Source organism: Pan paniscus, chromosome 8, assembly GCF_029289425.2.
Source record: "Pan paniscus chromosome 8, NHGRI_mPanPan1-v2.0_pri, whole genome shotgun sequence".
Lineage (NCBI taxonomy): Eukaryota > Metazoa > Chordata > Mammalia > Primates > Hominidae > Pan > Pan paniscus.
Window position 1 is genome coordinate 106,667,964 of NC_073257.2, and position 144,179 is coordinate 106,812,142.

The window sequence follows — 144,179 nt, forward strand, 5'->3', positions numbered from 1 at the left end:
GAAGACCTCAGCTCAAATCCCAGTTCTGCCAGCTATGAGCTGTGTGGCACCAACAGGTGTCCTGTTCTCCCAGGGTCTCCCTTTTCCCATTTGAAATATAAAAAATAACAATTCCTGCCTTCACGTGTTTTTTTAGGGGGTTAAATGGTAAAGGTGTTTATATCTGCTAAGGTAATTTACTTGATATATGTTTGGTTATTGAAGATATATGAGTTATGTTAGCTATTTCATGTTTAGGCTGCTGTATTTTTAGTAGGCTATATTAAATAGAGGATTTCATTATAAAGGACAAAGTCTCCTAATCTTTGATATAGGATTGACATACTTTTTAAATATACAAGGCATAGAATATGGCCATTTCCGTTAAATCATAAATTCCCAACTGGTTATTAATCTAAGAATTCAGAATTTTGAGTAATTGTTTTTGCATCAGATTGTTTACTTCAGTGCTCTCAATTATGACGGTGCATTGGAACCACTTGGGTTAACTTTTTTTGTTTTTATTACCAATACCTAGGCTTCAACCTAGTACAATGAAACCAGAATGTACAGAGTGGGCACTGGGACGAAGGAGAGCAAGACCAAAGGACATTTTATTTTTATCTCTATCAGTGGGTCAAAGTCCTTTCAGAAGGAGCATATAGTGGGCCTAGGTGATTGGCCACTTTATCCATCAAAGAGGCACACACACTTAATTAGCATGGAGTGTTATAAAAGGCTTGGAGTGCAAGCTCACGGTTGTCTTAAGAGGAGAAGGCTTCAATGGATCCTTTTGTGGTCCTTGTGCTCTGTCTCTCATGTTTGCTTCTCCTTTCAATCTGGAGACAGAGCTCTGGGAGAGGAAAACTCCCTCCTGGCCCCACTCCTCTCCCAGTGATTGGAAATATCCTACAGATAGATATTAAGGACGTCAGCAAATCCTTAACCAATGTAAGTATGCTCTTTCAGTGGCTTGCAAAAGGTAAGTAAATTCACCTGTATTTTTTAAATAAAGTATATCCCTAGAGGTACAATGTTACAAGAGATCATTGTAAAGTAAAATACTTTGAAAGGCTTTTGTTGCCTTTTCCAGTCTGTCAGTGTCAGAAATAGTGGAATGAAATAATATATTTTGTTATTAGAGAAAGATTTAGGTCTTTGCATGTTAAATTCAGAATAACAAACTGTCAATAGTTTGAAATGTTGTGTTCCTTCTTTATTTCATAGCCATTTGCTAGAATTTTTGGCTGAGGGTAAACAGTAAGGGAAGTGTTTGTTATTAGATATTTTATTAAATAAGTCCTCTACTATATTAGCCATGTGTTTTATTCAGAATAGCCGTGAAAATTGAACTTCTCTGAAGAAATAATTTATGCCTGTTGTAAAGGAAGCAGCTGTGGGTTTAGGACCAGCAAAAGCAGATAAGCGGTAGATAAGAAGTTATAGACTTCAATTATTGATCCACAAACTAATGTTTTAATGAAGCTATAGCTACAATATATAAACCCCAAAATGACCTTAGGGTTTAGTAATAGTAGAAAGAGGGTTAGAAGATGTATAAGCATTACGGTTTTTTCTTGAGTAAAAGATGTTTTAACAGTGTTAATATGATATGTGAATACACCTCATTGTGTAATTATTAGCATATACAGAGAGTAAAGGGCTGCGATTAGTATATTAAGTCTTATAAGCATGATGGTATGATTAGATCAAGAGAATGAGGCTGTAGTTATGAAGACTACTCCTACTAGATTGACGGTAGGGGGCAGGGCAACATTGGTGGGGCTAGTTAAGAGTCATCACTTTCAGGGAGAGCAGTGTTTGAAGGCCCCGTGTTATTAGTATGCTTTTGTGTCTGGAACTAGTTCCTTCCAGTGGGTTCTTGGTCTCGCTGACTTCAAGGATGAAGCCACGGACCCTCGTGGTGAGTGCTACAGTTCTTAAAGATGTTGTGCCAGAGTTTGTTCCTTCAGATGTTCAGATGCGTCTGGAGTTTCTTCCTTCTGCTGGGTTCATGGTCTTGCTGACTTCAGGAGTGAAGCCGCAGACCTTCGCAATGAGTGTTACAGCTCTTAAAAGTGGCATGTCTGGAGTTGTTCATTCCTCCTGGTGGGTTTCTGGTCTCGCTGGCTTCAGGAGTGAAGTTGCAGACCTTTGCGGTGAGTGTTATAGCTCATAAAGGTAGTGTGGACCCAAAGAGTGAGCAGCAGCAAGATTTATTGTGAAGAGCAAAAGAACAAAGCTTCCACAGCATGGAAGGGGACCCAAGTGGTGCTGGCTCAGGTGGGCAGCTTTTATTCCCTTATTTGGCCCCACCCATGTCCTGCTGATTGGTCCATTTTACAGAGTGCTGATTTGTCCATTTTGCAGAGTGCTGATTGGTCTGTTTTTACAGAGTGCTGATTGGTGCATTTACAAACCTTTAGCTAGACACAGAGAGCTGATTGGTGCATTTTTACAGAGTGTTGATTGGTGCATCTGCAAACCTTTAGCTAGACACAGAGCACTGATTGGTGTGTTTACAATCCTTTAGCTAGACAGAAAAGTTCTCCAAGTCCCTACCTGACCCAGAAGCCCAGCCAGCTTCACCTCTCAATCCCCCCTTTAAACAGGACACCCCAACTGCTGTTGGGAATTCGGTGATGACTGCTGTAGCTACTTCCTGCTGGAGAGGGGCGAAGAAGGGGCCCTGCAGTTGTAGTGTCCTCCAGAGGGGAACTCTTTAGGCCAGTGAAAGGGCCAGTGGGTCAGTCCAGGTGTCCTTGGAAGGAGTTGTTAGTTGAGCTCATTTGGGGTTCCATTTGTAAGACCATCTGTAGCTTGATGGCTTTGATCCTAGAGGAAACAAATTTGACAAGGAGGTTAAAAATACGGGGCCTGAAGGTGAGTAATAGCAAGATGGCTGCCATGGGACCTAGAAAGGGGAGAAGCCATGTTGCCTAACTCCAGAGGTTGGTATGAGTTTGAAAAGCATTGTCTGATTTCAGAAGCCATTTCCTGTAAACGCTGGGTGGCATCTCATACTATTCCTGATTGGTTAGTGTAAAAATTATACTCTTCCCCTAAGAAGGTGCAGAGTCCTCCTTTCTCAGCAGTGAGGAGGTCTAGTCCTCAGTGGTTTTGGAGAGTCACTGTTGCCAAAGAGTCTATTTGGGATTGTAGAGTAAGGATAGATTTTGTTATTTCTTGTAAACTGTCTGAGAAATTCTTTGAGAGTGTGTGGTAGTAGGATAATGAAGTAGATAAAGTGGCTATTCTGGTTCCTGTAGCAGTAGCCATTCCTAACCCTATAAGTAGGGATATTAGTTGTATGGCTTTGCACTGATGGAGTTGAGTTTTGAGGGGTACTGATAGAGTCTGATTTCCTGGGGCAATGTTAATGTTGGGACTTAGAAAGACTAAGGTGCAGGTGCCAGTCCAGTTAGTGGGAAGGCAGATATAGGTCGACATTCCACATAAGAAGAATATACCTTGGCTGGGTAGACACAACTGGTTGTGTATGTTAAAAAGGTGTGTGTTTGTTGTTTTCATTTTCCCATACTCCTAGAGTACTTGCCAAGGTAGCTCCGGTGAGTGGCTGGAAAGGGGTGTTGGGAGCAAACTGAGTGGCTCCCTGTGTTCTATTTTCCCATTGGAGAAAAAACCGTTCTGTGTCTACTAGGAACCATTCAAGAGAGTGATTGAAAGGGGATGAGAAAACATTTACTAGTGGTGGGGGAGCTGCTGCAGGGGATCCAGGGGTGAATGGTCATGCAGGGAGTATGTTTGCCATTACAAAACCTGGACTGTTTGTTAAGCAGGGAGGAGGTGATGATATTTTGGGGCCCTGAGAAGTGGACAATCCATCTGAATAGAGCTGTTTGAGTGACTCCGAAGTTACTATGATCAGTTGGGGCTTGAAGTTGTAGGGTGTAATTACACTGATGGGGTAGTAGGTGCCTCAGGGGCAGGCCTGATAACAGGTTGCATTGGATTCATACAGGGGCTTGGAAAGTTAAGATGGTATTTGTAGTTACAAGGCTGTGTATGGGCTTTTCATTGCTTGTGTAATAGGTGAGGTTGGAAATGTAAGAATGTAAAAGTTGGATTGCACGTCCTGTTAGGGTATTCTTGGTCCTATCAGAGATGGAGAAGTCATCTAATGATTGCATATTTAGAAGTTGGAAAGGGTCTTTTCCGTCATAATGAAGGTGGTAGGTTAATTTGGTAAAGATCCAGTTTTTTGTGGGAATGGGGGTGGCAACATAAGCAGAGGTTGATAGAGAGATACAAAGCCAACTGTCATTTGCCAGCGAAGGATTGGACTGGTTTAACAAAGAGTGGGCTAATCTGAGAGTCTTGTAGAGATAATTAGGAGCTAGTGGAAGGGGAGGGGTGATTGTATGAGGTATCCAAGGAAGCAGGAGGGATAGATAGGCAAAGAGTAAATAGGAAGGTAAAGATGGTGCTCTGGAAGATGAGATCATTTTATCCAGGCCGAGTAAAAGGTAGGAGTAAATTGCTGTCAGAAGGAAGGAAGACAGAAAAAAGGTTGATGTGATTAGGATTTTCATCCCAGCAGGAGCTACAGTATATAGTCCTATTGCAAAGAGTATGGTTAATATGCTGCTTAATAATATGATGAAATAGTAAAAGGGTTCCATTAAAGGGGCAAGAAGAGGTGTTAAAGATAAAGATTATGTAGGTTTTCACTTATCTTTTTTAAGGAGGAAGGGGTTTTTCTTCAGGATCGGTGGTAGGAGCCTTTTTAGTCTGGGATGTTTCCTTCTGAAATAAGAGATGCAAGTCCTCTAACAGTTTGCAGGTGTATTGAGGCTGGTCTGGCTGATCTTGGGACTCCTGAGCTGATGGTCCTGCAGGTTCCTCAGGGGATGTCCAAAATTTAACTCAGGTGTGGCGAATCCAAGATTCCACTCCTGAACCTTAACTGCAGTGGGGTTAGAGAGGATTACCGAGTATGGTCCTTCCCACAAAGAGGCCATAGATAGGGAGGTAGAGGGGAGAGATTTGATCAACACTAGATCTCCTGGTTGAAACAACTCTGTTCCCTTTTCTCTGTGATATCCTTCAGGTAGGTTTTTAAGGTTTCATTGATATTTTGCCAAAGAAGTTATATCTTTGACCAAGTTGGCCATTTCCTGATCAAGTAGGAGGTCATTTGTGAAAAAAGGCCATCCATACCGCATTTCATTTGGACTGAGCCCCATTTTGTGAGAATTTCGGATTCTCAACAAGGTCATGGACAAAAGAGTAAAGAGTAGGCCATGGGAAATGAGATTCTTGTGTTAGTTTCCTTAAGTGCCTCTTGACTGTTTTATTTGCCTTCTTGACCTTCCCTGAGGATTGTGGCCTTCAGGTGCTGTGAAGGTGATATTGTATCCCTAGCGCCCTGGAAATTCCCTAAGTTATTATGGCTTTAAAGCCAGACCATTGTCACTCTGTAAGCTTTGGGGAAGCCCAAATCTAGGAATTATTTCATGAATTAGGACTTTAATCACTTTCTCAGCCTTCTCTGTCTTGCAGGGGAAAGCGTCTATCCAATTTGTAAAGGTATCAACACAGACCAACAAGTATTGAAATCCCTTTGACTTAGGCATATGGGTGAAATCTAACTGCCACTCCTCTCCAGGATAGTGACCTATTCTTTGTTCCCCCAAAGGGACCCTATGATGGACCAAGGGATTATTCTTTTGGCACACCTCACAGGCTTTGACTACCTGTCGGATTGTCCAGAGGAGATTTGGCCCTGTAAATAGGGATTTGGCCATTTGATGAGTGTTTTCAATACCCATATGAAAAGTTTGGAGGAGGGTTTTAAGTATTTTCCACTGGCTGGCTTCAGGTATAAGTACCTGTCCTTCTTCTGTCATTAACCACGCTGAGGGGAGAGAAAACTATGCCCCTGTGAAAGTTCCCATTCTGTTTCAGTCAGGGAATACTGGGGCTTAATCTCTTGGAGGGGTTTGTTCCATACCAAGTGTCCTTCCATAGGTATTTCTAATGGGAGGTTCCACCTGGCAGCAATTTTGGCCTCAGCACCTGCCTGATGGTTTCCTTCTGCCTTTTCTCCTTCACCTTTCTGATGGCTTTGGAAGTGTAAGACTGCCACCACCTTGGGTTTTTGCACTGAGTGCAATAACTCCATAATTTCCTTGTGGTATTTAATGGGGGTTTCTCCAGAGGTTAGGAACTTCCTTTCTTTCCATATTGCAGCATGGGTATGTAGGATTAGATAAGCTACTTGCTATTTGTATACACATTTATTCTTTTTCCCTTTCCCAGTTCTAAGGCTCGGGTAAGTGCCACCAGTTCTGCTAACTGGGCACTGGTCCCTGTGGGAAGAGGCTTACTTTCAAGTACAGTTACATCACTAACTTTGCCATAACCTGCCCTTCGTATCCCATTCTCCACAAATGAACTTCCTTCGGTATATAGGTTAAGGTCAGGATTAGCTAAGGGGACTTCTAAGAGATCATCTCAGGTGGCATAAATCTGGACTATAATTTGTTGGCAGTCATGATACCTTGGTTCCCCATCCTCTGGGAGAAAAGTGGCAGGGTTGGGGGCTACGCCTGTATGTATTTGAAGCACCAGTCCCTCAAGGAGTAGCATCTGATATCTAAGTAGGCAGTTGTCTGATAACCATAAACTTCCTTTGGCACCTAGTATGCCATTTATATCATGAGTAGTCCAGACAGTGAGATCCTTTCCTTGTATTATTTTGATAGCCTCTGACACTAAGACAACCACCACCACAACTACCCATAAACAGTGAGGCCAGCCTTTTGCTACAACATCAATTTCCTTACTTAGGTATACCACTGGTTGTGGGGTTGTTTCACGAGTCTGAGTAAGGACTCCAAGAGGTATCCCTGCTCTCTCTGAGACGTATAAAGAGTTTTGTCCTGTGGGAAGGCTTAAAGCTGGAGCTTGTACTAGGGCCTGCTTTAAGGTTTTGAAGGCTGTTTCTGCCCCTGGTTCCCATTCTACTAGATGAGTATTTGCCCTCTGGGTTTCCTTGATTAGAGTACAGAGGGGCCTGGCTATCTCACTGTATCCGGGGATCCATAGTTGGCAAAAGTCGGTGATTCCAAGGAATGCCCACAACTGTTTTAATGTCTTAGGGTAAGGATAAGCCAGTATAGGCTGTATTCATTCCTTGCTGAGGGCCCTGGTCCCTCTGGCTAAGATTAGGCCTAGATGTTCGACCTGCTGTAGGCAAAGCTGGGCCTTTGACCTAGACGCCTTGTACCCTTAATTAGCTACAAAGTTCAAGAGATCTAGAGTAGCCTGCTGGCATGAGGCTTCTGAACTGATAGCTAAAAGTAAATCATCCACGTACTGAAGGAACAGAGTGCCTGGACTTGAGAAGTGGCCTAGATCTTGGGCCAGTACCTGACCAAACAGATGAGGGCTATCCCTAAACCCTTGGGGCAAGACCGTCCACATAAGTTGGGACGTGTGGTCTGAGGGATCCTCAAAGGCAAAGAGAAACTGGGAGTCAGAGTGCAGGGGAATACAGAAGAAGGCATCCTTGAGGTCCAGAACAGTGAACTATTCTGCTTCCTCTGGTATTTGACAGAGCAGGGTTTAGGGGTTGGGTACAACTGGATATAGAGGAATTACTGCCTCATTGATGAGTATAAGATCTTGCACTAGTCTCCACAGACTGTTTGGTTTTTGTACTCCTAGAATTGGGGTGTCGCAGGGACTGCTGCATTTCCTTACTGAGGCTTGAGTTTTTAAACGTTTAACAATATCCTGTAATCCTTCATGAGCTTCAGGCCTTAAGGGATATTGCCTTTGATAAGGAAAAGTGGTGGGGTCTTTTAGCCTGATTTGGACTGGGTGGGCATTTTTTGCCCTTCCAAATTGTCCTTCCAGTGCCCAGACTTCAGGGTTAATTCCCTCCTCAAGTAGGGGACAACAAATGGGTAACTTGTTTCTCATATTCATGTAGATAATAGCTCCAGCTTTCACTAATATATCCCTCCCTAATAAGGGTGTGGGACTTTCAGACATAACAAGAAAGGCATGTGAAAAGAGCAAAGTCTCCCAATTACAATGAGGAGGTGGGAGAAATACCTGGTTACAGGCTGTCCCAGGATTTCTCAGATGGTAACGGACCTTGAGGACTGTCATCCAGGACAGGAGATTAACATTGAGAAGGCCACACCAGTGTCCAGGAGGAAGTCAATTTCCTGGCCCTCAATGGTTAAACATACCCGGGGCTCAGTGAGGGTGATGACATGAGCTGGCACTTACCCTGGGCACCCTGAGTCCTGTTGTTGGATCATCTGGTTGGGGGATTCTGGCCCAGAGAACCATTGCACTGTGGGGAAGTGTGCCTTCCAGTGATTGCCTTGGCATAGCAGACATGGGTGAGGGGGTGGCTTGTTTCTCATTGGACAATCTTTTTTAAAAATGTCCTTGTAAACCACACTGATAACAAGCCCTACTGGGTGATTGGCCTGCTATTTTCTGTCCTCTCTGAACCACCAAGCTTTGTTTGTCTGAGGGCCATGACTAAGGCTGCGACCTTTCTCTGATCTCAGTTTTCCTTTTGGGCCTGTTCCTCTTGGTACCTATTATAGAACACTGAGGTTGCCACGTTTAATAATGCCTCCAGATTTTGTTCAGGGCCCAGGGCTCACTTTTGGAGCTTTCTCCTGATATCTGCAGCTGATTGGGTAAAAACTTATCTTTTAGGATCAATTGACCTTCTAGTCAGTTGGGTGACAGGGGAGTATATTTTCTTAAGGCCTCCTGTAGCCACTCGAGGAAAGCAGAAGGATTTTCTTCCTTTCCCTGAGTTATGGTGGACATCATTGAATAATTCATGGGCTTTTTCCTAATTCTCCTTACTCCTTCTAGAACACTGGTCAACAGATGTTTATGACTACAGTCCCCATGATCTGAGTCGAGGTCCCAGTGGGGATCCATACTGGGGATGGCTTGCTGACCAGTAGGGAATTTGTCCCTTTCTTCAGCTGTCATTCTATCATTTACTTGACTAAGATACTAGGTCTCTCCAAACCCTCAGGCTGCAGCTAAAGCCACATTCTTTTCATGAAAGGCCAGGGTTTGATCTAACAATAGCATGACATCTCTCCAAGTGAGATCGAAGGTTTGCCCTAGACCCTGTAGGACATCTATGTACCTATCAGGATCATCTGGAAACTTCCCCAGGTCTGCCTTGATCTGCTGTAAATCAGAGAGGGAGAAGCAGCCATGTACCCAGGTTGGGCCAAATTCACCTCCCCCTACAGCTTGAAGGGGGCATAACTGATAGCCCGGGGTTTTTTGTGGTCCTTTGGAGATTTCTTTGCTTATTTCCTTCTGGGAAGGGGAGATTAGAGGAGGCTTATCATTAATAGGAAGTGGAACTATAGGTAGGCTAGGATACGGGGGTAAGCTGAAAAGTCCTCCTGTGGGATGTAAATTGAAAGCTTTGCATAGTTGTGTATTCTTCTTCAATGAAAAGAAAGCTTGGACATAAGGTATTTCACTCCATTTGGCTTTCCTCTTACAGAAATGGTCAAGTTGCAGGATAGCATTGTAATTTATACTTCCCTCAGGTGGCCATTTTTCCCCATCAGAGAGAGAATAGTGGGGCCAGGCCATAGTGCAGAAAAAAATGAGCCACCTCTTTTTCAGGGTTTGTGAGTCAAATTGGTCCCAATGGCTTAGGATGCATTTCAAGGGTGAGCCTGTTGATGCCTGATTGTCTCTCATCGGAAAGACAAAACTCTCCATGGTTTTGGTTTGTTTGTTTCTACCCTGCCCAGGAACCTGCAACAGTCCCTGGACCCTGCTGATCAGAATAGTTGCACTCACTGATGCAGCAGCAGAAACACCTCTTGCCCAAGAACCCAAAACAGTCCCTGGACCTTGCTGATCAGAATAGTTGCACTCACCGACACAGCAGCAGAAACACTAGTTTTCCTCCTAGACCAGAAGGAGGACTGAGGAAGGTCGGATTTAGTGGCCCTTACCAACGTATTCTTGAAAACGTGTACGCCTGCCTGTCCTCCTAGACCACAAAGAGGACTGAGAAAAATCAGATTTAGTTGCCTTTACCAATGCATTCTCAAAAACCTGTTAGAGTCCTAAGTGTTCTCCTGTTAGTATTGGGACTTTACCTGTGTCCTATGAAGATGTTATGCCCCAAAAATGAAATGGAGGGCCATACCCTGAGGGAGGGAAGGGATCTCCAGAGTTGGAAGTGTGATGCCTTTTGTCCTCATTTATAAGAACAGGAAGGATAGAATTTCTGAGGATCCCCATATTCTAGCTTCAGGAATAGTTTTTGTTAGGCCTGCTTGTCTGAGGAGGGATTCTAAAATTCCAGATAGTACCCCCTAAAACGGGGCTTTGGGCAAAAATAATGTCTTTCTGATTGGTGAGCCCGGGTGCCTAAAGAAGGTAGCAGAGTCCTGGAGTTTATACTAGAAATCATTCATATAGGAGAAACTAGAAAAGCACCAGAGACAGGCAGTGGTTTTTAGAAGCGGGACTAGCCTCGGAGAAGAGAGGCAAGAGGAAGTTTGTCTGGCAGGCATTAGGACCCAGGAGGCAAGGGTCAGGATAGCTAGGATAGATAGGCAAGTCTCGCTTGGGTGACATGACTTTGAGAGTTCTGCTCATGGCCACAGGGTCAACCAACTTGTTGTCGGGACCCCGGAGCTGAATGGTTTTCCTCTCTGTCAACCCTTGGCGCAGCCCAGAAATACAGGAAAAATGGAAGCTGGTTCCAGGCAAACCAACGCTCCCAACTCCAAAGAGTCGGGGATTGTTAGAGAGCCCTTTCCCAGAAAGCCTGACACCCCTGTCTTTAGTCTGGTGGCCACATTGGTCACTTTTAACTGGCTGACAGGTGCCCAGTATTTAGCCCCTGAATTCTAAGGAAAAATAGGACAGAACAGCAAGTGAAAGGGATCCAATGGTACTTACTGCTTGGCAATAGGCAAAAGTCCCTTCATTGTCACCAAAATGTGTCCAGAATTGGTTCCTTCCGGTGAGTTCTTGGTCTCACTGACTTCAATAATGAAGCTGCGGACCCTCATGGTGAGTGTTACAGTTCTTAAAGATGGTGTATCTGGAGTTTGTTCCTTCAGATGTTCAGATGTGGCCAGAGTTTCTTCCTTCTGGTGGGTTCATGGTCTTTCTGACTTCAGGGGTGAAGCTGCAGACCTTCACAGTGAATGTTACAGCTCTTAAAGATGGCACATCCAGAGTTGTTCATTCCTCCTGGTGGGTTCATGGTCTTGCTGACTTCAGGAGAGAAGCCACAGACCTTCTCAGTGAGTGTTACTGCTCTTAAAGGTGGCGCATCGAGTTGTTCATTCCTCCTGGTGGGTTTGTGGTCTTGCTGGCTTCAGGAGTGAAGCTGCAGACCTTTGCAGTGAGTGTTACAGCTCTTAAAGTGGCATATCTGGAGTTGTTCATTTCTCCTGGTGGGTTTGTGGTCTTGCTGGCTTTGGGAGAAAAGCTACAGACCTTTGCAGTGAGTGTTACAGCTCATAAAGGTAGTGAAGACCCAAAGAGTGAGCAGCAGCAAGATTTATTGTGAAGAGTGAAAGAACAAAACTTCCACAACATGGAAGGGGACCTGAGCAGGTTGCCACTGCTGGCTTGGGTGGCCAGCTTTTATTCCCTTATTTGCCCCACCCATGTCCTGCTGATTGGTCCATTTTACAGAGTGCTGATTGTTCCATTTTACAGAGTGCTGATTGGTGTGTTTACAAACTTTTAGCTAGACACAGAGCATTGATTGGTGCATTTTTACAGAGTGCTGATTGGTGCATTTACAAACCTTTAGCTAGATACAGAGCACTAATTGGTGTGTTTACAAACCTTTAGCTAGAGAGAAAAGTTCTCCAAGTCCCCACCCGACCCAGAAGCCCAGATGGCTTCACCTCTCAGTTTGGTTGTGTACTTGTTTGTAGTTTGAATTTGCAAGGCAGAATAATAGGGATGAGGTTAGTCCATGGGTAATTATTAGGGCAGTTGCACCTGTAAAACTTCAGGGGGTTTTAATGAGAATAGCCATGATAATAAGTGACATGTGGCTTATGGAGGAATAAGTAATGAGTGATTTTAGATCAGTTTGGCACAGAAAAATTGAGCTTGTTATGATTATTCCTCATAGGGATAGTATGAGGGAGGAATAAGCTATAAACTCTGTTAAGGGGTTAAGGATTAAGGTCATTCTTATAATCCCATAGCCACCTAATTTTAGGAGTACTGCTGTGGAGACTATTGACCCAGCAATTGGGACCTCTACATGGGCTTTGGGGAGTTCTAAGTGGATTCCATAGAGAGGTGCTTTTACTATAAATGCTATGATGCATGCTAATCATAAAAGACTGTTGGACCAGGAAATTGTTAGTTCTTGAAGCTGGGTATTTGTCTTAAGGTAGACACAAGAGTGCTGATAAATTTCTCAAGCATGAGTGTTTGAATAAGCGAAGTTTCAAATTTGGGTCTTCTGTATATTAGCTGTGGGACACTGAAAATGAATTTGTCATTCTCTTAGCTCAGTTTGTTTGTCTAAAATAGAGCAAATAGACCTGCTGAATATGTTGGTGTGAGGATTAATTGTAATCTGTGTAGCAATTGTCTGACCATTTCCTTGCACATCATAGGCCATCTGAGTGGCAAGTATAATAATCATCATCATGTTTATATATACAATTCAGAAATATTTGAGCCTGTGTGACTGAATAAAAGCATACAAATACAATGAAAATATGAATCTAAGTCAGGCTTAGTAAATGGACAAAACAGTGACTTCATTTGCTGTTAACTGTATCTCCTTTTCTAGCTCTCAAAAGTCTATGGCCCTGTGTTCACTCTGTATTTCGGCCTGGAACGCATGGTGGTGCTGCATGGATATGAAGTGGTGAAGGAAGCCCTGATTGATCTTGGAGAGGAGTTTTCTGGAAGAGGCCATTTCCCACTGGCTGAAAGAGCTAACAGAGGATTTGGTAGGTGTGCATGTGCCTGTTTCAGCATCTGTCTTGGGGATGGGGAGGATGGAAAACAGACTAGCAGAGCTTCTTGGGCAGAGCTTGGCCCATCCACATGGCTGCCCAGTGTCAGCTTCCTCTTTCTTGCCTGGGATCTCCCTCCTAGTTTCGTTTCTCTTCCTGTTAGGAATCGTTTTCAGCAATGGAAAGAGATGGAAGGAGATCCGGCGTTTCTCCCTCATGACTCTGCGGAATTTTGGGATGGGGAAGAGGAGCATTGAGGACTGTGTTCAAGAGGAAGCCCGCTGCCTTGTGGAGGAGTTGAGAAAAACCAAGGGTGGGTGAACATACTCTCTATCACTGACCTTTCTGGACTGCTCTCCTCTCTACTGACATTCTTGGAAACATTTCAGGGGTGGCCAGATCTTTTATTTGGAGTCCTGGTTGTTAGCTCATGTGAAGCAGGGTTTGAAGCTGAGAGCCAAGGGAATTTGCACATGTTTGTGCTGTGTGTGTACAGGCATGATTGCGCATACAGTGTGGGTATAAAAGTTCATTTAATCCTATGTTCTCCTGAACTTTGCTTCTTTGTTTTCAAATAAGAAATGATGAATATAGATTTTGAGTTCATTTTTTGAAAGAGTTAAAGAGCAGTGTTTTCCCCATTACCTATTCCAGAACATGTGACCAGAGAATACTTGACAAGTGGACATGGTGGAAATGGCCCTATCACACCCCTAGGGAGCATGAACCAAATGGCATGTGCTTTTATTTAATTGGACTATGTTTGTATGGTCAGCCTCACTGACTTGTCTAGGGTTTCTTTTAGGCCCATGCTTGCCATTCTGGCCAGTAATGACATTCTACAGTTTTTATTGCTTAGGCATATCTTAGTGTAGTTCTCATCAGCTTTTATTTCTCTGTAAATACAGCATTATTTAAAAAATAGTGTTAATTATTTCTTGTTACTCTATTGATTTTGAGTAAACATATGCTATAACATAATTCTGTGAAATACACAAATGTCTATTTATAAAATAATTTATTTAACTAGATTTTAATTATTAGTAATAACTGTAATTTTTATTCCTTAAGTATAATTTGGCTCTGTTTCATTTTGCTTATCTCTTTCCAATCGTATTTATGAAATTTTGGCTTAGAAATTTATGGTAATTATTATTTTCCACTGCCAACTCTACTCACCTATGAAGTTTTACAATGAATCAGTTTATCAGCTTGGATACCAAATTACCTCATTTTTAAATTCTGTTTTCCAAATGAAGTGAAAGACTGAAAATCAGATTTATCTGTGAATGATACACACACAGTCAACAGACTTCCAGCTGTTCAATGCCTTGCTATTCATTCAGAGTACTTTTGACTAAAGTCACTATTTAGGGCCTATAGGTGTGAATTTGGAAGCTCTTTAAATATAAAGTTTAATATTTCAAAATAATAAGAGCTATTTATGAAAAACCCATAGCCAATATCATATTTAATGGGCAAAATCTGGAAGTATTCCCTTTGAAAACCAGAGCAAGACAAAGATGCCCTCTCTCAACACTCCTATTCAACATAGCTTTGGAAGTTCTCACCAGGGCAATCAGGCAAGAGAAAGAAATAAATGGTATTGAAATAGGATGAGAGGAAGTCAAATTGTCTCTCTTTACAGATGACATGATTGTATATTTAGAAAACCCCATTGTCTCATCCCCAAAACTGTTCATGCTAATAAGCAAATTCAGCAACGTCTCAGGATACAAATTCAATGTGCAAAAATCACAAGCATTCCTATACACCAATAATAGACAAGCAGACAGTCAAATAATGAGTGAACTCCCATTCACAATTGCTACAAAGAGAATAAAATGGCTAGAAATACAACTTAAAAGGGATGTGAAAGACCTCTTCAAGGAGAGCTACAAACCACTGCTCAGGGAATTAAGAGATTACAAAAACAAATGGAAAAACTTTCCATGCTCATGAATAGTAAGAATCAATATTGTGAAAATGGCCATATTGCCAAAAGTAATTTATAGGTTCAATGCTATTCCCATCAAGCTGCCATTGAGTTTCTTCACAGAACTAGAAAAAAACTACTTTAAATTTCATATGGAACCAAAAAAGAGCTTGTAAAGCCAAGACAATCCTAAGCAAAAAGAACAAAGCTGGAGGCATCATGCTACCTGACTTCAAACTATACTACAAGGCTACAGTAGCCAAAACAGCATGGTACTGATACCAAAACAGATATATAGAACAATGGAACAGAACAGAGACCTCAGAAATAATGCCACACATCTACAACCATCTGATCTTCAACAAACCTGACAAAAACAAGCAATGGGAAAAAGATTCCCTATTTAATAAATGGTGTTGGACAAACTGTCTAGACATATGCAGAAAACAGAAACTGGATCCCTTCCTTTCGTCTTATAAAAAAATTAACTCAAGATGGATTGAAGACTTAAACATAAAACCTAAAACCATAAAAACCCTAGAGAAAAACCCAGGTAATACCATGCAGGACATAAGCATGGGCAAAGACTTCATGACTAAAACACCAAAAGCAATGGCAACAAAAGCCAAAATTGACAAATGGTAAACTAAAGAGCTTCTACATAGCAAAGGAAACTATCATAAGAGTGAACAGGCAACCTACAGAATGGAAGAAAATTTTTGCAATCTATCCATTTGACTAAGGTCTAATATCCAGAATCCACAAGGAACTTAAACAAATTTACAAGAAAAAAAGAAAACAACAACAACAACAACAAAAAACTGCTGGGTCTGTCCTGCAGACCCTGACCAATGGATGAAATGAGTACTCATATACAGGTATGAGGTGTAAGAGCAGCTAGGGGACTGTCTGGCTCAAGTGGCCAGAGTGTAGCCTCGAGAAGCTGGAGCTGCATGTTTTTATTGAGTTGCAGGCACAATGCTGAAAACCTGGAGCCCATGCAATCTGTAGGTAATTAATATTTATTGTTCCCCTTTCAGGGAACATCAAGAATGGATGATCAAAGGTCAGTTCCTGGTCAACATAAGTAAACAAGCCTGTTCAAGATGACTTCCCCTTCCCTCCCTTGTGCATATTCCTCGTCCTCTCCCTCAGGGTCAGAGAACAGCTGCGTTCAGCTATTCTCACCTGAAGCTATGCAGAGCCTTCCGACCTTTCAGAAGGCCTGCTCCTTTCCCTATACTTTCTCCCACCACTCTGATGGATCTCCTACAAACAACCCCATCAAAAAGTAGGTGAAGGATATCAACAGACACTTCTCAAAAGAAGACATTTATGTGGCCAACAAACATATGAAAAAAAGCTCATCACTGGTCATTAGAGAATGCAAATCAAAACCATAATGAGGTAATATCTCATGCCAGTTAGAATGGTGATCATTAATAAGTTAGGAAACAAGAGACGCTGGTGAGAATGTGGAGAAATAGGAAAGCTTTTACACTGTTGGTGGAAGTGTAAATTATTTCAACCACTGTGGAAGACAGTGTGGCGATTCCTCAATGCTAGAACCAGAAATTCCATTTGATCTAGCAATCCCATTACTGGGTATATACTCAAAGGGCTATAAACCATTCTACTATAAAGATACATACAAACGTATGTTTATTGCAGCACTATTTACAATAGCAAAGACTTGGAACCAACCCAAATGCCCATCAATGACACACTGGATAAAGAAAATGTGGCACATATACACTGTGGACTACTATGCAGCCATTAAAAAGAATGAGTTCATGTCCTTTGCAGGGACATGGATGAAGCTGGAAACCACCATCCTCAGCAAACTAACAGAGGAACAGAAAACCAAACACTGCATGTTCTCACTTATAAGTGGGAGTTGAACAATGAGAACACATGGACACAGGAAGGGTAACATCACACACCAGGGCCTGTTGAGGGGTTGGGGGGCAAATACCTAATGCATGTGGAGCTTAAAACCTAGACGACAGGTTCATAGATGCAGCAAACCACCATGGCACATGTATACCTGTGTAACAATTCTGCACATGTGTCCCAGAACTTAAAGTAAAATTAAAAATTAAAAAAATATAAAGTTTAACAATCACTTGATTACAACAACTTTATTTCAGAGATCCTCCACCAAACAAGAAAACCTTTTGTATAATTTAATTTATTTAGCTATTAAATGATAGACTTGGTCTAATCAATGTCAAATTTCAAATAAGTTAAATTTGAAGGATGATTAGAGGTGATGGGCATTTAATTCCTAGAGAAGAAAATTCATTTTTAAAAAACTAAAGAAGAAACAGAAAACTCCATTTATTAATTTACTTTTTTTCTTTTTTCTTTTCTTTTCTTTTTTTTTTTTGAGAGTCTCACTCTTTTGCCAGGCTGAAGTGCACTGGTGTGATATCAGCTCACTGCAACCTCTGCCTCCTGGATTCAAGTGATTCTCCTGCCTCAGCCTCCCAAGTAGCTGGGATTACAGGCACCCACCACCACACTCGACTAATTTTTGCATCCTTAGCAGAGATGGGGTTCACCATGTTGGCCAGGCTGGTCTTGAACTCCTGACCTCAGGTGATCCACCTGCCTTGGCCTCCCAAAGTGCTGGGATTACAGGCATGAGCCACTGTGCCCTATCTAATTTACTTTTCCTTGTTTGCCTTATCTGGGATTTACATTTCAAATAACAAGTTTTTGTTTAATTTTTTTGACAAATTAATCTATGTTAGATATTCTATTCATTTATGTTTGTATTTGTTCTCATAAAACACATTCTGCTTCTTACATTTATTTTCTCAAATACATGAATTCACCCCTAGTCTCTCTAGTTCCTCTCTACTGGTTCAATACATGATTCTTTGAGCTATTTGCTGTAATATAAAAAGCTTTGAAATCCCCAACTATTCTCACCCTTTCTATCTCAGTGCTTTGTTGTCTACAGACTTTGCAGACTGATGTGATTCCCTCTGAAACTTGAATTATTCGGTTTCTAAAAAAGTCTTTTTTTTCTTTCCAAAGTAAAAGACAAATAGGCCGGGAATGTAAATTTAGCATTTGAGCAACCATTATTTAACCAGCTAGGCTGTAATTGTTAATTCGAGATTAATGTAAAAGTGATGTGTTGATTTTATGCATGCCAAACTCTTTTTTGCTTTTAAGGGAATTCATAGGTAAGATATTACTTAAAATTTCTAAACTATTATTATCTGTTAACAAATATGAAATGTTTTATATCTAATGTTTACTCATATTTTAAAATTGTTTCCAATCATTTAGCTTCACCCTGTGATCCCACTTTCATCCTGGGCTGTGCTCCCTGCAATGTGATCTGCTCCATTATTTTCCAGAAACGTTTTGATTATAAAGATCAGCAATTTCTTAACTTGATGGAAAAATTGAATGAAAACATCAGGATTGTAAGCACCCCCTGGATCCAGGTAAGGCCAAGATTTTTGCTTCCTGAGAAACCACTTACAGTCTTTTTTTCTGGGAAATCCAAAATTCTATATTGGCCAAGCCCTGAAGTACATTTTTGAATACTACAGTCTTGCCTAGACAGCCATGGGGTGAATATCTGGAAAAGATGGCAAAGTTCTTTATTTTATGCACAGGAAATGAATATCCAAATATAGATCAGGCTTCTAAGCCCATTAGCTCCCTGATCAGTGTTTTTTCCACTAAACTCCAAAGCCCTGTTTCTATAAAGTACTTTGGTGACAGCCCCAAAGCGTGCTTATATCACTCCATGGACATCCAGGCACTTTGGAGTCTTCCATTACTCACAAGGCTTGTCCTTCAATTCACACTTTGTCATATTATGTGACAGAAATATCCTAATCTAAAAGACATTATCTCCTTCAAGGACAGAGAATATTTGGAACCACAGAAGCTGCCAAGAAACACTGAATAGGGCAGAGGTGTTTGATGTCTCAGTTGGGATTCTAGCTGATGAGACAGCTGGTTAGGAATGAAAAAAATTATTGTTTTTTTTGGTGTATGAACCATAAACAGACATCACACTTTTACCCTGTGCTGAATTGGCATGTTTTATACTCTGCCTAAATAACAATTGTATGATTTTACAGAAGTCATTTAACTGCTCTGGTGCACAGTCGGAATTTGAAGTATCTTTGAGCCCCTCCCACTTCTAAAATACTAATTCAATTTCAGAGGCTGCTTGATAGAAATCAATATAGCAGGGACTATCTTTGTACTATCAATCAGGTTGTGCAAACTCTTTTAACCTATGCTGTCATCTCCAAAATGTTAATGCAGTAATTCATACCATCTTATATTTCAAGATTGTAGAGAAGAATTGTTGTAAAAAGTAAGAGAATTAATATAAAGATGCTTTTATACTATAAAAAGCAGGTATGAGTCTAGGAAATGATTATCATCTTTGATTCTCTTGTCAGAATTTTCTTTCTCAAATCTTGTATAATCAGAGAATTACTACACATGTACAATAAAAATTTCCCCATCAAGATATACAATATATTTTCTTTATATTTATAGTTTTAAATTACAACCAGAGCTTGGTATATTGTATCTATGCCTTTATTAAATGCTTTTAATTTAATAAATTATTGTTTTCTCTTAGATATGCAATAATTTTCCCACTATCATTGATTATTTCCCGGGAACCCATAACAAATTACTTAAAAACCTTGCTTTTATGGAAAGGGATATTTTGGAGAAAGTAAAAGAACACCAAGAATCGATGGACATCAACAACCCTCGGGACTTTATTGATTGCTTCCTGATCAAAATGGAGAAGGTAAAATGTTAACAAAAGCTTAGTTATGTGACTGCTTGCGTATTTGTGATTCATTGACTAGTTTTGTGTTTACTACGGATGTTTAACAGGTCAAGGAGTAATGCTTGAGAAGCATATTTAAGTTTTTATTGTATGCATGAATATCCAGTAAGCATCATAGAAAATGTAAAATTAAATTGTTAAATAATTAGAATACATAGAAGAAATTGTTTAGATAAATATAATCTATCTGAACAATAAAGATGACAGGATAGAAAAAGCTCTGTTCTGCAGCTTCCAGTGAGATCAGCGCAGGAGGAACTTAAACAAATTTAAAAGAAAATAAAAAACATCTCCATCAAAAAGTGAGTGAAGGATATGAACAGACACTTTTCAAAAGAAGTCATTGGAGAAATGCAAATAAAAACAACAATGAGATACCATCTCATGCCAGTTAGAATGGCGATCATTAAAAAGTCAGGATATAACAGATGCTGAAGAGGATGTGGAAAAATAGAAATGTTTTTACTCTGTTTGTGGGAGCGTAAATTAGTTCAATCATTGTGGAAGGCAGTGTGGCAATTCCTCAAGGATCTAGAACTAGAAATACCATTTGACCCAGCAATCCAATTACTGGATATATAATCAAAGGATTATAAATTATTCTATTATAAAGACACATGTACACATTTGTTTATTGTGCCACTATTCACAATAGCCAAGACTTGGAATCAACCCAAATGTCCATCAATGACAGACTGGATTAAGAAAATGTGGCACATATACACCATAGAATACTATGGAGGCATAAAAAAGATGAATTCATGTCCTCTGCAGGGACATAGATGAAGCTGGAAGCCCCCATTCTCAGTAAACTAACACAGGAACAGAAAACCAAACACCGTATGTTCTGACTCATAAGTGGCAGTTGAACAATGAGAACACATAGACACAGGATGGGGAACATCACACACTGGGGCCTGTCAAGGGGTGGAGGGCTAGGGGAGGGATAACATTAAGAGAAATACCTAATGTAGATGACAAGTTCATAGGTGCAGGAGACCACCATGGCACGTGTATACCTATTTAACAATCCTGCACGTTCTGCACATGTATCCCAGAACTTAAAGTATAATAATAATAACAATAACAAAAATCTACCCAAGGGGAAACAAAATGCAGGTTTTAGGTGAAATGGAAGCAATTATCAACAAGTTAGAAAATATAAAATATTATGTCATAGGATGAAAATGGGCATCATTATTGCACACAGTTTATTGGAGAATGGGAAAGAATGGTTTAACCTAGGTGGGTTTCCTGCATTCCTGCAGATTGAAATAGGCCTTAAAATATTTGCAGTGAGAGACAGAGGAGGGGTTTCAGATGGGTTGGAATGCTTTACATGGAGGTGTAGAGGTGTGTGATGGAAAAGAGTAGGTGGATGGAAGAGGGAAGGCTTCATTGAGTGTAAACTAAAATGATTTGTACAGATAAGAATTGGAATTTGGTATCTATCAGATACCGTGTAAACATCACCTCTTTTGTCATTGCATCATTTTTGAAAAGGCTATTTTTCCCTCCTATTGAATTGTCTTGACAACCTTGTCAAAACCCAATTGACTATAAATGTGTGAAGGGTTTTTTTTTGGGGGGCTCTCAATTCTACTCCATTGATCTATATGTCTGTCCTAATGCCTATAGTACACCATCTTGAAGTCTTAATTACTGTACCTTTGTATTAATATCAACTTATTAAATCAAGGAGTGTGAGTCTTTTGTTGTTCTTTTTCAATACTGTTTTCACTATTCTGGGTCCCTTGAATCTTCATATGAAATTTAGGATCAACTTGTCAATTTCTTCAAAGGAGCCAATGGGAATTTTGACAGGATTGCATTAAATCTGTAGAACAGGGAGTTATGCCATTTTAAAAATTGAAGTAAAATTCACACAACATACAATTAACCAGTTTAAAGCATACACCTAAGTGGTATTTAATGTATTCACAATGTTGTGCAACCATCAGCTTTCTCTGGTTTCAAAATGTTTTTATCACGCCACAAAAACGTATTATATTCGCTAAATAATCACTCCATTCCCCCACTCCGTCATGTAATAACCTCTAATCTTTTTTCTGTCTCTATGGGTTTGCGTGTTATGGATATATAAAGAACTCATAGCATATGCAACCTTTTATTTCTGGGTCCTTACACTTACAATGTTTTGGAGGCTCATCTAAGTTGTAGCATATATCTGTACTTCATTCTTTTTTGTGGATAAAGTATATTTTATTTTCTATGCACATTTATCACAAATTGTTATTCATCTGTTTATGGACATTTGCATTGTTTCCAACTTTTGGCTCTTATAGATAATCTTTCTTTAACCATTTGTGTATGTTTCTTTATGGGCATGTTTTCATCATTCTTGGGTGTATTCTCAGGAGTTGATTTGCTGGGTCAAATGGTAATTTTATGTTTATCTTCTTCTATAAGAGCCAAACTTTTCTACAGTGAATGTGGCATTTTATATTCCTTCCAGCAATGTAGAAGGATTTCTGTTTCTCCACATAGTTGCTAATACTTGTAATTTTCTGTGTTTATTAAAACCATCCTAGTGAATGTAAAGTGGTATCTCATTATGGATTTATTTATTTATTTATTTTGAGACAGAGTCTCACTCTGTTGCCCAGGCTGGAGTGTAGTAGCATGATCTCATTCAAGCAATTCTCCTGCCCCAGCCTTCAGAGTAGCTGGGATTACAGGAATGTGCCACCATACCTGACTAATTTTTATATTTTTGGTAGAGATAGGGTTTCACCATGTTGGCCAGGCTCGTCTCGAACTCTTGACCTCAGGTGATCTGCCCACCTTGGCATCCCTAAGTGCTGGGATTACAGGTGTGAGCCACCATGCCCAGCTCTCATTGTGGTTTTAACTTGTATTTAATGACCAGTGATTTTGAACTTCTTTTAATATACTGTTACCCATTTGTATATCTTCTTTGGAGAAATGTTATTCAAGTCCATTTCCTATTTAAATTAAGTTGCCTTTATTTTTCTTTTTAAGCTATTAGAATTGTTTATGTTTTCAAAACATTAAACTCTTACATATACATAATATGAAAATATTTCCTCCCATTCTGTTGGTTGTCATTTCACATTCCTAATTATATTTTTGATGCACAAAGTTTAATTTTGATGAAGTTTGGTTTATCTATTTTTTCTTTTGCTCCTCTGGTATCAAATTTATGAATCTATTGCCAAATATGAAGTCATGAAGATTTACCCCTACGTTTTATTCTAAGAGTTTTATAGTTTTAGCTCTTATATTTAAGTTTTTCCGTCCATTTTTCAGTTATATTTTTCATTTGGAGTGAGGTAGGGTAGGTCCCAGCTACATTCTTTTGTATTTTGTCATCCAATTGACTCATCACCATTTGTTGAAGAGATTCTTTCCTCAGACTGAATGGTCTAGGCACCCTTGATGAAAGTAAATTGGCCATAGATGTTTAGGTTTATTTCTTGATTTCAGTTTTATTCCATTGGTCTTGATGTCTGTCTTTATGCTAGTACCACACCTTTGATTATTATACTTTGTAGTAAGTTTTGAAGTCAGAAACTGAGAACTCACTGATACAGAAATTAAGAAGAAATTACTTAGGCAGAGAGTAAGCATTTGGGAGTTCTCAGTAAGGTTTTTCTTTTTAATGAAAAGCAACCCTAAATCATTGTCTGGCAAAGAGCATCGCGTAAAATCGAGCTGCAGACATAGACAAGCAAGCTGGAAGCCTGCCCGGTGAATGCTGATAGGAAAGAACTACCTGTGACTAGGCATGTTCAAAATGGCGGCTCTATCTTCCCTTCCCTTTGCCAGCCACAAGTACAGTAAGGAGCAGACAAGATGGCGCTGGTCAAGTGGAAAGTCCATTTGCATAATAACATTAGAGTGGGTTGGCCAGCCTTCCCTGCCCACTATGTAAATGCCACACCTGATTGAGCCAATCTTTGGGCCCTATATAAATCAGACACTGCCTTTTCCAGCCTGCCTATAAAATCTGCTGTGGTCCGCCTCCTTCCCCCTCTTTGGATGTCTCTCTCTCTCTCTCTCACAAGAAGCTGCTCTTTTTCTCCTTTCTTCTGTTATTAAACTACCTGCTCCTTAACCCACTCAGATGTGTCCATGTCCTAAATTTTCCTGGGGCACGATGACAAACCTGAGGGTATATATCCCAGATAATGTAGCTGCTTCATCACCATGTAGTTGCATATGAATTGGACAATCAACTTTCCCATTTCTGGAAAAAGGTCATGGGTATTTTGGTAGGGATTGCATTGAATTTTTAGATCACTTTGAGGAGTATTGCCATCTTAACAATATTAAGTCTTCCAATCCTGGAACATTGAAGAGTTTTCAATTTATTTAGGTATTAGATATTCTTTTTTCCTCTTTTGCAAGGGTCTGGTTTAGTTTAAAAGGCAAGTTTACCTTAAATTTTGTATTTAGTTATGATCATTGCTTGCCTGATTTTAAAATGATACCATATGAAATACTTTCTTTTTAAAAAAATTTTCAACTTTTATTTTAGATTCAGGAAGTGCATGTTCAAGTTTGTTACATGGGTTTATTGTGTGATGCTGAAGTTTAGGGTACAAATAATTTCATCACCCAGGTAGTGAGAATAGTACCCAATAGGTAGTTTTTCAGCTCTTGCCTTTATATCTCTCTGCCCTCTATAGTAATTCCCAGTGTGTATTGTTTCCATCTTTGTGTCCCACTTTTATATGAGAACACGTGGCATTTGATTTTCTGTTGCTGCATTAATTCTCTCAAGACAATGGCCTCCAGCTGCATCTATGTTGCTGCAAAGACATGATTTTTTTTATGGCTGCATAGCATTTCATAGTGTATATATACCACATTTTCTTTATGCCACACACCATTGGTTGCTTCTGTGTCTTTGCTATTGTGAATAGTGCAGAGATGGACATATGACCACATGTGTCTTTTTGGTTTAACAATTTGTTTTCCACTGGATATGTACCCAGTAGTGGAATTGCTGCATCAAATGATAATTTTGTTTTTAGTTCTTTGAGAAATTTCCAAACTGCTTTCCATAGTGGCTGAACTAACTTACATTTCCACCAGTAGTGTATAAGTTTTCCCTTTTTTCTGCAGCCTTACCAACATCTGTTATTTTTTGGCTTTTTAATCATATCCATTCTGACTGGTATGAGATGATATCTCATTGTGGTTTTGATTTGCATTTCTCTGATGATAAGTGATGTTCAGCATTTTGTCATATGCTTGTTGGCCATGTGTATGTCTTCTTTGGAAGGACATATGTTCTTTGCCCACTTTTTAATGAAGTTATTTGTTTTTTAACTTGTTGAATTGTCTAAGTACCTTATAGATTCTCGCTATTGGACCATTGTTAGAATCACAGTTTGCAAATATTTTGTCCCCATTCTGTAGGTTGTCTGTTTATTGTGTTGATAGTTTGTCTTGCTGTGCAGAAGCTCTTTACTTTAATTAGGTCCCACTTGTCAATATTCATTTTGGTTCCAATTGCTTTTGAGGGATTATTCATAAATTCTTTGCAAAAGCCTGTATCCAGAATGGTATTACATAGATTTTTTTCTATAGGATTCTTAGTTTGATGTTTTAAACTTAGATCATTAATCCATCTCGAGTTAATTTTTGTATATGGTGCAAGGAAGTGTTCCAGTTTTATTCTGCATATGGCTAGCCAGTTATCCTAGTTCAATTTACTGAATAGAGAGTCCTTTCCTGATTGATTATTTTTGTCAACTTTGTTGAAGATCAGATGGCTATAGGTGTGTGGCTTTATTTCTGGCTTCTGTATTGCTTTGGCTACTTGGGCTCTTCTTTGGTTTCAAATGAATTTTAGAATAGTTTTTCCTAATTCTGTGAAAAATGACATTGGTAGTTTGATAGGAATAGCACTGAATCTGTAGATAGCTTTGGGCAGTCTAGCCATTTTAATGATATTGATTGTTTCAATCCATAAGCATGAACTGTTTTTTCATTTGTTTGTGTAATCTATGATTTTGTTCAACAGTGTTTTGTAGCTCTCCTTGTAGAGACCGTTTGCCCCTTTGTTAGCTGTATTCCTAGGTTCCACCCCCACCCCCCACTATGGCTATTGTAAATGGGATGGCATTCTTGATTTGGCTTTCAGCATGAACATTTTTGGTGTATACAAATGGTACTGAGTTTTGTACATTTATTTTGTGTGCTGAAATTTCACTGGAGTTGTATATCAGTTCCAGGAGCTTTTTGGAAGGTTCTTTAGGGTTTTCTAGGCCTGAGATGGGTCTTCTAGGTCTGAGATGGAGCTTTTACATCTACTAGTAAAAGATTGGCCTTGTACTCTTGAAGACAGTAGAAGGATGGGTATTTTTAAAAATTTTTAAATTATACCTTAAGTTCTGGGGTACATCTGCAGAACGTGCAGTTTTGCTACATAGGTATATACGCACCATGGTGGTTTGCTGCACCCATCATCCTGTCACCTACATGAGGTATTTCTCCTAATGCTATCCCTCCCTGTGTCCATGTGTTCTCATTGTTCATTTCCCACTTATGAGTGAGAACACGCAGTGTTTAGTTTTCTGTTCTTGTGTTAGTTTGCTGAGAATGATGGTTTCCAGCTACATCCATGTCCCTGCAAAGTATGTGAACTCATCCTTTTTAATGGCTACATAGTATTCCATGATGTATATGTGCCATATTTTCTTTATCTGTCTATCATTGATTGGCATTTGTGTTGGTTCCAAGTCTTTGCTGTTGTGAGCAGTGCTGCAATAAATATACATGTGCATGTGTCTTTATAGTAGAAGGGCTTATAATCCTTTGGGTATATACCCAGTAATGGGATTGCTGGGTCAAATGATATTTCTAGTTCTAGATCCTTGAGGAATTGCCACACTGCCTTCCACAATGATTGAACTAATTTACATTCCCACCAACAGTGTAAAAATATTCCTATTTCTCCATATCCTTTCCAACATCTGTTGTTTCCTGACTTTTAATGTTCGCCATTCTAACTGGCATGTGATGGTATCTCATTGTGGTTTTGATTCGCATTTTTCTAATGACCAGTGATGACGAGCTTTTTTTCATATGTTTGTTGGCCATATAGATGTCTTCTTTTGAGAAGGGTCTGTTGATATCCTTCACCCACTTTTTGATGGGGTTGTTTTTTTTTTCTTTTAAATTTGTTTAAGTTCTTTGTTGATTCTGGATAGTTGCCCTTCGTCAGATGGATAGATTGCAAAAATTTTCTCCCATTATCTAGGTGGCCTGTTCACTCTGATGATAGTTTCTTTTGCTCTGTAGAAGCTCTTTAGTTTAATTAGATCTCATTAGTCAATTTTGGTTTTTGTTGCCATTACTTTTGGTATTTTAGTCATAAAGTCTTTGCCCATGCCTATGTCCTGAATGGTATTGCGTAGGTTTTCTTCTAGGGTTTTTATGGTTTTAGGGCTTATGTTTAAGTCTTTAATCCATCTTGAATTAATTTTTGTATAACGTGTAAGAAAGGGATCCAGTTTCAGCTTTCTCCATATGGTTAGCCAGTTTTCCCAACACCATTTATTAAAAAGGGAATCCTTCCCCTATTTCTTTTTTTGTCAGGTTTGTCAAAGATCAAATGGCTATAGATGTGTGGTGTTATTTCTGAGGCCTCTGTTCTGTTCCATTGATCTATATATCCATTTTGGTAACAGTACCATGCTGTTTTTATTACTTCAGCCTTGTAATATAGTTTGAAGTCAGGTAGCATGATGCCTCCAGCTTTGTTCTTTTTGCTGAGGATTGTCTTGGCTATACTGGCTCTTCCTTGGTTCCCTATGAAATTGAAAGTAGTTATTTTGAATTCTGTGAAGAAACTCAATGGTAGCTTGATGGGGATGGCATTGAATCTATAACTTACCTTGGGCAGTATGGCCAGTTTCATGATATTGTTTCTTCCTATCCATGAGCATGGAATGTTCTTGCATTTGTTTGTGTCCTCTTTTATTTCGTTGAACAGTGGTTTGTAGTTCTCCTTGAAGAGGTCCTTCACATCCTTTGTAATTTGGATTCCTAGGTATTTTATTCTCTTTGTAGCAATTGTGAATGGGAGTTCACTCATGATTTGGCTCTCTGTTTATCTATTGTTGGTGTATAGGAATGCTTATGATTTTTGCACCTTGATTTTTGTATCCTGAGACTTTGCTGAAGTTACTTATCAATTTAAGGAGTTTTGGGCTGAGACAATGGGGATTTCCTAAATATAAAATCATGTCATCTACAAACAGGAACAATTTGACTTCCTCTTTTCCTAATTGAATACCCTTTATTTCTTTCTCTTGCCTGATTGCCCTGGGCAGAACTTCCAATATTATATTGAATAGGGGTGGTGAGAGAAGGCATCCTTGTCTTCTGCCAGTTTTCAAAGGAATTTCTTCCAGTTTTTGCCCATTCAGTATGATATTGGCTGTGGGTTTGTCATAAATAGCTCTTATTATTTTGAAATATGTTCTATCAATACCTAATTTGTTGAGAGTTTTAGCATGAAGAGCTGTTGAATTTTGTCGAAGGCCTTTTCTACATCTATTGAGATAATCATGTGGTTTTTGTCTTTGCTTCTGTTTATATGATGGATTAAGTTTATTGATTTGCGTATGTTGAAAAAGCCTTGCATCCCCGGGATGAAGCCAACTTGATTGTGGTGGATGAAGCCAACTTGATCGTGGTGGATAAGCTTGTTGATGTGCTGCTGGATTCAGTTTGCCAGTATTTTATTGAGGATTTTTGCATCGATGTTCATCAGGGATATTGGTCTAAAATTCTCTTTTTTTGTGTGTCTCTGCCAGGCTTTGGTATCAGTATGATGCTGGCCTCACAAAATGATTAGAGAGAATTCCCTCTTTTTCTATTGATTGGAATAGTTTCAGAAGGAATGGCACCAGTTCCTCTTTGTACCTCTGGTGGAATTCAGCTGTGAATCCCTCTGGTTCTGGACTTTTTTTGGTTGGTATGCTATTAATTATTGCCTCAATTTCAGAGCCTGTTATTGGTCTTTTCAGAGATTCAACTTCTTCCTGGTTTAGTCTTGGGAGGGTGTATGTGTCCAGGAATTTATCCATTTCTTTTAGATTTTCTAGTTTATTTGCGTAGAGGTGTTTATAGTAATCTCTGATGGTAGTTTGTATTTCTGTGGGATCAGTGGTGATATCCCCTTTATCATTTTTTATTGCATCTATTTGATTCTTCTCTATTTTCTTCTTTATTATTTTTGCTAGCAGTCTATCAATTTTGTTGATCTTTTCAAAAAACCAGCTCCTGGATTCATTGATTTTTTGAAGGGTTTTTTGTGTCTATCTCCTTCAGTTCTGCTCTGATCTTAGTTATTTCTTGTCTTCTGCTAGCTTTTGAATATATTTGCTCTTGCTTCTCTAGTTCTTTTAATTGTGATGTTAGGGTGTCAAATTTAGACCTTTCCTGCTTTCTCCTGTGGGTATTTAGTGCTATAAATTTCCATCTACACACTGCTTTAAATGTGTCCCAGAAATTCTGGTGTGTTGTGTCTTTGTTCTCATTGATTTCAAAGAACATCTTTATTTCTGCCTTCATTTCATTATTTACCCAGTAGTCATTCAGGAGCAGGTTGTTCAGTTTCCATGTAGTTGAGCGGTTTTGAGTGAGTTTCTTAATCCTGAGTTCTAGTTTGATTGCACTGTGGTCTGAGAGACAGTTTGTTATAATTTCTATTCTTTTACATTTGCTGAGGAGTGCTTTACTTCCAGCTATGTGGTCAATTTTGGAATAAGTGCAATGTGGTGCTGAGAAGAATGTATATTCTGTTGATTTGGGGTGGAGAGTTCTGTAGATGTCTATTAGGTCCACTTGGTGCAGAGCTGAGTTCAATTCCTGGATATCCTTATTAACTTTCTGTCTCGATCTGTCAAATGTTGACAGTGGGGTGTTAAAGCCTCCCATTATTATTGTGTGGGAGTCTAAGTCTCTTTGTAAGTCTCTAAGGACCTGCTTTATGAATCAGGGTGCTCCTGTATTGGGTGCATGTATATTTAGGATAGTTAGCTCTTCTTGTTGAATTGATCCCTTTACCATTATATATTGGCCTAGTTTGTCTCTTTTGATCTTTGTTGGTTAAAGTCTGTTTTATCAGAGACTAGGATTGCAACCCCTGCATTTTTTTGCTTTCCATTTACTTGGTAGATCTTCCTCCATCCCTTTATTTTGAGCCTATGTGTGTCTGCACGTGAGATAAGTCACCTCAATTCAGCACACTGATGGGTCTTGACTCTATCCAATTTTCCAGTCTGTGCCTTTTAATTGGAGCATTTGGCCCATTTACATTTAAGGTTAATATTCTGTGAATTTGATCCTGTCATTATGATGTTAGCTGGTTATTTTGCTTGTTAGTTGGCACAGTTTCTTCCTAGCAATGATGGTCTTTACAATTTGACACTTTTTTACAGTGGCTCATACCAGTTGTTCCTTTCCATGTTTAGCACCTCCTGCAGGAGCTCTTGTAAGGCAGGCCTGGTGGTGACAAAATTCTTCAGCATTAGCTCGTCTGTAAAGGATTTTATTTCTCCTTCGCTTATGAAGCTTAATTTGGCTGGATATGAAATTCTGGGTTGAAAACTCTTTTCTTTAAGAATGTTGAATATTGGCTCCCATTCTCTTCTGGCTTGTAGAGTTTCTGCTGAGAGATCCGCTGTTAGTCTGATGGGCTTCCCTTTGGGGGTAACCCAACCTTTCTCTCTGGCTGCCCTAAATATTTATTGCTTCATTTCAACTTTGGTGAATCTGACAATTATGTGTCTTGCGGTTGCTCTTCTCGAGGAGTATCTTTGTGGCATTTTCTGTATTTCCTGAATGTGAATGTTGGCCTCTCTTGCTAGGTTGGGGAAGTTCTCCTGGATAATATTCTGAAGAGTGTTTTCCAACTTGGTTCCATTCTCCCCATCACTTTCAGGTACACCAATCAGATGTAGATTTGGTCTTTTCACATAGTCCAATATTTCTTGGAGGCTTTGTTCATTTCTTTTTACTCTTTTTTCTCTAAACTTCTCTTCTAGCTTCATTTCATTCATTTGATCTTCAGTCTCTGATACCCTTTCTTCCACTAGATTGAATCGGCTACTGAAGCTTGTGCATGCCTCACATAGTTCTCATGACATAGTTTTCAGTTCCTTCAGGTCATTTAAGGTCTTCCCTATGTTGTTTATTCTAGTTAGCCATTCGTCTAATCTTTTTTCAAGGTTTTAACTTCTTCGTGATGGGTTCAAACATCTTCCTTTAGCTTGGAGAAGTTTGTTATTACCGATCATCTGAAGCCCTCTTCTCTCAACTCGTGAAAGTCATTCTCTGTCCAGCTATCTTCTGTTGCTGGCAAGGAGCTGCTTCCTTTGGAGGAGAAGAGGTGCTCTGATTTTTAGAATTTTCAGATTTTCTGCTCTCGTTACTCCCATCTTTGTGGTTTTATCTACCTTTTGTCTTTGATAATGGTGACATACAGATGGTGTTTTGGTCTGGGTTTCCTTTCTGTTTGTTAGTTTTCCTTCTAACAGTCAGGACTCTCAGGTGTAGGTCTGTTGGAGTTTGCTGGAGGGCCACTCCAGACCCTGTTTGCCTGGATATCACCAGTGGAGGCTGCAGAACAGCAAATATTGCAGAACAGCAAATGTTGCTGCCTGATCCTTCCTCTGGAGGCTTTGTCTCAAAGGAGCACCCGGCTGTATGGGATGTCAGTTGGCCCCTACTAGGAGGTGTCTCCCAGTTAGGCTACTCAGGAGCCAGGTACCCACTTGAGGAGGCAGTCTGTCCATTCTCAGATTTCAAACTTCCTGTTGGGAGAACCACCACTTTCTTCAAAGCTGTCAGAAAGGGATGTTTAAGTCTGCAGAAGTTTCTGCTGCCTTTTGTTCAGCTATGCCCTGCCCCCAAAGGTGTAGTCTACAGAGGCAGGCAGGCCTCCTTGAGGTGCGGTGGGCTCCACCCAGTTCGAGCTTCCTGGCTGCTTTGTTTACCTACTCAAGCCTCAGAAGTGGTGGACGCCCATCCCCCAGCCTTGCTGCCACCTTGCATTTTGATCTCAGACTGCTGTGCTAGCATTGAGCGAGGTTCTGTGGGCATGGGACCCTCTGAGCCAGGCATGGGATATAATCTCCTGGTGTGCCATTTGCTAAGGCCATTGGAAAAGCACAGTATTAGGGTGGGAGTGTCCCAATTTTCCAGGAACCATCTGTCATGGCTTTCCTTGGCTTGGAAAGGGAATTCCCCGACCCCTTGTGCCTCCCAGGTGAGGCGATGCCCCGCCCTGCTTCAGCTCACACTCCGTGGGCTGTACCCATTGTCTGACAAGCCCCAGTGAGATGAACCCAGTACCTCAGTTGGAAATGCAGAAATCACCCATCTACGATGCTCACACTGGGAGTTGTAGACTGGAGCTCTTCCTATTCGGCCACCTTGGAACCTCCCAGTATGGCCATTTTCTCAATATTTATTATTCCTATCCATGAACATGGAATATTTTTTCCATTTCTTTGTGTCCTCTTTTATTTTGTTGAGCAGTGGTTGGTAGTTCTCCTTGAAGAGGTCCTTCACATCTCTTGTATGTTGGATTCCTAGGTATTTTATTCTATTTGTAACAATTTTGTATGGGAGTTCACTCATGATTTGGCTCTCGGTTTGTCTCTTTTTTGTGTATATGAATGCTTGTGATTTTTGCACAATGATTTTGTATCCTGAGACTTTGCTGAAGTTGCTTATCAGCTTAAGGAGATTTTGGGCTGAGACGATGGTTTTTCTAAATACACAATCATGTCATCTGCAAACAGGGACAATTTAACTTCCTCTTTTCCTAATTGAATACCCTTTATTTCTTTCTCCTGCCTGCCTGATTGCCCTGGCCAGAGCTTCCAACACTATGTTGAATAGGAGTGATGAGAGAGGGTATCCTTGTCTTGTGCCAGTTTTCTTTATATATGTAAATATATATATATTTTTATACTTTAAGTTCTAGGGTACATGTGCACAATGTGCAGGTTTGTTACATATGTATACATGTGCCATGTTGGTGTGCTGCACCCATTAACTCGTCATTTACATTAGGTATATCTCCTAATGCTATCCCTCCCCCCACCCCCACCCCACGACAGGCCCCAGTGTGTGATATTCTCCTTCCTGTGTCCAAGTGTTCTCATTGTTCAATTCCCACCTATGAGTGAGAACATGCGGTGTTTGGTTTTTTCTCCTTGCCATAGTTTGCTGAGAATGATGGTTTCCAGCTTCATCCATGTCCCTACAAAGGACATGAACTCATCCTTTTTTAAGGCTGCATAGTATTCCATGGTGTATATGTGCCACATTTTCTTAATCCAGTCTATCATTGATGGACATTTGGGTTGGTTCCAAGTCTTTGCTATTGTGAATAGTGCCGCAATAAATGTACATGTGCATGTGTCTTTATAGCAGCATGGTTTATAATCTTTTGGGTATTTACCCAGTAATGGGATGGCTGGGTCAAATGGTATTTCCAGTTCTAGATCCCTGAGGAATCGCCACAGTGACTTCCACAATGGTTAAACTAGTTTACAGTCCCACCAACAGTGTAAAAGTGTTCCTATTTCTCCACATCCTCTCCAGCACCTGTTGTTTCCTGACTTTTTAATGATCGCTGTTCTAACTGGTGTGAGATGGTATCTCATTGTGATTTTGATTTGCATTTCTCTGATGGCTAATGATGATGAACATTTTTTCATGTGTCTTTTGGCTGCATAAATGTCTTCTTTTGAGAAGCGTCTGTTCATATCCTTCACCCACACTTTGATGGGGTTTTTTTTTCTTGTAAATTTGTTTGATTTCTTTGTAGATTCTTGATATTAGGCCTTTGTCAGATGAGTAGATTGCAAAAATTTTCTCCCATTCTGTAGGTTGCCTATTCACTCTGATGGTAGTCTTTTGCTGTGCAGAATCTCTTTAGTTTAGTTAGATCCCATTTGTCAATTTTGGCTTTTGTTGCCATTGCTTTTTGTGTTTTAGATGTGAAGTCCTTGCCCATGCCAATGTCCTGAATGGTATTGCCTAGGTTTTCTTCTAGGGTTTTTATGGTTTTAGGTCTAACATGTAAGTCTTTAATCCATCTTGAATTAATTTTTGTATAAGGTGTATGGAAGGGATCCAGTTTCAGCTTTCTCCATATGGCTAGCCAGTTTTCCCAGCACTATTTGTTAAATAGGGAATCCTTCCCCATTTCTTGTTTTTGTCAGGCTTGTCAAAGATCAGATCATTGTAGATGTGTGGTATTATTTCTGAGGGCTCTGTTGTGTTCCATTGGTCTATATCCATATGGTACAAGTACCATGCTGTTTTGTTTACTGTAGCCTTGCGGTATAGTTGGAAGTGAGGTAGCATGATGCCTCCAGCTTTGTTCTTTTGGCTTAGGATTGACTTGGCAATGTGGGCTCTTTTTTATTTCCACATGATCTTTAAAGTAGCTTTTTCCAATTCTGTGAAGAAAGTCATTGGTATCTTGATGGGGATGGCATTGAATCTATAAATTACCTTGGGCAGTATGGCCATTTTCACGATATTGATTCTTCCTATCCATGAGCATGGAATGTTCTTCCATTTGTTTGTGTCCTGTTTTATTTCATTGAGCAGTGGTTTGTAGTTCTCCTTGAAGAGGTCCTTAACATCACTCCTAAGTTGGATTCCTAGGTATTTTACTCTCTTTGAAGCAGTTGTGAATGGGAGTTCACTCATGTTTTGGCTCTCTGTCTGTTATTGGTGTATAAGAATGCTTGTGAATTTTGCACATTGATTTTGTATCCTGAGACTTTACTGAAGTTGCTTATCAGCTTAAGAAGATTTTGGGCTGAGACAATGTGGTTTTCTAGATACACAATCATGTCATCTGCAAACAGGGACAATTTGACTTCCTCTTTTCCTAATTGATTACCCTTTATTTCTTTCTCCTACCTGATTGCCCCGGCGAGAACTTCCAACACTGCGTTGAATAGGAGTGGTGAGAGAGGGCATCCCTGACTTGTGCCAGTTTTCAAAGGGAATGCTTCCAGTTTTTGCCCATTCAGTATGATATTGGCTGTGGGTTTGTCATAAATAGCTGTTATTATTTTTAGATATGTCCCATCAATACCTAATTTATTGAGAGTTTTTAGCATGACGGGTTATTGAATTTTGTTGAAGGCCTTTTCTGTATCTATTGAGATAATCATGTGGTTTTTGTCTTTGGTTCTGTTTATATGCTGGATTATGTTTGTTGATTTGCATATGTTGAACCAGCCTTGCATCCCAGGGATGAAGCCAACTTGATCGTGGTGGATAAGCTTTTTGATGTGCTGCTGGATTCGGTTTGCCAGTATTTTTTTGAAGATTTTTGCATCGATGTTCTTCAGGGATATTGGCCTGAAATTTTTTTGTGTGTGTGTCTCTGCTGGGCTTTGGTATCAGGATGATGCTGGCCTCATAAAATTAGTTAGGGAGGATTCCATCTTTTTCTCTTGGTTGGTATAATTTCAGAAGGAGTGTACCATCTCCTCTTTGTACCTCTGGTAGAATTTAGCTGTGAATCCTTCTGGTCCTGAACTTTTTTTTTGGTTGGTAGGCTATTAATTATTGCCTTAATTTCACTGCCTGTTATTAATCTATTCAGAGTTTCAAATTCTTCCTGGTTTAGTCTTGGGAAGGTGTATTTGTTCAGGAATTTATGCATTTCTTCTAGATATTCTAGTTTATTTGCATACATGTGTTTATAGTATTCTGTGATTGTGGTTTGTATTTCTCTGTGATTGGTGGTGATATCCCCTTTATCATTTTTTATTACATCTATTTGATTCTTCTCTCTTTTCTTCTTTATTAGTCTTGCCAGTGGTCTATCAGTTTTGTTGATCTTTTCAAAATATCAGCTCCTGGATTCATTGATTTTTTTAAAGGGTTTTTTGTGTCTCTATCTCTTTCAGTACTGCTCTGATCTTAGTTATTTCTTGCCTTCTGCTAGCTTTGGAATTTGTTTGCTCTTGCTTCTCTAGTTCTTTTAATTGTGATGTTTTGGTGTCAATTTTAGATCTTTTCTGCTTTCTCTTGTGCATATTTAGTGCTATAAATTTCCGTCTACACACTGCTTTAAATGTGTCCCAGAGATTCTAGTATATTGCATGTTTGTTCTCATTGGTTTCAAAGAACATCTTTATTTCTTCCTTCATTTCGTTATGTCCCCAGTAGTCATTCAGAAGCAGGTTGTTCAGTTTCCAAGGGGTTGTGTGGTTTTGAGTTAGTTTCTTAATCCTGAGTTATAATTTGATTGCACTGTGGTCTGAGAGACAGTTTGTTATAATTTCTATTCTTTTACATTTGCTGAGGAGTGCTTTACTTCCAATTATGTCATCAATTTTAGAATAAGCACGATGTGGTGCTGAGAAGAATGTATATTCTGTTGATTTGGGGTGGTGAGTTCTGTAGATGTCTATCAGGTCCACTTGGTCCAGAGCTGAGTTCAAGTTCTGGATATCTTTGTTAACCTTCTGTCTCATTGATCTGTTTAACATCGACAGTAGGATGTTAAAGTCTGCCATTATTATTGTGTGGGAGCCTAAGTCTCTTTGTAGGTCTCTAAGGACTTGCTTTATGAATCTGGGTGCTCCTGTATTGGGTGCATATATATTTAGGATAGTTAGCTCTTCTTGTTGAATTGATCCCTTTACCATTATGTAATGGCCTTTGTCTGTTTTGATCTTTGTGGGTTTAAAGTCTGTTTTATCAAAGGGTAGGATTGCAACTCCTGCTTTTTTTTTTTTTTTTTTTGCTGTCTATTTGCTTGGTAGATCTTCCTCCATCCCTTTATTTTGAGCCTATATGTGTCTCTGCATGTGAGATGCATCTCCTGAATACAGCACACTGATGGGTCTTGACTCTTTATCCAATTTTACAGTGTGTGACTTTTAATTGGGGCACTTAGCCCATTTTCATTTAAGGTTAATATTGTTATATGAGAATTTGATCCTGTCATTGTGATGTAGCTTGTTATTTTGCCTGTTAGTTGATGCAGTTTTTTTCATAGCATTGATGGTCTTTACAATTTAGCATGTTTTTGTAGTGGCTGGTATGGTTTGTTCCTTTCCATGTTTAGTGCTTCCTTCAGGAGCTCTTGTAAGGCAGGCCTGGTGGTCACAAAATCTCTTAGCATTTGCTTGTCTATAAAGGATTTTATTTCTCCTTCACTTACGAGGCTTAGTTTGGCTGGATATGAAATTCTGGGTTGAAAATTCTTTTCTTTAAGAATGTCAAATATTGGCCCTCACTCTCTTTTGGCTTGTATGGTTTCTGCGGAGAGAGGCACTGTTAGTCTGATGGGTTTCCCTTTGTGGGTAACCTGAGATTTCTCTCTGCTGCCCTTAACACTTTTTCCTTCATTTCAACTTTGGTGAATCTGACAATTATGTGTCTTGGGGTTGCTCTTCTCGAGGAGTATCTTTGTGGCTTTCTCTGTGTTTCCTAAATTTGAATGTTGGCCTGCCTTGCTAGGTTGGGGAAGTTCTTCACTTCCTGAAGAGTGTTTTCCAACTTGGTTCCATTCTCCCTATCACTTTCTGGTACACCAATCAAATGTAGATTTGGTCTTTTCACATAGTCCAATATTTCTTGGAGGCTTTGTTTGTTTCTCTTTACTCTTTTTACTCTAAACTTGTCTTCTCACTTTCTTTATTTCATTAATTTGATATTTGATCACTGATACCCTTTCTTCCACTTGATTTTATTGACTATTGAAGCTTCTGCATGCATCATGAAGTTCTCATGCCATGGTTTTTGGTTCCATCAGGTCATTTAAGGTCTTCTCTACACTGTTCTAGTTAGCTATTCATCTAACCTTTTTTTCAAGGTTTTTAGCTTTCTTATGATGCATTAGAACATGCTCCTTTAGCTTGGAGAAGTTTGTTATTACCGACATTCTGAAGCCTACTTCTGTCAACTCATCAAAGTCATGCTCTATCCAGCTTTGTTCCTTTGCTAGTGAGGAGCTGTGATCTCTTGAGGAGGAGAGGCACTCTGGTTTTTAGAATTTTCAGCTTTTCTGCTCTGGTCTCTCCCCATCTTTGTGGTTTTATCTACCTTTCGTCTTTGATGTTGCTGGCCTACAGTTGTGGTTTTGGTGTGAATGTCCTTTTTGTTGATGTTGATGCTATTCCTTTCTGTTTGTTAGTTTTTCTTCTAACCATCATGTCCCTCAGCTGCAGGTCTGTTGGAGTTTGTTGGAGGTTCACTCCAGACCTTTTTGCCTGGGTATAACCAGCGGAGGCTGCAGAACAGCAAATATTGCAGAACAGCAAATATTGCTGCCTGCTCCTTCCTCTGGAAGCTTCATCCCAGAGGGACACCCACGTGTATGAGGTGTCTGTTGGCCCCTACTGGGAGTTGTCTCCCCGTTAGGCTACACGGGGTTCAGGTACCCACTTGAGGTGGCAGTCTGTCTGTTCTCAGAGCTCAAACGCCATGGTGGGAGAAGCACTGCTCTCTTCAGAGCTGTCAGATAGGGATGTTTAAGTCTGCAGAAGTTGTCTGCTGCCTTTTTTTCAGCTATGCCCTGCCCTGGTTTCTATAGAGGCAGTAGGCCTTGCTGAGCTGCAGTGGGCTCCACCCAGTTCAAGCTTCCCAGCCCCTTTGTTTATCTACTCAAGCCTTAGCAATGGCTGAAGCCCCTTCCCCCACCTGGCTGCAGCCGTGCAAGTTGATCTTAGACTGCTGTGCTAGCAGTGAACAAGGCTCCATGGGCATGGGACCCACTGAGCCAGGCACGGGAGAGAATCTTCTAGTCTGCCTGTTGCTAAGACCATGGGAAAAGTATTTGAGTGAGAGTGTCCTGCTTTTCCAGGTATCATCTGTCACGGCTTCCCTTCACTAGGAAAGGGAAATCCCTTAACCCCTTTCACTTCCTGGGTGAGGCAGTGCCCCACCCTTCTTCAGCTCACCCTCCATGGGCTGCACTCATTGTCCAACCAGTACCAATGAGATGAACCAGGTACCGCAGTTGGAAGTGCAGAAATCACTTGTCTTCTGCCCCAGTCATGCTGGGAGCTGCAGACCAGAGCTGTTCCTATTTGGCCATCTTGCCACTAAATCTCTAGTTCTTTTAAATGTCATGTTAGGATGCTGATTTTAGATCTTTCATGCTTTCTCTTGTGGACATTTAGCGGTATCAATTTCCCTCTACACAATACTTTAAATGTGTCTCAGAGATTCTGGTTCATTATTTCTTTGTTCTTATTGGTTTCAAAGAACATCATTACTTTTGCCTTAATTTCATTAGTTACTCAGTAGTCATTCAGGAGCAGGTTGTTCAGTTACCATGTCATCATGCAGTTTTGAGTGAGTCTCTTAATCCTGAGTTCTAAGTTGATTGCACTGTGGTTTGAGAGACTGTTTGTTATGACTTCCATTCTTTTCATTTGCTCAGGAGTGTTTTACTTCTAATTATGTGATCAATTTTAGACTAAGTGTTATGTGGTGCTGATAAGAATGTATATTCTGTTGATTTGGGATGGAGAGTTCTGTAGATGTCATTAGGTCCACTTAGTCCAGAGCTGTGTTCAAGTCCTGAAAATCCTTGTTAATTTTCTGTGTCATTGATCTGTCTGATATTGACAGTGGGTGATAAAATCTCCCACTATTATTGTGTGGGAGTCTAAGTCTCTTTTTAGGTCTGTAAGAACTTGGTTTATGAATCTGGATGCCCCTGTATTGGGTGCATATAATTTAGGATAGTTAGCTCTTCTTGTTACATTGTGTCTGGATTTTGTTCCTTCTGGTGTGTTCGTGGTCTTGTTGACTTCAGAAATGAAGCTGTGGACCTTTGTGGTGAGTGTTAGAGCTTTTAAAGGTGTTGCAGACCAAAAGAGTGAGTAGCAGCAAGATTTATTGTGGAGAGCGAAAGAACAAAGCTTTGACATCATGGAAGGAGACCTTAGTGGGTTGCTTCTGCTGGCTGAGGTGGCCAGCTTTTATTCCCTTATTTGTCCCCACCCATGTCCTGCTGATTGGTCCATTTTACCGAGTGCTGATTGGTCCATTTTACAGGGCGCTGATTGGTCCATTTTTCAGAGCACTGATTGGTCCATTTACAGTGTGCTGATTGGTCCAGTTTACAAACCTCTAGCTAGCTACAGAGCACTGATTTGTGTTTTTTACAGAGCGCTGATTGGTGCATTTTACAATCCTTTTGTAAAACAGAAAAGTTTTCCAAGTCCCCACCCAACCCAGAAGTCCAGCTGGCTTCACCTCTCACCTTTACCATTAGGTAGTGGCCTTCTTTGTCTCTTTTGATATTTGTTGACTTAATGTCTGTTTTATCACAGACTAGGATTGCAACCTCTGCTTTTTATTGCTTTCTATCTGCTTGGTAAATCTTCCTCCATCCCTTTATTTTGAGCCTATGGGTGTCTCTGCATGTGAGATGGGTCTCCTGAATACAGCACACAAATAGGTCTTGACTTTTTATCCAATTTGCCAGTCTGTGTCTTTTAACTAGGGTATTTAGCCCACTTACATTTAAGGTTAATATTGTTATGTGTGCATTTGATCCTGTCACTATGATGTTAGCTGGTTATTTTGCTTGTTAGTTGATGCAGTTTCTTCATAGAGTCAATGATCTTTACAATTTGGTGTGTTTTTGCAGTGGCTGGTACCAATTTTTCCTTTCCATATTTAGTGCTTCCTTCATGGGTTCTTGTAAGACAGGCCTGGTGGTGACAAAATCTTTCAGTATTTGCTTGTCTGTAAAGGATTTTATTTCTCCTTCACTTATGAAACTTAGTTTGGCTGGATATGAAATTCTGGGTTGAAAATTATTATTTTTTTAAGAATGTTGAATATTGGCCCTCACTCTCTTCTGGCTTGTCATGTTTCTGCTGAGAAATCCACTGTTACTCTAATGGGTTTTCCTTTGTGGGTAACCCAATCTCTCTGGCTGCTCTTAATATTTTTTCCTTCATATCATATTTTGAATATTTTATCTGTCATTTCTGAGTTGCCAATTTATTTAGGGTTCATTGCTGGGGAGTTAGTGTGATCTTTTGGTGGTTTTACAATATTCAGATATTTCATGGTGCCAGAATTCTTATGCTGGTTTCTTCTTATTTGGAGAGGCAACCCCTTCTGATTTTTGAATTTTTGTTTTCTGCAGATAGAATTGTTTTCTCTCCCTATTTTTTTCTTTCCTTTTTCCCTCTCCCTTCCAATGGGGGTGTAACTATAAAGTATGTTGGGTAGGGTCTTTGACTTTAATTCCATAGCTGTGTTTACTTCTGTGGGTAGTTTTATATCGGCCTGTGCAGTTTGACATACATGTCAGTAGATGGGACTTGTGAGCAAAAGGCAGCTGCAGCTAGCACAAGTTGCTCTAGCACAGCTTGATCCTTGTTTTCTGGGGGATCTTCTTTGTTTCCTCAGGCAATCTGTTCATCTGTGGAATGCAGAGTGGTCTGGGCTCCCTGCTCAGCCCCAGGGGAATCAAGATGGGTGGCACTGGACTGGGCAGTCTTATCTAGTTTCCCTAATGACAGGCACTAGCACCAGCACTGAGAAATAATCCAGTGGGCAGACATGAAGCCCCCAGGGTTGTGCTAGCCATGGAGCTGAGAAACCTCTTTGGCTCCAAGTACTCTGCAGGGGTAAGGGAGAGGAGACTTGGTGGTGGCCTAAACTTCTAATCCAGGTGAGTGGGTGCTTTGAATGCCTCATGATCTGTCTGAGTGTGAAGGAGAGAGAGCTCCCCTGCGGCCAGATCTCTGTACAGGAAGGGGAGGGTGGCTCAGGCTGCCAATGCAGGTGAGCAGGTGCTTTGAATGCCCTGAGATCTGCCTGGATATGGAGCAGAGAGGGCCCCCTTGCACCATGATCTATGCACAGGCACAGGAAGAGTGGGGTGGCTCAGGGTGCTGATCCAGGTGAGGGGTGCTCTAAATGCCTGGCAGTCTGCCTGGGTGTGGAGCACAGAGGGTCCTTCTGGACCATTATCTATACCAAGGAAGAGTGGGGTGGCTAGGACTGCTGGTCCAGGCAAGTAGATGCTCTGAGTGCCTGGAGCTCTGCTTTGAGGATGGAATGGAGAGGGCTCCACTCCTCAATCTTAGGGGAAAGGCTGAGGCACCAAGCAAGGACACATGCAGACCATTTCCAGGTCACCAAGCTAGTCCTGGCTGTAAATGTCATCACCCAGGAGAACTGCTGTAGCAGCTCTCCTTCCATCCCAGGTCTGTAATGTGGGAGGGCACAATTCCAGTACCCACTGCTAAGGTGCTTTCCACAATTATGGCTGTGGAGGCCCCTACCTTCCTCCAGACAAACTGCTCCGATCTCTGGCCTGAGACTAAAATATCTGCGTGGCCATGATGGCAGGCTGCCAAAGAATGATTGACTTTTTATGCTCCCATATTAAAAGCAGCATCTTGCTCTTGGTCCCAGGTATGGGAAAATGTGTGCAGCTTTTCCTGGTGTCTTTACCTCTCAGCATGTTCAAGCCTCTCCCCACCTTAGCTGCAGGGCTTAGAATAAACAAAGTGTTCTCCCTTGACCTGGGTTGCTCAGATCCCCAGTTGAAAGGTGAGTAGCCAGGGGAGGCTCTCTTTCACATAACGGGTCTGTACTTACTTTTATCAGCTGAATGCCATCATGAGGCTGTTTGTCCACATTTTCCTCCCCAGGTATCTTAGATGTCTTTCACGATTTCTGTGGATTTTTCTTCTTGAATTTAAGCTTACAGAGTTGATCTTTATGTACTTTGGTATTTCCAAGTGGCTGAAGCATGCTAATTGCCTCTAATCTGCCATCTTGGAAAATATGGTATTCTTTATTCTTTAGCAATGTTTAATAGTTTTTAGTGTCAGAGTCTTTTATTTTCTTGATTATTGTTTTCTTTGTGTATTGTATGAGATTTTTCTATATATAGAAACATGTTATCTTGAACTACACATGATCTGAATTTTTCCTTTCCTATTTGGATGTGTTTTATTTCATTTTCTTGCATGGTTGCTCTGGCTAGAACTTCCAATACTATGTTTAATAGTAGTAAAATTGGGCATCCTTGTTTTTTTTCTTTTCTTTCTGATTTTAAGTTATAAGACTTTAGCCTTTCAAAATTTAGTATGCCTTAGCTTTGCAGTTTTCATAAATATGCTTTATTATGGTAAGGGAGTTTTATTTATAGTTTTATGAGTATTTTTGTTATGATAGGTGTTGAAAGTTGTCATTTTTTTCTGCATCTAATGAGATGAACATGTTTTTCTCTTTTATTCTAATATGGTGTAGTGCACTGGTTGACTTTCTTGTTGAACCACCCTTGCATTTCTGGGATAAATCTCACTTGTTTATTGTGTGTAATCTTTTAAATTTTGTAAAAAATGTTGTGGCAAAATACACAAAAAAGTTTCTGTATTAATCATTTTAAGTGTATAGTGTATTGGCATTGATTACATTCACATTGTTGTGCAAACATCACTGCCATATATCTACAGAATTCTTTTCATCTTACAAAATGGAAACCTTATACCCATTTAATAATAACTCTTGGCCGGGCATTGTAGATCATGCCTGTAATCCCAGCACTTTGGGAGGTTGAGGTGGGCAGATTTCATGAGCTCAGGAGTTTGAGACCAGCCTGGGCAACATGGTGAAACCCTGTCTCTACCAACAAAGCAATCAACAAACAAAACCAAAGTAATATAATTTCCTCAACTATGCAAACTAATTCATATTAATAATTCCATGAAGTATGTCCATAGTAACACAAGATGGGCCTTATAAAGGTGGCCTATCACATTCTTTGAGGTCTTTGTCAGTCTTATGTGCCAGATACTGTGCGGACTAGCTGCAGTTAAAATTCCCATTCCCTTATCACTTGCTCTGAAATTTATCTGAAGTCAAAGGGAATGGGTTGCCCAAAGAGAAGTGTCGAGAGACGTGGATGATGTGACAAGAAATGTTGTAGAACCCCACCCCCACCTCAAATGATAACTGTACATTTCTCCTTCCCACCGTCCCGTGGCAACCAACATTCTACTTTATGTCTCTATGAAATCGAGTATGCTGGGTACCTCATAGAAGTGGAATCATTACATATTTGCCCTTTTGTGACTGGTTTATTTCACTTTGCCTAATGTTATGTTCTCAGGGTTCATTCATGTTTTCGCCTGTGTCAGATTTTTCTTCATTTCTAAGGGTGAATAATATTCCGTTGTATGTATAAACCAAATTTGCTTACCCATTTTTCTGTTGATGGGCACTTGGATTACTTTCACCTCTGGCTTTGTGAGTAATGTTATTATGCATATGGGTAAATAAATATCTCTTTGATGTGCTGCTTTCAATTCTTTTGGGTATATACCCAGAAGTGGCATTTCTGGGATATGTGGTAATTCTATTTCTAATTCTCGAACGTCTTAATGTTTTTCTTAACAGCTGCACCATTTTACATTACATTCCCATCAGTAGGACATGAGGGTTCCAATTTCTTCACATTCTCACTTGTTGTTTTCTTTTTTCTTAGACTTTATTAGATTTACTTATTTATTTATTAATAATTTATAAATATTACAAATTATAATAATGCAAATGTATAATAGTAAAAAATATATTATAAATACATTACCATAAATTTATATATATAACATATATAAAAGTATATTATTATTGATATATTATAAATTTATAATTTATTATTTTAGTGGGCACGATAATTGTACATATTTATGGGGTGTACTGTAATATTTCAGTATATGTATACAATGTGTAATGATCAAGCAGGATGATTAACATATCTATAACCTCAAGTATTTTTCATTCCCTTGTGCTTGAAACATTAAAAATCTGCTCTTCTAGCTATTTGAAAATATACAATAAAATGTTGTTAATTATAGTCGCCCTACACTGCTATAGAATACTATAACTTTTCTCTTTTGTATAGCTGAAGTTTTGTATCTGTTAACCAACTTCTGGCTATCCTCCTTACTTCTCTACCTCTACTAGCTACCATTCTGTTCTCTATTTCTGTGAGATTAACTTTCTTAGCTACCATATATGAATAAGAACATGCGTTATTTATCTTTCCATGCCAGGCTTATTTCACTTAACATAATGTCTTCTAATCTCAACCATGTTGTTGTGAATGATAGAATTTTGGGCTTTTCTTATTGGTAATTAGTTTTCCATTGTGTATGTATACATACCACGTTTTCTTTACCCATTCATTTGTTGATGGACACTTAGGTTGATTCCATATCTTGGCTATGGTGAATAGTGCTTTAAGTAAATATGGAAGTATAACTATCTCCTTGATATAACAGTATCTTTTCATCTGGTTATATACCCAAGAATGGGATTGCTGGATTATATGGTAGTTCTATTTTTAGTTCTTCGAGGATTCTTTATACTGTTTTCCATCATGGCAGTACTAATTTACATTATCAATAAGTTTTTGAGTTCTCTTTCTCTGCGTCCTCACCAGCGTTGGCTGTCTTTTGTCTTTTTGATGTTAGCAATTCTAACTGGAGTGAGCTGATATCTCATTGTGGATTTGATTTGAATTTCCTTGCTGATATAATCATAAGCATTTTTCATATACCTATTGGCCACTTGTATGTCTCTTTTGGGAGACGTCTGTTCAGTTCATTTACCCATATTTTAATTGTATTATTTGTTTTTTTGTTTCTGTTGAGTTGTTTGAGTTACTTGTATATTTTGGATATTAATCCTGGTCAGATGAAAATATTGCAAATATTTTCTGTCATTCTTCAGGTTGTCTTTCCACTTTATTGAATGTTTTCTTTGCCCTGCAGAAGTTTGCTATAATCTCATTTGTCTAATTTTTACTTCAGTTGCCTGTGCTTTTGAAGTTTTATCCATTGCCAAGACCAATACTCTGAAGCATTTCTCCTGTTTTTCTTCTAGTAGTTTCATAGTTTCAGGTATTAATCATTTCATTTGTTTTGAGTTTATTTTTGTAAATAATGAGAGATAAAAATCTTGTTTCATTTTTCTGCATATAAACATCCAGTTTTCCTGTTGCTATTTAATGAAGAGACTGTTCTTTCATCAGTGAATGTTCTTGATGCCTTGTCAATAATGTTTGCTATAAAGGCATGGAATAATTTCTGTGTTCTCTGTTCTCTTCCATGGGTCCATGTGTCTGCTTTTAGGCCAGTATAATGTTATTTTAGATATTATAGCTTTATAGTATTTTTGTGTGTTTTTAAATGTTTCTGGGTACACAGAAGATATATATATTTGATGGGTACATGAGATATTTTGATATAAAAATGCCATGTGTAATAATCACATTATGGAAGATGGTTTATCTATCCTCTCAAGCATTTATCCTTTATGTTACAGACAATCGAATTATACTCTTTAAGTTATTTAAAAATGTATGATTGACTAATTATTGACTATAGTCACCCTATTGTGCTATCAAATACTAGGACTTATTCATTAATTATAACTATTTTTGTACCCATTAGCAATTTCCACTCCCCTTCACCCACTCACTGTCCCTCCCAGCCTCTGGTAACCATCTTTCTACCCTGTATCTCCATGGGCTCAATTGTTTTGAGTTTTAGATCCCACAAATAAGTGAGAACATGTGATGTTTGTCTTTCTGTTCCTGTTATTTCACTTAACATAATAATCTCCAATTCCATCTGTGTTGTTGCAAATGACCGAATCTCATTTTTTTAAATGGCTGTATAGTACTCCGTTGTGTATATATACCACGTTTTCTTTATCCACTCATCCATTGATGAACACTTAGGTTGCTTCCATATCTTAGCTATTATAAACAGTGCTGAAACAAACATGGGAGTGTAGATATCTCTTCAATATACTGATTTCCTTTCTTTTGGATATATACCTAGCAGTGGGATTGCTGGGTCATTTGGTAACTTTATTTTTAGTTTTATGAGGAACCTCCAAATCTTGCTCCATAGTAATTGTATGAATTTAAATTTCCACAAACAATATATGAGGGTTCCTTTTTCTTCACATCCTTACCAGCATTTGTTATTGCTCATCTCTTGGATATAAGCCACTTTAACTGGGGTGAGATGATATCTTATTACAGTTTTTATTTGTGCTTCTCAGATGATTAATGATATTGAGCACTTTTTCATATGTCTGTTTTCCATTTGTATGTCTTCTGTTGGGAAACATCTATTCAAATCTTTTGCCCACTTTAAAACTAAATTATTAGATTTGTTCCTAGAGAGTTGTTTGAGCTCCTTATATAGTCTGGTTGTTAATCCCCTGTTAGAGGGGTAGTTTTCAATTATTTTCTTCCTATCTGTGGGTTATCTTTTCACTTTATTGATTGTGTCCTTTGCTGTGCTGAAACTTTTTAACGTGATATAATCCCATTTGTCCATTTTTGCTTTGGTTGGAGTTTTCTAAATCTACAATCATGTAATCTGCAAACAGACAAAATTTGATTTTCTCTCTTCCTGTTTGAATACCTTTTATTTTATTTCTTTCTCTTGCCTGATTGCCCTGGTCAGAACTTCCAATATTATGTTAAATAGAAGTGGTGAGAGAGGGCATCCTTGTCTTGTGCCAGTTTTCAAAGGGAATGCTTCCATTTTTGCCCATTCAGTATAATTTTGGCTGTGGTTTGTCATAAATACCTCTTACTATTTTGAGATACATTCCATCAAAATCTAGTTTATTGAGAGTTTTTAGCATGAAGGGGAGTTGAATTTTGTCAAAGGCCTTTTCTGCATCTATTCAGATAGTCATGTGGTTTTTGTCACCGGTTATGTTTATGTGATGGATTATGCTTGTGTGTGTTTGTTTATTTATTTATTTATTTTGAGACGGAGTCTTGCCCTGTCACCCAGGCTGGAGTGCAGTGGCATTATCTCAGCTCACTGCAACTTCTGCCTTTCAGATTCAAGTGTTTCTCCTGCCTTAGCCCCCTGAATAGCTGGAATTACAGAGGCTGCCACCACGCCTGGCTAATTTTTTGTATCTTTAGTAGAGACCGAGTTTCACCATGTTGGCCAGGCTGGTCTCAAACTCCTGACCCTGTGATCCACCCACCTCAGCCTCCCAAAGTGCTGGAATTATAGGCGTGAGCCACGTCGCCCGGCCTACATTTATTGATTTGCATATGTTGAACCAGCCTTGCATCCCAGGGATGAAGCCAACTTGATCGTGGTGGATAAGCTTTTTGATGTGCTGCTGGATTCAGTTTGCCAGTATTTTGTTGAGGATTTTCGCATGGATGTTCATCAGGGATATTGGCCTGAAATTTTCTTTTTTTTGTTTTATGTCTGCCAAGTTTTGGTATCAGGATGATTCTTCCCTTATAAAATGAGTTAGGAAAGAGTCTGTCTTTTTCTACTGTTTGGAGTAGTTTCGGAAGGAATGGTACCAGCTCCTGTTTGTACCTCTGGTAGAATTCAGCTGTGAATCCTTCAGGTCCTGGGCTTTTTTTTTGCTTGGTGGGCTATTCCTTGCTGCCTCAATTTCAGAACTTGTTATTGGTCTCTTCACGGATTGGACTTCTTCCTGGTTTGGTCTTGGGAGGGTGTATGTGTCTAGAAATTTATCCATTTCTTCTAGATTTTCTAGTTTATTTGCATAGAGGTGTTTATAGTATTCTCTGATGGTAGTTTGTATTTCTGTAGGATCAGTGGTGATATCCCCTTTATCATTTTTTTGCTCTCTCTATTTGATTCTTCTTTCTTTTCTTCTTTATTAGTCTGGCTAGCAGCCTATTTTGTTAATCTTTTCAGAAAATTAGCTCCTGTATTCTTTGATATTTTGAAGGGATTTTCCTGTCTCTATCTCCTTCAATTCTGCTCTGATCTTAGTTATTTTTTGTCTTCTGCTAGGTTTTGAATTTGTTTGCTCTTGGTTTTCTAGTTCTTTTAAATGTGATGTTAGGGTGTTGATTTTAGATCTTTTCTGCTTTCTCCTCTGGACATTTAGTGCTATAATTTTCCCTCTAAACACTGCTTTAGCTGTGTCTTAGAGATTCTGGTACACTGTGTCCTTGTTCTCATTGGTTTCAAAGAACATCTTTATTTTGCCTTCATTTTGTTATTTACCCAGTAGTCATTCAGAGCAGGTTGTTCAGTTTCCATGTAGTTGTGCAGTTTTGAGTGAGTTTCTTAATCCTGAGTTTTAATTTGATGGCACTGTGGTCTAATAAGTTGTTTGCTTTAATTTCTGTTCTTTTGTATTTGCTGATGGGTGTTTTACTTCCAATTATGTGGTCAATTTTAGAATAAGTGTGAAGTGGTGCTGAGAAGAATGTATATTCTGTTGATTTAGGGTGGAGAGTTCTTTAGATATCTATTATGCCTGCTTGGTCCAGAGCTTAGTTCAAGTCCTGGAGATCCCTGTTAACTTTCTGTCTCATTGATCTGTCTAATATTGACAATGGGGTGTTAAAGCCTCCATCTATTATTGTGTGGGAGCCTAAGCCTCTTTGTAGGTCTTTAAGAACTTGCTTTATGAATCTGGGTGCTCCTGTATTGAGTGTGTATCTATTTAGGATAGTTAGCTCTTCTCGTTGCATTGATCCCCTTAACATTATATGATACCACCCCTTTTTTTAATCTTTGTTGGTTTAAAGTGTGTTTTATCAGAGATTAGGATTGCAACCCCTGCTTTGTTTTGCTTTCCATTTGGTTGGTAAATATTCCTCCATCCCTTTATTTTGAGCCTATGTGTGTCTTTTCACGTGAGATGGGTCTCCTGAATACAGCACATTGATGAGTCTTGACTCTATCCAATTTGCCAGTCTGTGTCTTTTAATTGGGGCATTTAGCCTGTTTACATTTAAGGTTAATATTGTGTGTGGATTTAATCCTGCCATTATGATGCTAGCTGATTATTTTGCCTTTTAGTTGATGCAGTTTTTTTATAGTGTTGATGGTCTTTACAAAATTTAGTATGTTTTTGCAGTGGCTGTTCCCAGTTGATCCTTTCCATATTTAGTGTTTCCTTCAGGAGCTCTTGTAAGGCAGGCTTGGTGATGACAAAATCCCTCAGCATTTGCTTGTCTGTAAAGGATGTTATTTCTCCTTTGCCTATGAAGCTTAATTTAGCTGGATATGAAATTCTGGGTTGAAAATTCTTTTCTTTAAGAATGTTGAATATTGGCCCCCACTCTCCTCTGGCTTGTGGAGCTTCTCCAGAGAGATATGCTGTTAGTCTGACGGGCTTCCCTATGTGGTAACCCGACCTTTCTTTCTGGCTTCCCTTAACATTTTTCCTTTATTTTAACCTTGGTGAATCTGACAATTATGTGTCTTGGGGTTGCCCTTCTTGAGGAGTATCATTGTGGGTGTTTTCTGTATTTCCTGAATTTGAATGTTGGTCTGTCTTGCTAGATTATGGAAGTTCTCCTGGATAATATCCTGAAGAATGTTTTACAACTTGATTCCATTCTCCCCATCACTTTCAGGTACACCAATCAAACGTAGATTTGGTCTTTTCACATAGTGCCATATTTCTTGGAGGCTATGTTCATTTCTTTTTATTCTTATTTTTTAACTTTTTTCTTCACATTTTATTTCATTAAGTTGATCTTGAATCTCTGATATCCTTCTGCTTTATCAATTTGGCTATTGATATTTATTTATGCTTCACAAAGTTCTCATTCTGTGTTCTTCAGCTCCATCAGGTCACTCATGTTCTTCTCTAGTTAGCAATTCGTCTAACTTTTTTCAAGGTTCTTAGCCTCTTTGCAATGTGTTAGAACATGCTCCTTTAGCTCAGTGGAGTTTGTTATTACACACCTTCTGAAGCCTACTTCTGTGAATTCATCAAATTCTTTCTCTGTCCAGTTTTGTCCCCTTGCTGGCAAGGAGTTGTGATCCTTTGGAGGAGAAGAGATGTTCTGGTTTTTGAAATTTTCAGCCTTTTTGTGCTGTTTTTTTTCTCATATTTGTGGATTTATGTACCTCTTGTCTTTGATGTTGGTGACCTTTGAATGGGTTTTTTGCGTGGACATCCTTTTTGTTGATGTTGATGCTATTCCTTTCTGTTTGCTAGTTTTTTTCCTAACAGTCAGGCCCTTCTGCTGCAGGTCTGCTGGAGTTTGCTTGAGGTCCACTCCAAACCTTGTTTGACTGGGTATCACCAGAGGAGGCCACAGAACAGCAAAGATTGCTGTGTGTTTATTCCTCTGGAAGCTTCATCCTAGAGGGACACTTGCCAGATGCCAGCCAAAGCTCTTTTGTATGAGGTGTCTGTTGACCCCTGCTGGGAGGTCTGCTGTTCTCTTTAGAGCCAGCAGGCAGGAACATTTAAGTCTGCCGAAGCTGCACCCGCTGCCACCCCTTCTTCCAGGTTCTCAGTACAGTGAGATGGGAGTTTTATCTATAAGCCCCTGACTGGGACTGTTGCCTGTCTTTCACAGATGCAACTGCTCAGAGAGTAGGAATCTAGAGGGGCAGTATGGCTACAGTGGCTTTGCGGAGCTGAAGTGGACTCCACCTAGTCCTAGCTTCCTGGAGGCTTTGTTTACACTGTGAGGGGAAAACCACCTACTCAAGCCTCAACAATGGCAGACTCCCCTCACCCCCCCCTCAAGCTCAAACATCCCCAGTCAACTTCAGACTGCTGTGCTGGCAAACAGAAGTTCAAGCCAGTGGATCTTAGCTTGCTGGGCTCCATGGGGGTGAGATCCCCTGAGCTAGATCTCTTGGCTCCCTGGCTTCAGTCCTCTTTCCAGGGGACTGAATGGTTATGACTTGCTGGTGTTACAGCACCACTGGGGCATAAAAAAACCCCTCCAGCTAGCTTGGTGTCTGCCCAGATGACCACCCAGTTTTGTGCTTGAAACCCAGGGCCCTGGTGGTGTAGGCTCTGAAGGGAATCTTCTGGTCTGTGGGTTGTGAAGACCATGGAAAAACTGCAGTATTTGGGCCGTTCTTCACAGCACATTCCCTCAAGGCTTTCCTTGGCTATAGGAGGGAGTTCACCAATCCCTTGGGCTTCCAAGGTGAGACAACATTCCTCCCTGCTTCAGTTTAGCCTCCATGCACTGCACCTACTGTCTAAACATTCCCAGTGAGATGAGCCAGGTACCTCAGTTGGAAATGCAGAAATCACCTACCTTCTTCATTGATCTCGCTGGGAGCTGCTGACTGGAGCTTTTCTTATTCAGTCATCTTGCCAGCCACCCTCCTGATTGAATTTCTTTAAGGTAATTATTTTGAATTCCTTTTTTTAATATTTGTGGATTTGTTTTCATTGAGGTCTGTTATTTGAGAGTTATTATGTCCCTTTGGTGGTGCCATATTTCTTTATTTTTCATGTTGTGTCCCTGAATTGATGTCTATGCATGTGATGGAACAATTGCTATTCCAAAATCTCTAGAGTGAATTTCATAGAGAAAGACTTTTATCTGAAGTTGAGTGTTTGTGTGCAGGTGACGAAGAGTGGGTAACTCAGTTTTTGATAGATGCATTGTGATAGTATCTGTGTAGTTTCTCTAGCTATGGCCAATATCAGCAATAATTTTGGGTGCCTCAGTGGCCTAGGCTGTAGAAGTTTGCAGCAGTATCAGGAGCAGTGTAGGTTGTTAATGTCCTTAGTGTCAAAGTCTTTGGGCATCCTCCTATTTTTATTTTCCTAAAATTGGGGTGACTTAGCCTAAGGGATTCCTTTTGGTGTCATCTCTGACATGGCATACACTCAGCGGCATTGGTGCTGGGTTACAAGTACAGATCCTTGAAGTTGTCATAGAAGCATCATTCTAGACTCAGGGTCTTTTAATCATGTATTGTGACACCTGGGTCTTGCGGCGCAGGTTCACTCTCTGTGGCAGTGTTGAATGTAGATTACCCACAGAACCAAGGTCTGTGACTCTAGCACACCTTAGCAGCTGAAGCCCACAGACTGAGTTGTGGCTGTGAATCTGTTTCTGAGGGTGAGGTGCAGGAAAATGCTGTGGCCTGCCTCTGATGTAGAAGGGGTGCTCTTTAGATTTGAGCCCAGCAAGTAGAATATGGCTACTATCATTAATAAGATAGGATATACTACCTTATTAATGCTAAGTAACCAAGCTCAAGTGAAGAGATGGAAATGTTAATACTGGTTTGTGACTGCACTGTTCTTCTTACTTAAGAGTAATTTTCAACATGGCAAGCTTAGAAAACTGTGTGAAGCTGATGTTACCAAGGGAGAGGACTGTCTTTGTCTACACATGTTGAGAGAATCTAGTCTATTTCAGTGGTGTTAACTATACAATATTTAACATGACACAGGTCACTTGGAGACTCTAAAAGCATAATTAATTTATTGCTGGCCTAGGGATTTGTTAGAAAGTAATATGTTTTTGTATATTGATGATCTCTTGTACTCAGTATTCAAAACTTTCCCCTTATTGTTGTCAATTCTGCATCACATCAACACCCCAGCCCTAATTCAAACTAAGTATTCCTCATCCATTGCTTTCGCTCTCTGAACTTCCAAATTGTGAGAACTCCAGTCTCTGAGCCTTGGCATATGCCTTACCCTTACTCTCTCTTTTATTCCCTGTGGGCAATTAATGTCCTTATTCTCCATCTTCATCATTGTCCTTTCTCTTCACTTTGTATATTTTTATTTATTCCTGCACTACTTGCATTCTAGAAAAAGTTGTCTGTTGCCTCCCATATAGATTACAATACTGTGGGCCCATCTTGTCATTGTAAACTCATTCTCTTTCTCTATAATTTGTTCTAGGTTTTACTGTCATGTTGCTTTTTTCATATCTGTTTTTATAAAATTTCAACTTTATAATGAATCTGCAGGCAATATTGAGTCCATGTACCTTTCTGACAGAAGAAGATAATTGCAGACTCTTGTTTCAGGCTCATAGTATCTAATGATATGGCCCTAATTTTCCTATTTTTATTAATTTAAGTTGTGGTTGTCTACAGGTAATAGTAACTTTAACAGAAAATGTCTTTATATCTTCTCATTTGTGTTTTGAGAATGAAAGAGGAAATAGAAGAAGTGGACCTAGAGATCTTCTGCTTATATATATTTTTTTTTTGCCAAAAAATATGCTGTGTGAGTCAGCTAACTGCAGAGTCTGACAAATGGAATTTTTAAGCAAGCATGGAATAAGGGGGTAGGAAATAAAGTTTGGGCCAGTTGGTCTACAGCATCCACTACACCATACAATATTTTTTTCTAGTACTATACTTTACAGTTTCTATGTTGGTAAGTATACAATGTGAGTAATTTTGAATTTACTGTCATCAAATATGCTGTTAAATAATTTGTCAGATAATTGCATCAAATCATTCCTAGGAAAAGCAAAACCAACAGTCTGAATTCACTATTGAAAACTTGGTAATCACTGCAGCTGACTTACTTGGAGCTGGGACAGAGACGACAAGCACAACTCTGAGATATGCTCTCCTTCTCTTGCTGAAGCACCCAGAGGTCTCAGGTATGATCACAGAGGATGAGTTAATTGAGTTTTAGGAAAGATGTTGGGAAGGTGCTGCTAGTGTTCTCCTTTCTGTTTCTCTTAGAGAAGTTTCATTATTTAAATTTCTGTGCCCGCAGCTGTAATCTGTCCCAATTTAATGGTGTGATTAAAATGGAATATCCTGGCCTGGTGCAGTGGCTCATGATTGTAATCCCAGCCCTTTGGGAGGCCTAGGTGGGTGGACCATTGAGGCTAGGAGTTCAAGACCAGCCTGGCCAATGTGGCCAAGCCCCATCTCTAGTAAAAATACAAAACGTAGCCGGGCATTGTGGCACACCACTGTAATCCCAGCTACTTGGGGGCTGAGGCATGGGAATCGCTTGAACCCGGGTGGTGGAGGTTGCAGTGAGCCAAGATTGTGCCACTGCACTCTAGCCTGGGTGACAGAGTGGGACCCTGTCTCAGAAAAGAAAAAAAAGGAAAAGAAAAGAAAAGTAAAAAAGGACATCTTTGCACAGTAGAGGAAGATAACTGAGAGAAATGAAGACAGCATGGCAGTTTCAAAAGCAATAGAGCTCTGGCCCAGTGTGTCTGGATTTCATCGACAGTGACTTATGGCAGGAAGAGACAACATAAGTTGGCCTGGGATTGCATGTTGGTTTTATTATTAAAAGGCCATTTTGAACAGCAAGTGTATTGTTAAAGATAACTTTTCTCATTCTCAAAATTTCAGGTTCAAATGCTGGAGTAGGGAAAATGGAAACTCTTCTTATTGAAGGATAAATGGTAATCCTAGAAATGTAGTGAGGCTGCCTGAAAAAATTCCTTGTCTGATAAGTATTCTAAAAAGTTAGATTCATGAGAAAGTTGATTCTGTTTACTAAAAGAGGTACCTAAAGAAAGTTCCATTTAGGCAGAAGATGTACCTGAGACAGTTTCTGTGAAATTGGTGTTGGATAAAATAAGAATATTTTTGGGGGGGCCAATAATTTTATCTTTTATGAACAACTTTACTTTAGAAATTTTAAAGACTTTTGGTTATGCTGCAGATAATAAATATTCTTTTTTCCCCTGTGTCAGTATCCCCCATTTAATGACAATAACCTAATTACAAATAAGAGTTAGGCCTTTTTTTGAACAATTACTAACCTATAACGTTCTAGAAGATTTTTTCAACTTTTTTTTATAGATTAAAGGGTGAAAATACAGATTTGTTACATGGGTAAATTGTGTAACACTGAGTCTCGGGGTCCCAACTATTTCATCACACTGGCAGTAAGCATAGTACCCAACAGATGGTTCTCCAACCCACATCCCTTCTCTCCCTCCCCTATATAGTGATCCTCAGTGTCTATTGTTCCCATCTTTAGGTTCATGTGTATTCAATGTTTACCTCCCATTTATAAGTGAGAACATGTGGTATTTGGTTTTCTGTTCTTGTATTAGATTGCTTAGGATAATGGCCTCCTGCTTCATCTATAGTGCTGCAAAAGACATGATTTTTGTTCTTTTTTATGGCTGCATAGTATTCCATGGTGTATATACTAGTCTGTTCTCATGCTGCTAATAAAGACATACCTGAGGCTGGGTAATTCATAAAGGAAAGAGGTTTAATGGACTGTCAATTCCACATGACTGGAAAGGCCTCACAATAAGTCTCTGATAGCAAGACTTATTTACTATCACAAGAACAGCATGGGAACACCCTGCCCCCATGATTAAATTATGTCCCATTGAGTCCCTCCCATGACATGTGGGAATTATGGGAGCTAATGTCCAAGATGAGATTTGAGTGGGGACACAGCCTAACCATATCAGTGTATATTTACCACATTTTCCTTATACAGTCTGCTGTTGATGGGCACTTAAGTTGATTCCATTTTTTTGCTATTGTGAATAGCACTACAGTGAACATATTGGTGTGTGTGTCTTTTTGATAGAATGAATTTTTTGGGGGGGTGCATATACTCAGTAGTTGGATTGCTGGGTCAACTAAAGTTCTATTTTAATTTCTTTCAGAAATAAAAACTGCTTTCCACAGTGACTGAACTAGTTTGCATACCCACCAGCAGTGTAAAAGCATTTTCTTTTGTCTGCAACCTCACCAGCATCTCTTGTTTTTGGACTTTTTAATATTAATAATTGCCATTCTGACTGGTGTGAGATGGTACCTCCTTGTGATTTTGATTTTGATTTCTCTGATGATTAGTGATGTTGAACATTTTTTCATATGTTTGTTGGCTGCTTGTATGTCATCTTTTGAGAAGTGTCTGTTCATGTCCTTTGACCATTTCTTTTTGTTTGTTTTTTGCTTGTTAATTTGTTTTAGTTTTTTATAGATTTGGGATATTAGCTGTTTGAGCCCTTTAAGCTATGTAGAGTACAGGCAATAGTCAATAAAGCTTTAACAAATTTCTAAAACACAGAGAGCAAATGGAGGAATAATAAATCTGTACAGAGAGGATAAACTTGTAACCAAAAAGTCAGAAGAGGAAAATTTATCAAGGAGGAAAATTAATCAGTGTCCCTTAAGTCCCCTCAATATTAGTATTTGGAAGTACCAAGGGTCAAATATGGTAGAGAATGAGGTTGAAAAAGAAGGCTCTCTCTGCCTAGGTTTCCTACACAACTCTTTTCATCAAGTAACTAATTTTCTCCCACAAGAAAAAGGAGGCTTACTCTCTAGAGAAACTGAGTTTAAGAAGCCCCGTACTCAGGGACAAAGGGCAGTGCCAGAAAAGACATGAGGTGTAGGCTAGAAAGGCAGATTTGGTAAGGGTCCACACCTTCAATTCAGAGACTTAAAACTCTTTTATTCATCTTTCTTCCTAAAATTCAGCAGCTAGCGTTATCCTACAGAAAGGGAACTGATCTAGAGAAATGACAGTTTTCTTTTGCCATCTTAACAGAAAATTATCTTCAATGTCTAACAGAGTGAATGAAATGAAAACATACACTGCTAGACACAGGGTCATGGAATTTCAGGACACCAGAATTAAAGGGAAAATCACAAAAACTTTCAGAGCTATACCAGGTCATATTGAAAGAATTAGGATTCAGAATTCTCAAGAGGAACTATTAATATTATTTAGCATATTAATAGAAATAGTGTGTTTTCAGACTTGCACATTTGCCAAAATTTTTCCTTCTATTGTCCCTTTCTCAGAAAAATATTGGAGAATGTGCTTAATTCAAATGCCTGAAACCTAGTTATAGAAAGTCCTGAGCTCCAGCAATCAGACCTCACATAGGACAATGAGAGTGTCAGGGAGGCTGCCTAGCACCAGGCCTAGAAAACAACTACTTCAGAATGGACCTGGTGGATAATTCAGAAGTGAGATGAGACAGCAAGAACAAGAGATGTGACAGATTTTATGAGAGTTTCCAATAACTAAAAAAGGAGTTTCAAACATCTGCCTGAACATTTGTAAGTATTTCTAACTTGGGAAACAGAAAATTACAAATAGAAATAAAGAGATGTGGTTAAGTTTAAGAAAGTGCTAAAAATAAAATATAATCATAGCTGTCTTACCAGAGAACCATATTTATGTAGTCAGAATGATATAAGCAATGAATACTGATATCATAAAAATTGTTATCTAAATATATTCTGGAAAAAGCAGTGTGGAAAAATTAGTGTGTCTATCTGAGGGTGTGTTCAAATATGAGGTGAACATGGAGATTAAAATTTTCATTCTCATAATAAAAAATTATTAAATATAATCTACAAAAAGATAAGTAAGAAATAGAAACAAGGTCTTTATTTAGAAATGTGAATGTATTTTCAGAAGAAGCTGCTAGAATGTTCAAAATGGTAGATTTGGAAAGTGTGAGAATGAAAAGAATACCATTGCAAATTGCAGACTCTCACACACACAAGCACAGCTGCACAAATACACAGTTATATATACGCGTAAATCTGTTAGCATAACTTAATGTTTAGACGTGTTATTTTGATGTAAAATTAATTCCTGTTTTTTTCCAAGACAGTAATTTCATGACTAAATTGATGCTTACTTTATGTTTTCAAACATTTCATTTTTTTATTATACTTTAAGTTTTAGGGTACATGTGCACATTGTGCAGGTTAGTTATATATGTACACATGTGCCATGCTGGTGCACGGCACCCACTACCTCGTCATCTAGCATTAGGTATATCTCCCGATGCTATCCCTCCCCCCTCCCCCCACCCCACATCAGTCCCCAGAGTGTGATATTCCCCTTCCTGTGTCAATGTGATCTCATTGTTCAATTCCCACCTATGAGTGAGAATATGTAGTGTTTGGTTTTTTGTTCTTGTGATAGTTTACTGAGAATGATGATTTCCAATTTCATCCATGTCCCTACAAAGGACATGAACTCATCATTTTTTATGGCTGCATAGTATTCCATGGTGTATATGTGCCACATTTTCTTAATCCAGTCTATCATTGTTGGACATTTGGGTTGGTTCCAAGTCTTTGCTATTGTGAATAATGCCGCAATAAACATACATGTGCATGTGTCTTTATAGCAGCATGATTTATAGCCCTTTGGTTATATACCCAGTAATGGGATGGCTGGGTCAAATGGTATTTCCAGTTCTAGATCCCTGAGGAATCGCCACACAGTCTTCCACAATGGTTGAACTAGTTTACAGTCCCACCAACAGTGTAAAAGTGTTCCTATTTCTCCACATCCTCTCCAGCACCTGTTGTTTCCTGACTTTTTAATGATTGCCATTCTAACTGGTGTGAAATGGTATCTCATTGTGGTTTTGATTTGCATTTCTCTGATGGCCAGTGATGATGAGCATTTTTTCATGTGTCTTTTGGCTGCATAAATGTCTTCTTTTGAGAAGTGTCTGTTCATGTCCTTTGCCCACTTTTTGATGGGGTTGTTTGTTTTTTTCTTTTAAATTTGTTTGAGTTCATTGTAGATTCTGGATATTAGCCCTTTGTCAGATGAGTAGGTTGCGAAAATTTTCTCCCATTTTGTAGGTTGCATGTTCACTCTGATGGTAGTTTCTTTTGCTGTGCAGAAGCTCTTTAGTTTAATTAGATCCCATTTGTCAATTTTGTCTTTTGTTGCCATTGCTTTTGGTGTTTTAGACATGAAGTCCTTGCCCATGCCTATGTCCTGAATGGTAATGCCTAGGTTTTCTTCTAGGGTTTTTATGGTTTTAGGTCAAACGTTTAAGTCTTTAATCCATCTCGAATTGATTTTTGTATAAGGTGTAAGGAAGGGATCCAGTTTCAGCTTTCTACATATGGCTAGCCAGTTTTCCCAGCACCATTTATTAAATAGGGAATCCTTTCCCCATTGCTTGTTTTTCTCAGGTTTGTCAAAGAACAGATAGTTGTAGATATGCAGCATTATTTCTGAGGGCTGTGTTCTGTTCCATTGATCTATATCTCTGTTTCGGTACCAGTACCGTGCTGTTTTGCTTACTGTAGCCTTGTAGTATAGTTTGAAGTCAGATAGTGTGATGCCTCCAGCTTTGTTCTTTTGGCTTAGGATTGACTTGGTGATGTGGGCTCTTTTTTGGTTCCATATGAACTTTAAAGTAGTTTTTTCCAATTCTGTGAAGAAAGTCATTGGTAGCTTGCTGGGGATGGCGTTGAATCTGTAAATTACCTTGGGCAGTATGGCCATTTAAACGATATTGATTCTTCCTACCCATGAGCATGGAATGTTCTTCCATTTGTTTGTATCCTCTTTTATTTCCTTGAGCAGTGGTTTGTAGTTCTCCTTGAAGTTCTCCTTACATCCCTTGTAAGTTGGATTCCTAGGTATTTTATTCTCTTTGAAGCAATTGTGAATGGGAGTTCACTCATGATTTGGCACTCTGTTTGTCTGTTGTTGGTGTATAAGAATGCTTGTGATTTTTGTACATTGATTTTGTATCCTGAGACTTTGCTGAAGTTGTTTATCAGCTTAAGGAGATTTTGGGCTGAGACGATGAGGTTTTCTAGATATACAATCATGTCATCTGTAAACAGAGACAATTTGACTTCCTCTTTTCCTGACTGAATACCCTTTATTTCCTTCTCCTGCCTAATTGCCCTGGCCAGAACTTCCAACACTATGTTGAATAGGAGTGGTGAGAGAGGGCATCCCTGTCTTGTGCCAGTTTTCAAAGGGAATGCTTCCAGTTTTTGCCCATTCAGTATGATATTGGCTGTGGGTTTGTCATAGATAGCTCTTATTATTTTGAAATACGTCCCATCAATACCTAATTTATTGAGAGTTTTTAGCATGAAGTGTTGTTGAATTTTGTCAAAGGCTTTTTCTGCATCTATTGAGATAATCATGTGGTTTTTGTCTTTGGTTCTGTTTATATGCTGGATTACATTTATTGATTTGCATATATTGAACCAGCCTTGCATCCCAGGGATGAAGCCCACTTGATCATGGTGGATAAGCTTTTTGATGTGCTGCTGGATTCGTTTTGCCGGTATTTTATTGAGGATTTTTGCATCAATGTTCATCAAGGATATTGGTCTAAAATTCTCTTTTTTGGTTGTGTCTCTGCCAAGCTTTGGTATCAGAATGATGCTGGCCTCATAAAATGAGTTAGGGAGGATTCCCTCTTTTTCTATGGATTGGAATAGTTTCAGAAGGAATGGTACCAGTTCCTCCTTGTACCTCTGGTAGAATTCGGCTGTGAATCCGTCTGGTCCTGAATTCTTTTTGGTTGGTAAGCTATTGATTATTGCCACAATTTCAGCTCCTGTTATTGGTCTATTCAGAGATTCGACTTCTTCCTGGTTTAGTCTTGGGAGAGTGTATGTGTCCAGGAATTTATCCATTTCTTCTAGATTTTCTAGTTTATTTGCGTAGAGGAGTTTGTAGTATTCTCTGATGGTAGTTTGTATTTCTGTGGGATCGGTGGTGATATCCCCTTTATCGTTTTTTATTGCGTCCATTTGATTCTTCTCTCTTTTTTTTTTTATCAGTCTTGCTAGCGGTCTATCAATTTTGTTGATCCTTTCAAAAAAACCAGCTCCTGGATTCATTAATTTTTTGAAGGGTTTTTTGTGTCTCTCTTTCCTTCAGTTCTGCTTTGATTTTAGTTATTTCTTGCCTTCTGCTAGCATTTGAATGTGTTTGCTCTTGCTTTTCTAGTTCTTTTAATTGTGATGTTAGGGTGTCAATTTTGGATCTTTCCTGCTTTCTCTTGTGGGCATTTAGTGCCATAAATTTCCCTCTACATACTGTTTTGAATGCGTCCCAGAGATTCTGGTATGTTGTGTCTTTGTTCTCGTTGGTTTCAAAGAACATCTTTATTTCTGCCTTCATTTCGTTATGTACCCAGTAGTCATTCAGGAGCAGGTTTTTCAGTTTTCATGTAGTTGAGCGGTTTTGAGTGAGATTCTTAATCCTGAGTTCTAGTTTGATTGCACTGTGGTCTGAGAGATAGTTTGTTATAATTTCTGTTCTTTTACATTTGCTGAGGAGAGCTTTACTTCCAAGTATGTGGTCAATTTTGGAATATGTGTGGTGTGGTGCTGAAAAAAATGTATATTCTGTTGATTTGGGGTGGAGAGTTCTGTAGATGCCTATTAGGTCCGCTTGGTGCAGAGCTGAGTTCAATTCCTGGGTATCCTTGTTGACTTTCTGTCTCGTTGATCTGTCTAATGTTGACAGTGGGGTGTTAAAGTCTCCCATTATTAATGTGTGGGTATCTAAGTCTCTTTGTAGGTCACTCAGGCCTTGCTTTATGAATCTTGGTGGTCCTGTATTGGGTGCATATATATTTAGGATAGTTAGCTCTTCTTGTTGAATTGATCCCTTTACCATTATGTAATGGCCTTCTTTGTCTCTTTTGATCTTTGTTGGTTTAAAGTCTGTTTTATCAGAGACTAGGATTGCAACCCCTGCCTTTTTTTGTTTTCCATTGGCTTGGTAGATCTTCCTCCATCCTTTTATTTTGAGCCTATGTGTGTCTCTGCATGTGAGATGGGTTTCCTGAATACAGCACACTGATGGGTCTTGACTCTTTATCCAATTTGCCAGTCTGTGTCTTTTAATTGGAGCATTTATTCCATTTGCATTTAAAGTTAATATTGTTATGTGTGAATTTGATCCTGTCATTATGATGTTAGCTGGTTATTTTGCTCCTTAGTTGTTGCAGTTTCTTCCTAGTCTCGATGGTCTTTACATTTTGGCATGATTTTGCAGCGGCTGGTACCATTTGTTCCTTTCCATGTTTAGTGCTTCCTTCAGGAGCTCTTTTAAGGCAGGCCTGGTGGTGACAAAATCTCTCAGCATTTGCTTGTCTGTAAAGGATTTTATTTCTCCTTCACTTATGAAGCTTAGTTTGGCTGGATATGAAATTCTGGGTTGAAAATTCTTTTCTTTAAGAATGTTGAATATTGACCCCCACTCTCTTCTGGCTTGTAGGGTTTCTGCCGAGAGATCCACTGTTAGTCAGATGGGCTTCCCTTTGAGGGTAACCCGACCTTTTTCTCTGGCTGCCCTTAACATTTTTTCCTTCATTTGAGCTTTGGTGAATCTGACAATTATGTGTCTTGGAGTTGCTCTTCTTGAGGAGTATCTTTGTGGCGTTCTCTGTATTTCCTGAATCTGAACATCGGCCTGCCTTGCTAGATTGGGGAAGTTCTCCTGGATAATATCCTGCAGAGTGTTTTCCAACTTGGTTCCATTCTCCCCATCACTTTCAGGTACACCAATCAGACGTAGATTTGGTCTTTTCACATAGTCCCATATTTCTTGGAGGCTTTGCTCATTTCTTTTTATTCTTTTTACTCTAAACTTCCCTTCTCGCTTCATTTCCTCTTCCATTGCTGATACCCTTTCTTCCAGTTGATCGCATCAGCTCCTGAGGCTTCTGCATTCTTCACGTAGTTCTTGAGCCTTGGTTTTCAGCTCCATAAGTTCCTTTAAGCACTTCTCTGTATTGGTTATTCTAGTTATACCTTCTTCTAAATTTTTTTCAAAGTTTTCAACTTCTTTGCCTTTGGTTTGAATGTCCTCCCGTAGCTCAGAGTAATTTGATCGTCTGAAGCCTTCTTCTCTCAGCTCGTCAAAGTCGTTCTCCATCCAGCTTTGTTCCATTGCTGGTGAGGAACTGCGTTCCTTTGGAGGAGGAGAGGCACTCTGCTTTTTAGAGTTTCCAGTTTTTCTGTTCTGTTTTTTCCCCATCTTTGTGGTTTTATCTACTTTTGGTCTTTGATGATGGTGATGTACAGATGGGTTTTTGGTGTGGATGTCCTTTCTGTTTGTTAGTTTTCCTTCTAACAGAGAGGACCCTCAGCTGCAGGTCTGTTGGAATACCCTGCCGTGTGAGGTGTCAGTCTGCCCCTGCTGGGGGGTGCCTCCCAGTTAGGCTGCTCAGGGGTCAGTGGTCAGGGACCCACTTGAAGAGGCAGTCTGCCCATTCTCAGATCTCCAGCTGCATGCTGGGAGAACCACTGCTCTCTTCAAAGCTGTCAGACAGGGACTTTTAAGTCTGCAGAGGTTACTGCTGTCTTTTTGTTTGTCTGTGTCCTGCCCCCAGAGGTGGAGCCTACAGAGGCAGGCAGGCCTCCTTGAGCTGTGGTGGGCTCCACCCAGTTCGAGCTTCCCGGCTGCTTTGTTTACCTAATTAAGCCTGGGCAATGGTGGGCGCCCCTCCCCCCGCCTCGCTGCTGCCTTGCAGTTTGATCTCAGACTGCTGTGCTAGCAATCAGCGAGACTCTGTGGGCGTAGGACCCTCTGAGCCAGGTGCGGGATATAATCACATGGTGCACCGTTTTTTTAAGCCCGTTGGAAAAGCGCAGTATTCGGGTGGGAGTGACCTGATTTTCCAGGTGCCGTCCATCACCCCTTTCTTTGACTCAGAAAGGGAACTCCCTGACCCCTTGCACTTCCCAAGTGAGGCAATGCCTCACCCTGCTTTGGCTCCCGCAGGGTGCACGCACCCACTGACCTGCGCCCACTGTCTGGCACTCCCTAGTGAGATGAACCCGGTACCTTAGATGGAAATGCAGAAATCACCCATCTTCTGCGTCGCTCACGCTGGGAGCTGTAGACCAGAGCTGTTCCTATTCGGCCATCTTTGCTCCTCCCCACATTTCATTATTTTTATTTGTATTACTTATATATACTAATGTATATGTACATACAGATTTATCTTTTTTCCTTTTTTATTTTTTATATTTATGGGTACATAGTAGGTATATATTAATATGTTTGTGGGGTACAGGAGATGTTTTGATACAGGCATGCAATGTGAAATAAGCATGTCATGGAGAATGGGGTATCTGTGCCCTCAAGCATTTATTCTTTGAGTTATAAACAATTCAGTTACACTCTTTCAGTTATTTTAAAATATACAATTAAGTTATTATTGACCATAGTCACACTGTTGTGCTATCAAATAGTAGGTCTTATTCATCCCTACTTCCCTTCTCACCCCCCACTACCCTTTCAAGTATCTGGTAGCCATCGTTCTACACTTTATGTCCATTAGTTAAATTCTTTTTATTTTAGATCCCACAAATAAGTGAGAACATGCTATGTTTGTTTTTCTCTACCTGGCTTATTTCACTTAACATAATGCTCTCCAATTCCATTCATGTTGTTGCAAATGACTGAAACTCATTCTTTTTTTTTATGGCTGAATAGAACTCCATTGTGTATATGTACTACATTTTCTTTATCCATTTGTCTGTTGATGGATATTTAGGTTGTTTCAAAGTCTTAGCCATTGTAAACAGTGCTGCAACAAACACAAGAGTGCAGATGTCTCTTTGATATAGTTATTTCCTTTCTTTTGGGTATATACCCAGTAGTAGGGTTGTTGGTAGTTTTATTTTTAGTTTTTTAAAAAACTTACGATATATATTTTTAGTTTTTTGAGGAACATTCAAACAGCTCTCCATAGTGGTCATACTAATTTACATTCCCACCAACGTTGTACGAGGGTCCACTTATCTCCACATCCTCACTAGCATTTGTTATTGCCTGTCTTTTGGATATAAGCCATTTTAACTGGAGTGAGGTGACATCTCATTGTAGTTTTGATTTACATTTCTCTGATGATCAGTGGTGTTGACCACCTTTTTGTATGTCTGTTAACAATTAACATGTCTTCTTTTGAGAAATGTCTATTCAAATCTTTTGCCCACTTTTGGATTGGATTATTAGATTTTTTTCTATAGAGTTACTTAAGTTCCTTATATATTCTGGTTATTAATCTCTTGTCAGATGAGTAGTTTGCAAATATTTTTCTCCATTCTGTAGGTTATCTCTTCCCTTTGTTGATTGTATCTTTTGCTGTACAGAAACTTTTTAACTTGATATGATCCCATTTGTCCATGTTTGCTTTGAATGCCTGTGCTTGTGGGGTATTGCTCAAGAAATTTTTGCCTAGACCAATGTCCCGGAGATGTTTTCTAGTATTTTCCTATAGTATTTTCACAGTTTGAGGTCTCATATTTAAGTTTTTAATCCATTTTGAGTTGATTTTTGTATGTGGCAAGAGATATGAGTCCAGATTCATCCCTCTGTGTAGGATATTAAATTTTCCCAGCACAATCTATTGATGAGATGGTCTTTCCCCCAGTGTACGTTCTTGGTACCTGTGTTAGTCTGTTCTTATGCTTCTAATAAAGCCATACACAAGAACGGGTAATTTATAAAGGGAAGATGTTTAATGGACTCACAGTTCCACATGGCTGGGGATGCCTGAAAATCATGGTGGAAGGCAAATGAGGAGAAAAGTCACATCTTACATGGTGGCAGGCAGAGATCTTTGCAGGGGAAGTCCCATTTATAAAACCATCAGATCTTGTAAGACTTATTCACTACCATGACAACAGTATGGGGGAAACCACCCCATGTTTCAATTATCCCCACATGGCCTTGTCCTTGGGGTTTGGGGATTATTACAATTCAAGATGAGATGTGGGGTGGGGACACAGCCAAACCATGTCAGCACCTTTGTCAAGAATGAGTTCGCTCTAGGTGTGTGAAATTGTTTCTGGATTCACTATTCTGTTCCATTGGTCTATGTGTCTGCTTTTATGTCAGTACCGTGCTGTTTTTGTTAGTATAGCTGTGTAGTATAATTTTAAGTGAGATAATGTGATTCCTCCAGTTTTGTTTTTTTTTTTGCTTATGATAGTTTTGACTATTCTGGGTCTTTTGTGGGTCCATGTCAATTTTAAAGATTTTTTTTCTATTTCTGTGAGGAATGTCATTTGTAATTTGATGGGGATTTTATTGAATCTGTAGATTGTTTTGATAGTATGGACATTTTAATAATATTGATTTTTCCGATCCATGAACATGAAATATTTTTCCATTTGTTGTGATCTCTTAAAATTCTTTCCTCAGTGCTTTATAGTTTTCATTACAGAGATCTTTCAGTTCTTTGGTTAAATTAATTCCTAGGTATTTTATTTTATATATGGCTATTTTAAATGGGATTACATTTTAAATTTCTTTTTCTCATTGTTCACTGTTGGCATATATTAACACTACTGATTTTTATGTTGAGTTTGTATCCTTCAACTTTACAGAATTCGTTCATCAGTTCTAATAATTATCTTGTGGAATCTTTAGGTTTTTCCTAGTATAAGGTTATATCATCTGCACACAAGGATATTTTGACTTCTTCCTTTCTAATGTGGATAGCCTTTATATCTTTCTCTTGCCTGATTGCTCTTGCTAGGTCATCTAGTAGTATGAAGAATAACAATGGCAACAGTGGACATCCTTGTCATGTTCATGATCTTACAGAAAATGCTTTCAGTTTTCCCCATTCAGTATGGTACTAGTAGTAGGTCTGTCATATAGCTTTTTTTATGTTGAGGTATGTTCCTTCTATCTCAAGTGTTTTTTTTTTCTTTTTTCTTTTATTATACTTTAAGTTTTAGGGTACATGTGCACATTGTGCAGGTTAGTTACATATGTATACATGTGCCATGCTGGTGCACTGCACCCAAATGTCCAACAATGATAGACTGGATTAAGAAAATGTGGCACATATACACCATGGAATACTATGCAGCCATAAAAAATGATGAGTTCATGTCCATTGTAGGAACATGGATGAAATTGGAAATCATCATTCTCAAGTGTTTTTAATGAATTTTTATCATGAAGGGATGTTGAATTTTATCAAATACTTTTTCAGCATCAACTGAAATGATCATATGGTTTTTATCCTTCATTCTGTTGATATGATGTATCACACTGCTTGATTTCCACATGTTGAACCATCCTTGCATCCCAGAGATAAATCCCACTTGGTCACTGTGAATGATCTGTCTATTGTATTGTTGAATGTGGTTTCCTAGTATTTTGTTGAGGATTGTTGCATCAGTATTCATCAGGTGTATTGGCCTGTAGTTTTCTTTTTTTGATGTGTCTTAGTCTGATTTTGGTATCAGGGTAATACTGGCTTCATAGAATGAGTTTGGAAGTATTCTCTTCTCCTTTATTTTTTGGAATAGTTTGAGTAGGGTTGGTATTAGTTCTTTGTTAAATGTTTGGTAAAATTCAGCAGTGAAGCCATCCAGTCTTGGGGTTTTCCTTATTGGGATAATTTTTATTACAGGTTTGATCTTGGTACTGGTCATTGCATGTTCAGGTTTTGGATTTCTTCCTGGTTCAATCTCAATAGGTCATATATGTCTAAGGATTTGTCCATTTCTTCTAGATTTTCCAATTTATTGGCATATAGTTGCTCATAGTAACCACTAATTATTCTTTGAATTTCTGCAGTATCAGTTGTATTGCTTCCTTTTTTATTTTTGTTTTTATTTATTTGAAACTTCTTTTTTTTTCTTAGTCTGGCTAAAAACTTGTCAATTTTGTTTAATTTCTCAAAGAAACAACTTTTTGTTGCATTGACATTTTGTTTTGTTTTCTTCATTTAAATTTCATTTATTTCTGCTCTGATCTTTATTATTTCTTTTGTTCTACTAATTTTGGTTTTCTTTCTTTTTTCTTTTTTTTCTGCTGTTGCAAGATTTAATAGGCTGAAACAGAGCTCCCATACAAAGGGAGGGGACCCAAAGGGGGTTGCCATTGCTGGCTCAAATGCCTGGGTTTATATCCCAATCATTGTCCCTCCCACTGTGCTTTCAGGTAGCAGATGATTGGCTATTTCTTTACCTCCTGTTGTTGCCTAATTAGCATTTTAGTGAGCTCTCCTTACTATCTGATTGGTCATGTGTGAGCTAAGTTGCAAGCCCCGTGTTTAAAGGTGGAAGTGGTCACCTTCCCAGGTAGGCTTAGGGATTCTTAGTCAGCTAGGAAATCCAGCTAGTCCTGTCTCTAAGTCCCCCATCTCAACATGAAAACCCAAGTGCTGTTGGGGAGGTTGGCCGATGACTGCTCTAACTGCTTCCTGCTGAATTGGGGTGTAGTAGGGGTGGTGCAGTTGAGATTTCCTTGGGAGAGGTGCCTTCAATGTCATTAACATTGGAGCATGAGCTAGCAGGCTGGTCCAAGGGTCTGCAGTAGATCTTAGTCATGGACTGCATCTGGGGCTCCATTTGAAGAATGATTTGTAGTTTTACAGCTTCAATTCTGGAAGAGACACAGTTAACAAGGAGGTTAAAGATACAGGGATTGAAATGTATGGCCTGCAGTGCCTTTGGCACACTTCACAGGCCCTGACTATCTGCTTGATAGTTTTGAAAAGGCCTGGTCCAGTAAATAATAATTTGGCCATCTGATGGGTGCTATCAATACCTAAGTGAAAGGTTTGGTGAAGGGTTTTAAGTAATTCCCATTGGTTAGCTGCAGGCAAATGTAATTTTCCTTTTTTGGTGGCTAGCCATCCCGAGGGGAGAAAACTATGTCTTCATGAGGTTACCCATTCTATTTCTCCTGCTGAGTATTGGGGCTTGGTTTCCCGGAGGGGATTACCCCATACTAGGGGTCCTTCTATAAGCATTTCTAATGGAGGGTTCTGCCTTGCAGCTCTTTTGGCCTCAATATCTGCTTGGCGGTTCCCTTCTATTTTCCTTTCCTTTCCTTTCTGATGACCCCAGCAGTGTAAGACTGCCACCTCTTTAGGTTTCTGTACAGCCAATAATAATCTCCTAACGGCTTCCTGAGGTTTGATAGATGTTCCCTCGGAAGTTAGGAATTTCCTTTCCCTCCATATTGCTGCATGGGCATGGAAGACTAGGTAAGCATACTTAGATCTGTATATATATATTTACCCTTTTTCCTTTTCCTAATTCTAGTGCCCGAGTGAAGGCTATTAGTTCTGCCAGCTGAGCACTAGTTCCTGGTGTGAGGAGATTACTTTCAAGTATTCCATTATCACTGACCACTGTGTACCTCGCTTTTTGAAGTCCTTTTTCTACAAAGGAACTTCCATCAGTGTACAAGTTGAGGTCAGGATCAGTCAAGGGAACCTCCAAAAGGTCCCCTCGAGTGGCGTAGGTTTGAGCAATTACTTGTTGACAGTTATGTTCTATCTTTTCTTTATTATTTGGAAGAAATGTGGCTCAGTTAAGAGTTGCACAAGTGTGCAGTTGCAGCACTGGCTCTTCAAGTAATAGAGCCTGATATTTAAGTAAGTGGTTGTCTGACAGCCACAAGTCTCCTTTAGCAGTGAGTATGCCATTCACATCATGGATGTCCACACAGTAAGATCTCTTCCTTGTATTCTTTTAACTTCTTCAGATACTAAGCCTGCTACTGCTGCCACTACCTGTAAACCATGAGGCCAACCCTTTGCCACTACATCAGTTTCCTTACTCAGGTATGCCACGGGTTGCAAGCTCATCCCTTGGACCTGTGTAAGGACTCCTAGAGCTATTCCTGTTTTTTCTGTGATATATAAAGAAAAGTCTTGCCCTGTTGGGAAACTTAACACTGAGTCTTGGGTTAGAGACTTCTTTAGGGCCTGGAAAGCCACTTCTGTTTCAGGTGTCCATCTTACTAAATGGATATTGACTTTCTGAGTTTCCTTAATTAGTGTATATAATGGTCTGTCTATTTCACCATACCTGGGAATCCACATTCAGCAGAAACCTGTTATGCCAAGGAACCCTCTTAGTTGCTTTATGGTTTTGGGATGAGGATAAGCCAGAATAAGCTGGATACGTTCCTCACTGAGGGCCCTGGTGCCTTTGGATAATTTTAGCCCTAAGTATTTAACCCGCTGTGAGCAGAGCTGAGCCTTTGGTTTGGAAATCTTGTAGCCACAGGTAGTGAGGAAATTTAAGAGCACTTGGGTGGCTTGATGGCACAAGGTTTCTGAACAGGCAGCTAAAAGTAAATCATCCACGTACTGAAGGACAAGAGTGTCCAGGTATGAGAATTGACTCAAGTCTTGGGCTAATGCCTGGCCAAATAGATGGGGGCTATCCTTGAACCCTTGGGGTAAAACAGTCCAGGTGATTTGAGATGTTGGGTTTGAAAGATCTTCAAAGGCAAACAAGAATTGAGAGTCAGGATGTACAGGGATGCAGAAAAAGTCATCCTTAAGGTCCAGGACTGTAAACCACTCTGCTTCCTCTGGTATTTGGGAAAGCAGAGTATAAGGGCTGGGTACAGCTGGGTATAGAGGGACAACAGCCTCACTGATAATCCTGAGATCTTTCACTAACCTCCACTGTCCATTGGGTTTCTGTACTCCTAAAATTGGAGTATTGCAGGGGCTATTGCATGGTTTTACTAGGCCTTGGGCTTTTAGGTCCTTAACAATCTTTTGGAGTCCTTGTTGGGCCTTGGGTCTGAGGGGGTGCTGCCTTTGGTAGGGAAAGGAGGTGGAGTCCTTTAGTTTAACTTGAACAGGACAGGCATTCTTTGCTCATCCATATTGTCCTTCTGTTGCCTAGACTTTAGGATTAATTCCTTCCTCAAGCAGGGGACAACCAATGGGTGTTCCTTCTCCTATGTTCAGGTGTATAATGGCCCCTGGTTTTGCTAGAATGTCTCTCCCTAAGAAGGGAGTGGGGCTTTCAGGCATAATTAGAAAAGCATGTGAAAAGAGTAAAGCTCCTCAGTCACAGCTTAGTGACTGGGAGAAGTATCTAGTGACTGGCTGTCCTAGGACCCCTTGGATAGTGACAGATCTGGAGGACAGTTGTCCGAGACAGGAGAGTAAGACTGAGAAGGTGCACCAGTGTCCAGGAGACAGTTAACCTCCTGGCCCTCAATGGTCAAGTATACCTGGGGCTCTGTGAGGGTGATGGCATGGGCTGGGGCTTGCCCCAGGCACCCTCAGTCCTGCTGCTGGATCATCTGGTTAGTGGCTTCTGACTCAGAGGACCTTCATCCCCTGGGGCAGTGGCCCTTCCAGTGGATTCCCTTGACATAAGGGGCATGGACGAGGGGGCAGCTTACTTCTACTTGGACCATCTTTTTTAAAGTGTCCTTGTAGACTGCACTGGAAGCAAGCCCTATTAGGCATTTGATTTTCCCAACTTTTCCCTTTTCCAGAGCCTCCAAAGTCCACTTGCCTGGTATGCTTCCTCAATGCCTCCCTTAGTGTCTCCAGAAAGGCAGTAGGATTTTCTTCCTTTCCCTGTGTTATAGTGGACATCATTGAATAATTCATAGTCTTCCTAGTTTTCCTTAGTCCTTCTAGCACGTAAGTTAGCAAATGTCTGTGGCACCAATCTCCATGTTCTGATTCTGTGTCCCAGTGAGGGTCTACACTGGGAACTGCCTGCTGGCCTGTGGGGAATGATTCTCTTTCCTCTGATGTCATCCTATCATTGACCTGACTGAGATACCAGAGATCGCCAAACTCTTGGGCTGCAGATATGGTGGCACTTCTCTCATTTGGGATTAGTGTCTGATTTAGCAGTAACATTGTATCTCTCCATGTCAGATCAAAGGATTGCCCTAACCCTTATAAAACATCAATATAGCCATCAGGGTTATCTGATCTAAAATACCTAGGTCTATTTTAATTTGCTTTAAGTCTGAGAGAGAAAAAGGTACATGCACTCTGGCTGGGCCGAATTCTCCTCCTCCCTCTGCTTGGAGGGGGCATAATCAGGGAATGTTGGCACTCTTTGGTTCATTATTTACCCCTTTATCTATCTCTTTTTGGACCGTTTGTGTTGAAGGGGGGTCCTTATTAGCTGAGGAAGGAGTCAGGGGGACACTGGGATAGGGAGGTAGACTGAGGGCTTCCTGTAGGGCATAAATCACACTTTTTACATAATTGCGAGTTGTCTCTTAATGAAAAGAAAGTTGTACATATGGCACTTCACTCCATTTGCCTTTTTCCTACAAAAGAGGTCTAGCTGTAAGATGGTGTTATAATTTATACTTCCCTCAGGAGGCCAGGTTTCTCCCCCTTGAAGAGGATATCGTGGCCAGGCGGTACTGCAGAAAAATGTAAGTCATTTCTTTCTTTGACCCTTTCTTAGAGGGTCAAATTGGTCCTAATTCTCCAGAATACATCTTAGGGGTGTTTTTGCCTTGGGGGAAATGTTTCCCATCTGAAAAAAGAACATAGGGAAGCCAGCACCCCTAGTCATTTTCTGATGAGCATTAGTCCTAGAGCATCCTCTATGGTCCTAATGCTTATTCCTTTCCAGGGTGCATAACCACCCATGGACCTCTGCTTATCGGATTAGTTACACTCACTGATGTAGCAGTCCTGCATCTGTTTTTCCACCTCTCTTGACCACAAAGAAAGGGGCCCGGGCTGCTGGATTCTAGTGGTCCTTTACCAGCGTGCCCAACATTCCCTTTGCACTCAGAGGTGAGTTCCTTTCCAGGCTGTATAACCACCCATGGACCTCTGCTAATCGGATTACTTATGCTTACCGATGTAGCAGTCCTGCAACTGTTTTTCCTGCCTTTCTTGACCACAAAGAAAGGGGTCCGGGCTGCTGGGTTCTAGTGGTCCTTTACCAGCATGCCTAACATTGCCTTTGTACTCAGGGGTGAGTCCTAGAGCTGGGCTGGGTTCCTGAGTATTTCATAACAACCCAGCTGCCCCATCAACATGCATTCGCATAAACAACAGTTCTTATGCAAATTTGTTTCAGAGAGGGTGTATTGAATCTTTTGAGTCAGGATTGAGATAGTCTTTTGATTCTGTAAGTACTTTAAGTCTTGGCTGAGTGCAAAGAGTTCGCACTTTTGAGGAGACCAATTATTAGGCAATTTTTCTAAATCTGCTTCCACAAGAGTCTCTGTATCAATTACTGAATATCCATTGAGGTTTTTTCCTCAGTCACCTGGGAGGAACCATCTATCATCCTGTCCTGAAGGGAGTTCCTCCTATGTCTGGTCGGACTGTTGTATGGTAATTAAGATATAAATCCCTGTTAGGAAATCTGCTGGGTTAAGGGAATTATCAGAGGTTGGAGTTACATTACCTTTTCCTAACATTATAGCCCCATACGTTAAGATTTTTGAGTTAGTGAGCTACCTTTTTGCTTTTTTTTTTTTTTTTTTTGACTTAGAATAACTCTGAACTGGTGAGGTGTGCTCACAATGAGGTTTCCTCTAAAAGTTACTTTTCTACTTTTAGTTAAGCAGTTGTTTCTACCGACTGAATGCATTTGGCCCATCCACGGGTTACTGGGTTAAGGATTTAATACGCCTTTATTTACACTGACAACAAAGTGGCAATTACCAATTACAGGTTTTAAATTTACCCTGGCTTTTAAAGGAATGGGGCACACTTTTTTTTTTTTTTTAACTATTTCTATCTTTTTCTTTCTTTTTCTCTTTGACTCCCTCTTTGTCTCTCTCTCTGTCTCTCTCTCTTAGCCATTACAAACTTGGGGCCCTGGCAAGTGTGGTGGGGAATGGGTCCCACGTAACTGCCCATGTCAAGAGCTGTATACCTAAATCAGGAGGGATACCAGGGATAAGACTCCCTGGGTTATAGCCTGGGTGCCTAAGGATGCAGCGTAGAGACTCCTTAGATCCCTTTAGAGCTACAACTTGCTAGAGGAAATGAAAGTCTGAAACATTAGTACCTAGGAGGCAGGGATCAGAGGAAGTAGATTCAGAGGTAAGGAGAATTTTGGGGCTACACTTTCAAGAAAGTCGTGGTCAGGACCCAGGAGGTATGGGTCAGAAGGAAAGGTAGGGGCACACGCATGGGTGACTGCTGAGTAGAGACTTCTGGCTGCGCCATGATCTCAACCGGCTACTGCCAGGAGTTCGGGACAACAGCTTTCTGCCTCTAGTCAGCCCTCAGCTTCCCCAAGAAAATTGGAAGTGGAAGCTGGCTCCAGGCAGACCAACATTCCCAATAGAAGGGTTGGTTGTTAGAAAGCCCTTCCCCAGATAACCTCACACCTGAGTCTTAAGTCTGGTGGCCACGCTAATCATTTTTAACTGGCCGACAGGTGCCTGGTATTTTCCTCCAGTTCTAAGGAAGGATAGGACAGAACAGCTAGTGAAAGTGGCCCAATATTACCGCTTTGGATGTCCCTTTGTTGTCACCAAAATGTTACTGGGGGGTCCTTGCTCACAGAGCTCCCAAGATGGTGGTGAGCCGCTTCCAAGATGGTGGTGGGCCACTTCCAAGATGGTGGCAAGCTTCGTGTTCTCTGACCTGGGGTTCTTGGCCTCACGGATTCCAAGGAATGGAATCTTGGGCCATGCAGTGAGTGTTATAGCTCTACTAAAAGCTGTGGGTCATGGAAGAGAACCGTGGAACCCGGCAACTAGTGTTCAGGTTGATTAGGACAAACCCAGGCACTTAGCCATGCAGGAACAATGGCAAGCTTTTAGCCCTATCGGGAATGGCAATGGGACCCTCACTGGATCAGGAGCACAGCAGACACCCTGCCAGATCTGGAGGGATGGAAGTCTGCAGCGGGTTTGTGATGGTGGCAAACAGCAGTGGTGGATGGCGAGTGAAAGCTCAGCTCCAGCCATAACAAACACAGACCAGAAGAGTGCAGTTGCAAGATTTAATAGAGTGAAAACAGAGCTCCCATACAAAGGGAGGGGACCCAAAGGGGGTTGCCCTTTGGTTTTCATTTGCTCTTGCTTATCTAATTCTTTAGGATTCATCATTAGATTGTTTATTTGAAAATTTTCTCCATTTTTGATGTAAGCTCTTAGAGCTATAAACTTTCCTCTTAGTACTGGTTTTGCAGTAGCCCCTAGGTTTTGGTATGTTATGTTTCCATTATCATTTGTTTCAAGAAATTTTTGAATTTCCTTTTTAATCTCTTCATGGACCCACTGGCCATTCATGAGCATATTGTTTAATTTCCATTTACTTGTGTAGTTTCCAAAATTCCTTGTGTTATTGATGGCTAGTTTTATTACTTGGTGGTCAGAGAAGATGCTTGATATTATTTCAGTTTCTTTGAGTGTTTTAAGACTTGTTCTGTGACCTAACATCTGGTCAATTCTTGATAACAATCCATGTGCTGTGGAAAAGAATGTGTATCTGTAGCAGTTGGATGAAATATTCTGCAAATATCTATTAGATCCATTTGGTCTATAGTGCAGATGAAGTTCAATGTCTCCTTGTTGATTTTCTATCTGGATGACCTGTCCAATGCTGAAGTGGGTTGTTGAAGTCTCCAGCTATTATTGTATTGGGGCCTATCTCTCTCTAGTTCTAATTATGTTTCTTTTACATATCTAGGTGCTCCATTTTTGGTTGCATATATACTTAAAATTGTTCCATCCTCTTGCCAAGCTGACTGCTTTATCACCAATTGTCATATTCTTTGTCTCTTCTTACAGTTTTCGTCTTGAAATCTATTTTGTCTGCTTTAAATATAATAACTCTTCCTCTTTTTTTTGTTTTCTTTGGAATGTACTGTCTCATTCCATTCCTTTACTTTCAGTCTATGTGTGTCTTTTTAAGTGAAGTGTTTTTTTTTTTTTTTTTTTAGGCAACAGATTAATAGGTCTTGTTTCTTCATCTAGTCAGTTTGTCTTTTGATTGGAGATTTTAGTCCATTTACATTCAGTGTTATTATTAAGTAAGGACTTACTTCTGCCTTTTTGTTATTTGTTTACTGGTTGTTTTGTGGGCTTCTCTTCCTTCTTTCATTTCTTCCTGCCTTCCTTTATTGATAATAATTTTCTCTGCATATATGTGTACAGATTTTTCTTAATGCCTAGCTTAAGGCACACTTACACATTGTGCATCTGTAACAGTCCTCTCTTTAAGTTACACATACTTCCAGCACTATAATTTAAATTTATTATGATGTTTGGATACCTTCATCATGATTCATGTACCCCTGAATTGCTAGAACAGATGTTCCATTTCTCTCCTTTTCCATCAGTTCTTACTTGTGTCTTGTCAGCTAAAGTCCAGGAAGAGATTGAACGTGTGATTGGCAGAAACCGGAGCCCCTGCATGCAGGACAGGGGCCACATGCCCTACACAGATGCTGTGGTACACGAGGTCCAGAGATACATCGACCTCCTCCCCACCAGCCTGCCCCATGCAGTGACCTGTGACGTTAAATTCAGAAACTACCTCATTCCCAAGGTAAGTTTGTTTCTCCTACACTGCAACTCCATGTTCTTTTATTCCTGAAATTCACAGTATGATTCTTACCCTCTACCATCACCGGGTGAGAGAAGTGCATTACTCCTATGTATGGCAGTTTAATTGGACTTTCTGTTGTTTCCAGTTTGGGACTATAAAGATTTGTAACAGGTCTTAGTGTCTCACAGTGTGTGTTTTTCAGATTTATTCTTTCTTCAAGATTGTTCTGGCTACTCTTAAGTGGTTATATTTCCAGATAAATTTTGAAGGTGTTAATTTTTCAATTTCCCAAAACATTGGGCTAGAATTTCTGTCAGGGTGACATTAAATTTATAGGTCAATTTGGAAAGAACTGACATCTTGACACCTTGAGTCTTTCTGTTTGTGAATATAATTATGCTTCCAATTTATTTGCACTTTCTTTATTTTCCCAGGAATGTTGTGATTTTGTTGTCATGGCTTGCAAGTCTTTGGTTTTTCCTAGATAATTAATATTTTTGTTGTTGTTATAAACTTACAAAATGCCTTTTGATTTCTTTGTACTTGGTATGTTGAAACATAATTAGTTTTTATCATTCTGATGACCTTAATCTATCAACTTTGCTAAATTTACTAATCACTATTCATAATTTATCTCTAGATTCATTGGAATTTCTGTGTACAGTACACTGTATCTGTGTTAATATTGTTTTATTTCTTACTTTCCAATTCTTGTGGGCTTAATTTCTCTTTATTGCATTCATTATTGCATTGGCTAGAATTTCTAGGAGAGTGTTGAATAGAATTGCTGATAGTGGGCATCCTTGTTTCTCATTTCTAATCTGCAGGAAGCAGTGGAAGTTTTACATTTCAATATTGAAAATGATGCTTGAAGTAGATTTTGGTAGAAATTCTTTATCAGATTAGGGAATTTTGCCCTCACATATATATAGAAATAAATATAAATAGAAATAAGTATGCACATAGAGATGAATTTATATTCTTCATATTGTTTAGGGCTTCTGTGTTTACATTCACAAGGATTTAGTTTGTAATTTTCTTTCTCAGAATTTTCAAGATTTTTGATATCAAGATTAGGCCAGCCTTATAAAACTAAGTGAGAAATGTTTCCTAATGTGAGTCTGTTTTTACTGCCTCCCCGTCCCCACTTTTCTTCTTGTGATCACTCAGTTGTATCTTTGAAATGCCTAATAACTTTTGGTTAAATACCAGATGTTATGTGTAAGAAAGTGCAGAATTTCAGAGGATGTTTATATTCTTCAAAGAAAGATTCATTCCTCTCCCATCGGCAGTCATAATGACATAACACATGTTGTCATGATTCAGAATTGTACATAATGTGAACCCAGTCGAAAATTGACTGTCAGTGTTAGCTTAGCTCTCTGAGGTTCTCCTACCTCTGGAATCTTGAGACCAATTTTTGTCTTGGCAGCTTTACAATTGCCTTCTATCACATGGTTTCTGTATTCATCCAGACACTCTAGTTGCCATCTCAAACCTGCTCTTTTCCAATTTAAACCAAGACATATTATTAGTAAAATTAAAAATAATATAACCTAAAGTTATATTTTCAAGGGGAAAAATCAATGAGATTGGTAAGGTTGCAATTACTAGTGTCACTTTTTGAAGAAGAGAGAATTGTTAATTTACCAAGAGATTATGGGGCTTACCCTGAGGTCACTGATTTAGTGCAAGAGTTAAGACTTCAATGCACTCTGTTTTCACAAACACAGGAGATAACCAGGAGAAGGCTTTCGCTTCTCAAAATTAGGGTCTGAGGGTAATAGTAATGAAACTTATTTCTTCTCCTATAACTAATTAATGAGAAATATACTGAAGAATCAGGATGAGTTGCCAGTCTCCCAATCCACTGCATCAGCTTTGGTGACCTGTTGAAGGGGAATGCTGCATCTGATGAGCTTCTTCATTCACCCACCAGCAGGGCAGCTCATGCTATGCCTGGTGTCTTTTGAGCCCTGAGAACCCAGAGCGCAAGGAAATCACCCACTGAATCCCTTCTTCATGGAACAGCCTATAGAAAAGTGCAGCACTGTGTGGCCAATTCTACCCTCTTTACAAATCAGGCAAATGTGTTCTTCTGCTACAGGCTGTATCCACTTATCTAGGTGGAGATAATAGTCTGAGAGAGGAGTTGGCAAACTGTTCCTGTAATGGGCCAGATAGTAAACATTTTAGACTTTTTAGGCCATGATGTTTCTGTTGCAATCCTTGACATCTGCTATTGTAGCATGAAAGCAGTCATAGACAATGTACAAATGAATATCTTCCAATTTTTATAGAAACAAATGTAAATTTCCCATAAATTTTTGTCTCAAAAATATTATTTATTTGCATTTGTTCAATGTAAATACTTTTAGCTCACATACTATACAAAAACAGGTGGCAGGATGGACTTGTGCAGAGAGTATTGTTTACTGATGCCCAATATAAGACTTTCCTGTCCAGTAGAATTTTCTGCAAAGATGCTCGATTGATTTGTGTCCTATTTAAAGAATATTTGTCAGCACAAGATTCCAAAGACTGACTTTTAACTTTCTCATAATTTTTTTGTTTTAGCTCTTATATTTACATCAATGACATGTTTCAAATTAATTTTTATTTGTAGTATGGAGTAATAATGGTCGTGCTTCAATGTCTATAAATTTCTATTTATTCAAGTAACATTTGTTGAAATAAATCTGCTTTGGTATCTTAAAAACATTTTAATATAGTACTTATTTATAAATATTCAAGGGAATATTTTTTAAAACAAAATTGTAGACTATTTATATGAAAACTTAGTGGGCAGAATTTTTCATCACCTTTGCATTATAAAATTTTTAAGAATAAATAACATTACACACATATATCTATATGTACATATGGCAGTGTGTATATATATCTACTTTGATATCTGTCCATCCAGCTATCTACACCTCAATACTTCAGTATATGTAGCCCAATAACAATGGTTTTCTCCTACATTATAATAATAGCATTCATAGTATGGAGTTATTTATACAATAATATTATTTACTGTACAGCTTATATTTAAAATTTCCCAATTCTTAAGGAACATTTTAATTACTTTTTTCTTTCAATTCACTCTCCAGTCAAGAAACAGGCACATAATTTGGGTATGTTGTCATTTTTATCTCCTGTAATCAAGAACAGTTCATTTCCTCTGTTTCCTTTCAGTATGTTGATCTCTGTGAAGAGTTGAGGCCTTTAGTCATTTAAATTTTCTTCGGGCTTGTTTTGTATAATTGTTTTCTAGATATTATATTCCAGTTATGACTTTGGCAAGAAAACTACATAGTACTTTGACTATTCCACTGAATCACAGTGGTGAGGCAGAGGCACATAATGTTACATATGCTATTATTGGTTATTCTAAGATCCTGACCTAATAAGTTGGAATCTGCCAGATCTCTCCATTGAAGGAGTTCTGCTTTTATGTGTAAATGATGAAAATCTATGGCATGACACTTTAAGACTGAACACCCTGTTTCCAAAGTCACACATCCAATAGTTTTATCTTTCATTGATGATCCTTGCCTGGCCTGATGATCTTGACCTGAATGGTTACAAAAGATGATTTTTTTCTAATTTCATTATTCCTTCTGTATTTTTTTAACTATTAGAATCTATTTATTTATTTATTTATTTTATTATTTTTATACTTTAAGTTTTAGGGTACATGTGCACAATGTGCATGTTAGTTACATATGTATACATGTGCCATGCTGGTGTGCTGCACCCATTAACTCGTCATTTAGCATTAGGTATATCTCCTAATGCTATCTTTCTGTATTTTTAAGCTATGATTAATCTGTAATGAATATCTCTCCCATATCTTTAAATGATGACAAACAAACTGCATGGCAATGACAAACATTCAATAGTTTTATACTTGTGACTATACTTGTTACCATCCTAGAAGACGTCGTTTGAAGCTCAATCATATGTTTATTCACAAATGCCCTGTGAATAGACACTCTGGCCATTTCCCATGTCAACAGAGACTTCAACTTTTATTTATTTATTTATTTATTTTTATTATTATACTGTAAGTTTTAGGGTACATATGCATAAGGTGCAGGTTAGTTACATATGTATACATGTGCCATGTCGGTGTGCTGCACCCATTAACTTGTCATTTACCATTAGGTATATCCCCTAATGCTAACCCTCCTCCCTCCCCCACCCCAAAACAGTCCCTGGTGTGTGATGTTCCCCTTCCTGTGTCCATGTGTTCTCATTGTTCAATTCCCACCTATGAGTGAGAATATGCGGTGTTTGGTTTTTTGTCCTTGTGATAGTTTGCTGACAATGATGGTTTCCAGCTTCATCCATGTCCCTACAAAGGACATGAACTCATCCTTTTTTATGGCTGTGTAGTATTCCATGGTGTATATGTGCCACATTTTCTTAATCCAGTCTATCATTGTTGGATATTTGGGTTGATTCCAAGTCTTTGCTATTGTGAGTAGTGCTGCAATAAACATACGTGTGCATGTGTCTTTATAGCAGCATGATTTATAATCCTTTGGGTATATACCCAGTAATGGGATGGCTGGGTCAAATGGTATTTCTAGTTCTAGACCCCTGAGGAATCGCCACACGGACTTCCACAATGGTTGAACTAGTTTGCAGTCCCACCAACAGTGTAAAAGTGTTCCTATTTCTCCACATCCTCTCCTGCACCTTTTGTTTCCTGACTTTTTAATGATTGCCATTCTAACTGGTGTGAGATGGTATCTCATTGTGGTTTTGATTTGCATTTTTCTGATGGCCAGTGATGATGAGCATTTTTTCAAGTGTTTTTTGGCTGCATAAATGTCTTCTTTTGAGAAGTGTCTGTTCATATCCTTCACCCACTTTTTGAAGCGGTTGTTTGTTTTTTTCTTGTAAATTTGTTTGAGTTCATTGTAGATTCTGGATATTAGCCCTTCGTCAGATGAGTAGATTGCAAAAATTTTCTCCCATTCTGTAGGTTGCCTATTCACTCTGATGGTGGTTTCTTTTGCTGTACAGAAGCTCTTTAGTTTAATTAGATCCCATTCGTCAATTTTGGCTTTTGTTGCCATTGCTTTTGGTGTTTTAGACATGAAGTCCTTGCCCATGCCTATGTCCTGAGTGGTATTGCCTAGGTTTTCTTCTAGGGTTTTTATGGTTTTAGGTCTAACATTTAAGTCTTTGATCCATCTTGAATTAATTTTTGTATAAGGTGTAAAGAAGGAATCCAGTTTCAGGTTTCTACATACGGCTAGTCAGTTTTCCCAGCACCATTTATTAAATAGGGAATCCTTTCCCCATTTCTTGTTTTTGTCAGGTTTGTCAAAGATCAGATCATTGTAGATGTGTGGTATTATTTCTTTTGGCTCTGTTCTGTTCCATTGGTCTACATCTCTGTTTTGGTACCAGTACCATGCTGTTTTGGTTACTGTAGCCTTGTAGCACAGTTTGAAGTCAGGTAGTGTGATGCCTCCAGCTTTGTTCTTTTGGCTTAGGATTGACTTGGCAATGCAGGCTCCTTTTTGGTTCCATATGAACTTTAAAGTAGTTTTTCCAATTCTGTGAAGAAAGTCATTGGTAGCTTGATGGGGATGGCATTGAATCTATAAATTACCTTGGGCAGTATGGCCATTTTCACAATATTGATTCTTCCTACCCATGAGCATGGAATGTTCTTCCATTTTTTTGTATCCTCTTTTATTTCCTTGAGCAGTGGTTTGTAGTTCTCCTTAAAGAGATCCTTCACGTCCCTTGTAAGTTGGATTCCTAGGTATTTTATTCTCTTTGAAGCAATTGTGAATGGAAGTTCACTCATGATTTGGCTCTCTGTTTGTCTGTTATTGGTGTATAAGAATGCTTGTGATTTTTGTCCATTGATTTTGTATCCTGAGACTTTGCTGAAGTTGCTTATCAGCTTAAGGAGATTTTGGGCTGAGACGATGGGGTTTTCTAGATGTACAATCATGTCATCTGCAAACAGGGACAACTTGACTTCATCTTTTCCTAATTGAATGCCCTTTATTCCCTTCTCCTGCCTGATAGCCCTGTCCAGAACTTCCAACACTATGTTGAATAGGAGTGGTGAGAGAGAACATCCCTGTCTTGTGCCTTTAAGTCATAGTCTACACATAAGATTTGTGGAAACTGAAGTGATGAAATAGAGCAGCAGGAGTGGACAGGCACTAAAGCCCAAGCTTGATGAAAAGGACAGATTCAGAAGGTTGCACCCAAGTACGCAAGTACTCAGTACTTCAAATGTGATTGTGGGCATTTTATTTAGTTAGTTAGTTTTTTTTTTTCATCAGCAGATTTTATTAAGAAGAAGAAACAGGAAATTCAAAAGCAAGTTCATTTTAAATTAGCTGGTCAGAAGAGTACAAAGAGAAAAAAAAAAGAAAAGAATCAAGAACTCCTATGGGACTTTGGGATTTTTTAAAATTTTATTATCATTATACTTTAAGTTTTAGGGTACATGTGCACAATGTGCAGGTTTGTTACATATGTATACATGTGCCATGTTGGTGTGCTGCACCCATTAACTCATCATTTAGCATTAGGTATATCTCCTAATGCTATCCCTCCCCCTTCCCCCCACCCCACAACAGTCCCCGAAGTGTGATGTTCCCCTTACTGTGTCCATGTGTTCTCATTGTTCAATTCCCGATTGTGGGCATTTTAGCAAGATTATTGTCACTGGCCCTAAGCTCATGCCTCTTATTACTTCGTCTATCTGTCTGGAAATGGTACTGCTCTTCTTTGGAATGGTGTTTCATCATCTGTACATCAAAAGATTTAACTGCATGATTACCACTGTTTCTTTTTTTTTTTTTTTTTTTTTTTTTTTTTTCTTTTTTATTGATCATTCTTGGGTGTTTCTCGCAGAGGGGGATTTGGTAGGGTCACAGGACAATAGTGGAGGGAAGGTCAGCAGATAAACAAGTGAACAAAGTTCTCTGGTTTTCCTAGGCAGAGGACCCTGTGGCCTTCCGCAGTGTTTGTGTCCCTGGGTACTTGAGATTAAGGAGTGGTGATGACTCTTAACGAACATGCTGCCTTCAAGCATCTGTTTAACAAAGCACATCTTGCACCGCCCTTAATCCATTCAACCCTGAGTGGATACAGCACATGTTTCAGAGAGCACAGGGTTGGGGGTAAGGTCACAGATCAACAGGATCCCAAGGCAGAAGAATTTTTCTTAGTACAGAACAAAATGAAAAGTCTCCCATGTCTACCTCTTTCTACACAGACACAGCAACCATCCGATTTCCCAATCTTTTCCCCACCTTTCCCCCCTTTCTATTCCACAAAACCGCCATTGTCTTCATGGCCCGTTCTCAATGAGCTGTTGAGTACACCTCCCAGATGGGGTGGTGGCCGGGCAGAGGAGCTCCTCACTTCCCAGTAGGGGCGGCCGGGCAGAAGCGCCCCTCACCTCCCGGACGGGGCGGCTGGCCGGGCGGGGGGCTGACCCCCCCCACCTCCCTCCCGGACGGGGCGGCTGGCCGGGCGGGGGGCTGATCCCCCACCTCCCTCCCGGACAGGGCGGCTGGCCGGGCAGAGGGGCTCCTCACCTCCCAGTAGGGGCGGCCGGGCAGAGGCGCCCCTCACTTCCCCGACGGGGCGGCTGGCCCGGCGGGGGGCTGACCCCCCCACCTCCCTCCCGGAGGGGGCGGCTGGCCGGGCAGAGGGGCTCCTCACTTCCCGGTAGGGGTGGCCGGGCAGAGGCGCCCCTCATCTCCCAGACAGGGCGGCTGGCCGGGCGGGGGGCTGATCCCCCCACCTCCCTCCCGGACGGGGCGGCTGGCCGGGCGGGGGGCTGACCCCCCCACCTCCCTCCCGGACGGGGCGGCTGGCCGGGCGGGGGGCCGACCCCCCACCTCCCTCCCGGACGGGGCGGCTGGCCGGGCGGGGGGCTGACCCCCCCCACCTCCCTCCCGGACGGGGCGGCTGGCCGGGCGGGGGGCTGACCCCCACCACTGTTTCTTAAACCTTCGTGACTTCTTTACAGCTCAGTTCATCTATGTCTCTTGTTTCTAGGGCACAACCATATTAACTTCCCTCACTTCTGTGCTACATGACAAGAAAGAATTTCCCAACCCAGAGATGTTTGACCCTCGTCACTTTCTGGATGAAGGTGGCAATTTTAAGAAAAGTAACTACTTCATGCCTTTCTCAGCAGGTAATATAAATTTATTTCCCTTTGTGTTTCAGGGTACAAGATAACTTTTTTGATCAGTTGGAACTTACATGTGCCTTCTCTGCAGTGGTACAGTTACTCTTTGTACATGATCAAGAGCACTGTTCTGAATGCCTGTGTTTTCTCCGCTTGTGATACATCCTCATTATTGGGCCAGATTAGTGGGTTTTGGAGAATTAATCCAATTCTTCCAAACTGAGAAAGCTGAAGTATAGGTTGGTTGAATTCTGCCTCTAGATACCCCACTGAGGTACTCAAGAACTCCTCCTGGAAGATAAAACTAATTACATTTTCCTCACTAGCCATGAGGAAGTTATCTCACTCCAGAACTTCACTGAGTGTCTTCCACATGGTGTCCCTCACCCCCTAGGCTGGGCTTGTAGGACAAAATTATCCTCAAACACAGAATAGGGTCTTAAGAGGCTCACTTCTGTGTTTGGAAAGCAGAGTAAACAGATCATTGTAGTTCAATAGGACTGAGGCTGTGATATAGAAAAGAACAGGCTGTTGTGGGTTGGGAGGTAGATGGAAAAGCTGTCTGCTTCTTGTTCTCTTGTAACCCAAAATGAGACATAAGTAACTAATAGCAGTAAAGACATTTAAGCTACATCAAAGGAGTCAGAGAGGATGAAAAGAAGAGAAGGCAGGGCTATTAAAGGAGATAATGAGCCACAGGAGCAGGACATTGGCTCTAAATAAAGGATATTAAAACCTTTGCCAAATAACCATGGATGGGATCAGGGGGACATTAAGAATGTAGCAGGATACTCTGCAGTAATGCAGAGCACCATGCTCTTTCCCTAGTCATGGCAATGTTTTTTGGATGTTTGATCTCCACACGTGAAATGTGTGTGCTGAGCATCTGGTGATAGAATCTCCTTCCTTTTTCTGTGACCTTTGATGTCTGCTTTATATGTGGCACTGTAGATACCAAGATAACAAGAAAAGAAACCTTCCTTCAAGCATTCACATTTAGCACATGTATCAGTCCATTCTTTCATTGCTATAAAGAACCACCTGAGACTGGGTAATTTATGAAGAAAAGAGGTTATTTGACTCACAGTTCCACAGGCTGTACAGGAAGAATGGCTGGAAGGACTCAGGAAACTTGCAGTCATGGTAGAAGGCAAAGAGGAAGCAAGCATATATTTTCATGGAAGAGCAGGAGAGAGAGAGCAAAGAGGAAAGGCTACACACTTTTAAACAACCAGATCTCATGAGAACTCAGTCACTATCATGAGAACAGCAAGTGAGAAATCATCCCCTATGATGCAATCACCTTCCACTAGGTATCTCCCCCAACACTGGGAATTAGAATTTGACATGAGATTTGGGTAAGGACACAGAGACAAAGCATATCAGCACACAAATAAATAAATAAATAAATAAGAAATAAGAAATTATGATTCTAGGTGACACATGCTGTCTGTTTCTCCTGCCATATCAAAATACCCAAGACTAGGCAACTGGTAAATAACAGAAATTTATTTCTCACAGTTCTGAAGGCTGTGAATTCCAAGATTGAGGTGTCAGCAAGTTCACTGTCTGGTGAGGGCCTGTTCCTTACTGATAATGCCCCCTCTGTATCCTCATGTGGCAGAAGTGCAAAAAAAGCAAAAGGGGAGAAATGGCTCCCTTGCATCTCTTGGTGTTATTATTTTAGCAAGGACAGAGCCCTCCTGACTTATTCACTGCCTACAAGGCCTCATCACTTTAGTAATGTTGCATTGGGGATTACGTTTCAACATATGAAATGGGGGGAGGAATATTCAGACCATAGCACATTTTTCAATGGAAGCATGAACATGATGTTGAGGAATCCCAGAGAAACGAACATTTTCTTGCTCAGTGAGATGAGAAAGAGGGTAAAAAAGGAGATAAAATTTGACCTATGTCCTGACTGTGGTAATAGAAAAGTTCATCTTGTTCAAAAGGAGAAGCATGATATAAAACTTGAAACCTCATAGTGTGTTGGAGACTGATGATAAGTGGCTATGCCTAGAGTTGAGAGTAGGGGAGGTGAAGAGTAAAATGTGATATGGATCATCAGACTGGAAACAGAATGTGAGGGTCCAGGTCAAGCTATTTGGATCTTATCCCATAGGACAGACAGGGAAGCCATTTAAAGTTTTAAAGTGAGGGGGTACATGTTCAGACATGTGATTCTGAAAATACTTAGGGGGAAAAAAATCTTTGGCTGCATACTGAGCCAGAAATACAAAGGGAAATGCCGAATGTGAGCCTCCTTCCCTAAGCCCTTCTCAGTTCAACCCACTGGACAGGTAATGTATGTTTCTCAAGAAAGATTTTAATGAATTGCTTGGCATGTAGCTGACAGTCAATAAACATTTGTTGAATACATGGTGCTTGATAAGATCTGAAGATAGGTGAAGAGTAAGCATGTCCATTCATTGTTCAGTTGCCTATCCATCCATTCATCCATTAATCCATCCACCCATCCATCCTTTCATTCATGCATTCACCCAACCACCCATCTATCTACTCATCCCTCCTATGATTCACCGAACAGTTCTTGCATATTCTGTCTGTGCCAGTTATAGAGACAGTGTTTGTCACTCTCACAGTTACACATGAGGAGTAACTTCTCCCTATGTTTGTTATTTTCAGGAAAACGGATTTGTGTAGGAGAGGGCCTGGCCCGCATGGAGCTGTTTTTATTCCTGACCTTCATTTTACAGAACTTTAACCTGAAATCTCTGATTGACCCAAAGGACCTTGACACAACTCCTGTTGTCAATGGATTGGCTTCTGTCCCGCCCTTCTATCAGCTGTGCTTCATTCCTGTCTGAAGAAGCACAGATGGTCTGGCTGCTCCTGTGCTGTCCCTGCAGCTCTCTTTCCTCTGGTCCAAATTTCACTATCTGTGATGCCTTTTCTGACCCGTCATCTCACATTTTCCCTTCCCCCAAGATCTAGTGAACATTGAGCCTCCATTAAAAAAGTTTCACTGTGCAAATATATCTGCTATTCCCCATACTCTATAATAGTTACATTGACTGCCACATAATGCTGATACTTGCCTAATGTTGAGTTATTCACATATTATTATTAAATAGAGAAAGATGATTTGTGTATTATAATTCAAAGGCATTTCTTCTCTGCATGTTCTAAACAAAAAACATTATTATTTGCTGAGTCAGGTTATTAGACCTTCCTTCCTTTGTGCATAATGCAGGTCACAAATTAAAGAAAATAGAGTTCCAGGAGGCCATGCTGGTTCTCAAAATGATAAGGACAGAAAGGACAAAGGGGAAGATGGTAGGGAAGCTATTTTGGCTGAGCATTACCAAAATTTAGAGTTACATGAGGATTGGATTTGAAAGTGAGAAACTGTGTCCAGGAGCAGCTCCAACCTCTAGGGAAATATTCAGAGGATCAGGTATTGTGAGGAATGGATATTAAATGTTCCACATTGGTGTTCCTTTTTTTTTTTTTTTGAGACAATGTCTCACTCTGTCTCCCAGGCTGGAGTGCAGTGGTGCAATCTCGGCTCACTGTAACCTTTGCCTCCCAGGTTCAAGAGATTCTCCTGCCTCAGCCTCCTGAGTAGCTGGGATTACAGACATGTGCCACCATGCCTGGCTAATCTTTGTATTTTTAGTACAGACAGGGTTTCACCATGTTAGCCAGGATGATCTCAATCTGCTGACCTCCTGATCTGCCTGCCTCAGCCTCCCAAAGTGCTGGGATTACAGGAGTGAGACACTGTGCCTGGTCTAATGTTACTTTAAAGTGTCATTACTTTATCTCTAGATAAAGAATCAGGTTACTTTTATTACTTCATGTTTCCAACTTAGAATGAAGTAATGAAGTATAAATATATGCTTTCATATTGCTGCTCATGTGTTTTGTCATGCTTCTCTCTTCAAACATGAACAAAATTTCTTTTCTTTTTTCTTTTTTTTTTGAAATGGAGTCCCACTTTTTTTCCCCAGGCTGGAGTGCAATGGTGCAATCTCGGCTCACTGCAATCTCCACCTCCTGGATTCAAGTGGTTCTCCTGCCTCAGTCCCCCAAGTGGCTGGGATTACAGGTGCCTACCACCACAACAGGCTAATTTTTGTATTTTTAGTAGAGACAGGGTTTCACTATGTGGGCCAGGCTAGTCTTGAACTCCTGACCTCAAGTGATCCACCCACCTCAGCCTCCCAAACTGCTGGGCTTACAGGCGTGAGCCACTGCACCTGGCTGAACAAAATTTCTAAGAAGAATTACCAGGGTTTAATCTTTTTCAGCTTCTCCTATATTGTTTTAGTTTTAACATTAGTGGGATGATAATTTTATGCTATTGTCCTAATATAATTAGCCTCATGTCATCTCCAAAGCATAGAAAACTAAGTATCTTATGTTAAATTATGTTCACCACTCTTCCTGTCTTCTACTTGAAATGTAAGAAATAAGAAGTAACATAATTGATTATGCTTTTCACAGCTCATCTCCCAGAACAAGCTACTTACAATTTGGAATACGTTTAAAGATAATATATGGGTACAGATGTACATGTACATCTATGCATGTGCGTGTACATTATGTGCATTCACACATAATATATATATGTATAACTTATGCACACATACATATAGGGTTAAATGTTTATTTACAATATTGGGCTCATATCACACATCTTGTATTAAAACTTGCTATTTTCCTACCAAGTAATATGCCAGCAAAACCTCTAAGGTGATAGAAACATAGGCAAATAATTCAGAGAGTTAATAGAAGAGAAAGTGGAAATGGGTATTACATTAATGGAAAGATACAGATGGAAATTACACATTATACATTTTAAACATTCTTCATTGGGAAATGAAAATGTATTAATGTAGTGTTAGTAGAGGTGTTGACAAACACCCATGGGTGAGATAAATAAAAAAGTTGTCTAGTCTGTTTCCTCCTGGAGACTGTAGTGGATAATCTGTTTTCCTGCCTATTTCAGCTCCTAAAGGCTGCCTGCATTCCTTGGCTCATGAACTCCTTTTTCTTTCACTGCAAACACTTGCTTCTTTTGTTACATCTCCTACTCCTACTACTCTTATTCTCTCTCCCTTATGTAAAGACCCTTGTGATTACATGAAACCCACCAGTGTAATCTCTTCATGTCCAGACATTATTTAGCCTACCATACTATTATTATACCCATTTGAACAACCAAACAATTGCACTGATGATCTGTTAAGCATCTTGTTCAAGGTCACACAGCTTTTTAAGTGTCAGAGCCAACAATTGAACAAGGGCAATCTGACTGGAAAGTAGAAGTTGCTAACAACTTTGCTAATTCTCTGCATTTATTTTTATTGTTTGTATTTCTTCCCTAAAATACATGTTTCATATGAGAAGAGAACTTTATTTGGCTCACTAATGACTACCAGCCACCTGAAACACTGTTTAGAAGATACTGGCTCAATAAATATTTAATGAATGAATGACTACTTAATGAATTAATGAATGAATGTGAGCATAAAGGAGCACGTGAATTTATTTATTCTCTTTTAAGGCCAATGTGACAATATTCATAGAAATGTATATGAACACCTCAGTCCTTCAAACAGTTTCACTTCTTGAGTATTCATGGATATCATTGAGTGTATATATTACTTACTATATATAAATGCTTATTTTATGATTGTTCATAATAGACTTGAAACAAAAATTTTACTGGAGGGTGTGAATAAATTATGGTGGATCTTTTTTTTTATTATACTTTAAATTCTAGAGTACATTTGTACAACGTGCAGTTTTGTTACTTAGGTATACATGTGCCATGTAGGTTTGCTGCACCCATTAACTTGTCATTTACATTAGGTATTTCTCCTAGTGATATCCCTCCCCCATCCCCCACCCCATGACGGGCCCCAGGGTGTGATGTTCCTCACCCTGTGTCCAAGTGTTCTCATTGTTCAATTCCCACCTATAAGTGAGAACATGCAATGTTTGCTTTTCTGTCCTTGTAATAGTTTGCTCAGAATGATGGTTTCCAGCTTCATCCATGTCCCTGCAAAGGACATGCACTCATCCTTTTTTATGGCTGTACAGTATTCCATGATGTATATGTGCCACATTTTCTTAATCCAGTCTATCATTGATGGACATTTGGGTTGGTTCCAAGTCTTTGCTATTGTGAATAGTGCCACAATAAATATACGTGTGCATGTGTCTTTATAGTAGCATGATTTATAATCCTTTGGGTATATACCCAGTAATGGATCACTGGGTCAAATGGTATTTCTAGTTCTAGATCCTTGAGGAATCACCACACTGTCTTCCACAATGGTGGAACTAGTTTACACTCCCACCAACAGTGTAAAAGCATACCTATTTCTTGACATCCTCTCCAGCATCTGTTGTTTCCTGACTTATTAATGATCGCCATTCTAACTGGTGTGAGATGGTATCCCATTGTGGTTTTGACTTGCATTTCTCTGATGACCAGTGATGATGAGCATTTTTTCATGTGTCTTTTGGCTGCATAAATGTCTTCTTTTGAGAAGTGTCTGTTAATATCCTTTGCCCAATTTTTGGTGAGGTTGTTTGTTTTTTTCTTGTAAATTTGTTTAAGTTATTTGTAGATTTTTGATATTAGCCCTTTGTCAGATGGGTAGATTGCAAAAATTTTCTCCCATTCTATAGGTTGCCTGTTCACTCTCATGGTAGTTTCTTTTGCTGTGCAGAAGTTCTTTAGTTTAATTAGATCCCATTATTCAATTTTGGCTTTGTTGCCATTGCTTTTGGTGTTTTAGTCATGCAATTTTTGCCCATGCCTATGTCCTGAATGGTATTGCCTAGGTTTTCTTTTGGGTTTTTATAGTTTTAGGTCTAACATTTAAGTCTTTAATCCATCTTGAATTAATTTTTGTATAAGCTGTAAGGAAGGGATCCAGTTTCAGCTTTCTCCTTATGGCTAGGAGTTTTCCTAGCACCATCTGAATGTTGGCCTGCCTTGCTAGGTTGTGGAAGTTCTCCTGGATAATATCCTGAAGAGTGTTTTCCAAGTTGGTTCCATTCTCCCCGTCCCTTTCAGGTACACCAATCAAACATATATTTGGTCTTTTCACATAGTTCCATATTTTTTGGAGGCTTTGTTCGTTCCTTTTTGCTCTTTTTTTCCTCTAAACCTCTCTTCCCACTTTATTTCATTCATTTGATCTTCAATCACTGATACCCTTTCTTCCACTTGATCGAATCAGCTATTGAAGCTTGTACATGCATCAGGTAGTTCTTGTGCCATGGTTTTCAGCTCCATCAGGTCATTTGAGGTCTTCTCTATACTGTTTATTCCAGTTATCCATTCATCTAATCTTTTTTCAATGTCTTTAGCTTCCTTGCCATGGGTTCAAGCATCCTTGTTTAGCTTGGAGAAGTTTGTTATTACCAACCTTCTGAAGTCTACTTCTGTCAGCTCATCAAAGTCATTCTCCATCCAGCTTTGTTCCATTGTTGGCGAGGAGCTGCAATTCTTTGGAGAAGAAGAGGCGCTCTGGTTTTTACAATTTTCAGCTTTTCTGCTCTGGTTTCTCTTATCTCTGTGGTTTTATCTACCTTTGCTCTTTGATTTTTGTGACCTACAGATGGGGTTTTGGTGTGGATGTCCTTTTTGTTGATGTTGATGCTATTCCTTTCTGTTTGTTAGTTTTCCTCCTAACAGTCAAGTCCCTAAGCTGCAGGTCTGTTGGAGTTTGCTGGAGGTCCACTTCAGACCCTGTTTGCCTGGGTATCACCAGCGGAGGCTGCAGAACAGCAAATATTGCAGAACAGCAAATATTGCTGCCTGATCCTTCCTCTGGAAGCTTCATCCCGAGGGGCACCCACCTTTATGAGGTGTCAGTCGGCCCCTACTGGGAAGTGTCTCCCAGTTAGGCTACATAGGGATCAGGGACCCACTTGAGGCAGCAGTCTGTTCATTCTCAGACCTCAAACACTGTTCTTTGAGAACCACTGCTCTCTTCAGAGCTGTCAGACAGAGACGTTTAAATCTGCAGAAGTTTCTGCTGCTTTTTGTTCAGCTATGCCCTGCCCTGAGAGGTGGAGACTACAGAGACAGCAGGCCATGCTGAGCTGCAGTGGGCTCCACCCAGTTGAAGCTTTCCCAGCTGCTTTGTTTACCTACTCAAGCCTTAGCAATGGCAGACACCCCTCCCCCAGCAAGGCTGCTGCCTCACAGTTCGATCTCAGACTGCTGAGCTAGCAGTGATCAAGGCTTTGTGGGTGTGGGTCCTGCTGAGCCAGGCATAGGATATAATCTCCTGGCATGCCGTTTGCTAAGACCATGGGAAAAGTGCAGTATTTGGGAGGGAGTGTCCTGTATTTCCAGGTACCATGTCATGGCTTCCCTTGGCTAGGAAAGGGAAATCCCCCAACCTCTTGTGCTTCCCAGGTGAGGCAATGACCTGCCCTGCTTGGCTCACCCTCCATGGGCTGCATCCACTGTCCAACAAGTCCCAATGAGATGAACCAGGTAGCTCAGTTGGAAATGCAGAAATCACCCATCTTCTGGATCGATCATGCTGGGAGCTGCAGACCATAGCTGTTCCATTTTGGCCATCTTGGAATGGAATCCCCCCAATTTTTTTCTATTGTGGATCTAAAAAATGGAAAAGTATGCAGTAGTTTCAAATGATTTTCATCATCATATAATAATAAATTATTTATTGTATGGCAGACACTATTTTAATCATATGAAAACATTAATTAATTTAGTTCCTATAACAATACAATGAGTTTAGTACAATTGTAATTCATCTCCATTTAACAGATAAAGTCATGGAGGAACAGAGATGTTTATTAATGTGTTCAATATCATAAGGCCAATAAGTGACACAGCTGGAGTAAACAGAAAGTCTAATTCCAAAGTCTGTTCTCCTAAACTCTACAGTGTGCTGGGTTTATTTCTGGGGAGTCTCATCTGTACAGTTCTTCTAGGCTCTGGCTGTTAGAGACTTGGTCTCTCTTCCTCCACCTAAAACTATCCTGATATCTATATTCTCCTTTCTATTACTCTTCAATGCTATTCCAGATCTGGGTAGGAAAGCCTTAGCTTCACAGTCCCCCAATAATAATGAAATGGGTGTGTTCCCTTATCCCCCTCAGGATGTGTGACAGGGGTGTGGCTCACTTCCTTGGTGCTTCACTGCTCAAACCGCAAGTGGGAGCATGCTGACAGGCAGGTACAGAGGCCGTGGGAAGTGCTTTTTAGGCTCTGGCACCACAGCAGCATCTAGGGGTGTCTGTAACTACTGAAACCCAACCGGGTTGTGTTACAGTGTGCTCTTTCAACTTTGCTGTCTGCAGATGGCTTGTGTTAATCAGCTCAATTAGACCCTCTGCCTTATCGCAAGGTCAGAGGGCTTTCTGTATCCCAGGTTCTTGCCCTAGTTACTGGAGAAATCAGATCACATGTGGGTTTGGAGGATGAATGCAAAGTTTTATTGTGTGGTGATGGTAGCTCCTATAGAGATGAGTGAGGAGTTAGAAGGGAGATGGTTGGGAAGGTGGTCTTCCCCTGGAGTAGGGCTGGCCAGTGGCTGGACTGTCCTCCAAACACCTCTGGCTGAATTCCCCTCAGCAGTATACTACCTGTACCCTGACAACTTATGGAAAAATAAAAATAAATAAATAAATTTGTAACATTTAAAAAATAAATAAATAAAACTAATGCCCCCCCCCAATTAAAAGAGCACAGGAAACAACACAAGCGCTTACACAGTGCTAGTAATAATTCCTGTGACCATCCTCCAGAGAGAAAAGCCTCTAATTCATTGGATATCAGGTAGAGTGCTCAAAGCATATTGCCTCAGTAAAGGGGGGAAAATCCACAGTCTAACAGCTGCTCTTGTGTGTTCTAATAAAGTTTAAATACAACTCTCATAAGGATAAAACTGGTTTCTAATGACTTAAATACATTTCAGAAGAATACAGAAAAATATTTATAAGATCATATGAATTTTCTGCAGCCTTAACATAAAATCACAATGGTTTTTATCCAAAGGAGAGTTATCAGACATGCAAGCAAAAGTGAAGATATGAGAAAAAAAGTAATATATACAAGTAGGTTTAAAAATTACACGATGATTGAATTCATGACAAGGAAAATAAGATAGTTATAACTGAATGTCTAGATTTCGTATGTTCAAGAAAACAGAGGGAAGACTGGCCATACTACTCATCAAAAGGGGATACATTAAAAAAACACAGATTGAAAACCTAGAGAAAAAAAATGCAAGGTCTGAAATGAAAAGCACACTGAACATAATTAAGGGCAGATTAGAAACTACAAAAGAGATAAGTGAATTCGAAAACATAAGAGAAAAAATGATCTTAAATTAAACAAAGAGAAAAAAAGACTGAAATAAAATGACCAAAGAATAAATAAGTGGGGGGACAACTTCAATTAAATTTAAAAATATGCAATCATAGCTCTTAAATGTGGGTAAAAAAAGTATGGGAAATATAATGGCTATATTTTCCTCAAATTTGATTAAAACTATAAGCCAAAAGATCCAAGTAACTCAACAAGATCTAAGTACAAGAAACATAAAGAAATTTACACGAATGTACCCCATAAATAAAATGTATAAAGCCAACCATAAGACAATCTCAAAAGCAACCAAAAAGGATTTTAAATATGGGGGAAATGAAATTAAGGTGTATGGTCTTATTTTAGTTCTCTTTTTGCTTTTTTTAAATGTACACAGTATTAAGTTGATATCAGCTTAAAATAATGGGTTATAAAATAGTATTTGCAAGCTCCATGGTAACCTCAAAAAAAAAAAGTACAATGGAGACACAAAAGTTAAAAGCAAGAAACTAACTTATATGGCTAGAGAAAATAACCTTCATTAAAAGGAAGACAAGGAAAAAAAAAGAGGGAGGAAAAGACCAAAAAACAAACAAAAGCAAATAACAATATGGCAGGGTTAAGTCCTTACTTATCAATAATAACATTGAATGTAAATGGACTAAACTGTTCAATCAAACTTCATAGAGTGGCTAAATGGATTAAAAAAGACCCATTGATCTGTGGCTTAAAAGAAACATATTTCACCTATAAAGACGCACATAGACTGAAAACAGAAAGATGGAAAAAGATATTCCAAGTCAATGAAAACGAAAAAGGAGCAGCATTGCTATACTTATATCAGACAAAACAGATTTCAACACAAAAACTGTAAAAGACAAAGAAGGTCATCATATAATGATAAAGGGTTCATTCAGCAAGAGGGTATAACAATTTTAAATATATACACACCCAACAGTGAAGCAGCCAGATATATAAAGAAAATATTAGAGCTAAAGAGGGAAATAGGCCCCAATACAATGATAGGAGGAGGCTTCAACTCCGCACTGTCAACATTGTACAGAATTTCAGACAGAAAATCAATAAAGATACATCAGACTGAATCTGCACTATAGAACAAATATATATAATAGGTATTTACAGAACACTTTATTCAAGAGCTACAGAATACACATTCTTTTCTTCAGCACATGGATCATTCTCAAGCATAGACTATATGTTAGGTCACAAAACAATTCTTAAAACATCCACACAATTTGAAAGTATATCAAGTATCTTTTTTGACTGCAATGGGATAAAACTAGAAATCAATAACAAGGGGAATTTTGGAAACTATACATATACATAGAAATGAAACAGTTTGCTCCTGAATGACTAGTGAGTCCATGAAGAGATGAAAAAGGAAAGTGAAAAGTTTCTTGAAATAACTGACAATGGAAACACAACATACCAAAATCTAGGGGCTACAGCAAAGACAGTACTAAGAGGGAAGTTTATAGTTACAAGTTCCTACATCAAAATGATGAAAAACTTCAATAAAAAATCTAATTATGCATCTTAAGGAACTAGAAAAGCAAGAGCAAACCAAGCCCAAAATTAGTAGTCAAAAATAAATAATAAAGATCAGAGTAGAAATAAATGAAATTGAAATCAGAAAACAATAAAAAAGACCAATAAAACAAAAAGTTGGGTTTTTCAAAAAGTTAAAAAAAAGATGAATCATTAGCCAGACTAAGTAGGAAAAGAAGTTAGAAAATCCAAATGAATGAAATCAGAAATAAAGGAGATGTAACAACTGATACCAAAGAAATTCAAAGGATCATTAGTGGCTACTATAAGCAATTATATGCCAATAAATTACAAAATCTAGAAGAAATAAACAAATTCCTGGATATATAGAATGCACCAAGACTGAACCATGAAGAAATAAAAAAGCCTGAACAGATCAATAACAAGTATCAAGATGGAAGCCATAATAAAAGTTTTCCACTAAAGAAAGGCCTGGGACCTGACAACTTCACTGCTGAATTCTACCAAACATTTAAAGAAGAATTAATATCAATTCTACTCAAAAGATTCCAAGAAACAGGATATGGGAAGACTTCCAAAGTCATTCTATGAGTCTGGTATTATTCTGACATGAAAATTAGACAAAGACACATTAAAAAAGAAAACTATAGGTCAATATCTCTGATGAATATTGATGCAAAAATCCTCTACAAAATACTAGCAAGGTGAATTCAACAATACATTAGAAAGATCATTCATCATGACCAGGTAGGATTTATCCCTCAAATCAATCAATGTGATACATCATATTCACAGAGCGAAGCATTAAAAACCATATAATCATTTCAATTGATGTTGAAAAAGCATTTGATGCAATTTAACATCCCTCCATGATAAAAACCCTCAAAAAACTGGAGATAGAAGGAACATACCTCAACATAAAATCCATATACAACAGACACACAACTAGTATCATATTGAATGGGGAAAAAAACTGAAAGCCTTTTCTCTAAGCTCTGAAACACAATAAAGATGCCCACTGTCATCATTGTTATTCAAGATAGTACTGTATGTCCTAGCTAGAGCAATCAGACAAGAGAAAGATATGAAGGGGATCCAAATTGGAATGGAAGATGTAAAATTATCTTAATTTTTTATTTTTTTCATAAGTTATTGGGGGTACAGGTGGTATTTGGTTACATGAGTAAGTTCTTTAGTGGTGATTTGTGAGATTTTGGTGCATCCATCACCCGAGCAGTATACACGGCACCATATTTGTAGTCTTTTATTCCTCACCCCCCTTCCCACCCTTCCCCACAAATCCCCACAGTCCATTGTATCATTCTTATGCCTTTGGATTTTTATAGCTTAGCTCCCACATATCAATGAGAACATACAATGTTTGGTTTTCCATTCCTGAGCTACTTCACTTAGAGTAATAGTCTCCAATCTCATCAGGTTTCTGCAAATACTGTTAATTCACTCATTTTTTATGGCTGAGTAGTATTCCATCATAAAAATATATACCACAATTTCTTTATCCATTTGTTGATTGATGGACATTTGTGTTGGTTCCACAATTTTGCAATTGTGAATTGTGCTGCTATAAACATGCGTGCACAAGTATCTTTTGCATATAATGACCTTTTCCTCTGGGTAGATACTCTGTAGTGGGATTGCTGGATCAAATGGTAGTTCTACTTTCAGTTCTTTAAGGAAGATCCACACTGTTTTCCATGGTTGTACTAGTTTACATTCCCAACACCAGTGTAGAAGTGTTCCCTGATCACCTCATCCACGCCAACATCTATGGATTTTTTATTTTTTGATTATGGCCATTTTTGCAGAAGTGAGGTGGTATCACATTCTGGTTTTGATTTGCATTTCCTTGATCATTAGTGATGCTGAGCATTTTTTCATAAGTTTGTTGGCCATTTGTATATCTTCTTTTGAGAATTGTCTATTCATGTCCTTATCCCACTTTTTGTTGGGATTGTTTGTTTTTTTCTTACTGATTTGTTTGAGTTTGTTGTAGATTCTGGATATTAGTCCTTTGTCAGATGTCTAGATTGCAAAGATTTTCTCCCACTCTGTGGGTTGTCTGTTTACTCTGCTGACTATACCTTTTTCCATGCAAAACCTCTTCAGTTAAATTAAGTCCCAACTATTTATCTTGGTTTTTATTGCATTTGCTTTTGGGTTCTTGGTCATGAAATCCTTGCCTAAGCCAACATCTAGAAGTGTTTTTTTTTTCAGTGTTATCTTCTAGAATTTCAGATCTTAGATGGAAGTCCTTAATCTGTCTTGAGGTGATTTTTGTATAAGGTGAGAGATGAGGATCCAGGTTCATTCTCCTACATGTGGCTAGCCAATTACCCCAGCACCATCTGTTGAAAAGGGTGTCCTTTCCCTATTTTATGTTTTTGTTTGCTTTGTCAAAGATCAGTTTGCTGCATTTGGGTTTATTTCTGGGCTCTCTGTTCTATTTTTCTCTTTGCCTATTTTTATACCAGTATCACACTCTTTGGTGTCTATCACCTTATAGTGTAGTTTGTAATCAGGTAGTGTGATGTCTCCAGATTTCTTCTTTTTGCCTAGTCTTGCCTTGGCTATGTGGGCTCTTTTTTGGTTTGGTTCTATATGAATTTTAGAATTTTTTTCTAGTTCTGTGAAGAATGATGTGGTATTTTGATGGGAATTGTGTTAAATTTGTAGATTGCTTTTGGCAGTATAGTCATTTTCACCATATTGATTTTACCCATCTCTGAACATCGGATGTGTTTCCATTTGTTTGTCTCATCTACAATTTCTTTCAGCAGTGTTGTGTAGTTTTCCTTGCAGAGGCCTTTCGACTTCTTGGTTAGGTACATGCCTAAGTATTTTAATTTTTTTGTAGCTATTGTAAAAGGGATTGGCTTCTTGATTTGATTCTCTGCTTGGTCACTGTTGGTGTATAGAAGAGCTACAGATTTGTGTATATTAATCTTTTATCTGGAAACTTTGCTGAATTCTTTTATCAGTTCCAGGAGCTTTCTGGAGGAGTCTTTAGGGTTTTCAAGGTAAACGATCATATTGTCAGCAAACAGTGACAGTTTGACTTCCTCTTTATTGATTTGGATGCACTTGATTTCTTTCTCTGGTCTTATTGCTCTGGCTAGGACTTCTAGTACTGTGTTGAGGGGGAGTGGTGAGAGTGGGCATCCTTGTCCTGTTCCAGTTCTCAGAGAGAATGCTTTCAACTTTTTCCCATTCAGTATTATGTTGGCTGTGGGTTTGCCAGGGATGGCTTTTATTACATTGATTTTGCTGAGGCTTTTAATCATAAAGCGATGCTGGATTTTGTCAAATGCTTTTTCAGCATCTAGTGAAATAATAATGTGATTTTTGTTTTAAATTCTGTTTATGTGGTGTATCACATTTTTTGACTTGCATATGTTAAACCATCCTTGCATCCCTGGTATGATACCCACTTAATCATGATGGATTATCTTTTTGATAGGCTGTTGAATTATGTTAGCTAGTATTTTGTTGAGAAGTATTCTCAAGTGAAGTATATTTCTAAGTATTCTCTGGTGAAGTGTTCTGGAAGAGGTAAACCACATTTATGCTATAGAGAAAGAATAGTTTTTTAAATCTTTCTGAAAAGGAACTCAAATCTTGTGTTCATGGTTTCTGATTTGAAAAGAAAGAAACAAAGTTGAGGCAAAAGGATTAAGTGACCTTGTATACCCACACTGTATGCACCTTTATGGCTGTGTAAACACAGGACAGGTACACAGCAGCTCTTTTGGCTCTCTGCTCCAAATAATCCCTCCTCTACATCAGGGCTGACAACCACCATCTATAATGAAAGATCAGATCACCACTGAAAGGTTTCCAGTGTCATCTGTGAAGATAGCTGACTGTTAAGGTCAGTGATGCAGAGTAGAGTTATCCACCCTTGGTTCTTCTCAACTCCCACACAATACAGTGGGCTTCCACTTGAACATGCTTCCCCAGTGCTCCTCTTTACCACCCCACAATTCCACAGGGTCATGAGCAAGAAGAGCCAGATCTCCTTACATGGCTTTCTGTTGCTAAAAATGATCCTAACAGGAAGGAAACAGAAACAAGGAGGGAGATCCCATCCAAGAAAGAGGGAACTGATTTTCAACAGCCACATGGGTGGGCCAAACTCTGTTTTAGGAGCTCTTCAAGTGCCTGTTTTCCATTCCCCTTCTGCCTCATTACCAATACAGACAAAAGGTACACAAACACCTACCAACTACTTACTAGTTTTTTTTTGGATACTGGGAAAATGCCTTTTCCAGAAAACTCCTCCCCATGATGAATTAGAGCTTTCTTCAACACTTCATATCCACGCAACACCAGGACAAGCTTCACGTCAAAATACAGTGAACACTGGGACATAGACTTTTGAGAACTGGGAAAGGAGATGCAAATAACAATAAAACAAATCACTATTTGGTTCATATACTATACTTAATTCAGACTGTTATTACCATTGTATTTTGTAAATATTTTATAATGAACAATCTTAAATATTCTTGAAATTTATATATGTATATATATATGTGTGTGTGTGTATATATATATATATATATATATATGATGATGATTACTATAGTTGCCACTTATGGGTGGCCTACAATGTGCCATGAAATAGCCCAACCAGTAGACAGATTACAATTAATCCTCACATCAATACCTCAGCACGTTTATTTGCCTTGTTTTGCAAATAAAGAAACTGAGGTCAGAGAATTTCAAATTCATTTTCAGGGTCCTACAGGTGATATATAGAAGATCCATATTTGAATCTCTACTTATTCAAACTATGTTCAAACTCTGACGCTTGAGCAAATTATCAGTAACCTCAAGGTAATTTTTTTTAGTTACTAATATTTATTGTAATTCAAATGTAGCATCATTTTTAATCCTCACATATTTCTATGAGATGAAAATTATTACCAATTTTACAAAGGCAAGATTTTAGTAATAATAAACGATGGTATTTTTATTTTATTTTATTTTACTTTAAGTTCTGGGATACATGTTCAGAACGTGCAGGTTTGTTACATAGGGATACACGTGCCATGGTGGTTTGCTGCACCTATCAACCCAGCATCTAGGTGTTAAGCCCCACATGCATTAGGTGTTTCTCCTCATGCTCTCCCTCCCCTTGCTTCCCACCCCACGGCAGGCCCCAGAGGTGATGTTCCCCACCCTGCGTCCAAGTGTTCTCATTGTTCGATTCCCATCTATGAGTGAGAACATGCAATGTTTGGCTTTCTGTTCCTGTGTTAGTTTGCTGAGAATGATGCTTTCCAGTTTCATCTATGTCCCTGCAAAGGACATGATCTCATCTTTTTCTATGGCTGCATAGCATTGCATGGTGTATATGTGCCACATTTTCTTTATCCAGTGTATTATTTATCAGCATTTGGGTTGTTTCCAAGTCTTTGCTATTGTAAGTAGTGCTGCAATAAACGTACCGGTGCATATATCTTAATAGTAGAATGGTTTATAATCCTTTGGGTATATACCCAGTAATGGGATTGCTGGGTCAAATGGTATTTCTGGTTCTAGATCCTTGAGGAATCGCCACACTGTCTTCCACAATAGTTGAACTAATTTACACTCCCACCAACAGTGTAAAAGCGTCCCTATTTCTTCCCATCCTTGCCAGCATCTGTTGTTTCCAGACATTTTAATGATCGCCATTCTAACTGGCATGAGATGGTATCTCATTGTTGTTTTGATATGCATTTCTCTAATGACCAGTGATGATGAGCTTTTTTTCATGTTTGTTGGCTGCATAAATGTCTTCTTTTGAGAAATATCTGTTCATATCCTTCTCCCACATTTTGGTGGGGTTTTTTTGTTTATTTCTTGTAAATTTGTTTAAGTTCCTTGTATATTCTGGATATAGCCCTTTATCAGATGGATAGATTGCAAAAATTTTCTCCTATTCTGTAGGTTGCCTATTCACTCTGATGATAGTTTCCTTTGCTGAGCAGAAGCTCTTCAGGTTAATTAGCTTCCATTTGTTAATTGTGACTTTTGTTGCCATTGCTTTTGGTGTTTTAGTCATTAAGTCTTTGCCCATGCCTATGTCCTGAATGTCACTGTTGAGGTTTTCTTCTAGGCTTTTTGCAGTTTTAGATTTTACATTTAAGTCTTTAATACATCTTGAGTTAATTTTTGTATAAGGTGTAAGGAAGGGGTCCAGTTTCTGTTTTCTTCAGCCAGTTTTTCCAGCATCATTTATTAAATAGGGAGTCATTTCCTCATTGCTTGTTTTTGTCAGGTTTGTCAAAGATCAGATGGTTGTAGTGTGTGGTGTTATTTCTGAGGCCTCTGTTCTGTTCCATTGGCCTATATATCTGTTTTTGTACCAGTACCATGCTGTTTTTGTTACTGCAGGCTTGTAGTATTGTTTGAAGTAAGGTATCATGATGCCTCCAGCTTTGCTCTTTTTGCTTAGGATTGTCTTTGCTATACAGGTTCTTTTTTGTTCCATATGAAATTTAAAATAGTTTTTCCTAGTTCTGTGAAGAAAGTCAATGGTAGCTTGATGGGAATAGTAGCATTGAATACATAAATAACTTTGGGTACAAAGACCATTTTCATGATATTATTTCTTCCTATCCATGAGCATGGAATGTTTTTCCATTTGTTTGTGTCCTCTCTTATTTCCTTGAGTGGTGATTTGTAGTTCTCCTTGAAGAGGTCCTTTACATCCCTTGTAAGTTGTATTCCTAGGTATTTTATTCTCTTTATAGCAGTTGTGAATTGGAATTCACTCGTGATTTGGCTCTCTGTTTGTCTATTATTGGTGTATAAAAATGCTTGTGATTTTTACACATTGATTTTATATCCTGAGAATTTGCTGAAGTTGTTTATCAGCTTAAGGAGTTTTTGGGCTGGAGTGATGGGGTATTCTAAATATACAATCATGTCATTTGCAAACAGAGACAATTTGATTTCCTCTCTTTCTCTTTGAATACCCTTTATTTCTTTCTCTTGCCTGATTGCTCTGGCCAGGACTTCTAGTAATCTTGAAATAATACCAAGACAGTCTACTTCAGGGTCATGTGTAATGTTCTTCCCATAAAGATCATGACACAGTAGAACTGTGATGTACATTAGAAATCTTTATTTTTAGAAAATTACAGGACAATCTCCCTAATGAACATACATACAAAAATTCTCAGCAAAATACTAGAAAACCAAATCCAACAGCACATCAAAAAGATGTTATAGCATGGTCAGGCTGGACACGGTTGCTCACTCCTGTAATCCCAGCACTTTGGGAGGTCGAGATGGGTGGATCACCTGAGGTCAGGAGTTTGAGACCACCTGGCCAACGTGGTGAAACCCCCTCTCTACTAAAAATACAAAAATTAGCCAAGTGTGGTGGTGCACCCCTGGAGTCCCAGCTACTTGGGAGACTGAGACAGGAGAATTGCTTGAGCCCAGGAGGTGAAGGTTGCAGTGAGCTGATATCAAACCACTGCACTCTAGCCTGGGCAACAGAGTAAGTCTCCATCTGAAAAAGAAAACAAGATAATACACCATGATCAAGTGGGATTGGTTCCAGGCACACAAAATGGTTCAACATACACAAATCAATAAATGTGATACATTACATCTGCAGGATGAAGGGCAAAAAACATGTGATCATTTCTACAGACAAAGAAAAAGCATTTGAGAAAACTTAGTATCCCTTTATGATAAAAATGGTTGACAAAGTAGGCATTGAAGGAACATATCTCAACATAATAAAACCTATATATGACAAATCCACAGCTAATGCCATATCAAATGGGGAAAAGCTGAAATCCTTTTCTCTAAGAACTGAGCAAGACAAGGATGCCTACTTTCACCATTCCTACACAACATAGTACTGGAACTTCTAACCAGCTAAATCAGCAGCATTTCTATACACCAATAATAAAATAGCTAAAAAAGAAACCAAAGAGGCAATCCTAGTTAGAATATCTGCAAAAATTACCTAGGAACAAATTTAACCAAAGAGGTAAAAGATCTCTATAAGAAAAACTACAAAACACTGGTGTAAGAAACTGTAGATGACAGAAATAAATAGAAAACTATTCCGTGCCCAGGGATTGAAATAATTAATGTTGTTAAAATGACCACATTACACAAAGTAATCCACAGATTCAATGCAATCCCTACAGAAATACCTATAACGTTCTTAATAGAAATAGAAAAAGCAACCCTAAAATTTGTATGGAACCAAAAAAGAGCCTAATAGCCAAGGTAATTTTAACCAAGAAAAGAAAAAAGCTAGAGGAATCATACTACCACACCTCAAAATATGTTACAAGGCTGTAGTAACCAAAACAGCATGATATCAGTATAAAAATAGATACACAGACCCATGGAGCAGAATAGAGAAACTGGAAATAAATCCATATATTTACAGCCAACTGATTTTCAACAAAAGCATCAAGAACATATCTTGGGGAAAGTGTAAGTGGTGCTAGCAAAACTGGATCTCTATATGCAGAAGAATGAAACCAGATTCCTGTCTCTCACCATATAAAAAATTAACTCAAAATGATTAAAGACCTAAATGTAAGACCTGAAACTATAACACTATTTAAGGAAAACAAGGGAAATAGTACAGGACATTGGTCCAGACAAATATTTTATGACTAACATGTCAAAAGCATAGGCAACAAAAACACAACTAGACAATTGGGACTATAGTAAAGTAAAACACTTTTGCACAGCAAAGGAGAAAATCAAAAAAGAGACATGTGGAATCACAGAAATTATTTGCAAACTATTCATCTGAAAAAGGGATAATATCCAGAAAACACAAGGAACTAAATAACTCAACAGCGAAATACATATAATTCCATTAAAATGTGGGCAAAGAACATGAATAAACATTTTTCAATATAAGACATACAAATAGCCAAAATATATATGAAACATGCTCAAAGTCACTAATCATGAGGTAACTGCAACTCAAAACCACAATGGGATATCATCTTGTCCCAGTTAGAATGGCTATTGCTAAAAAGAGAAAGTAACAGAAGCTGGGGAAGATGGACAGAAAAGGGAACTCACATACTGTTTTTGGGAATGTAAATTACTACGACCATTATGGAAAACAACATGGAGATTTCTCAAAAAACTAAAAATAGAACTACCATATGATCCTGCAATCTCACCACTAGGTATATAACCAAAAGAAAGAAAATCAGTATATCAAAGGGATACCTGCAGTCTCATATTTTTTGCAGCACTACTCACAATAGCAGATATGGAAATAATACATGTCCAACAACAGATGCATGGATAAAAAAAAATGTGGTATATGCATGTTCTCATTTATAAGTGGGAGTTGAATGATGAGAACTCATGAACACATGGTGGGGAACAACACACATTTGGGTCTGTCCGAGGGGTTTGAGAAGAGGCAAACCTTCAGGAATAGCTAATGGACGCTGGGCTTAATACCTAGGTGATGGGATGATGTGTGCAACAAACCACCATGGCACATGTTTACCTATGTACCAGACCTACATATTCTGCACATATACCCCTGAAGTTAAAATAAAAGTTGAAGAAAAAAACGTGGTATATACACACAGTGGAATACTATTTGGCCATAAAAAGGGATGCAATCCTGTTTTTTGCAGCACCATGAATGGAACTTGGGGTCATTATCTTAAGTGGAATAAGCCAGGTACACAAATATGCCTTGTTACCACTCATACATGGAAACTAAAAAAGTTGATCTCATGGAGGTAGAAGGTAGGATAATAGTTACCAGGAAATGTTAAGGGTGGGAAGTGTAGGTGGAGTGTTTGCTTAATGGGTAAAAACATGCAGTGAGATAAAATAAATAAATTTTAATGTTCAATAGAACAGTAGGGTGATTATAATTAACAATAACATATTACATATTTCAAAATAACTAGAAGAGAGGACTTAAATATTCCCCAAATATAGAAATGATAAATACTTGATAAATACTTGAGGTGTATAACACTGACTTAATCATTACACATTCCATGTATGTAACACAATATCACATGTACCCCATAAAAATTTACAAATATGATAAAGCAATAAAATATAAAGTAAAAATAATTCACCCCCTGTAATTTTAATGCCCATCCCAGTTTGTTACAGCTGGTATTATTATCACAAAAAGAGTGAGCACCAAGGAGGCAGAACCAGGACATGCAGCATCTCCTGGAAAAACAGTTTCTTCCATCGTCTAGCATTATTGGTCACAGGTAGCCACTTGGCACAGAACTCCTCAAAATTCTGTACCAATAATTGAGCCCTGACTTATTACTTCTTTCATGCATTTATGCTGTTCCTGAACACATAGCTGTTTCCTTGACATCAGGCATAAAATGATGCTTCAGCAAAGTTCATTTTTCATGGCAATTCTGAGTAAAACACATAGTTAAGATAGTAGATGATTTACTGAATGAAATCTTGAATCACATTTTTTCTTAGCATTTACCTTCAGCTAACAATCATAGTAAGTGACTATAAAAAAAGAAAGAGTGTGGCAGTCCCAAATTTTGCCATTTTATTATTTTTATTCTATACAAGGGCCTAAATGTTTTTCTACTCACAAAATGCAGTAACAACTTATTTCACTATTTCTGACAATGAGAGATTAGAAAAGGCAACAGAAACATCATAGTTTATATGGAGTAATTTCCTTTCCAAAGGTCTATTATAATAGTGGGTCTCCTGAAATATATTTTATTTTTAAAAAGGGGTCAATTTACTCATCCTTTGTGAGTCACTGGAGAAACATAAAGCGTACTTAAATTGCTACTAGATTTGCAGATATCCTTATCAGCCATCTGTAGGATACTTTCAATAGCTTGGAGAGGAGTGGAATCAGAAGGGAGCTTCCCTCTCCCAGAGATCTGTGTTCACAGTGAAAGGAGAAGCAAACAGGAAAGACAGAGCATCAGTACCACAGCTGGATCCAATGAAGGCTTCTCTTCTTACTAAGGCAACTATGAGCTTGTACTTCAAAACATCTATAACACTGCCTGCTAATTCAGTGTGTGCCTCTTTGACATATAAAGTGACCAATCACCTAAATTCACTTATTCTCTTTTCTGAGTGGGCCTTGACCTTCTGACAGAAATAAAAATAAAATGTTCTGTGGCCTTATTCTCCTTTTATCCAGAGCTCTCCTTGGACATTTTTATTTAATTGCACTGGGTGGGGCTGAGGTATTGGTAATGAAAATAGAACCTGGTTGTTCCAATGTGAAGTTATAATTAAGAAGCACTAACATAAATGATTTCATGCAAAATAGTTACTCAAAAATCTGAATTCTCAGATTAATAGCCAGTTGTGAATTTATGACTTTGAGGGAAATCAGTGCATTTTATGCCTTGTATAAATCAAATATTAGGATATTTGTCCTGGATAATAAAAGCCTTTCAGACATTAAATATACTTTACTAACATAATAGTGACCTAAATATGAAATAGCTATCATAACTCATACATCTTTAATTACCAAATGTTATGTCATGTTATTAGCTAATAAATTTATATACATTTCACCATTAAACAAAAGAAAATGTTGGAAGACAGAGATTATCATTTTTTTCTTTTTCAAATGGGAAAAGGTAGGCTCTGGGAGAAGGGGAGACCTGTCAGTACCACACCATTCATACCTGGGAAAACTGAGATTTGAGCTGAGATGTTCCGATATCAATTGTGGTGCATTGTCACTTACACTAGAGCTGCCTCAAGAACAATTTTATGAAAACAGAACAAACTCCCAAACATTAGTTACTCTGAATACACACCACATTGATACTATTCATATGGCAACCAGGCTTCACATCAAAGAGAAACCCCTTATTTGACTCCAGGGTTAACAGGACCAGAGATGCTCAAGAGAAGAAATAAAAGATAGGGTTCTCCCTATCTTTTATTCTCCCATCACTGCATAGGAGAAACTTGCTTAGCACAACTGAGTGAAGGACCAATCTCCAATAATTTACTGCAGAGAGCTTGAGAAACTATGACTTCTCCAACTCCCAGTCACATCTAGACATGACCGCTTTTGTTGTTTTCGGTCTGTCATTGTCACAAATAATAGAAAGTAGTAACATGCAGTAAGGAAAGAAATTACACACAGAACAACACTTTTAGATGCAGTAGAGGATGGGAAGTAGGAAAATCATTAAATGGCCCTGAGTATAGAACCACCAGAAGGTGCAGACCTGAACAGGAGATTATATTTAGTGGTCATGAAGATTATAATACACTTAGAATTAAATACATTACTGTATCATTAATGACAATGTTTGTGCAAAGGCACATTCTGTAAAGATATCAGCATATTTGTTTTAAATGACTAGCATGGTTATTTCCAGCTCTTTTATTAAGAAAAATTATGTCATGACACAGTTACTTAATGTAGCTCATGTTTACAAACTTTCTGACAATTTACAGATAATTTTTACACCCATTGTATCCTTTTTGATTCTCTTAATTATCTTTGCCTAAGGCAAAATTATTTCTGTTTTAGAGAGAAGAATATTGAACCTCAGAGATTCAGTACTTTGACCAAGGACAGACTGATTGCAGATGGAAGAACTGAGGCAGAAATCCACAACCCTTGCATCTTGCAGCTTTCCCTCCAAGTAAAACATTCAGTTCATCCAGGTTAACCAAGAGTTACTGATGATTTACTATGACTCAATATTTAGAAGATTCAGTCTAATAATTAAATTTAAAAATACCCATTAATTTAGTTAATAATTCCAGTACTACTTGACTAAAATATGGGTTAGAAGAGTTTTCTTTTGTAACCTTTTGTACTTGAGTGAGTCCAGGTCTTGTAAATTCTTTATCTAGGGCAAAGTAAAGCAGTAATTTACTGCCCGATCCACATAACTACAAACTCTAAAGGAGCTACACCAGCTTATTTGGATAACAATAAGCCAGTTGCTCTCTTTGGAGCAAGTCTTTCATTTCTTGAGAGACAGGTGTCCCTGTTCTGCTTCTCCTCCCTTCTGTGGAGCTGGGTTCCCAACTAGATCATTTGTTTTATAGAATAAAAGAAACACAGGTAATTTAAAGATAGATGGGATCTATGAAATCAACTAGTCTAAACTTTGCTTTTTAGGAATGAGTAATGTGATGCTTCCAGATTTGTTCTTTTTGCTTAGTCTTTGGCTATGTGGGCTCCTTTTTGGTTCCATATGAATCGTAGGATTGTTTTTTCTAGCCCTGTGAAGAATGATGATGGTGTTTTAATGGGAATTACCTTGAATTTGTAGATTGCTTTTGGCGGTATGGTCATTTTCACAATATCAAATCTACTCATCCATGAGCATGGGATGTGTTTCCATTTGTTTGTGTTGCATATGATTTATTTCAGTGTTTTGTAGTTTTGCTTGTAGAGGTCTTTCAGGTTCTTGGTTAGGTATACTTCTAAGGTTTTTTCTTTTTTGCAGCTCTTTTGAAAGGTGTTGCGTTCTTGATTTGATTATCTGCTTGGTCGCTTGTGTGCATAGTAGAGAGCTACTGATTGGTGTACATTAATTTTGTATCCTGAAACTTTGCTGAATTAATTTACCAATTCTAGGATTTTTTAGGGGTCATTAGGGTTTTCTAGGTATACAATCATATTATCAGCAAACAGCAACAGTTTGACTTCCTCTTTACCAAATTAGATGCTCTTGATTTCTTTCTCTTGCCTGATTGCTCAGGCTAGGACTTCCAGTACTATCTTGAATAGATGTGGTGAAAGGACATCCTTGTATTGTTCCAGTTCTCAGGGAGAATGCTTTCAACTTTTCTCTGTTCAAGATAATGTTGGTTGTGAGTTTGTCATAGATGGCTTTTATTACCTTAAGGTATGTCTCTTCTATGCCACTTTTGCTGAGGGTTTTAATCATAAAGAGGTGCTGGATTTTGTCAAATCTTTTACTGCATTTGCATTTATTGAGATCATCATGTGATTTTCGTTTTTAATTCTGTTTATGTGTTGTATCACACGTATTGACTTATGTATGTTAAACCATCCCTGCATCCCTGATATGATACCCACATAATCATGATGGATTATCTTTTTGATATGCTGTTGGATTATGTTAGCTAGCATTTTGTTGAGAATTTTTCCATCTATGTTTATCAGGGATGTTGGTCTGTAGTTTTCTTTTTTTTGTTAGGCCTTCCCTTGTTTTGGTATTAGGGTGATACCGCTTTCATAGGATGATTTGGGAGGCTTCCCTCTTTCTCTATCTTTTGGAATAGTGTCAATAGAATTGGTACCAATTCTTCTTCGAATGTCTGAGAGAATTCAGCTGTGAATCCATCTGAACCTGGACTTTTTCTTGTTGGCATTTTTTATTTTATTTTTGCATTTTTTAAAATCACCATTTCCATCTTGCTGCTTGCTATTGGTCTGTTCAGAGATTCTATGTCTTCCTTGTTTAATCTAGGAGTGCTGTATATTATGAGGAATTTCTCCATTTCCTCTGGGTTTTGTAGTTAATCTGCATAAAGGTGTTCATATTAGCCTTAAATAACCTTATGTATTTCTGTGGTATCAGTTGTAGTATCTCCTGTTTCATTTCTAATTGAGCTTATTTGGATCTTCTCTCTTCTTTTCTTGGTTAATTTCACTCATGTTCTATCAATTTTATTTATCTTCTCAAAGAATCAGCTTTTTGTTTCATCTATGTTTTGTATTTTTTTGTTTCAATTTCATTTAGTCCTGCTCTGATCTTCATTATTTCTTTTCTTCTGCTGGGTTTGGGTTTGGATTATTCTTGTTTCTCCAGTTCCATAAAGTATGACCTTACATTGTCTATTTGTGCTCTTTCAGACTTTTTGATGTAGGCATTTAATGCTATAAACTCTCCTCTCAGCACCACCTTTGCTGTATCCCAGAGGTTTTGATAGGTTGTGTCAATATTATTGTTCAGTTCAAGGAATTTTTAAATTTCCATATGATTTCATTGTTGACCCAATGATCATTCAGGAGCAGGTTATTTAATTTCCATTTGCATGGTTTTGAGTGTTCCTTTTGGAGTTGATTTCCAATTTTATTCTACTGTGGTCTGAGAGAGTACTTGATATAATTTCAATTTTCTTAAATTTACTGAGACTGGTTTTGTGGCCTATCATATGGTCTGTCTTGGAAAATGTTTCAGGTGTTGATGAATAAAACATATCTTCTGCAGTTGTTGGGTAGAATGTTCTGTAAATATCTGTTAAGTCCATTTGTTATGGGGTATAGTTTAGGTCCATTGTTTCTTTGTTGACTTTCTGTCTTGATGATCTGTCTAGTGCTGTCAGTGGAATATTAAAGTCCCCCACTATTATGGTGTTGCCATCTATCTCATTTCTTAGGTCTAGTAGTAATTGTTTTATAAATTTGGGAGCTCCAGTGTTAGGTGCTTATATATTTAGAATTGTAATATTTTCCTGTTGGACTAGTCCTTTTAACATTATATAATGTCCCTTTTTGTCTTTTTTAACTGCTGTTGCTTTAAAGTTTGTTTTGTCTGACATAAGAATAGCTACTCCTACTTGCTTTTGGTGTCCATTTGCATAGAATATCTTTTTCCACCTTTTTTACCTTAAGTTTATGTGAGTCCTTGTGGGTTAGGCTAGTCTCCTGAAGACAGTAGAAACTTGGTTGGTAAATTCTTACCCATTCTGCCATTCTATATCTTTCAAGTGGGGACATTTAGGTTATTTACAATCAGTGTGAGTATGGAGATATGAGGTACTATTCTAGTCATCATGCTATTTGTTGCCTGAATACCTTGTTTTTTTATTATCTTATTGTTATATTGGTCCTGAGAGATTTATGCTGTAAGGAAGTTCTATTTTCAAGGATTTGTTTCAAGATTTAGAGCTCCATTTAGCAGTTCGTGTAGTGCTGCCTTGATAGTGGTGAATTCTGTCAACATTTATTTGTCTGGAAAAGACTATATCTTTCCTTCATTTAGGAAGCTTAGTTTCACTGGATACAAAATGCTTTCCTGACAATTGTTTTGCTTAAGGAGACTAAATATAGGATTCCAATCCCTTCTAGCTTGTAGGGTTTCTGCTGAGAAATCTTTTGTAATCTAATAGGCTTTTCCTTATAGGTTAACTGATGCTTTTGCCTCAGACCTCTTAAGATTCTTTTCTTTGTCTTTAGATAACCTGATGATTATGTGCCTAGGTGATGATCTTTTTGTGATGAATTTCCCAGGTGTTCTTTGAGATTCTTGTATTTGGATGTCTAGATCTCTAGCAAGGCTGGGAAAGTTTTCCTCGATTATTCCCTCAAATATATTTTCCACACTTTGAGATTTCTCTTCTTCCTCAGGAACACCAATTATTCTTAGGTTTGGACATTTAACCTAGTCCTAAAATTCTTGGAGACTTTGTTCATTTTTTTTTTTACATTTTTTTTTACTTTATATTTGATGGATTGGGTTAATTCAAAAGCCTTGTCTTCAAGCTCTGAAGTTCTTCCTTCTGCTTGTTCAGTTTGATTGCTGGGACTTTCCAGCATTTCTCTAAGTGTGTCCTTGTTTTCCAGAAGTCGTGGTTGTTTTTTATTTATGCTGTTTCACAGAAGAATTTTACTCTCACATCTTGTATCATGTGTTTTGATTTCTTTAAGTTGGATTTCACCTTTCTCTGGTGCCTCCTTGGTTAGTTTAATAAATGACTTATTAGTTTAATAAATGACTTTTTCTGGCAATTCAGAGATCTCATCTTTGTTTCGTTCCATTGCTGATGATCTGGTATGATCTTTTGGGGGTGTTAAAGAATATTGTTTGGTCATATTACCAGTATTGTTTATCTGATTCCTTCTCATTTGGATAGATTATGTCAGAGGAAAGATCTGGGGCTCAAGAGCTGCTGTTCAGATTCTTTTGTCCCAAAGAGTGCTTGCTTGATGTGGTGTTCTCCCCCTTTCCCTATGAATAGGGCTTCCTAAGAGCCAAACTGTAGTGACTATTTTTGCTTTTCTGGGTCTAGGCACCCAGTGGAGCTACTGGGCTCAGGGCTGGTCCTGGGGAATATCAGCAATGAGTCATGTGACATGATCCACTTTCAGGTTTTGCAGCTGTGGATACCAGCACCTGCTCTGGTGGAGGTAGCAGGGAATTGAAATGGACTCTGTGAGGGTCCTTGGTTGTGTTTTTGTTTAGTGTGCTGGTTTTGTGTTGGTTGGCTTCCAGCCAGGAGGTGGTGGTTTCAAGAACACATCATCTGTGGTCCTATAGAGAGGATGCAAACTTGCCTTAGAAACACCTGGTTAAGAATTCAGGTGGTGGGCAGGGCCATAGAGCTCCCATGAGATTGTGACCTTTGTCTTCGGCTACTAGGGCAGGTAGAGAAAGACCACCAGGTGGGTGCATGGTTAGACATTTCTTAGCTCAGCTTCCTCTTGGTTGGGACTTGCTGTGGCTGCTGTGGGAGATGGGAGTGTGGTTTCCAGCCCAATGGAGTTATATTACCAGGGGGATTATGGCTGTCCCTGCTGAATCATGGGGGCCACCAGGGAAAAGCCATCAGTCACAGGCCTCACCTCGCTCCCACACAGCTCACAGTCCTAAAGGCCAGTTTCACTCCCACTGATCCCCCCCTGCTCCCAACAACACCGAGTCTGTTTCCAGGTAGCCTGTGACCAGGGCTGTGAACTTGCCCCACCATGAGCCTCCCTGCTGAGAAAGCAAGCAGACTCATGGTTTCTTGGCAACTCAGGGAGCCTGCAGCAGCGATTCAGTTCCTTCAAAGGGTCTGTGGATTCTGTCAGCTTTCCTGATTTGCTCTTGTGGTAGTTCTTGGAATAAAATTTTACCATGTGAGTCTCCACATGCTGCTCTGTCCATCCGAGCAGGAGTTGCAAGCTAGTACTGCCTCCTATCTGCCATCTTCCCCTTCAACTATTTCTTAATAGCAGTGTGAGAACATACATACACAGCTGCTATTATCATCACTATCACTACTGCTATTATTATTATTACACTTTGGGCATGAGCTTCAGATTCCATGCCTGCTTCATACCATTTTGTTATGACAGCCTTGCAATGTCTACTCTTGGATTCAGTGTTATATCTTCTAAGCTGCTTTTTGTTCTGTTCATTTCTTTGTCATCTATTCTGTGGTAACATTGGGAGGAAAGTTTTTTGCCCATTTTTTATTCCTTTTTTTTCTTTGCTGTTGAGTTGTTTGAGTTTCTTGTTATTAATCCCTTGTCAATTGAATAATTTGCAAATATTTTCTTCCATTCTGTAGGTTATCTCTTCACTATACTAATTATTTTCTTTGTTGTGCAGAAGATTTTTAGCTTGATATGATCCCATTTGTACTTTTTTTTTTTTGCTTCTGTTGCTTGTGCTTTTGAGGTGTTATTCAAGAAATCTTTGCCTGAACTAATGTCCTGAAGAGTTTCCCCAATATTTTATTCTAGGAGTTTCATAAAGACTTACATTTAAGTCTTTAATCCACTTTAATTTTATTTTTTGTATATGTTGAGAGATAAGGGCCTAGTTTCATTATTCTGTATGTGTATATCCAACTTTCCCAGCGTCATTCATTAAAGGGACTGCCCTTTCCCCAATAAATGTTCTTGGTGCATTTGTAAAAAATGAGTTGACTGTAAACGGGTGGGTGTATTTCTGGGTTCTCTATTCTGTTCCACTGATCTTTGTTTCTGTTTTTATACTAGAACCATGTCGTTTTTGTTACTATAGGTTTGTAGTGTAATTTGAAATAAGGTAATGTGATGCCTCTAGCTTTGTTCTTTATGCTCTGGATTGCATTTAGTATTCTGGGTCTTTTGTGGTTTTATATAAATTTTTGGATTTTTTTCTATTTCTGTGAAGAATTTTATTAGTATTTTGATAGAAATTGCAGTAAATCTGTAGGTCACTTTGGATAGCATGGTCATTTTAACAATATTGATTTTTCCAATCCATGAGCATGGAATATCTTTCAATTTTTTGTGTCCTCTTCTGCTTCTTTCATCAATGTTTCAGAGTATTTTAAGGTTTTATTCTTAATTATTATGGATACATAGTAGATATACATGTTTATGGGGCACATGTGATGTGTTGATACAGGCATACAATGTGTAATGATCCAATCAGGGTAATTGTGGGTACTCATCACCTCAAGCTTTTATCATATCTTTGTGTCAGGAACATTCTAATTTTACTCTTTTAGTTATTTTAAAATATACAATAAATTGTTAACTGTAGTTGCCCCATCATGCCACACACTATGAGATTTTTAGTTTTTATTGCAGAATTCTTTTAATTATTTGATTCAGTTTATTCTTAGATATTTTATTTTATTTGTAGCTGTTGTAAGTAAGGTTACTTTGTTGGTTTCTTTTTCAAGTTGTTTGCTGCTGACATATAGAAATGCTACTGATTTTTGTATATTGGGTTTGTCTCCTGCAACTTCACTGAATTCACTTATCAGTTTTATATGATAGCTTTATAATATGTCTTAAAGCTTTTCTTTTTCTTGTCTGCCTGCCAAACTGAGGTTCCTCCACTGATTGGTATCCCCTACTCTGAAAGGACCAAGTGACTCTGTGTACTTGTAAACTACAGCTACTGGGAGATCCTAAGGAGGGCACCACATAACCTGGAAGCCATGAAATGATGGCTGATTAGCAGCAATGTATACGTGCCTCTTTGGAACAACCAAAGTAATGTAAAGACAGTCACACTTTGAATACATTATCCAAAAGGGAACATAGAATTTCAACAGAAAAGTGTCATGAAGGTTAAACAAACTAGGAAGGAGAAGGAAAACAAGAAGCTGCTTGGCCATAAGTGACCCTAATATGAAGAAAGGGTGAATGAGTATTTTTGCAGTTCACTTTCCCACTGGGAATTGTTTAATCCAGGCTATGGAAGAGCACTGACATGCCCGAGTTCGGAATCTAACTTAGGGAGCAGCCAAGAGACTGTGTAGTGGAAGTGCTTCAGGGAAAGAACTCACTCTTGGTACCATGACCTTTTGAAAACCTAAGCAACTACAGCAAGATGCCATTTCTGATCCTAGCTTTTAACAGACTGTGCTATCCTGGGAACCAACACTACCACTCCTAGGCATTAGGGAAACTTGCACTGTTGGTTGCAGAACAGGGACAAAAGTAGGGAGTGGAATAAAGCTAGAAATCAATAGCAAGAGAATCACTGGAAAATATACAAATAAATCCACATTTAAAAGCATGTTCCTGAATGACCATTGGGGCAACAAAAATATTAAGATGGAAAACAAAAAATTTGTAGTTCTAAAGAAACTAGAAAATCAAGAACACACAAAATTCCAAATTAGCAGAAGAAAAGATAATGAAGATGAGAACAAAACTGAATGAAATATTTTTAAAAATACAATGATTTATTTTCTGGATAGAAGTCCAAGGCGGATAATGTAGCCCCAATCCTTGCTGTCACAAAACAGCAGGAGGCCAAGACGGTGTTGAATCCTCTGTTTGAGAAAAGTCCTAAGAATTTTGGCATTGGAGAGGACATTCAGCCCAAGAAAACCCCCACCCACTTTGGGAATGACCCCGCTATATCAGGTTGCAGTGGCAAACAGCTATCCTCCATAAGTGACTGAGAGTGCCTCTGGGAACAAACCAGTTCACCAGGCCTTGGAGCAGCAAACATTTAATTAACTGCTTAAGCTGGCTCACAAGTACAGAAAAGAGACAAAACAAGAGAAGAAACAGAGATGGTTAGCCTGGGTTGAGAAGAAAGCTACTGGCAAAGGGGATGTTCCCACTAGGAGCCAACTTGTCTTTAAGCAGTGGTTAACACTGTCACCACCTTCACAGAGAATATACCTCAGCTGGTGATGATTGCACATGACATGGATTCAATCAAGCTGGTTGTTTTCCTGCCTGTCCTGTGTTATAAGATAAAGATCCCTTACTGCATTATCAAGGGGAAGGCAAGACTGGGGCAGGTAGTCTATAGAAAGACTTGCACCAATGTCACCATCACACAGGTTAACTCAGAAGAAAAAAGATCTCTGGTTAAGCTGGTGGAAGCTATCAGAACCAATTACAAGGACAGATATGAGGAGATCTAGCATCATTGGGAAGATAACATCCTTAGTCCAAAATCTGTGACTCACATTGCCAATCTGGAAAAGGAAAAGTCTGAAGAACTTGCTGCTAAACTGGGTTAAGTGTACACTGTTGAGTTTTCAGTATATAAAAATAATAAAAATTATCCTTCTAAAAACACAGGTATCAATGTAATAAAAAGCTGATATTCTTAAAAGTTAAACAAAAATGATAAACCAGTAGCTTTACTAACCAAGAAAAGAAAAGAGAAGACCCAATAAACAAAATCAAAAATGCAAAGGGAGACATTATAAAGTATACCACAAAATACAAAAGGCCATCAGAGACTATTATGAAAAAATATGTGCTCACAAACTAGAAAACCTAGAGGAAAGGGATACATTTTTGAAACTATGCAACTTCCGAAGAATTAAAGAGAAAGAAACAGAAATTCTGAGCAGACAAATAATGAGCTGTGAGACTGAGTCAGTATTAAAATAACTTCCCAACAACAACAAAAACCCCAGGACCAAATGGATTTACAGCTGAATTCCAACCAACGTACAAAGAAGAAACAATGCCAATCCTTCTGAAGCTATTATAAAAAAAATGGAGGAAGAAATTATTCCTAACTAATTTTAGAAGGTTTGCATCACCCTGATACCAAACTCAGAAATAGACATAACAAAAAAATAAAAGTAGAGATCAACATCGTTGATCAATATAGATGCAAAAATTTCAGCAAAATACTAGTAAACTGAATCCAACAGCACATCAAAATGGTAATACACCATGATTAATTCAGTTTTATTTTAGAAATTCAAAGATGGTTCAACATACACAAATCAATATATGTGATATATTAAATCAACATAATGAAGGACAAAAATCATAACATCATCTCAAAAGATGTAGAGAATGTCTTTAATAAAATTCAACATCTCTTCACAACAAAACACTCGACCATCTAGGCATAGAAGGAACATACCTCAATAAAAGCCATATGTGACAAACAAAGAGCTAACATCTTATTGAGTGAGGAAAAGCTGAAAGCCTTTCCACTAAGACCTGAAGCAAGACAAAGATGCCCACTTTTGCCTCTCCTATTCCACATAGTACTGAAAGTCCTAACCAGAGTGAAAAGAGAAAGAAATGGAAGGCATCCAAATTGGAATTGAGGAAGTCAAATTATCCCTGTTTGCTAAATATATGATCTTATATCCAAAATAACTTAAAGACTCCACCAAAAACCTCTTAGATTTGATAAATGAATTTAATAAAGTTATAGGATATGAAATCAAACTACAAAAATCAGTAGCATTTCTATACACAAATAATGATCTAATTGAGAAAGAAATCAAGAAGGTGATCCAATTTGCAATATATACAAAAATAAAATATCTAGAAAACTATTTAACAAAGGAAATAAAATATCTCTACAGAAAGACAGCAAAACATTGACAAAAAATTGTAGATGACCCAAACAAATGAAAAAACATCTTATGCTCATGATTGTTAAAATAACCATCCATACTGCTCAAAGAAATCTAGAGATTCAATGCAATTCTTATCAAAGTACATATTTTTTTCACAGAATTAGTAAAAATAATACTAAAATTCATATGGAACAACAAAAGATCCTAAACAGCAAAGTAAAATCCTGAGCAAAATAACAAAGCTGGAGGAATTATATTACTTCAAATTACAGTACAAGGCCATAGTAAGAAAAACAGCATGGTACTGGTATAAAAGTAAACATTTAGATTGATGGAAAAGAATGAAGAACCTAGAAATAAAGCCACTTAGGTACAGCCAAGTAACCTTTGACAAAGCCAAAACAAACATATGTTTGGGGAGAGGACACCATCTTCAATAAATATTGCTGAGAAAATTGGACTGCCATATGCAGTTAAGTGAAGCTGGACCCATATCTCTCACCATATACTATAATAAACTCAAGATGGATTACAGATTTAAACCTAAGGTGCAACATATAAAAATACTAGAAAAAAATCCTAGAAAAAGCCTTCTAGATTTGGTATGGGCAAAGAATTTGTGATGAAGACATTGAAAATACAGACAACAAAAACACAGACAAGTGAGAATTAATTAAACTAAAAAGCTTCTACACAGAAAAAAAAGATAAACAGATTGAACAGGCAACCTGTTATGTGAAAGAAAATATTCACAAACTATTCATCTGAGAGAGGACCAATATCCAGAATAATGATCAGTGAACAAAAGGAAAAAATGCTTAACATTACTAATCATCAGGGAAATGCAAATCAAAACCACAATGAGATATTGTCTTACCCCAGTAAGAATGGCTATTACTAAAAAGAAAATAATAACAGGTGTTGGTGTGGATGCACAACAAAGGAAACTCTTACACTGTTGGATGGAATGTAAGTTAGTATACAGCCTCTATGTGAAACAGTACAGAAATTTCTCAAAGAATTTAAAAATAGGACTACAATTCAATCCAGCAATCCCACTACTGGGTATCTAAACAGATAGAAAAAAACCAATATTTCAATAAGATATCTGCACTTGTATATTTTCAACTGCACCATTTACAACATCAAATATGTGGAATCCACTCAGGTGTTCAACAGATGACCAGATTTAAAAAAATATGGTATATATGCAAAATGAAATACTATTCAGCCATAAAAAAACCCCAAATCATGTCATTTGAAGTGATATTAATATAACCAGAAGTCATTATCGTAAGTGGAATAAGCCAGGCACAGAAAGACAAATATTGTGTTTTCACTCATATGTGGGAGCTTAAAAATGTGTTCACATGGACTTTAGAGAGCAGAATGATAGATAATGGAGACTCAGAAAGATGAAGAGGGACAGGGGGAAGGATAATGAGTTATCAGTTAATGGGTACAATGTACATTATTTGCATGATGAATACCCTATAGCCCTGACTTTGCCACTACACAATCTATGTATGTAAAAAAAACTACACACAAATTCCATAAATGTATACAAATAAAATAATAACAATAATAAAACATACTCTGCATAATTAAAAAATGTCTTAAAGTTGGGTCAAGTAGGGTCAATCCTCTGACTTTGTTCTTCAATAGTGGCTATTCTGGATTTGTGTTCTCACCACATAAACTTTGTAATCATGTTGTCAATATCTAGAAAAGAAGTTGCATGATATTGATTGTAACGGCATTGTGTCTGTAGATTAGACAATGACTGACAACAATAATGAGACTTCATGAACTTAGAATCTCTCTCCATTTATTTAGATTTTTTGGTTTCTTTCATCAGAGTTTTGTCATTTTCCTTTAATCTTCATATTGTGACAGACTTATACCTAGGTATGTCATATATTTTGCTGCTGGTATAAATGATACTTTGCTTTTAGTTTCAAATTACAACTGTTCATTGCTAGCAAATAGAAAGTAATTGACTGCTGCACAGTAACCTTGCATCCTACTACCTTACTATAATTGCCTGTTAGTCTCTGGAGTTTTTTGTTTTTCTTATTTCCTTTTGTTTTTTTAGAGATTTTTTAATTTGGGGGGATTTTCTACATAGATAATCATGTGATCTGCAAACAATGACAGTTTTAGTTCTTCCTTCCCTATTGGTGTATCTTTTGTTTCTTTTTCTTATTGCATTAGTTAGGATTTCTAGTATGATGCTGAATAGGAGTAGCGAGAGGAAATATCTTACCTTGTTCTTGTTCATAGCCAGAAGGTTTCAAGTCTCTTACCCTTAATAATAATGTTAGTTATAAGATTTTTGTAGATGCTCTTTACCAAATTGAGAAGGTTTCTCTTCTATCTTTACTTTGCTGGAGATAATTTATGATGGATTAGTGCTGGATTTTGTCACAGACTTTTTCTACAACTGTTAATTTGATCATGTTGACTTACCTATTTTAGCAAGATAATGTGATGGAGCACATTAGTTGATTTTAAAATGTTGAACCAACCTTGCATACCGGAATAAATCCTACTTGATTAGAAATATAATTATTTTTATGTATTGTTGAATGCAGTTTGTTAGTATTTTGTTGAAATTTTTGGCATCTATTTTGATTAGATATATTTGTCAATAGTGTTCCTTTTTATTAATATCCTTGCCTAGTTTTGCTGTTAGGTTAATGCTGGACTCATAGAGTGAGTTAGAAATATTTATTTCTGCTACTATTTTCTGGAAGAGATTAAGATAATTGGTATAAATTTTTCCTTTAATGTTTGGAGGAATTCAAGAGTGAATATAATTAAGCCTTGTGCTTTCTTTTCTGGAAGTTATTAATTATTGATTCAATTAAGTCAGTAAATAAAGATTTAATCAGATTACCATTTCCTCTTTACTGGGTTTTGGAAGATTGTGTCTTTAAGAAATTAATCTGTTTCATCTAAATTACCATGTTTGTGGACAGAGACTTGCCTGTAATATATCTTTATTATCCTTTTAATGTCTAAGGTATCAGTAGTGATGGCCCCTGTTTTAATTCTGACATTATTAAAACGTGTCTTGTCTCTTTTTTCTCTTGGTGAAACTGGCTAGAGTTTTGTTAAATTTATTTTCAAAGAACAAGCTTTTGGTATCATACAGAGAGTTGGACCTTGTTTTTTATCTACTGTGATAGTTTCTGTCTTTTAGTTGGTGTATTTAGTTATGTTTAAAGTGATTTTGTTATAGTGGGATTATATCTACCACATATTAGTTGCTGTTTTCTACTCATTGCCCTTGTTCTTTTTCTGTTTTTGTCATCAATTCTTGTTCTGCCTTCTATGGTTTTAAATGAGCATTTTATGTAATTTAATTTCCTCTTCTTAACATACTATATTTCAATATTTACTTTAGTAATTTCCCTATAGTTTGCAATTTGTATTTGTAATTAATTCAAGTTCACTTTCTAATAACACTACACTGCTTCATGAGTAGTGCATCTACCTGTAACAAAGTATTCCTAATTCCTCCCTCCAGTTCCTTATATGATTACTGCCATTCATTCCACCTATCCATAAGCTATAATTACCAAATATATTGTTGTCATTATTATTTTGAACAAACTACTATCTGTCAGAATAATTAAAAAAGAGAAATAAAAGTTTTATGTTGCCATCAATTACTCCTTCTCGAACATTGTTCTTTTCCTTATGTGGGTCAGTATTTGGCTTGTATCATTTTCTTCTTTCTGAGGAAATTCTTTTAACATTTCTTGCAAGGCAGGAACTAAAGACAACTTTTCTCAACTTTCTGTGGGTGACAGTCTTTATTTCTCTTTCAGTTAAAAAGGATGTTTTATGGATACAGAAAGCAAAATGGGTGAGAATGTTTTCCAACACTTTAAATATTTTACTTCACTCTCTTCTTATTTGCATGAACTTTTAAGAGATGTTTGATGTAAGTTTTATTCTCATTCCTAGATAGCTAGGATGTTTTCTTCCCTTGGCTTCTTTCAAGATTTTTGCTTAGTCTTTACGTTTTTCATTTGAATATGATGTGCCTAGGTGTAGACTTTTGGGTACCTAACCTACTTGGTGTTCTCTGAGGTTCTTGGATCTGTGGTTTGCTGTCTGTCCTTAATTTTGGGAAATTCTCAGTAATTACTTCTTCAAATATTACTTCTGCTGAACACTTTGTTTTTATATAAGCTTTGTCATTGAAGTATAACATACATAGAAAAATATGCACATATTCTAAATGTACAGCTCAAAGGATTAATGTAAAGTGAACATATTTATATAACCTACAAACAAGACATAGAAAATAATTTTGTTTCTAAGGCATTCTCATCCTTTCTACTGCCACATCCTCTTGTAAGGTATCTGGTATCATTCCATAGGTTGGTTTTTAAAAATTTTGTTGTATTATACATTCAGGGTATACATGCTCATATTTCTTACATGGGTATGTTGTGTACTGGTGGGGACTGGTCTTCTAGTATACCCATTACCCAAATGAGGAACATTATATCCAACAGGTAATTCACCAACCCTTGCCCCCCAGTCTGTCCTCCACAGTTTTGGAGTCCCCAGTGTCTATGATTTCCATCTTTACGTCCACGTGTACCCATTGTTTAGATCCCACTTACAAGTGAGACCATGTGGTATTTGATTTTCTGTTTCTGAGTTAGTTCACATAAGATAATGGCCTCCAGCTCCTTCTATGTTGCTGAAAAAAACATAATTCCATTCTTCTGTTTTTTATGACTATGTGTTACTCCATGGTGTAAATACACCACATTTTCTTTATCTGAACAACCATTGATGGACATTTAGAGTGGGTCCCTGACTTTGCTATTGTGAATAGTGTTGCAAGAACATAAAGGAAGGTGTGTTTTTATATAATTATTTATTTTCTTTTGGGTATATGCCCAGTAGTGAGATTGCTGGATTGAATAGTAGTTCTATTTTTAGTTCTTTGAGAAATCTCTATACTGTTTTCCATTGAAGTTGAAATAATTTATATTCCACCAACAGTGTATAAGTATTCCCTTTTCTCCACATCCACACTAACATTTGTTGTATTTTGATTTTTTTAAATTATACTTTATGTTCTAAGTTACATGTGTAGAACGTGCAGTTGTGTTACGTAGGTATACACGTGCCCTGCTGGTTTGCTGCACCCATCAACCCGTCATCTACATTAGGTATTTCTCCTAATGTTATCCCTCCCCTATACCCCCACCCTCCCTTCTGTTCTCATTTTCACCCTGTGAGATGCCAGCTCCTCCTTTTGCCCTCTGCCATGATTGAAAGCTTCCTGAGCCCTCCCCAGAAGCCAAGGAGATGCTGGCGGCATGCTTCCTGGATGGCCTGCATAACTGTGAGCAAACTGAACCTCTTTTCTTTATAAATTACCCAGTCTCAGGTATTTCTTTCTTTCTTTTTTTTTTTTTCTGAGACAAGGTCTTACTTCGTCACCCAGGCTGGAGTGCAGTGGTGTGATCTTGGCTCACTGCAACCGCTGCTGCCAGGGTCCAAGTGATTCTCATGCCTCAGACTCCCAAGGAGCTGGAATTACAGGCATGTGCCACCATGCCTGGCTAATTTTTTGTGTTTTAGTAGATATGGGGTCTCACCATGTTGCCCAGGCTGGTATAGAACTCTTGGACTCAAGCGATCCACCTGCCTTGGCCTCCCAAAGTGCTGAGATTACAGACGTGAGGCACCTTACGTGACCTCGGCTATTTCTCATAGCAATGCAAGAACTGCCTACTACAGGCAGTTCCTAATGTTGGATTCACATACAGATAGGAAACCTGAGACTCTGTGGTGGTCAAACAGTCTGCAGTTTCTACAGTCTCATTACAAACTTTGATCTGGCTGACACCAAGGATCTGTGACACAGTTCTGCTGAGGAGTCTGACAGCTGCTTTGCTGAAAATGTTTGTGGCTCTGGACCAGGCTCAGAATCAGCACAGCCTCATCTATCATTTGTAGTGTAAGAAGGGTCTGAGCCTCAGACCCAGGACTTCTTGCCTAAATTCCTGAGACCTCAGCTGTGCTTTCTTCTCTCACACCTTCCCACATGCCAATCCTGGGGATATGCTTGACTCTGTTTCAGCCCCTTGTGGCTGCTGAGCAGAGCTACTTCTGTACTTTGTCCTCAAGCCGCAAAGTCCCACACCCAAGCTTTTGGGAAAGATGCCTATGATGACATTAACAGGTGAAGCCCAAAGACAGCATTTTGGCAAGGAGGTGATATTGGGATAGGATCATTTTTCTTATGAAGCATTTGAGGTCCCCAGTGGCCATCAGTTCTCCTGGTGAGTTGGAACAGAGGGAAGGAGTCACAAGTGTAAGTCTTCCTCCCTCTTCAGTGAGAATCTACAGTAAGTGCCTGTAATCTAAGCTGAGACAGGAGGATTGGTTGAACCCAGGAGGCAGAGGTTGCAGTGAGCCAAGATCTCACCACTGCATTCCAGCTTGGGTGACAGAGCAAGACTCTGTCTCAAAAAAAAAAAAAAAAAAAAGATGAGCCTGGAATTTCTTGCTCTGCCAGAAAGTAAGGAATTGCTTAAGAATTGAGGGGGAAATGAAAAAGGGACGCAGAATCCAGTCATTAGAAGATAATTTGAGCACCAAAGTAAATAATGTTATAATGGATTATAACCCATTGAACACAACTGAATTCGTGATTGATTTATTTATATCATTATGTCCATAATGATACATGAATGCATTAAAAACTTGATAGGGAATATACAGTTATATATTATAGTTATACAGTATCAAAGTGTCTACCCGCAAATAGATATAGAATCAAAGAATCTACCCACAAAGTATTTCTTAATTACAGATGTAAGAAGAGTAACATTATGGTGGAGGACACAACCAGACACCATAATAAAAAATCAAAGTAGACATCACCCATAATGCGACAGATTGAAATTATTTGTCACCAGATATGTTGCAATGAGAAGTCAAAGCATCTTCTGTGATATTCCTGCCAAAGCTGCATAACCAGAATCTGATTATGAAAAAACATCAGATAATCCCAAATTGAGAGAAATTTTAAAAACTCCCAACCTATGCTTTTCAAAAGTGACAAGGTCAAGGAGGTTGAGGAAAGACTGAGGAACTGTGTCAGGCTGTGATTGACTAAGGAGACATGACAACTAGTTGCAAAATGGAATTCAGGATTCCAAACTGGATTCTGAAATGAATATAATGAATATCATTGGTACTTACTGAGGAAACACTAATGGAAATGAGGATTAGATGGCCCTATTGCATCAATATTAATTTCCTGAATTTGAAGGTTTTATTTTGGTTATGTAGTCAAATTGCCTTGCTTATAAGAGCTATATACTAAAATATTTCAGGTTTGGAACTTTAGGTCAGAAAATACTCTCAAATGTTCAAAATAGAGAAAATGCTCTGTACTTCCAACTTTTTGTTACATTTATAGTTATTAAAATTACATAACTGTATTATATATGCATATATATATACACATATATACACAATTGCATATACATATATAAATGATATATATAAAGCCAACAATGGACTCATACCTAAACTATGCAAGCCCTTCAAAAAAGACTTGGTAGTGCCAAAGCACTCAGCATCATGAAGCTTCACTGAAATGCAAATTAACACTACAATAAGAGAAGATGGCCAAATAAGAACAGCTCCAGTCTACAGCTCCCAGAGTGAGTGACACAGAAGATGGGTGATTTCTGCATTTCCAACTGAGGTACTGAGTTCATCTCACTGGGGAGTGCCAGACAGCGGGTGCAGGACAGTGGGTGTAGTGCACTGTGCATGAGCCAAAGCAGGGTGAGGCATCGCCTCACCTGGCAAGCACAATGCGTCAGGGAATTCCCTTTCCTAGTCAAAGAAAGGGGTGACAGATGGCACCTGGAAAATCGGGTCACTCCCACCCTAACACTGCACTTTTCCAATGGGCTCTACAAACTGCTCACCAGGAGATTATATCCCGCACATGGCTCAGAGGGTCCTATGCCCACAGAGCCTCACTCATTGCTAGCACAGTAGTCTGAGCTCTAACTGCAAGGTGGCAGTGAGGCTGGGGGAGGGGTGCCCACCATTGCCAAGGCTTGAGTAGGTAAACAAAGTGGCCAGGAAGCTCAAACTGGGTGGAGCCCACCACAACTCAAGGAGGCCTGCCTGCCTCTGTAGGCTGCATCTCTGGTGGCACGGCACAGACAAACAAAAAGAGCAGTAACCTCTCCAGACTTAAATGTCTCTGTCTGACAGCTTTGAAGAGAGTAGTGGTTCTCCCAGCACACAGCTTCAGATCTGAGAACGGGCAGACTGCCTCCTCAAGTGGGCCCCTGAACCCTGAGTAGCCTAACTGGGAGGCAACCCCCAGTAGGGAAGGACTGACACCTCACATGGCCGGGTACTCCTCTGAAACAAAACTTTCAGAGGAATGATCACGCAGCAGCATTTGTGGTTCACCAATATCTGCTGTTCTGCAGGCACCACTGCTGATACCCAGGCAAACAGGGTCTGGAGTGGACCTCCAGCAAATTCCAACAGACCTGCAGCTGAGGGTCCTGACTGCTAGAAGGAAAACTAACAAACAGAAAGGACATCCACACCAGAAACCCATCTGTACATCACCATCATCAAAGACCAAAGGTACATAAAACCACAAAGATGGGGAAAAAACAGAGCCAAAAAACTGGAAACTCTAAAAACCAGAGCACCTCTCCTCCTCCAAAGGAACAGAGCTCCTCACCAGCAATGGAACAAAGCTGGATGGAGAATGACTTTGATGAGTGGAGAGAAGAAGGCTTCAGAAGATCAAACTACTCCAAGCTAAAGGAGGAAGTTTGAACCACTGGCAAAGAAGTTAAAAACCTTGAAAAAAATTAGACAAATGGATAACTGGAATAATCAATGCAGAGAAGTCCTTAAAGGACCTGATGGAGCTGAAAACCATGGCACGAGAACAACATCATGAATGCACAAGCCTGCATAGCTGATGCGATCAACTGGAAGTGAGAGTATCAGTGATGGAAGATGAATGAAATGAAGTGAGAAGAGAAGCCTAGAGAAAAAAGAATAAAAAGAAATGAACAAAGCCTCCAAGAAATATGGGACTATGTGAAAAGACCAAATCTATGTCTGATTGGTGTACCTGAAAGTGACAGGGAGAATGGACCAAGCTGGAAAACACTCTGCAGGATATTATCCAGGAGAACTTCCCCAATTTAGCAAGGCAGGCCAACATTCACATTCAGGAAATACAGAGAACGCCACAAAGATACTCCTTGAGAAGAGCAACTCCAAGACACATAATTGTCAGATTCACTAAAGTTGAAATGGAGGAAAAAATGTTAAGGGCACCAGAGAGAAAGGTTGGGTTACCCCCAAAGGGAAGCCCATCAGACTAACAGCTGATATCTCAGCAGAAACTCTACAAACTAGAAGAGAGTGGGGGCCAATATTCAACATTCTTAAAGAAAAGAATTTTCAACCCGGAATTTCATATCCAGCCAAACTAAGCTTCATAAGTGAAGGAGAAATAAAATCCTTTACAGAAAAGCAAATGCTGAGAGATTTTATCACCATCAGGCCTGCCCTAAAAGAGCTCCTGAAGGAAGCACTAAACATGGAAAGGAACAACTGGTACCAGCCACTGCAAAAACATGCCAAATTTTAAAGACCATCGAGGCTAGGAAGAAACTGCATCAAGTAACGAGCAAAATAACCAGCTAACATCATAATGACAGGATCAAATTCACACATAACAATATTAACCTTAAATGTAAATGGACTAAATGCTCCAATTAAAAGACACAGACTGGCAAATTGGATAAAGAGTCAAGACCCATCAGTATGCTGTATTCAGGAAACCCATCTCACGTGGAGAGACACACATAGGCTCAAAATAAAGGGATGGAGGAAGATCTACCAAGCAAATGGAAAACAAAAAAAAGCAGGGGTTGCAATCCTAGTCTCTGATAAAACAGACTTTAAACCAACAAAGATCAAAAGAGACAAAGAAGGCCATTACATAATGGTAAAGGGATCAATTCAACAAGAAGAGCTAACTGTCCTGAATATACATGCACCCAATACAGGAGCACCCAGATTCATGAAGCAAGTCCTTAGTGACCTACAAAGAGACTTAGACTCCCACACAATAATAATGGGAGACTTTAATGCCCCACTGCCAACATTAGACAGATCAAGAGGCCAGAAAGTTAACAAGGATATCCAGGAATTGAACTCAGCTCTCCACCAAGTGGACCTAATAGACATCTACAGAACTCTCCACCCCAAATCAACAGAATATACATGCTTTTCAGCACCACACCACACCCATTCCAAAATTGACCACATAATTGGAAGTAAGCACTCCTCACTAAATGTAAAAGAACAGAAATTATAACAAACTGTCTCTCAGACCACAGTGCAATCAAACTAGAACTCAGGATTAAGAAACTCACCCAAAACCACTCAAATACATGGAAACTGAACAACCTGCTCCTGAATGACTACTGGGTACATAACGAAATGAAGGCAGAAATAAAGGTGTTCTTTGAAACCAACGAGAACAAAGACACAACATACCAGAATCTCTGGGACACATTCAAGACAGTATGTAGACGGAAATTTATAGCACTAAATGCCCACAAGAGAAAGCAGGAAAGATCTAAAATTGACACCCTAACACCACAATTAAAAGATCTATAAAATGAGTTAGGGAGGATTCCCTCTTTTTCTATTGATTAGAATAGTTTCAGAAGGAATGGTACCAGTTTCTCCTTGTACCTCTGGTAGAATTCGGCTGTGAATCCATCTGGTCCTGGACTCTTTTTGGTTGGTAAGCTATTGGTTATTGCCACAATTTCAGCTCCTGTTATTGGTCTATTCAGAGATTCGACTTCTTCCTGGTTTAGTCTTGGGAGAGTGTATGTGTCGAGGAATTTATCCATTTCTTCTAGATTTTCTAGTTTATTTGCGTAGAGGTGTTTGTAGTATTCTCTGATGGTAGTTTGCATTTCTGTGGGATCAGTGGTGATATCCCCTTTATCATTTGCTGTTGCATCTATTTGATTCTTCTCTCTTTTTTTCTTTATTAGTCTTGCTAGCGGTCTATCGATTTTGTTGATCCTTTCAAAAAACTACCTCCTGGATTCATTAATTTTTGAAGGGTTTTTTGTGTCTCTATTTCCTTCAGTTCTGCTCTGATTTTAGTTATTTCTTGCCTTCTGCTAGCTTTTGAATGTGTTTGCTCTTGCTTTTCTAGTTCTTTTAATTGTGATGTTAGGGTGTCAATTTTGGATCTTTCCTGCTTTCTCTTGTGGCATTTAGTGCTATAAATTTCCCTCTACAGACTGCTTTGAATGTGTCCCAGAGATTCTGGTATGTTGTGTCTTTGTTCTCGTTGGTTTCAAAGAACATCTTTATTTCTGCCTTCATTTCGTTATGTACCCAGTAGTCATTCAGGAGCAGGTTGTTCAGTTTCCATGTAGTTGAGCGGTTTTGAGTGAGTTTCTTAATCCTGAGTTCTAGTTTGATTGCACTGTGGTCTGAGAGACAGTTTGCCATAATTTCTGTTCTTTTACATTTGCTGAGGAGAGCTTTACTTCCAACTATGTGGTCAATTTTGGAATGGGTGTGGTGTGGTGCTGAAAAGCATGTATATTCTGTTGATTTGGGGTGGAGAGTTCTGTGGATGTCTACTAGGTCCACTTGGTGCAGAGCTGAGTTCAATTCCTGGGTATCCTTGTTGACTTTGTGTCTCGTTGATCTGTCTAATGTTGACAGTGGGGTGTTAAAGTCTCCCATTATTAATGTGTGGGAGTCTAAGTCTCTTTGTAGGTCACTCAGGACTTGCTTTATGAATCTGGGTGCTCCTGTATTGGGTGCATATATACTTAGGATAGTTAGCTCTTCTTGTTGAATTGATCCCTTTACCATTATGTAATGGCCTTCTTTGTCTCTTTTGATCTTTGTTGGTTTAAAGTCTGTTTTATCAGAGACTAGGATTGCAACCCCTGCTTTTTTTGTTTTCCATTTGCTTGGTAGATCTTCCTCCCTCCTTTTATTTTGAGCCTATGTGTGTCTCTGCATGTGAGATGGGTTTCCCGAATACAGCACAGTGATGGGTCTTGACTCTTTATCCAATTTGCCAGTCTGTGTCTTTTAATTGAAGCATTTAGTCCATTTACATTTAAAGTTAATATTGTTATGTGTGAATTTGATCCTGTCATTATGATGTTAGCTGGTTATTTTGCTCGTTACTTGATGCAGTTTCTTCCTAGTCTTGATGGTCTTTAAAATTTGGCATGTTTTTGCAGTGGCTGGTACCAGTTGTTCCTTTCCATGTTTAGTGCTTCCTTCAGGAGCTCTTTTAGGGCAGGCCTGATGGTGATAAAATCTCTCAGCATTTGCTTTTCTGTAAAGGATTTTATTTCTCCTTCACTTATGAAGCTTAGTTTGGCTGGATATGAAATTCCAGGTTGAAAATTCTTTTCTTTAAGAATGTTGAATATTGGCCCCCACTCTCTTCTAGCTTGTAGAGTTTCTGCCGAGAGATCCACTGTTAGTCCGATGGGCATCCCTTTGTGGGTAACCCGACCTTTCTCTCTGGCTGCCCTTAACATTTTTTCCTTCCTTTCAACTTTGGTGAATCTGACAATTACGTGTCTTGGAGTTGCTCTTCTCGAGGAGTATCTTTGTGGCATTCTCTGTATTTCCTGAATCTGAAGGTTGGCCTGCCTTGCTAGATGGGGGAAGTTCTCCTGGATAATATCCTGCAGAGTGTATTCCAACTTGGTTCCCTTCTCCCTGTCACTTTCAGGTACACCAATCAGATGTAGATTTGGTCTTTTCTCATAGTCCCATATTTCTTGGAGGTTTTGTTTGTTTCTTTTTATTCTTTGTTCTCTAAACTTCCCTTCTTGCTTCATTTCATTCATTTCATCTTCCATCACTGATACCCTTTCTTCCAGTTGATCGCATCAGCTCCTGAGGCGTCTGCATTCTTCACGTAGTTCTGGAGCCTTGGCTTTCAGTTCCATCAGCTCCTTTAAGCACTTCTCTGTATTGTTTATTCTAGTTATACATTCGTCTAAATTTTTTTCAAAGTTTTTAACTTCTTTGCCTTTGGTTTGAATTTCCTCCTGTAGCTCAGAGTAGTTTGAACATCTGAAGACTTCTCTCAACTCGTCAAAGTCATTCTCTGTCTAGCTTTGTTCCATTGCTGGTGAGGAACTACCTTCCTTTGGAGGAGGAGAAGTGCTCTGCTTTTTAGATTTTCCAGTTTTTCTGTTCTGTTTTTTCTCCGTCTTTGTAGTTTTATCTACTTTTGGTCTTTGATGATGGTGATGTACAGATGGGTTTCTGGTGTGGATGTCCTTTCTGTTTGTTAGTTTTCCTTCTAACAGACAGGACCCTCAGCTGCAGGTCTGTTGGAGTTTGCTAGAGGTCCACTCCAGACCCTGTTTGCCTGGGTATCAGCAGTGGTGGCTGCAGAACAGCGGATTTTCATGAACCATGAATGCTGCTGTCTGATCATTCCTCTGGAAGTTTTGTCTCACAGGAGTACCCGGCCGTGTGAGGTGTCAGTCTGCCCCTAATGGGGGGTGCATCCCAATTAGGATGCTCGTGGCTCAGGGGTCAGGGACCGACTTGAGGAGGCAGTCTGCCCATTCTCAGATCTCCAGCTGCATGCTGGGAGAACCACTGCTCTCTTCAAAGCTGTCAGACAGGGACATTTAAGTCTGGAGAGGTTACTGCTGTCTTTTTGTTTGTCTGTGCCCTGCCCCAGAGGTGGAGCCTACAGAGGCAGGCAGGCCCCCTTGAGCTGCGGTGGGCTCCACCCAATTTGAGCTTCCCAGCTGCTTTGTTTACCTAAGCAAACCTGGGAAATGGCAGGCACCCCTCCCCCAGCCTTGCTGCTGCCTTGTAGTTTGATCTCAGACTGCTGTGCTAGCAATCAGTGAGACTCCGTAGGCATAGGACCCTCCGAGCCATGTGTGGGATATAATCTCCTGGTGCACCATTGTTTAACCCGTCGGAAAAGCACAGTATTAAGGTGCAAGTGACCTGATTTTCCAGGTGCTGTCATCCCTTTCTTTGACTAGGAAAGGGAACTCCCTGACCCCTTGCACTTCCCGAGTGAGGCAATGCCTCGCCCTGCTTTGGCTTGCACACAGTGCGCTGCACCCACTGTCCTGCGCCCACTGTCTGGCAATCCCTAGTGAGATGAACCCGGTACCTCAGATGGAAATGCAGAAATCACCCATCTTCTGCATCACTCACGCTGGGAGCTGTAGACCGGAACTGTTCCTATTCAGCCATCTTGGCTGCCCTCCAGCCACCGATTATTTCAATAGATGCAGAAAAGGCCTTTGACAAAATTCAACAACCTCCATGCTAAATACTCTCAATAAACTAGGTATTGGTGGGATGTATCTCAAAATAATAAGAGCTATCTATGACAAACCCACAGCCAATATCATACTGAATGGACAAAAACTGGAAGCATTCCCTTGGAAAACTGCCAAAAGACAGGGATGCCCTCTCTCACCGCTCGTATTCAACATAGTGTTGGAAGTTCTGGCCAGGGCAATCAGGCAGGAGAAAGAAATAAAGGGCATTCAATTAGGAAAAGAGGAAGTCAAATTGTCCCTGTTTGCAGATGACATAATGGTATATCTAGAAAACCCTATCGTCTTAACCCAACATTTCCTTAAGCTGATAGGCAACTTCAGCAAAGTCTCAGGATACAAAATCAATGGACAAAAATCACAAGCATTCTTATGCACCAATGACAGACAAACAGATAGCCAAATCATGAGTGAACTCCCATTCACAATTGCTTCAAAGAGAATAAAATACCTAGGAATCCAACTTAAAAGGGATGTGAAGGACCTCTTCAAGGAGAACTACAAACCACTGCTCAAGGAAATAAAAGAGGATACAAACAAATGGAAGAACATTCCATGCTCATGGGTAGGAAGAATCAATATCATGAAAATGGCCATACTGCCCAAGGTAATTTATAGATTCAATGCCATCCCCATCAAGCTAATAATGACTTTCTTCACTGAATCGGAAAAAAACTACTTTGAAGTTCATATGGAACCAAAAAAGAGCCCACATTGCCAAGTCAATCCTAAGCCAAAAGAACAAAGCTGGAGGCATCACACTACCTGACTTCAAACTATACTAGAAGGCTACAGTAACCAAAACAGCATGGTACTGGTACCAAAACAGAGATATAGACCAATGGAACAGAACAGAGCCCTCAGAAATAATGCCACATATCTACAATTATCTCATCTTTGACAAACCTGACAAAAACAAGCAATGGGGAAAGGATTCCCTATTTAATAAATGGCGCTGGGAAAACTGGCTAGCCATATGTAGAAAGCTGAAACTGGATCCCTTCCTTACACCTCATACAAAAATTAATTCAAGATGGATTAAAGACTTATATGTTAGACCTAAAACTATAAAAACCCTAGAAGAAAACATAGGCAATGCCATTCAGGACAGAGGCATGGGCAACGACTTCATGTCTAAAACACCAAAAGCAAAAGCAATGGCAACAAAAGCCAAAATTGACAAATGGGATCTGATTAAACTAAAGAGCTTCTGCACAGCAAAAGAAACCACCATCAGAGTGAACAAGCAACCAACAGAATGGGAGAAAATTTTTGCAGCCTACTCATCTGACAAAGGGCTAATATCCAGACTCTACAATGAACTCAAACAAATTTACAAGGAAAAAACAAACAACCCCATGAAAAAGTGGGTGAAGGATATGAGCAGACACTTCTCAAAAGAAGACATTTATGCAGCCAAAAAACACATGAAAAGATGCTCATCATCACTGGCCATCAGAGAAATGCAAATCAAAACCACAATGAGATACCATCTCACACCAGTTAGAATGGCGATCATTAAAAAGTCAGGAAACAACAGGTGCTGGAGAGGAGGTGGAGATGTAGGAACACTTTTACACTGTTGGTGGGACTGTAAACTAGTTCAACCATTGTGGAAGTTGGTGTGGCAATTCCTCTGGGATCTGGAACTAGAAATACCATTTGACCCAGCCATCCCATTACTTGGTATCTACCCAAAGGATTATAAATCATGCTGCTATAAAGGCACATGCAGACGTATGTTTATTGTGGCACTATTTGCAATAGCAAAGACTTGGAACCAACCCAAATGTCCAACAATGATAGACTGGATTAAGGAAATGTGGCAGATATACACCATGGAATACTATGCAGCCATAAAAAATGATGAGTTCATGTACTTTGTAGGGACATGAAGGAAGCTGGAAACCATCATTCTCAGCAAACTATCGCAAGGACAAAATACCAAACACTGCATGTTCTCACTCATAGGTGGAATTGAACAATGAGAACACATGGACACAGGAAAGGAAGCATCACACACCAGAGACTGTTGTGTGGTGGGGGGAGGGGGGAGGGATAGCATTAGGAGATATACCTAATAAGATATTATTACACACACATCAAAATGGTTAAAATGAAAAAAGACAATATGCTAAGTGTTGGCAAGAAAGAGAAGCAGCTGGCACTCTCAGTACAGTTGTGAATTTACTAAAACCCTGGGATAATTCTTTGGCAGTCATTCATAAAACCGAGCACATGCACATCCAGCAATTATGCTCATAGTTATATCAACATAAATCCTTATATTGGGATAACAATGTATTAGAGTAATAACAGCACTATTCACAATAACCACAAACTAGAATCATCTCAAAATTTCATAATAATACAATGAAAAGATAAATTTTGGAATTGTTATAAAATAAAACACTCTAACCCTAACTTACGTACTGCTATTCGTGACAACATGAATGAATCTCACAAGCAAAATTAAGTGAAAATACTAGATTCTTGGCCAGGCTTAGTGGCTCATGCCTGTAATCCCAGCACTTTGGGAGGCCGAGGAGGGTGGATCACCTGAGGTTAGGAGTTCGAGACCAGCCTGACCAACATGGAGAAACCCCATCTCTACTAAAAACACAAAAAATTAGCCGGGAGTGGTGGCACATGCCTGTAATCCCAGCTACTCAAGAGGCTGAGGTAGCAGAATTGCTTGAAGCCGGGAGGTGGAGATTGCAGTGAGCTGAGATTGTGCCATTGCACTCCAGCCTGGGCAACAAGAGTGAGACTCTGTCTCAAAAAAAAAAAAAAAAAGAAAATACTAGATACTAAAAAATACATAATATGATTCCATTAATGTTAAGTTCACAAACAGGCAACACTAATCTATGGCATAATACTGGAATTATCTAGTGGGAGAGGAAGGTAGGAGGAGACATAAAGGGGCTTCTGGGGTCCTGGCAAAATTATTTTTCTTGACCTGTGTGATGATTACACAGATATATTCAGTTCATGATAATTCATTGAGCTATATACATTTAGGAAGTTTCTAACATTCTGTTTGTATATTACACTCCATTGAAAAGGTTTATTTAAAAAGAAGCAGTTTGCATTCACAATTCCACCCAAGCTATGGTTTGCATTACTCCGTGACTGTGGAGGGCTTCAGCCAGATGCCCTCCTGACCATCTGGGCAATGATAAGAAATCTCTGCAATGTGAGAATCACTGAACTGGGAATTAAAACCTGGATTCTAAAAAGGAAGATTGTGTACTAATGCACTAGCGACAGTTCACCTCACTTATTCACCAATTCCTCATTTCTAATAATAAAGTAGGGATTAGGCTAGTGGATCTCTAAGACCCCTTCTGTCTCTAATTATCTGTTTCTTTCATTCTTTGAAAGGACCGGCAGAAGTCTCAACAGAAAGGAGGAACAGAGACCCATTTTTCAAGAAATAAAATGATTGTTTTAAAGAAAGGCATGGAGATCATTTTATCTAAAACAAGGTAGTGCACTTCTTTGAGAGTTCAGAGCTACGTGAGCCAAGCAGTAAAATAACTGTTTCTCTTTGTCTCAGATAAATTATTCACCAAAACCTCCACTGACTCAAATTCTAAAGGTTACAAAACCACACCCTAATTGTAATCAACCTGTGTTGCAACTGCTGAGTTGGTTAATGTGTATTTGAAAGTCACTGATTATCCTGAGTAATGAAATATTGCCTCATAGTACATGGTAAGTAAATGTTGGTGTCTCGGGTGGATTGAATTTCTTGCTTGGAGGGAATGATGTAAGAGTTAGGGCACAGGGTTCCAGCCTTGGCCCTACCATCTTCAGTCTCTGTGTCCTTGAACAAAATACTGAATCTCTAAGGCCCAGCTTCCTTATCTCTAAAGTGGGAATAATTTTACCACAGGCAAGGGTAATTGAGAGAATCAAAAGGGTTATGATGGGTATAAAAATTCTCTGTAAATTGTCAGAATCCCTGTAAACATGTTTGATAAAACATTGTTGATATGGGTTCTTGACAAAGCTTGAATTTTCCTCATTGCAGTTAGAAATAACTGCATTAATCCAGTATTATTTCCAATAGCCAAGATACGGAAATGACCTAAGTGTTCATGGACAAATAAATGGATGAAGAAATTGTGGTGTATGTTTATATACTCATTGGAATATTTTTAAACTTAAAAAGGAGATATTGCCTTTTGCATCAACATGGAATGAACCTGGAGGATATTATGCTAAGTGATATAAGCCAGATGCAGATGAAAAAAGACTGCATGATTTCATTTATATGAAGAATCTTTAAAAAGTCAAATATATAGAAACAGAGAGTAGAATGGTGGTTACCAAAAGTGAGAGGGGGCACAAATTTGCTGTTAGATAGGATGAATAAGTCTAAAAATCTAATAAACAGCAAGAGTAATATAGTTAATACACTACCCTGAAAACCTGCTAAAAGAGTAGATTTTAGGTGCTTATACCACGAAAAAAGAAGGTAATTATAGAATTGATGAATATGTAAACTTGTTTAACTGTAGTAATAATTCCACTCTATGTATGTCTACCAATGTTGTTTACCTTAAATATATACAATAGAAATAAAGTAAACAAAAAGCTGTGCTAGTCATTTAGAATACCACAATGATATGTTTACAGAATATGCCTTTGTACAAGCATTGCCATTAGTGATCTAGAAATGTATGTATCATTTTAGTGATATATAGAGCCTCATGAGCACTAAATGTCATCTCCTGTTCGGGTCTGCACAACTGTGTTTGTTCTGTGCCATGGGTCTGTTTAATGATTTCCCTACCTCCCATTCACCACTGAAGCCCATGCCTGTTGTTCTGCCTATAATTCCCCTTCCTTGCTGTGCAATATTTCATTCCATTATTTCTGACACAGACGACCAAAAAAGCAACAGAAACAGTTGTGTCTGGAGGCAACTGGGAGGTTGAGAAGCCGTAGTTTCTGAGATCTTACCCACTAAATTCTCTGAGATTGGCTCTTTCCTCAGTTATACTGAGTAGGTTTCACCTCTGCAGTGACGGAGAGGGGAGAAACCCTAGTTTTTACTTCTCTTGAGAATGTACAGCCCTGTTATTTTGTGAACAGTGTGGTGTACATTCAGAGTGATGAATCGTTGTAGGATTTATTTAATTTTACTAAAACTGTTCTCAAGGCAGTTCTGGTGTAAATGATAAAGCACCACAGTGGGCATCAGAAGATCTCAGTTCAAATCCCAGCCTGCCATTTATGAGCTGTGGGACACTGAACAGGTCATCTGTTCTCCTAGAGTCTCCCTTTCCCCATTTGAAAAATATGAAATAGTATTCTCAGCCATCCAGTGTTTTTCAGGGGGTTTAGTGGAAAAAGGTGTGTATGTTTACTTAGCTAGTTAATTGATAATCTGTTTAGCCATTTAAGATGAATGAGTTTGTTAGCTGTTTTATGTTTAGGGAGCTGTAATGTTAGTACTACACTAAAATATTTCAAAAGGATCTCATGTTCAAGGAAAATGATCTAGTGTTTGAGAAAGCATTATAGTGTTGCAGTCTTGCAGATCCTTAGCTCAGCTAGGTCCGAGTTGTCTCATGCAGGAAGAATTAGGCACACAGACACTGGAGAGTGAGTGGAGTAGAATTTATTAAGTGAAAGGAAACTCTCAGCAAAGAGAGAGGCCCTGAAAGCAGGTTGCAGATTGCCACTTCACAGTTGAATACCAATACTTTTGTAGAAAAGCTGATGAGGCTGGGATACTTATTTGCATAAGGCGCGAATTCCTGGTGTTTCCACCCTTCCTTCCATTGCGCGTGTGGGCTCTTAGTCTAAGCCACTCCATATTGATTTATTTCCCTTCCTGCGCATGTGTTAAAGGTAGGAATTTTTCACTGTGGGCATATTTAGGCAAGCTCCCTGTGCAAGTTCCCTTATCTGCACAAAACATCTAGTGTAAGTACTTGGGGTTTTTGTGGATTGGGCAATGACCTGGAAGGGTTGGAGGTTCTCTGGGGACCCTTCCCTTACTGCCTGCCTAAAGCAAGCTGGCTAACTCCCCTCAATAGGATAAACATTATTGTACATACAAGGGATATAATACATAGATTGCCCTCAAAGTTATATTTCCAACTGGTCATCAATCTAAGAATCCAAACTTTTGAGTAATTTTTTGATGAAGAAGTTTACTTCATTGGTTCTCAATTTTGGCTGCACAGTGGAACCACCTGGAGTGTTTAAAAAAACCTGGGCCTGGCGGGGCGCGCTGGCTCATGCCTGTAATCCCACCACTTTGGAAGGCCGAGGCAGGTGGATCACCTGAGGTCAGGAGTTTGAGACCAGCCTGACCAACATGGTGAAACCCCATCTCTACTAAAAATAAAAAGTTAGCCGGACGTGGTGGCGCATGCCTGTAATCCCAGCTATGCTGGAAGCTAAGGCAGGTGAATCTCTTGAACCCAGGAGGCAGAGGTTGCAGTGAGCTGAGATCTTGCCATTGCACTCCAGCCTGGACAACGAGAGCGAACTCCATCTAAAAACAAACAAACAAGCAAACAAACAAACACTTGGGCCCTGCTTCAGACTAGTTAAACCAGGGTGGGGCTTTGGAAAGGAGAACAAGAAAAAAAAACACCTTATTTTTATCTTTTTCAGTTAGCCAATGTTCATTCAGAAGAGAGATTAAAATGCTTCTTTCTGACGGGTCACAGAGTCAGAATCACAGGTGGATTGGCAGGGAGTGTCATAAAAGCCTTAAAGTGAAAGCCTACAGTTGTCTTACTAAGAAGAGAAGCCTTCAATGGATCCAGCTGTGGCTCTGGTGCTCTGTCTCTTCTGTTTGTTTCTCCTTTCACTCTGGAGTCAGAGCTCTGGAAGAGGGAGGCTCCTGTTTGGCCCTACTCCTCTCCTGATTATTGGAAATATCCTGCAGTTAGATGTTAAGGACATGAGCAAATCCTTAACCAATGTAAGTATGCTTTATGCTCCTCTAGTAACGTATAAGGTGTATTTAACCTCACGATTCTTAAAGTTTTATTTTATTTTTAAGTGATAAATGATAATTGTATATATTAATGGGGTACAATATTACATTTTGATACATGTATGCATTGTGAATTGATCATATCAGGATAATTAGCATATCCATCATCTCAAATATTTGTCATTTCTTTTTAGTAAGAACATTTAAAATCCTCTCTTTTATAGCTGTTTTGAAATATACATAATAATAGCCAATCTAAGAGTTGTGATGTGATATCTCATTGTGGTTTTAATTTGCATTTCTCTGATGATTAAATTTGTTGAGTACTAAAAAATATATTTATTGGCTGTTTGTATGTCTTCTTTTGAAAAATGTCTACTCAAATCCTTTGCCCATTTTACTAACTTATTTATTTATTTATTTTTAGAGACAGGGTTTTTCTCTGTTGCCTAGGCTGGAGTGTAGTGATGGGATCATGGCTCACTGTACCTTGAGCTCCTGGGCTCAAGCCATCCTCCCACTTTAGTCCCTCAAGTAGTTGGGACTACAGGTGCATGCCACCATGCCTGTATAATTTTTTAATATTTTGTAGAGATGTGGTCTCATTATGTTTCCCAGGTTGGTCTTCAACTCTTGGACTCAAGCAATCCACCCACCTTGGTCTCCCAAAGTGCTGGGATTACAGACTTGAGCCATTGCACTTGACCCCATTGCTCGTTTTAAGTAGAATTATTTATTTTCTTGTTATTGATTAAATTGAGTTTCTATATATTTTGTGTATTAGCCCCTTATGTCTGATTTGCAAATATTTTCTCCCAATCCATGGATTGTCTCTTGACTCTATGACTTGTTTCCTTTGCTGTGCAGAAGCTTTTTAGGTTGTCAGAATCTCATTTGTCTGGTTTTGCTTTCATTGCCTGTGCTTTTAGGATCATATCCAAGAAATCTTTGCCTAGACCAATGACATGGAGTTTTTCTCAGGTCTTATGCTTAAGGCTTTCATTCATTTTGAGTTAATTCTTGTATAAGGTGAGATTAAGGTTCACTTTTATTCTTTTGCCTATGAATATCCAGTTTTCCCAACACCCTTTGCTGAAGAGTGCTTTCCCCGTTGTATGTTCTTGGCACCTTTGTCAAACATCAATTGACTATAGATGTGTGGGCTTATTTCAGGACTTTCTATCCTTTTCCTTTAATTAATGTGTCTGTTTTTATGCCAATGCTATGCTGTTTTGTTTACTATAGCTTTGTAACATATTTTGCAATTCAATAGTGTGATGCCTCCAGCTTTATTCTTTTTGATTAAGATTGCTTTGGCTATTTGAGGTATTTTGTGGTTCCATACAAATTTTAAGATTTTTTTTTCTATTTATGTGAAGAAAGAGATAAAACTTTTGATAGAGATGGCATTGAATCTATATATTGCTTTGGTTAGTATGGACATTTTGCCACCATTAGTTTTTCCAATCCTTGAACATGGGTATTTTTGCATTTATTTGTGTCATCTTCAATTTCTTTCATCAGTGATTTGTAGTTTTCAGTATATAGAAGTTTCTCTTCCTTGGTTAAATTTATTCCTAAGTATTTTATTTTTTGATGCTACTGTAAATTGATTGTTCTATTAATTTCTTTTTCAGGCAGTTTGTTGTTAATGTATGGAAATGCCACTGATTTTTGCCTGTTTATTTTGTATCCTGAAAGTTTACTGAATTTGTTTATCAGTTCTCACACTTTTGTACTGAAGTCTTTAGGATTTTCTAGATATAAGATTATGCCATCAGGAAACAGACAATTTCATTTCATCCTTTCCTATATGAATGCATCCTTTTGAATATGAATATTGCTATATGAATATTTTCTTTCTTTCATCTAATTGATCTGACTAGGGCTTCCAGTACTCTGTTGAACAGAAATGGTGAGAGAGAGCATTCTTGTCTTACTTCTGATCTTACAGGAAAAGCTTTTAGCTTTTCTACATTAAATATGTTGTTAGCTGTGGGCTTGTCACATATAACCTTTAATGTCTTTTATAACCTTCTGTATTACTGGAGGCCAGTTATTAAAGTTTATATGTTATATTAAAGGAACATTCCTCAACATGCCTTCTGTATTAATAGAGGCCAATAATTAAAATATGTTATTGTAAAGCAAATATTTCCTGTGGAGTATTTTTTTCTTTTATGTGTTATTGTCAGAAATAGTGGAATAAAATAATGCATTTTGCCAGAAGACAAACATTTGAAGTTGTAAGGTATAATTTGCTTTGCTTCACAGTCATTTGCTATAATTTTTTTGCCTGAAGGAAAATGGTAATGGAAGTGTTTTGTGATTAGAGATTTTATTTGAAAAGTCAGCCACTATATATGCTATGTATTTTGCTTATATTAGCCATGATCATTAAACTTCTTAAAAAAGCAAATCATCCAAGATGGCTGAATAGGAACAGCTCCAGTCTATAGCTCCCAGCATGAGTGACACAGAAGATGAGTGATTTCTGCATTTCCAACTGAGGTACCAGGTTCATCTCACTGGGGCTTGTCAGGCAGTGGGTGCAGGACAGCGGGTGCAGTGCACTGAGTGTGAGCTGAAGCAGGTCAAGGCATCACCTCACCCGGCAAGTACAAGGGGACGGGGAATTCCCTTTCCTAGCCAAACAAAGGTGTGACAGATGGCACCTGGAAAATTGGGTCACTCCCACCCTGATACTGCACTATTCCAACAGTCTTAGCAAATGGCACACCAGGAGATTATATACTGTGCATGGCTCAGAGAGTCCCATGCCTATGGAGCCTCACTCATTGCTAGCACAGCAGTCTGAGATTGAACTGCAAGGCAGCAGCAAGGCTGGGGGAGGGGCACCCGCCATTGCTGAGTGTTGAGTAGGTAAACAAAGCAGTCAGGAAGCTCGAACTGGTGGAGCCCACCACAGCTCAAGGAGGCCTGCCTGTCTCTGTAGACTCCACCTCTGGGGGCAGGGCATAGCCAAACAAAAGGCACCAGAAACCTCTGCAGACTTAAATGTCCCTGGCTCACAGCTTTGAAGAGAGTAGTGTTTCTCCCAGCATGGAGTTTGAGATCTGAGAACGGACAGACTGCCTCCTCAAGTGGTTCCCTGAACCCTGAGTAGCATAACTGGGAGGTACTCCCCAGCAGGGGCAGACTGACATCTCATACAGCTGGGTACCCCTCTGAGACAAAACCTCCAGAGGAATGATCCGACAGCAACATTTGCTGTTCAGCAATATCGACTGTTCTGCAGCCTCTGCTGCTGATACCCAGGAAATCAGGGTCTGGAGTGGACCTCAAGCAAACTCCAACAGACCTGCAGCTGACAGTCCTGACTGTTAAAAGGAAAACTAACAAACAGAAAGGAGATCCACACCAAAACCCCATCTGTACATCACCATCATCAAAGACCAAATGTAGATAAAAACACAAAGATGGCGAAAAAACAGAACAGAAAAACTGAAAATTCTAAAAATCAGAGCACCTCTCCTCCTCCAAAGGAACACAGCTTCTCACCAGCAATGGAACAAACCTGGACAGAGAATGACTTTGTTGAGTTGAGAGAAGAAGGCTTCAGATGATCAAACTTCTCTGAACTAAAGGAGGAAGTTCAAACCCATGGCAAAGAAGTTAA

The 144,179-nt window shown here is 39.0% G+C and overlaps 1 protein-coding gene across 1 annotated transcript; it reads left to right on the plus strand.

Annotated features, from left to right (window-relative positions):
- The first annotated feature begins 486 nt into the window (after window positions 1-486).
- On the plus strand, window positions 487-90,449 carry CYP2C19 (cytochrome P450 family 2 subfamily C member 19). The gene is made up of 9 exons (XM_003825386.8): window positions 487-930; window positions 12,806-12,968; window positions 13,138-13,287; window positions 18,214-18,374; window positions 19,538-19,714; window positions 54,044-54,185; window positions 76,387-76,574; window positions 84,630-84,771; window positions 87,418-90,449. Exons 1-9 carry the CDS (start codon window positions 763-765, stop codon window positions 87,597-87,599), a joined length of 1,473 nt encoding a protein of 490 aa, XP_003825434.3. The 5' UTR covers window positions 487-762; the 3' UTR covers window positions 87,600-90,449.
- Window positions 90,450-144,179: the final 53,730 nt, after the last annotated feature.

Coding starts and splice junctions, on each gene's coding strand:
- CYP2C19 (XM_003825386.8), top strand. CDS start 763: ATGGATCCTTTTGTGGTCCTTGTGCTCTGTCTCTCATGTTTGCTTCTC. Junction 931..12,805: donor TCAGCAAATCCTTAACCAAT/GTAAGTATGCTC, acceptor CTCCTTTTCTAG/CTCTCAAAAGTCTATGGCCC. Junction 84,772..87,417: donor CTTCATGCCTTTCTCAGCAG/GTAATATAAATT, acceptor TGTTATTTTCAG/GAAAACGGATTTGTGTAGGA.